The following is a 121,323-nucleotide window of genomic DNA, read 5'->3' on the forward strand; positions in this document are numbered from 1 at the left end:
CGTTCCTGATGGTATGGCTCCTTGATTTGTTTAATCGGGCTGATCGCTTATACGTGCGGTGACCATAAGGATTCTCACCTGATGGACGGAGTGGATTTTACATCCCCACGGAGCCTGGGTGACGCGGATTAGGTGGTGTTGCTCCCACCAGTCCACCTCCAGCGAGGGTGCGGTGATGTGTTGGGGGATGTGGGGCCACCGTGAAGTATGTGTTTTATATCCACACCGTCTATCCGTTTTCCAGCTCATTTTAGGTCATGACTGCTGATCGTAACTGTTGATCTGAGGGGGCTTTCTGCCTGCTTTCCGTTTTTCTCCATGCGCTTGGCCCTTCTAACGACCACAACGGTAATACACGCTAGCTTTTCTCTTTGAGACGGACGCCATACTCTCCACTAACTCATCTAACGAGCGGGAGACTATTCAGTCCAGTCTCGGTCTCCTGCAAATGTCAAAGCTAACCCCATCGCCACCAAACGCAATTAAACTCCATTGAATTTCCAACAACCTTCCAATCCAAACACTGTCCTGCTCTCGTCGTGGTGGAGATGAAGAATATTTTGTTCAGTCAACCATGGAAAATTACCATCGCTGCCCCTACCCCCATCGCCATCCTCTTCCATATCCAGAATCCAACTATCTTCCACCCTCACACGTATATAATTCATCTCATTTATTCTCATCCACAGATTCAATCTCCACCCTCTGGTCGCCGTCGCCCCGTGCCATTCGTTCCCCACACGGAGATAGATTTCTCTCTATCTTGCCCTTTGCAGCTACACACCGCCTATCCTTTAGTGACTGCTCTCTCATCAGATCATAGCCCGTTGCAGTCTGCCCCTTGATCGCCGTGGTTGCATCCCATGTCGGGACACATCAAACATATGTTTTCCTCCAATGCCTCTTGGCATGGCTATGGCCAGCCAGGCGTGCCAGTCCTGACATCGAGAGTTTCTCTGAAGGTGCGTCTGTTACATGGAAGTCTAGACGTCTGGATCTTCGAAGCCAAGAACCTTACGAACATGGATGGGTTCTCTAACAAGATAAACGACATGTTTGGGAAAGTTCTGGTCAGCAGCAAGATCGACAGCAGCTCGGGTCATAAGATAACAAGCGACACGAGCGACCCGTATGTGTCGATCTTGGTATCAGGCGCTACAGTGGGCCAGACGTACGTTATCGAGAACAACGAGAATCCTGTTTGGATGCAGCATTTCTTAGTGCCAGTTGCGCATTACACTGAGGATGTGAAGTTCATTATCAAGGATAATGATGTGTTGGGGTCCCAGCATATAGGGTTCGTTTCGATCGCAGCAGAAGAGATCTACTCAGGAGAGAAAATCGAGGGATCCTTTCCTGTCCTCAATTCGGATGGGAAGCCTTTAAAGAAAGAAGCATCCTTGAAACTTTCGATTCAGTATATCCCGACTGAGAAACAGGACATGTATCTTCATGGAGTTGGGCCCGGTCCCGATTATTGTGGGGTACCGGGCGCGTATTTCCCTCTGAGGAGAGGTGGGAGAGTTACTCTTTATCAGGATGCGCATGTCCCCGATGGGTGCCTTCCAGATCTGGAGCTTGATCGAGGAATCCACTATGAGCATGGGAAGTGCTGGCGAGACATCTTCAATGCGATAAAACAAGCCCAGCGTTTGATTTACATAACAGGGTGGTCCATTTACCACAAGGTGACACTGGTCCGCGATGGGGGTCCTGGCTCGGATGTCACTTTGGGGGATCTTCTTAAGGCCAAGTCGCAAGAAGGTGTGAGAGTTTTGCTTCTTGTGTGGGATGATCCAACTTCAAAGAAACTTTGGGTTCTTCAGACGGTAAGGTGATGAGCCCTGTTTGGTTTTGGATTTGTCGATGTGTTCTGTTTCCACTCATTTATTTTCTCAAATTTTGATTATTAAATGTTTGATGATAAGTGATGCATTGGAGAGATTTTATGCATGAATTGGATAGAGAAGGCTTCCTTTTTTCATTTGGTAGCACATGAATTTTGTGGTTCATTTCGACTGCTGATTGTCTCTCCATTTCTTGTGTCTAAATTCATGGAAGGCTTCCTATTTTCATTTGGCAGCATGTGAACTTTTTGGTTCATTTCGACTACTCAGCTGCACTGCATCTCTTGCTTCTAACCACTTTTGGTCAATAGGGCTGTGTTTGGATGCACTTTTGAATTGAATTGCAATAATTAGTTCAATAAAGTGAAAGTAACAAACTTACCATCTGCAGTATCCAGATTTAGGTGCCAGGCTCCAAATGGCAATTGCGCTAGTTTTGGGTTGGACTCGAAGGGATGTCCCTTAGGGGGAGTTTGGATCTTAAGTTGCTTAAGATAAGCTACTTATTCCACAAGTAGCTTATCTTAGTTTCTACTTATTAAGAAGATAAGTATATATGTTTGGCGAACAACATACTTATCAACTTCTCTCTTTTGCCTCTCCTGATGCCTCTATTCAGCAACTCATGAAAAGTAGAAAAGATGAAAAAAATTAGCTGAAGTGATTATGTACTTTTAAGTAAAAAAGTTACTTATAACTAATCATAAACCAAACTTACTTGTCGAAAATAAGTCACTTATCTACTGCTGTAAGTAGAAAAAGCAACTTATTTGGTGGTATCCAAACGTGCCTTAATATTTTGGTATACTTCTAATTATGAACTTTGAAAAGTACCATACGTTTTCTTTATATGATCTTAGTTGAACCAATTGTTCATGATTCAATCTGTTTGTGCATCTGAACACACCCATAAGGCCCTGTTTGGTTGCCACTTAAAAATGAGTTTATCTTATTTTAGTTAAGTGTACTTATGTATTAGAAATGGTGATTGTTAGTAATCAAGATTATTTTTAATCCTCACCAACAAGAAATATGATCTTGAATCCATAATACGATTAATGAAAATGAGATGAGCTTATTTTTTTTGCGTTTAAAAAAAAAGCCCCAAGAGAACGAATGGTAATCAGAAGTATCTAGGTGCACATTATGATGCAATAGTGTGAACATTATGATGCAAGAGTTGTCGATCTATGAACTTTTCTATCAAGTCTTTTATGATCCATAACATTAGTATCTCTAATTTTCACCAATATTGAAGGAAATAACATCATTTAGTTTAGCCTTTGGAAGCTTATGCTTGCATTGTTTGTTTGTGAATGTGATTCCATGCATTTGCATGTGTCGGCAAATCCTCATGGTTTTCAATTTGGATCTTTGAAGGGACTGGCCTAAGATTTGGTAGTGAGGTGTTCTTTTTCTTTCATATGTTTCCATGTTTTTTTTTTTTTTCCCTTCTCATTTTGGTTGTCATTGCTTTAAATTCTCATAAGCAAGTTAAGTCTTCTTGCTGGTTTATCCATACTTAAAGTTGCTTTTAGAGAGCCTTGATATGTGGGTCTCACTAGGTTTTCTCTGGTATTTCACAATCGCAGGGTGGAATAATGGAAACCCATGATGAAGAGACTCGTCAGTTTTTCAAGCATTCATCGGTGCAAGTGTTGCTTTGTCCCCGATTTGCGGGAAAGAAACACAGCGTGGCAAAACAACAGGTTTTTGTTTTTAATATCCTTTTAAATTGACTGTTTTCATGCATGATTCATATTAGATGTGCTATGGAATTTTCATGAATGCTTTGGAGTCAAACTGATGTCAACTAGGTTGAGTGGAAAACTGAAATGTGCGGGCTTGAAAGGTTAGAAGTGTTGTGGAGTGTTTCTGCATATTATGCGAAATACTTTGAAATGTTGGCAAAACTAATATAAGTTAGAATGTAATCTTGTAATTTGTTGAATTATATAGGCTACCGTTGGATTTCATTCATTTGTCAATGATCCATGGATGTGGTTCTACCAATATATGCATTTTAAGCATACCTCCTTTTTATCCTTTTTTCTTCTTTCAGTACTGTTGTTTTGCTAATCTTTAGTTCTTTGCCTTGTAATAATTTTGCAAATAATGATTAGTTATGATAAGAATAGGAATCATGAGGATAGTTGCTTGGTTACATACCTATATCTAATGAGATATTATGGACATTTCTCCTTTTGATCTGATTTAACCAAGTGCCTGTAAATTTCGTTTGCCATATGCCCATATCATTCTGTTGATGTAGCGACAAGATTTCATTTTATTTTATTCTCCCATTGCCAGTCCCCAGCCGGATAAATGAGGGTTGCATCGGGTTGGTGACTAGCATCAAACTTATGCCATAATTTTCATTGTGAATCCAACAGAACGGGATTCATGTAGCTGACCTCAATTAATTGGGACAAGAATTGATGATGAGTAAACCATTTGTTGAAATTTTGATAATCCGAATCTCGTCCTTCTCAAGTAGAGACCATATCCTTGCAGGTGAGGTAGGGTGCCTAACCCTTTCCTAGACCATAACCTAGGTCCTTATCTGGAAGATCGGTGTAGAGACTAAGCTGGAGTCAATTTCCCGAAATCATAAAGATTATTCTCTTTGCTTTTGAGGAAGGAAAAAAAAAAAAGAAAAAAAGAAAAAAGAAAAAGAAGAAGAATTACATATAAAGTTGAAATTTGTAAATTGTGCAAAATCACCTTGGATTATAACAAAACTTGTACCAGTGGGTGGCATTAAAATGAAAACATTCCAGCAGAGAGTAAGCAATTTACTTGAAAAACAAAAAAGATTCTAACCAAACGAGGGAGAGAAGGTACTCACTCGGCACCCAAAAGAGCACCTGCAATACCCAATGTACCACAACCACAACCAAAGTCTGCTACTACCTTGCCACTTATATCTCTTTTTTTTTAATAACTTTTCCTTTCATTACTCAAGAAAATGTACAATCATTCAGAAGTGTCCAGACAAAAAGGGCGGACTACTCCTATCGTATAACTCGATCTACACAAAAGCTACCTGAGAAAGGAAAAGGAACATAACAGAAAAGGAAAGGAGCCCCAACTACATGGGCCGAATGTTTCTAATACCAATTTTATCAATGACGAAGTTACCTCGCACCTGTCTCGGGAGAGTTGCACGGGATTCATAAAATCTGTTCGGACAGCCTTCGGTAGCCAATCTGGCTAAGGCGTCAGCAACTGAATTTACTTCACGATGAATGTGGTTGAAAATAAGGTTAAGGGATCGCCGAAAGTGCTGAATCACTCCCATCATGTACCAAATATGCCAAGAGCAAGAGAAGAGAGGATCTTCAACCGATTTAAATATGGTCATCAAGTCCGTTTCGACGATAATGTTTGAAAGACCCAGGTTGTAGCATATCTTTATGCCATCTGACATTGCTTGAGCCTCAGCAATGGTGTTAGTCGATTGGCCATAACTTCTGTGGAAAGAAAATTCCCCCCCCCCGGCTCACACCTGGGTTGCCCCTCGAGGAGCCATCAACGTTCAATTTCAACCAGCCATGGGGGGGCTTAGACCAATTGACAATGATGAATTTTCTGGGTGGGTGGGGCTGAGCTTCATTAATCCTGAGGGCTTGGAGGGAGATGGAGTCCGACATAGAGTCTCTATCTGGCACCGAGATGAAGCTGCCAAGCTCATTCAAATAGCGGTCAACCTTGAAAAGTATTTGTTTAGCTGACATAGCCAAGCCTTCAAATCGAGCGTGGTTATGGCTAATCCAAATCTCCTAAAGAATGATGGCAGGGGCAAGGCCAATGAGGTAAGAAAGGCGGGATTTCTTACTTGCCTTAGATGTCCAGATTTGAATTCGCTGCATAGTTGTTTGATTATAGCCATCCTTGAAAAATGCTAGTGGTGACACCAAAACCAATAAATTAGACTTTACAAAACCCGGGTATAGGGCCTTGTCACTACTTCGACCCATACCTTAGTTTCACTGCTTTCTTTTAGGTGTATTTATGTACCAGCTTATCAAACATCCTGAGTCTTAAAACATCAGAAGATTCAAAAGGATTTACTTTTGTACTGAACATCTGTCGTTCTTCTGCATTAATTGTATTTTTCTGTGGCCAAGCTAGTTTCTTTCAATTCATATAGCAGAGCATGGTTTTTACTTGGTTCCCTAAACTATTGGTAATCAGGAAGTTGGAGCAATCTATACCCATCATCAGAAAACTGTGATTGTGGATTCTGATGCTGGTTATAACAAGAGAAAAATAATAGCATTTGTTGGAGGACTCGATTTATGCGATGGACGGTATGATACCCCAAAGCATCCTATATTTACGACTTTGCAAACGGTGCATAAAGATGACTATCACAACCCTACCTTTCAGGTAATGTTTCAAACTTTATTCTTCTTTTCTATATCATTATTCCCGTGGTGCCCGTACAATCTTATGTTTTTGCTAAACTCAATAACAATGATGATAAATGTCAATATTAAAGTGCTACAGTATACATTGTCACTGCTAGTAAATGCTAAGGAGGCAGTTAGGTTATTCTAATTTTGTATGATGTCAATAATGATAGCACCATACAAAAAATCTAACCATAGTTTTCAGGGAGCCCATTTTGAGTCACAATTACCTACTTTTCTCACTTTCTGTTTCCTTTGTGTTGGTCCTACTTCAGCCAGTCGAACATTTTACCAAGGTTGTGTTTCGATGCACAAATAGAAGGAATCATGAACATTCAATTTAATCGACTGGTAACAGAAAAAATAATGACGTTTCCTTGAGGAAGAGGCCACGAATTGGAGTAATGATAATTTCCAGACCAAAATTTGGAGCTTGCCCTCAATATGAATGCTCAAGAAGGAAATAATTATTTGGTAATTTCTGCTTTATGGCACTAGTCAATTTTAATTCAATTTGATAAAGCACCCAAACGCATCCTAAGTTGAGGCAGTTAATGTTTTAAGCATCTACCTAATTGTTTTTACTATCTCATTCTCTCTCCAAATATGATGGGGACATCTCGCGCACATGCGCGGCCCCCCCTACTCACGTACGCAAGGAGGAGGAGGGCCCCACCATCGATCTGGATTGATGACGACATCTAGGGAGGACCCCCTAGTTAGAGGACTGCGTTTTGGTTCCTTGAAGTGGACTCGATCGTCATGTGAATCCCACCATGGGTTCTTATGATCGTGGCCCACTATTCCAAACGATTTAGTACTTTGAGTTTTGCTTATTATTGTTATTAGGAATATTATGGATGGTTTGATTAGTTGTTATTTTTTATTACTTCGTCTCCAAGTAATAGGGTGTGCGCATGACGCGAGTTTTGGGGTATAGGATTTTATTATAAATAGGCACCCCTTGTAGTTTTTATTATTATTGAAGATTGAATAAAATTTATGTATTTTCATGCTCCTCTTTGAGTTATGAAGCCTCTCTTCGTTGAAGGGCTAACTACCGTAGTGCGAAGCCACATACATTCCAAATCGCCTCCGTCTCCTACCATCCATATTCCTCATCTCCTATAGCCATCCCCTCATCAAATCCACCCACGTTTGCAGCTAATCTTTTCCCTACAGCAGATTTTCAGAATCTGGCCTTGCAGGAGGGCTGAAACTTCGGCGGAGCACTGTGCACAAACCAGACATCCGATCGGCGTGAAACTTGGCGTAAAGGTGGACCTCCCCTGGTCGACCAGCACATAGCTGGCTGATTTCAGATTCGTGGGCCCCACACACATGCGGGCAGGATCCCACGCACCTCCGTCTGGCCCGGGCCGCTGTCTACACGCGTGGATCATCTTGGGTTCGTTTCTCTCTTATATTTCATTCCTCTCTCGCCTTATTTCCCTAACCCTAACCCTAGATAATCCTAATTTCCAAGTCCTATTCTACTTTTGCGAACCCTATGTTTTCCCCATTTGAAACATGTGAATCCCTTGGATTGAGAAGTAATCCTTTGCATGTATGGATGAATTTACTCTCCTTTGAGCATTGTTTAGTCTATAATTTTTAATTGATTCAGCCCTAACATGTGTAGGCTTAGACCCGCATAGATTCCCCTTGTTGAATGCTTGACTTTTATGTGAGATGTGGAATTTTTTGTGATTGTTTTAAAATTAGTGTGATTTAAAGCCTGAAATCTTGCATATCATATTTAATTTTCATGTCCTGCATCAAAATAGGGGCCGACTCTCGGTTGTCCTAGGGAACCATGGCATGATCTTCATTGCAAGATTGATGGCCCAACAGCATATGATGTCCTCACCAACTTTGAGGAGCGGTGGGCTAAGGCTTCAAAACCACGTGGAATTGAAAAACTGACGAGGTCATCATATGATGATGCATTGCTCAACATTGACAGGATTCCCGACATCATTGGGATGGATGATGCTTCATGCTCAAATGATGATGATCCAGATACTTGGCATGTGCAGGTAAGTAATATGTTTATCAATTGGTGGAGTTTGCTTTCACATGATTCTCAAACGAGTTTATATTCATTTGGTCACTTCCCCAACTTGTGTAGGTTTTCCGTTCGATTGATTCAAATTCAGTGAAAGGCTTCCCAAAGGACCCAAAAGATGCCACTAGTAGGGTAAGAGAAAACCTTTTAATTGCCCATCTTATTTACTTTTTATGGTTTCTACATTTTTCATGTCTTAATTTCTATGTTTAATGATACAGAATTTGGTTTGCGGAAAAAATGTATTGATTGATATGAGCATTCATTCAGCTTATGTAAAGGCTATCCGAGCAGCACAACATTTCATCTATATTGAGAATCAATACTTCCTTGGATCATCATATAATTGGTCTTCAAACAACGACTTAGGTGTGCATTATAACCTATGCGGAGTTGATTTTCTAAATAGAAAAGACTATCTGTTTGTTAAGTGGTATTTTCTTGTTTTCATGGCATTTCTTATTGTTGATTGTGCTGTTTGTAAATATATACAGTCCTTAATCAAATTATACAGATTAAATCATCCAAGGTAATGCCTATTGCTTGCTCTTGGGAAGGCAAGATGGTGCATTTTCTTGAGAATGTAAATATCATCTTCTTGATAGCCTACAATTGAAGTTTGAAATTTGGAATGTTGGTTAATGGTGATACGCGATTTCGATGGAAATTTTGCAATTGAAAATGCAAAATTTCCGTTACTTCATCCTGATGTTGAAGTGTTACTCTATATTTTGTTCACGTGTTCCATTCTAGCATATGTTTTTCTTTCCTGTATTTATATGAGGATATCTGTAACTAAAGATTGCTTTTTCCACTATTAGCAACTTTAAATTCTTTTGTTTAGATGACTAGTTTAGCATTTTCTACCTTTTGACTAAATTTTAGCACATTGTCATGTTTCTAGTTTTCAATTACAGAAGACTCAAGAGGAATTTTGGTAATTGTGTAGGTGCCAACAATCTAATACCAATGGAAATTGCTCTTAAAATTGCTAGCAAAATCAAAGCAAATGAGAGATTTTCGGCCTACATAGTTATTCCAATGTGGCCTGAGGGTGCTCCTACAAAGGCTCCCCTACAGAGGATTCTTTTCTGGCAGGTGCTACCCATCTTCTATCTTTGAATTCTGTTTTTGATCTGGCATTTTGAATTGTGTTACATGTTCATGATATAGTTCTTTCAGCAGGCTTCATACATCAACATGTATCTTGCTAATCCAGTCATGTAATTTCTTTCACAAATGTTCTGAAAGGGCTCTTTAACTATAACATAGGAATGAATGATGGCTTTGGTTCAAACTGCAGCAAGAAGCTAGTAAAGGGTAATATGTATTCAAGTTGTGCAACAAGAGAAGAAGATTCGAGGTGAAACATTAAGTAAAATTTCCCATCTAAAACATGACAATGTTAAATAATAAAAAGGAGAAAGGAACCCTTCCAGGCATCTACATCCTTAACAACCCCATGGTAGAAACTTGAAGTTGCAATGTAAGAAGCAGAATGAGTAAACTGTCCCCATAGAAAATGTAAAACTCAATACCTTTCACTCTTCTCCTGTGCTTACCCATGTCTTAACTCAATGTAATCTCTCTTTAGAATCTGCTGGAGGACTTTGTATTTCCGTGTTCTGTACTTCCCCACGTTGGACCATAGAAAGAAACATATGAATGGAATCTAGAAACACTGAACTACAATATCAAAATTTCATATATATAAATATAGGTGACGCCTTTCCTTTTTCCTTGACTTGGAGCTAGTGATAACTAAACTTTTGTATTTTAGGTTAATACCTTTGAACTTCATTTGAATCCTCATTTAATACGAATTGAAATAATTCAATTCAATAAGGTGAAAATGACCAAAGTGGGACAAACCCCTCCCAAGTCATAACAGGGGACTAGCCCAATAATAACAACTGGGATTATCTATATCAATACGAAATTGAAACGCATGGAACTGCAATTAGGCGGTGGTCAATTATGAAATGAAATGATCCTACTTTCACTTTGGTTGTTTCCTTTATTTTAGCTGAATTTTTGCAATTCAGTTCACCTGAACATTCAAATGCACCCTTATACAATGCGCCAGTGCTCTCTGAGCACTGTAAGTTATAGTGCTCCTAGTTGCATCTGACTGTCTATATTGTAGCCCATGAAATGCATGTTGAATTAATGAACAGTATAGATCAATCGATTGGACTATGTAAGTGTCCCAATGGAACTAGGAGCACTGTAGCTTATAGTGCTCTGAGAGCATCAGAGCATGCACACACACATATATATAAGAAATTCTCACATCCCACCAGCTAGACGTTTAAGTTGCCGCCCACCTAGCGAATAACTTCCAACATGTCATTTGTGTGCAACATCAACATGTGCAATAGGTTGGCCCCACCTTGAGGATCACCTTGTGTTAATATCAGCCCCATCCACTCATCAGGCGGACCACACTGGTATTTTTCCATTTATCAGCGGCTATACATGGTGTCACACACCTGATGAATGGATGGTGCTTAATGTTGCACAATGTGATCCTCGTGGTGGGACAACCTATTGGATGAGAAGGATGTTGCACACACATGATAGGTTGGGATCCTTTTACATTATGCATTTTGGAACACCGTAGACAGACCACCCCATCTATATTCTGTTCAGCATATACCATACATCATGTAATAGGATTATAAAAAAAAAGGCATCATCATAATGCTAATGAATCTTTCGAAAAAATAAAATCGTGACTATGATTCCTTCCTTTTGGAATCCTTTATCATACATTAGCTAACATCCGCTTTCATCTCCTCTGTTGAGACATCTCGTTCTGTGTATATTGAAATGAAAATGTATCTTGCAGTTTGTATTCACGGTTCAGTTCAACATTGCTTACATGGAATTCTTGTTGATTGCTGCAGAATAAAACAATGCAAATGATGTATGATGTAGTTTATAAGGCTCTAGAAGAGGCAGGTCTTGAGAAAACATATGAGCCACGAGATTACTTGAATTTCTTCTGCCTAGGCAACCGTGAGGTTGTGGAGGGAAACAATGCTTCAAATGGAAGTGCAACTGTTGCAAACACTCCTCAAGTAAATTTCTTCTCCCTGAAATTCAATTCTTTCATTGCTTCACTATAATCATGATTTTCTTTAATGTCGCAACCTTTTTGCCTTTACCATTGTGTTGTATGCCTTATTATGCTGATATATGGCAGGCAGTGAAACAACATGATTTTTTAGCAGAAGGTCTAATTATTATGGCCCACCTGATGGAATCTCAATTTTGCACATCTGATATATTGACCCACCTGGGTGCTTGCATGTAGATGGGCAGGGCTCTACATGCTTGTGGGCTTAGTAGACCTCCATTGAGGATGCAATCTTTTCATGACCATCCATTTGAATAAATCATTCGTCCGAGTATTGCTGCTCTCACTTTGGATTTATTGTTCCTACTTGCTGATTTTTCTAAATCAAATCTCGTTCTTGTCTACAAGTGTAACCCATTGTCATGAGTCATGCAAATGCATTTTTTTCTTCATTCAGTTGACACAACTTTGCTCTATGTTGGTACCCAAGGAACTTACTCAGAAGAATCGACGCTTCATGATCTATGTTCATTCTAAAGGAATGATAGTGGATGATGAGTACGTGATACTAGGATCAGCTAACATCAATCAACGGTCCTTGGAAGGGACCAGAGACACTGAAATTGCAATGGGAGCATACCAACCCCACCACACATGGGCACAGAAACAGTCTAGGCCACATGGGCAGGTGAGAAGTTACGATTTTGATGATTGAATTCCAACCATGGTGTATAGTTGAATTATCGAAATGACTGGTTCCTATGGATTAGTTTTAAAGTGATTATCCTAGAGGAATGATCACATAAAACTTCAACGGTTGATAAATTATCGTCAATCCCCAACATGCTTGTTGATGAGTCAGGTGTGTACAATGTCCATTCAGTGCAAAAGTGGACCCCACTTTGAGGATCACAGGACATAAAAAATCAAGCAGCCCAACGATCAAGCAGGCCACCCCTTATGAAAACAATGGATGATTTAGGTCAGAACTTTCAATGATCTAATTCGGCCTATCAGTGGCCTGCCTGTTGATTGGGCTAGCCTATTGTTTTTCTTTAATGATCCTCATGGTGGGCCCACCTTTTCCATAGCTCAGATGTTGCACACATGTGGGCACATGTCCTGGGTTGAGTAACTTACTGTCCATTGAGGCACTGTGATCAACTGATCATTACTCAGTAATCTAAACTGAATTGGTTGTTTGCTTGTAGATCTATGGCTATAGGATGTCACTGTGGGCAGAGCACATCGGAGCTCTGGAGGAATGTTTCACCTATCCAGAGAGCCTCCAATGCATAAGACGGGTTAGAGATCATGGGGAACTGAACTGGCAACAATTTGCAGCCGACGAGATAACACAAATGAATGGACACCTCTTGAAATACCCCATTGACGTGGACCCAAAAGGCAAGGTGAGGCCTCTTGCTGGATGTGAATCTTTTCCAGATGTGGGCGGGAATGTAGCAGGCTCATTTCTCATTGTTCAGGAAAATCTCACCATATGATTGCACAATGTTCGACTGTGGACCCCACTATTTAGGAAGGTTAGACTAAAAACTATGATTGCATTGTTGCCGAGGTTACACAATTAGTGCCTTTGGTTGCATACCAGTATGATGATTGCATCCATGGCTTTTGTTATCATCTGTGCATACACAATTTTCCGTCCTAGTTTTGAGGACAAATGATGTTAGTTTTAAATTGGAGTGTATGGTCGTAGGAATTATTTGTGAAAAATGGCCAGGTGCCTGATTCAGATTCAGATTCAGATCGAACTGGAGGCATTCCAAATCCTATTAACTCTAGGTTCTATTTCCATAACATTTTCACTTCACCCAACATATCAATTTCTCACTCCATTAATCAAATGCCATCCTCTCCGGAGAGAAAATCAAGTTCAGTTCTTTCTGTGGCCTGCCTATTTTGGATGTACTTAGTTTTACAGTGATGGAGTAGGGGCATTAGATAAGAATCACAATAGCAAGAAAAATGATTCACTGGTCCTGATATGTACCAATTTAGTCCATGAACAATATGGGTGTATCAGCCTGAAGCAGTCTGGTTGGGAGTGTTATGCGCGATACCACCCATTTTTAGTGGCACTAGACAGTACACTAAACCAATTTTCAATCTTGGCTGAGACAAGGCTCCCATGATAGTTTTGTTATACATAATTTTAAGTGTATTTTGATTCACATTTTGTGCATGCTGTCATCATCATCACCGTCTAAGCTCAATTGTGGAGTTCTGATGGAATCCGCTGTTGGTACCATATGCATGCACACAAATAATTCAATGGGTGTGTGCTTCCTTAATTGTTTCCTTTCCCTTTTTTTCTGAGTGTGGGTTTTTTTTTTTTTTTTCTTTTCTTTTCTTTTGAGAAATTGATTCAAGTTTTGTCTTTGCTGGGGGCTCCTTGAGAGGCAGCTCTACTTGAGATACCGTTTTTAGTTATGAGCAGAACGAGTGTGGTTCTATAGACATGTTTTGTTAAGAACCACGGCGACAATTCTTTTTAAAAAAATGTTAAGAACAATAAAAGTTTTCAGAATTTCTATTTAGTGATTGAGGTTTTTTTATTTGGTGATTGAATTTCTAGAAGTTTGACTCTTATATTGTTTTCTAGTGGTGTGATATCCTATTCTAGTGGTGTGATATCCTAGAATGCCTGTTGAAGTTCTTTTCCCTTTCAATCTGGTGGTGTGATTCATCTATTCAACAGTCACTTTTGTCTTCTGTTATCCTTCTGCATATCAGTGGTTTCTTGGAGTATCTTTTCCGCAAATTCCTGCGACTATTTGATGCAATTGCACCCCACCCTACCCGTGCCCATTCCACACATGTACAAAAAAGGCTCAAATTGAGTCTCAGTTGATCACGTGTGTCATTATCCCACGAAACAGTCTACATCTGCTTATGATTTTAAATAGCAGGAATACACAAACAAAAATTTCTGTTCAGGTGTATGGTATAGAGAATCTGATGCAGGACAATTAACCACCCGATCTAAAAACTCAAACTGATAGAGTATGGCGAATCAATCCCTTTATCTCATAGCACAGGCCCTACATCCCATGGGTTAGGACCTCGGCCGAACCCCCCCTTGTGGGCCCCACTTCACATGGGTCCCGCTTCACATGAGCCACCTGCCTCACATGGGTGGGGCCCGCCTCACACAAGCCACCCACCTCACACGGGCTGCCCACCCCGAGTGTGCCCCTGCATCCCACAAGCCACCCCACTTGAGCTTGATGTGAAAATGCCCCTGCATTAGAACCGGTACACAAAACTGTACTGATGCCCATATACTCTTACAACTGTGTCTAAAGCGTTATAAAACAGGTTAGCGATAGTGACAGTCTTTCTTGTTTTCTTACATTTTGGGTAGTCCAGATTTATGGCTAGTTATAAAGTGAAGTTGGATTAAAAGAGGGAACCCTTGTAAATAGCTCTATAAATAGTGGTTACCCTTTACATATAGATACATTAACAATATTTTGAGGGTCTTTCGTATAAGCTGTTCATTTTATTGTCTTTTTACATGAAACCATCATCCTTTTGTTTTTTAGTGTTAAAACTTTGTATGGAGGCACAAAAAATTTTGATGCCTTTTGCGGAGACCCTCAACTGTTAGATTTAGGACAGAATGACAAAAACTTGGATGGACTATGGCCTGGAATTCTACTAGATTGGAAAATGGCCATCAATTTTGGCCCCCTTTTTTTTAGTTGAATGTGGATTGTCGTTGCATTTCTCTTCTTTGTTGTCTCCTCTCAGGCAACAAATTGAAAGGTTGAGATTATCTTGTCAGGATTATTTTTAGGCCATGGTCCATTTAGAGTGGGACCTAACAGACCAATGGCCTGATGCAGCTACCCAGGGAGGTGAGGTGAATGGCTGCCTTGGGCCCCACTCCCATTTAAAACTCTCTCTCTCTCGCTCTCTCTGGCCCAACTCCCATTTAAATCTCTCTCTCTCTCTCTCTCTCTCTCTCTCTGGCCCCACTCCCATTTAAATCTCTCAACGAGGCACACTATGTTCCTCCAGTTAGAACCTAAAGAAATTACCTACAACCTACAAGGACAACCACACCATCTTACATGGTTTTTTCAATCAAAGTAATTAATATTGATTTTAAATCGAATGTGATCCAACTTCTCTCTAAGTTTTATGGACTTGATTGAATTTACACAGCTAATGGCAGAACAAGGCAGACACAGATCCCCAAAACTAAAATAAATATACACTGAGAGAAGCCAATAACCCTAGAGAAGGTAAGAGGTCTGTCATTCCCATTCTATCTCTACCACACACACCGAGAGAAGCCAAGGGCAATTGATGGCTACATTGAATGCAAGGGGGCTTTTTATTGGGTAGGGCATTGGGCCACTTGCGTCACTGTATCCCTATGGGTAAGACTCATCCAATGCCTGCGGTAGGACTTACATGGGCCATGCTTCGTCAGGAGAGTGGTGCATTGTCAACTTGAATAAAGGGGATTGTGATAATTTGGAGGTGAATCAATTTAACTGTTCGTAAACAGACTTATTTTTAAGATAAAGGACGCATTCGTACTGTGGCAAGGCCGGACAATTGATACACATACCTGAAGAAATTGTACACGGTGTTTGCATAATTTAATGAACCTATGGTCTTAAATTTACCAAACAAATGTCCACTGTTAGAAGGTTAGGGTTGTTTAGATAATATGATCTTTAATTAATGACTCATTTTTTTGAGAGATTTTAATTAATGACTCATTGAGATTGGGTTTTCCAATTTTGACAGTTACATTGAATAGCATAAGCAACATATACAAGTTCCAGATACATAACAATCAAGTGTCACACTGTGCCAGAGTATCAAACAACTCCCTTTTTGTAACTCCCTTTTTTTTTATTACTGCTCTCACTTCTTACAAGAGCTTCTCCACCCCTATCCCATGTCTTGCGCTTCCTCTCCCCACTTGTGTTGCATATGACATGTCTACTAATGTAATTAGTTTTCAGGTATAAATTATGTAATGAACGCTAAATATTTATATAAAGAAGTGCTCTAGTGCTTTCAAAACACTGACTTATAGGGCTCCAGGTTGGCTGCATGGGACACTTGGGCAGTTCTATGATTGCTTTCAACAGTCTGTTTAAGTCCGAAATACATTTCATGGATAGATATGCAAAAATCACATTGATCAGATTATCCAATTGATCTTGAATTGGCCTTATTTGTTCTAGCCATCCTTTTTCCATGTCATGTATGGGAAGGCTTGGATCACCTAACAAAAATGATTCTTTAGAATCATAAGCAATCGCTAACAAATAGATAATAAATTATTGGTTGTGGGGTCATATGTTTGTATAAACAATCTTGACGTTACGTATTAAAAAAAGATTTTTGGTCAAATGTTTAACCATGTCAGACAGATGATGTTTGCAAGTAACTCATGAATGGCCGTGATGATGGTGATCTACTTGCACCCCGACTTATACCGTCGTTTGGTTGGGAGTCCTGGTTTACTTAACTATGACTCGCCTTGATATTGCCTACGTTGTCCAAGTCGTCTAATTTGTTTCTGTTCCTCGGACTCTTCATATGACTGCGGTATTGCGCATCCTATAGTACCTTCGTGGAACTCTAGATCGATCTCTGTTCTTCTCCTCCACGACGACTTTGGACCTTCGTGCTTATTCGAATGCTGATTGGGCGGTTGTGCTCTCACACGAAGATCTACTACTGGCTATTTTTCTCCGCACTTCTCTCATCTCTTGGAAGTGTAAGAAGCGAGCCACTATTTCCAAATCAAGCATAGAAGCCGAGTATCGGGCGATGTCCGTTACGTGTAGTGAGCTTGTCGGTTACGTGGACTTCTTTTAGACTTGGGCATTCCTCTACAAATCCTACTCTACTTCATGTAAGAAATCTATCATGCATAAACCCTCTCACTTCATTGTAGTATATTGTTGCCTTGCCATTAGATTAATAAGAAGTACAAATTTCTACGCAACCATCTATGTTCATTCGTCCAAATGTTTAAGAGCAGAATGGCGTGGTTGCAACAGTTTTGGTTGGGTTCAGGTCGTGGTGAGCCTGGGTGAGATCCATTTACTAATCAGGCCTAAGGTCATGGGTTCGAGTACCCATTGTGGGGTCTTTACTCATGCCTTAGTGGTACACTCACAAGAGTTTCAAGCCAAGGTCACGAGTTCCAGTACCCGCTGTGGTGTGGGTGTGTGTTAACAAAAAAAAAAAAAGCTTCATGCTCTGGTAAGGTAGTGAATAACTCACTTCTTACAAGAGCTTCTCCACCCCTATCCCATGTCTTGCGCTTCCTCTCCCCACTTGTGTTGCATATGACATGTCTACTAATGTAATTAGTTTTCAGGTATAAATTATGTAATGAACGCTAAATATTTATATAAAGAAGTGCTCTAGTGCTTTCAAAACACTGACTTATAGGGCTCCAGGTTGGCTGCATGGGACACTTGGGCAGTTCTATGATTGCTTTCAACAGTCTGTTTAAGTCCGAAATACATTTCATGGATAGATATGCAAAAATCACATTGATCAGATTATCCAATTGATCTTGAATTGGCCTTATTTGTTCTAGCCATCCTTTTTCCATGTCATGTATGGGAAGGCTTGGATCACCTAACAAAAATGATTCTTTAGAATCATAAGCAATCGCTAACAAATAGATAATAAATTATTGGTTGTGGGGTCATATGTTTGTATAAACAATCTTGACGTTACGTATTAAAAAAAGATTTTTGGTCAAATGTTTAACCATGTCAGACAGATGATGTTTGCAAGTAACTCATGAATTGTGCCTTGGACCTAATTAATGAACAGTCTAGGTTAATGTATTGGACCATATAAATATCCCAATGAAATAAAATATTATTGACAATGTCTTCAAGATAAAGAAAAAATGAAAACGCAGCTGGGTGAGGCATTCGACTTACATGCCTATGGGTCGAGTTTTCTAGCTTATAAACCTTGGTTTATGCAGTATACACAGATTTTCACTTCTCCAAAGAAGGCCCGTGTGGAAGCAGCTTGCGTACAGGTTTCTGTTGGACATAGGCCAGTGGGGCCCATTGGTGTGCAATCACTAGCGGGTCGGTCTCATATGTTTCGGCTTCTTTCGGCTTTTTCGTTTCTGTTAAAATTTCAAATTCAATTTTGAATTTGATTTTGGATAGGAGATAGGGAGAAGATCGGATAATCTGGTCTCATCCCATCTCCTTCCTTTCCTATATAAAGGGATAGCTTTTCTCTTGTAAAAGGCAATCAATCATAAGAAATACGAGAGTATTTAGAAAGATATAGTGTGCACAGTAGTCTGTCCATTTTGGCTTGTCCTTGGGAATGAAAACGCAGCTGGGTGAGGCATTCGACTTACATGCCTATGGGTCGAGTTTTCTAGCTTATAAACCTTGGTTTATGCAGTATACACAGATTTTCACTTCTCCAAAGAAGGCCCGTGTGGAAGCAGCTTGCGTACAGCAGCCCACTGGACGCCCTTTATCTAGATTTATATTGGGTACTACGCAATGATGTGGTGACAGGCCCATGTAAGGCATGAGGCCCATACAAAGTATGTTTGACCCATCTCTGATAGTGGACTGCGGGCCAAACAAGTCCTACAACGTTGAACCTGTCATCCAATCCATATGGGCCCCACATCAGGGTCGCAGCTTAATCAGCTCCACGGTTGAGAAACCTGGATCTTGCATAAAAGAGGGTGGCCTGCGAGATGCCTCTATCATCCCAGTCTCTCTCTCTCTCTCTCTCTCTCTCTCTCTCTCTCTCTCTCTCTCTCTCTCTTCTTTTGATGATGTGTGGCCCACCTATTAGATACATGCATGGACATCCAGACCATCCAGCAGGTGGGACGGTTTTGTTGTCCACCCTACTGGACTGACTATCCAATTGGACCGTCTGGATGGTGGAAATGAATAAATATCAGCTGGATTTGGGTGTGTGGCGCACTGTGTTGTGCCCAATGATGTCACTCCCCAAACTCGGAAACCGGGCTCACAAAATTTTCGGTCGCCGAATCTGGCGCCAACAGCCTCCGTAGTGCCCCATTCTCGGATTCTGGCATTCATATGCCAGATTCCGATCCTGGGATCCTACAAGGAGGATTTTTCAACGTACTTTTTTTAAAAAGGAGCATAATCACAAGTTTACCCAAATCACAAAGGCAACATCATCATCACATATCCACTAATATAAACATTTAGATACAATGCTGAAAAAGAAATACATATATCGAAATCAAAGCTCCAGAGAACAGCTGCACGCTCTAAGCTCAACGCTGCTGCAACCTAACGCCACCTGCATACATCTATCGTGCATAAGCTTATAAAAGCTTAGAGGGTGGTGAAAGTGTGTGCCCAAGGTAATTGCCAAGTATACCATAAAGCTCATAAATCATACATCATCGGAATAAGCGAAAATACTGACAAAATCATGAATAATACGATATCAGAGTAAGCGGAAATATACTGGTAAGTCTATGAGTTCTATCAACCGTACCAAGGCTAGACGATGCAACACATAACAAGACAATAACAGATGCTAAGGATGCAATGCAAAATGCAAATCTTGACGAGCCACGAATACCATCAACCTCATCTAGGCCATATAAGTGCAAACATATAGAAACCCAAAATGCTAAGTACTGCAAATGCAATGTAATATGCGGGGCGAATGAAATGACCAATCTAGAGTATGAAGTCAGGATGATAGTATGTGGTATTATAAGCTATGGGGTCCATCACAAGGGACTTCTATCCAAACCAGTCTCATACCTAAATTTGGATAGTTAGACACCATGTGGTAAACTCCCGATCTGAGGTTAGTTGCGTGCCCAACCGAAATCCTGGCCATGCGATGGTACACGTAACAAATAGTTACGCACCGCACTAAGTAGATAGTGAATGAATGAATAAATGAATATGCAATTCGCTCAATATGTTCACATATCGGTATGGTTGCTCTCGGGAAAATCACCGGGTCTATTACACTCCACACTAATTGCCTCCTCCCTAGCCGCACAAGCAAGTGGAAGAGACCTCACTACCTGCCCGATATCGGGCCCGACTCGTCAATAGCTGACCCATTTATGAGCTGGTCATACTCAGCTTAGCTTATAGCCCCCTCACTCGGGCGGATAAGGCCACACCCCCTTCCAACCGACCACGACATAGTGGGAGACAAGATCTCATGGTATAGGCACCGGTGCTCATATTCCACTCGGTTTAGACGTTGGAGCATCTCCTGGTACCAAGGAGGTTCTGGGATTTTCACCCAAGGACATCCTACGTGCCCACAGTGCTAGAACCAAACATTTTCGGTGTCCCATCTGGCCATCCATGATGTGTCTGTGGAGGTCACGGCCCTGATGTCGCTAGGGCGTACAATGATCAAGTCACATATATGCGAGATGCATGAGTCACACTATCCAGTCATGCAGTAATTCTGCGCGTACGACACAATAATGTGGGCACTCCGTCTCATAAGGAGTCCCGTAAATAGTCTACCTGATGGCATATGCTATAATCAAACATTCTTCATATCAGGCATACATATGATGCGTATGGGCATGAATCATGGAGTTATACTAAGCATTTAATATGGTGATGAACTATCCTCACAACGAAGATAGGCCTTAATGGCCTACACACAACAAGTATGGGCCTATCAATGGGCCCTAGGGAGAGTTATAATGCGGACATTTAACCAACATTATTCTTACAATGTGGACGTCAAACCAACATTGCTCCCAAGGCATGGCCCACCATAGATGTCATTACATAACCCACGGTGGAATCACATTACAATGGGCCCCAACCCATGGGCTCCAAATACATCACAATGGGCCTCAACCCATGGGCCCTATACACATCACAGTGGGTCTCAACCCACGGGCCTTTATACATCACAATGGGTCTCAACCCATGGGCCCTAATACATCATAATGGGCCTCAACCCATGGGCCCTAGTATACATCAAAATGGGCCTAATCACATGGTCCTCATATATGTCAAGGTGCTCTCAACAACGGGCCTCATACACATGACGGTGGGCCTCAATAACGGGCCCTCATACACATCAAGGTGGGCCTCAATAACGGGCCCTCATACACATCAAGGTGGGCCTCAATAACGGGCCCTCATGCATATCAAGGTGGGCCTCAATAACGGGCCTTGAATACATCACAATGGGCCTTGCCAAATGGTTGGACGGTTTGGATACAACACATGCATCACGGTAAGGGTCCACATGAACTATGGATCTGACTTATTTTTAGCTCATGCCATAAAATGAACTCTCAAATGGACGGACGGTTTTGGATGTAACACTTGCATCATGGTGGGTTCCACCAGATAGATGGATCTGACTCATTTTTAACTCATGCCATGAAATGAACTCTCATATGGATGGATGGTTTTGGATGCAATACTTGCATCATGGTAGGTCACATACCTCATGGTAGGGTCCACATGTGTGGCCCACCAGATGGAAGGACGGTTGGATATAACACAGATATGGTGGGGCCTACTGGCCGTCCAGCAAACGCTCAGACGGCATTGATAAAACACATGCATCATGGTTTCCATCGTCCATAGTTGTGGACGGTGTGTGAGCAAAACACATACATCATGGTGGGTCCCAAGTGGGGCCCAACATAATGCTTGTTTGCAATCCAACCCGTTGGTAAGGTCACACGGACCTGGATGAAAAGGAAAGACAAATTTCATGATGATCCAAAACTTCTGTGACCCAGAAAAGGGTTTCAAGGGCGGACGCTCAATCCCACTGTTTCCTTTGATGTGGGCCACCCGAGCATTGGATGTGGCTAATTTTTGGAGGGGACCCACTTCAAGTAGGGGCCCACAAAATGGACGGTGTGGCTGTTCAACACACAACACGGTGGGTCCCACTATGAGACCCATCTGGTTGTCGTCCACGTGCAGCATGCGCTGCTTGCGCGCCTCTGGTAGCAGTGACCTGCTGCATATTTTTTTTTTTAAAGACCTATTTTTCTGAGGTTTTTCACAGGTGGGGCCCATATCAACAAAATCCACCCCACCCATTGGTTTTTACTGTTCAATACAGACCAAACGAGCCCAATATTGGGCATGTTTCGGGGTACAGAAACAACATGGTGGTTTTTTAATGGTAAAGAAACTGTTTTCTATGCTATGGCCCGCCAGCAAACCGGATTGACCTCATTTTTCAGCTCAACGCCTAAAATGATCTAAGGAATGGAATGGACGGCTTGGATTAAAAACATACACTAAGGTGGGGCCTGTATAAGTGGCCCGCCCAAAGGCTTGTGAATCAAGCAAATATTTTTATTTTTATTACACGTCAAGCGTCCCTAACGCTGGACAGTCTGGCATAACGCATACTAAGGTGGGCCCTGCTCAGGTGGGCCACCAATTGATGGATGGTGTGGGTACAACACACATGTAAAGTGGGTCTCACCTACAGATGGCTTGGGAAAAATACATGCTTCATGATGGGGTCCATCCGGGTGGGCCACACGGCCATATCACACAACAATAAAAGAAAATGAAAGAGAGGGAGAGAGAGAAAGAAAAGGTGGGACACACGTGTGATGGAGGGACCCCGACATTATGGGCCCTCCCTTGCATGATTTAAAACATACAACAAGTGGGTCCCATTTCATATGGGCCCACCGATCAAAATCAACGGTGGAGATCCTTTCTCCACCGAAATAGAAGGTCTAGATGACCCCTTTTCAAGCTAGAAAATAAACATCATGATGGGGTCCATGGAGAATGGCCCCATCATGGAATGATCATGAAGATCAAGGTGGGCCATCGGCCACATCTTAGGGTCCAAAGTGAGATCCATACCATCGATCGGTAGGCCTCACTTGGCCCATCACAAAAACATGAAAACTAGCCTATAGAAGCACCCACCGTTCGATCTTCTCGGTCCATTGGAACGTCAGTCTCCTTATGTTCCTCTTTGATGGTGGAAGATGAGAAATGAATGGTTAGGATGAAGGTTTTTGGGATAGGAAGGTGGGCCACCAAAATCACTTTTCTCTCCATGGAAAGCTTGGACGTGAGCTCATTTTGGTGCTTGAAAAATGTGAAGAGAAAGAGAGAGAGAGATAGGGTGGTTGTAAGAGAAGTGATGGTTGATGGATGTGAGGTGATGGTGTACTTGACTAGTATGGGTGTGTAAAAGAGAGGGTGAGAAAGAGATCACTTAGGGGTTGCTTGACTTGAGGAGAAAGAAAGCATGATTGATTGATTGATTGATGAGACATGTTGTAGAGATTCTCTTGGGATTGCAAACGTGTGGCGTTTTCTTCGAAATAAACGCCAACCCACATCTCCCTGCCAGGGTATCGGATCGGTATGCAAGACACGGCGTTGGAACCGCGGCGATGGTGTGGTCGCAATGGTATAAGTCTCGAATTAAGCCGACTCAAATATACAGGATACGACTTAGGGTAATGCACAAATGAACACTAAAAGACAAACATAATAGTGACTTCCATTCACTATTGGAAATGGAATTGATCGCACCCAAGTGCTTTGGTAAAGGCATCTACAAGGTTGAAGTTAGGAGGACACATATGTGCCCAATAAGTCATAAGATACTTCTTCCAGAATGATGTGACAATCAATTTCAATATATATGTTTCATACATCCATGAAAAATTAGATTATTGACAATGTGAAGAGCAGACTTGTTATCACAAAAGAGTGAAACAGGTTGTGGATGTGTCACTTGTAGATCGCGGAAGAGATAAGAAAGTCAAGTGATCTCACAACATGTAGCCATGATACGATATTCAACCTCAGCAGAAGAGTAGAGAGACTGTGGACTATTTCTTGGACTTCCATAAAATGGGAGATGCCCCCAACATGATGCAGTAACCTAGAGATGAGTTTCTAGGAAACTAGCCCAATCAAAATCAAAGAAATTCCTTGAGTTAAAGAGAACTAGAAACAGAGAGTAATGTACCATGATCGGTTGTTTGCTTGAGATAGCGAAGAATCTCATGAGCAGCATCAACGTGTGACTGGGAGGGCTTATCCATAAACCGACTTAGAATATTTAGAATTCAAATCAAATACTCAAAAGATAAACGCAAACAAACAATTACAAACACAAGTTTTTTTGTGGCAAATCTCTCGAGGGAAAAACCATGGCACAAAGCGATAATGAATTTTAAGAGAATAGAAGAACTTACAATGTTGAAAACCCTCGATTTCTCCTCTCCAAACCCTAGAAACGTTTAAGCCCTGATTAGTATCTCTTAATCCCATAATTACACCCATATTTATAGTGTCGCACCTGGAATAGGAAACAATCTGCACAATTTTGCAAATTCATGCGCACTGTTGATGGAAGCATCAATCAATTGACATTGATCGAGCAATCCTCGATCGATTGAACCCCACATGTTCTATCATCGAACATGCTTAAAAACGTCCAAAGAGTTTACATGTATTTTTCAAAAATTGTCGATCGATCAAACCAAGAGTTCGGTTCGATCAATTGAGGCTATCTAAAACTATCTAGAGACCAATCTATAAAATTCAAAGTTCACCCAATTGATCGACTAGGGTAGTTGATCGATCGAATCCTATTCTATGTACACATTTAAGACATCTTATGACAAACCAATCTCCATAGTGATCGCGTCCGTCCATTTGTGAGAAAACGCATCATTCTGTTTTAAAATTGTGATTTTAGAATAAAATGCTAGTTTTAGTAATTTTTATTTGTCATATATCCTTATTTTTAGAGTTTTAGAATTTTCTCATTTTTAGAAATGGCTTGTAATCATACTAGGAATCCTCTAGTAAGGTTTTTTTTAGCAAATTATACTTTAAAAGAGTTTTGTTATTTCGAGTAAGTGTTTTGCTATTTTAGATAATTTCAAATTAGGATTTAGGTTTTCTTTATTAGCATTGTAATCAAGAAATCATAGACATTGTTTAATAGAATCCGGTAGATTGCAGGAACAAAGAATAATCTAATCTGCCTTTTAACTGGGTTTAGCCATCATCTATTAGTGTTGTAGGCAAACCATTGTCGTGAAACCTGTTTTAGTCTATACAACGATTTGTTGAGGCGACATACCCTAGTCTCCCCTTTAGATAACTACATTTCATTCAGCTTGCTGATTATCAATTAGGGTATTTTTGTGGTGGTGTGCCAGATTGGTGCCAGATTTGTGGAAAAAAGGACACTGGATTGATGTATCTGCAAAAGAAGGGGCATCGAACTAATGATACATTGAGAAATTCAGTTTATAGCTCTATGATATTGCATGAATGAGATCTTTCTGTTGGAATGGGCCATTGGATCAATGGCCTAGATCAAGTATGTCTCGATGTCATTAAATGTCTTAAATTTGTTTGTAACTAGGTCTATCGATGACATTGTTCCATCGAGTAGTTGTCGATCCCATCGACAGCTCACTCGATCACATCTAGATTATTCATTCCAATTGCTTGCTATAAGAAATTTTAGGTCTAAATCGATATGATCGAATGTGGCTTCGATCCCATCGATAGAAGCACGTGGTTTTGCAGAATTGCGAGAATTATTTTCCATTTTAGGTGCGACACTATATATGGGTGTAATTGCGGGATTAAGGTAATGCAAGTAATCCTAAGCTATTCTAAGGAGGGCTAAACATTTTTAAGGCTTAGGGAAGGTGAAAATGAGAATTTTTCGATATTGTAACTCAAATTAAACTATTTAAATTATTATTTATAATTTGATGGAGCATAAACAAATATGATATTTCTTGGGCGTTGAGGTGACTAGGTTTAAGGTGGGAATCAACTTCTCACAATAAAAATATATGATGAATTTACTAGATGAGACAAGTCTTCTAGGAGCCAAGCTTGCCAAAACTCCCATGGATACAAATAAGAAACATAGTGTGGAAATGCTATATATAAATGCATGTGTGTCACAAAGCACCACGTGGAGTGCATCCAACATGGACCCCACCTTTAGCTAATGGAGGGGGTCATCTCTCTCTCTCTCTCTCATCTTTCCGTGCAGCCGATGTTAGAAACAGATTAAACCATTAATCATGGTGTTTCTAATTAAGTTATTTATTACTAGTAAGCAGTGGCCAAAGAAAAGTCTTTAATGTAAGGAAAAAAATCAATCAGGAATGACTCACCCCCAACCTTTAGTAAATTTGTGATCTTCATGGTTGGGGCCACGACCTACATGGATTGGATTTCCAAATTAAGTTACACGTGGAAGTAAAGAGATGGCTGTATACTAAGTTAGGGTACAGCAGGCTGTAGGCGATCAGTTTTTGTTATTAACATTTAATGATTAAGTAACAAAAAATGGAGTTATATGTTTAATTAAATTACATAAATAATACCAACTTAAAATTGGTCTTATGCAAAATATATCTACATGTGAGTTAGTAGCTAAGACTACAACACATGGTATAAATGTAAACGCATGGTCTGCATGGAAAATAGTAACGATTGGAACCATGAATACTATGGGTTCTTTGTTTATACTTAAGAGAAAGGGTTAGGCTGATTATTAACAATGGTTATGGGAAACGTTGCCCCACCCCTTGAGTGATTTTTGTACTCAAAAGCATCCACCCTCGAAACCCTAATAACAGTCTTTATCTAGTATCAGTGTGCTATGTCGCGTGTATGGAGAACTTTGTTAGGCGCGTTCATATGCGCCGGCTGAGTGGATCGGCTTCCCAGATAGGATCAACCGTCAATGGTGGGCCATAAGTAGCGTCAACGTGATACGGGACAAGGGTATTTGTGTAATTCGTGCTTTGAAAAGACACACTTCAATTTTTCAAGTCGACCTTGGCTCCAGTACCACGTCGGTTCTGGCCGGTGTTGGAATAGCACTTTGGGCCCATTATCATGTATATCTTTCATTTATGCCGTCCATTTATTTTTTCAGCTGATTTTAGATAATTAGCGCAAAAATGAGGGTGATCCAAATCTAAGGCGGACCGTACCACAGGAAACAATGGTGATCGAAGGCCCACGATTTTATTCGCAGATATGCAACGAGATTAGCCGGGAAAACCTCTGAAGAGGTGAGTAATGCAACGCATGTTCGAGATCAGTGCAAATCACTTAGTAGGTCGAGCGACAAACATACCCAAGGCCGTAAATCAGGCCAATCCACTCATCAGGCGACCCACGCATATTTGAGGAGAATAGGTGGTCAGAAAGAAGGGAATTTGACTATATTAGCCTCGATGTATGGTCAAATTCTCTAAAGAGATTCAACCTACCAAATATTTTGAAGGTGGCCTTCTGACAAGCTTTGGAAATTTTTTTGCACCAAAATGTCTGTCCTTTGTTCAGTAGTTATACGGTTTTTTAGTGAACAAGAAGTTATATCATATTTAATGTTGAGAAAGTGATATGGAAGGAAACTTTTTTTGGGTGTGGGCAAGGCCCAACTCGTGGGGCCCACATCGATGTATGTGAATAATCCATGTCGCCCATCCTTTTTGCCATGTCATTTTAGGGCTAGGGCCCAAATATGAGCCTGATCCAGTGCTCATGTGGGCCACATAATAGATAATAATGGTGACACTGGCATCCACTATTGAAACTTTCTAGGCTCATTGTGATGTTTGTTAGAAGTGGACACTGCACAAGTCAGGACTTTTTGACCCTATGGCGAGTTGACTGAAAAGGTGAACGGAACAAACCATCCCATTGTGGGCCTCGACTCATATTATTTAAAAATAATCAAGTTATTAATTACATAACCTAACAATAACGACTCTTACTACATTACAACCATGACCCTTACCACATTATAACTATGACCCTTACCATGTTATATAGGGTCATAGTTGTTATGTTATATGGGTCGTAGTTGTCCTGTTATATGGATCGCAGTTGTCATGTTATATGGGTCGCAGTTGTTCTGTTATATGGGTCGCAGTTGTCATGTTATATGGGTCGCAGTTGTCCCGTTATATGGATCGCAGTTGTCATGTTATATGGGTCGCAGTTGTTCTGTTATATGGGTCGCAGTTGTCATGTTATATGGGTCGCAGTTGTCCCGTTATATGGGTTGCATTGTCTGGGTCGCAGTTGTCCTGTTATATGAGTCCTAATTGTCCTATTATATGGGTCATGGTTATCATGTTATATTGGTCGTGGTTATCATATTATATGGGTCGTGGTTATCATGTTATATTAGTCGCAGTTATCATGTTACATGGGTCGTGGTTGTAATGTGATGTGTAGAGTTCATAAGGGTAGAAGTTGCCATGAGACGTGGATCCCACCTTGATGCATATGTTTAATCCACGCTGTCCACCACATTCTCCATATTATTTTAGGTTATGAGCCAAAAAATGAGGTAGATCCAAGTCCCGAGTGAACTGCACCGAGGGAAACAAAGTCTTACTGTTGGAACTTTCTAAGGCCTACTATTGTGTGTGTATGTGATGGAACTACCCAACATTAGATTTTTTTGGTCCATAGAGAGCTGACCAATATAACAAACGGAAATGATTATCCACTCGTGGACCCCACATAGCAGAAAACAAAAACACATATAAGACGAAAAAAAAGAAAAAAAAAGAAAAAAAAGAAGAAGAAAATGTCATGTTATGTGGTTCGTGATTCTCATGTTAGATGGGTCGTAGTTGTCATGTTATATAGGTCGTAGCTGTCCTGTTATACGGGTCGCAGTTATCCTGTTATATATGTCGCAGTTATCCTGTTATATGGGTCACAATAGTCATGTTATATGGGTCCCAGTTGTCATGTTATATGGGTCGCAGTTGTATGGGTCGCAGTTGTCCTGTTATTTGGGTCACAATTGTCTTCTCATATGGGTCATGGTTGTATGAGTCGCAGTTGTATTGTTATATGGGTCATAGTTGTCATGTTATATGGGTCATGGTTGTCATGGGTCGTAGTTGTCCTGTTATATAAGTTGTAGTTGTCCTGTTATATGTTCACTTCCTTTACTACCAAATGAAAGACTAGCCATTGGTACCATATCCTAAGGATCACAATGGGATGAGTTGTTCCATTCACCTTTTCGACTAGCTCGTCGTGGGTCCAAAAAGTTTTGACTTGGGCAGTGTTCACTTCTAACATACATCATAGTGAGCCTAGAAAGTTTCAACAGTGGGTGCCAATGTCACAATTATTTTTTATTATGTGGCCCACACGAGCTCTGGATCAGGCTGATATTTGGGCCTTAGCCCTAAAATGACAAGGCAAAAAAGGATGGACAGCATTATTCACATACATCAATGTGGGCCCCATGAGTTGGGCCTTTCCCACGCCCAAAAAAAGTTTCTGTCCACATCACTTTTTCAATATTAAATATGATGTAACTTCTTATTCACTAAAAAACCGTAGAACTACTGAACCAAAGACAAAGGCATTTTGGTGCAAAAGATTTTCCAAAGGTTGTCAAAAGGCCACCTTTGTCTAATTCCACTGCCCAAACACGCCCTAAGAAATTTGACCACACATCGAGTCGAGCTCCCGTAAAGAAAATCACTTCGATCAGGCCTTGGTTCTCACACGCGTCTTTACGTGTGAACATGTGCCGTGATTCACCTCTTTCATATCTCCTTTTTGCAAACACCTTCAGCAGGTCTGCTTTCGCCGGACCAAAATCGGCTGCAACAACTGTGCGTAAAACACTCAACCTCGGGTCCTTATTCTCACTCGGGTGGGTCAAGGGTTCGAATACCCATAGGTGGTGAAATTCCACTAGCGTGAGTGTGAGGGGTGTGTGCGCGTATGTTTAAAAAAAAAAAAAAACACTCAAACCTCTGGGACGCGGATTGCGTCCTACTCCGCCCGTCTCTAGCCACGAATAGGCAGTTCTGCGGGCAGGCCCAGCGTGATGTATCGTTTTTATCCACCCCATCCATTCCTGCTATCAGATTATTTTAAGGCATGTTCATAAAAGTGAGGCAGATCCAATGGATCACACCAAATTATACGCTTGGGTTGCATTAAATGCATGTTGCATTAAATACAAGATTTATATGTGGTGAGATCCACTTAATTGCTGGATCTACCTCCTTTTTGTGTTCATAACTTGGAATGACATGAGAGAAGGGTTGGACGGCGTGGATAAACAGATACATCACGGTGGGCCCGCCAACAGAACTGCCCGTTCGTGGCTGGAGACGGGCGTGGGTAGGACGCAATCCGCATCCCAACCTCCGTGGGTCCATCAAATTCTCTGTGCAGCATCCACTCTGTCCGTTACGTGTGCTCTTCAATGCCAGGCCTGATACCAAAAATCAACCTTATACAAAACTCAGGTGGGCCACACCACAGAGAACAAGTGGGATGAGACGTCAACCATAAGGTTTCTTTACGGGGCACCGTGGTTTGTATCTTTCTTCAAACCCGTTGATTAGCTGTGGCTCACATGGATGAAGGTAAATACTGATTAAAAAAGGAAAAAAAAAGAAAAAGAAAAAGGCTGTGCAAGATTGCGTGAACTTAGAGGTTTTATGCACAATTTCCATTGTTTCTATTGGTATGGTTTATTGATTTGTTCAGTCGGGCTGACCATAAAAGTGCTGATAATACGGATTCTCAAACGGAGTGGATTTTATATTCTCACGGAGCCTGGGTGTTTTAGTCGGGACGCAGATTTGGTGGTGTTGGCCACATCACCCGGTGATGTGTTCGGCGCTGTGGAGCCAACCGTTATCTATGTGTTCCATATCCACACCGTCCATCGGTTTTTCCAGCTCATTTCAGTGTGCGAATCCAAAAATTAAGCATATCCAAATTGAAAGCGGACCACACCACAGGAAAAAGTGGGGATAGTGACGCCCACAGTAGAAACATTTCTATGGCTCAAGTGTTTCTTTTCCATCCAACCTATTGATCAGGCCACATAGACGTGACTGAAGGAAAAATACAAATATAAGCTTGATAAAAAACTTTTGTGGCCGCAGGAAGTTTTTAATGGTGGGGTTCAATCACCACCGTTTCCAGTTTTGTGGTACACTTGAGCTTCGGATCTGTTTTATTTTTGGGTACATACCATAAACTGATACGAAGAAAAAGATGGATGGCGTTGATATAAAACATGTATATAACGATGGCCTCAACAGTGCCCAACACATCACCACACCACGCCCTTTCACGCGCTGCCTAAAACAGGTTTGTAGACGATTCCAGTCCGGTTTTGGCCAACGTGGCGCGCCCTAATAGTCCCGGACACAAACGTAAGTGCCGATCGATGGGACCCACTATGACGTGTGTCGAACATCTACTCTATCAGTTATATGCATTATTTCATTTTGGATCACGGGCTTAAAAATCAAGTCAGTCCATGACTTGCGTGGGCCACACCACATACAATAATCGAGAGGATTAAGCTCCCATTAAAACATTCATAATCATTTATTGGGCCACTGAGATGTGGTTCACAAATCCAGCCCATAAATTATATCTGTACCACTTGGATGAGGGGTCAGACCAAGTTTCAGCCGCATCCAAAACTTAGGTGGGGCCCACCAAGTGCTTTTTTATGTTTCAGGCGTGTCTTCAATATGGTTTTAGATGGTATGGCGCACCTGAGTTCCTTATATGGCTGATTTTTGTTATATCCCATAACCTAAAGGGGACCTATCAATTGTATGGTGTTGATGTTTGACACACATCACGGTGGGGCCCACACAAATTGACCTCATGAGAAGTTTCCTTGAGGTCAACCTCATAGCAACTTGTTGGGCCATTTAAATTGGTTGAACTAGCTGCATTAAATGTCAACAATTTCTCTTTTCACAAATGCACCATATGTTAGGATATATAATATTGAGTCTTACGTAAGTATGATGAGAATTATGTATTATAGATCGAACCCGTTCATTAAATAGGGCCTACTAATGAAATTTTATGTACTAAAAATTAGTAAATTGTCATCACCACTAGAGTCACATATGTCACTTGAATATGGACTGTTGGAATAGATTTCTAATAATTAACTTTTCTTGTAAATGATATCATACTTTTGATCACAACAACAACAATAATAATAATAATAATATTTTTTCCTTCAAATGCTTACAATGGACTCCACCTAATTAATAGCACAGATTTCCAATATACGTGGCGCATCACCTGAATGTATCACATGTGCGCTAACTTCTTTAATCATTCCATTTTCTTTATAAATATTTCTCATTTGTTTCTTTTCATTCAATGAGTAGTTAACACTAGCAAACCTTTTCATGCGAAAATTATTTCAATTAACAAAATGGATTTGCTTGCTTTGGTGGGCTCCACTATAATGTTAATATGAAATCCACCCAACCATTAAGTGAGTCACCTCATGTTAGACCCAGTGCAAAAATATTAACCCCATCCCTGGCTCACATGAACCACGTAATTGGGAACGTGCAGGAGCTTTTAGCTGGCACCGTGATGTGCGGGTCTAACTAAGGGTTGACAACATCCACCACTTGAGATTTTGTTCCAGGCCTAATATTTGGTGTGGTAGCTAATGGTTCGACTGGATTTTATATTCTTATTTGATGGGCCCTATAAAAATCAAGGGTCCCACTTAAATCATAGATTAGCATGATTTTTATATATGTATTTTTTTGCTTGTGAGTCCAATCAGGTATTATACATCTAATGATCGGAGTGCATCTTTGAACATATCACGGTGGGCCCCTTAAAAAAATGAAGGTGGGCGTAGGCTCAAACTATTGTTAGTGGAGGCAAATTGTCATGCCCCAAACCTGGAAATTGGATTCACAGGAATCCCGATCGCCAAATCTGGTGCCGACAGCCTCCATAGTACCCCATTCTTGGCTCCCAGTGTCCATACGCCAGATTCTGATCCTGGGATCCTATAAGGAGGATTTTCTAATGTACATTTAACTCATAATAAGCATAACCACAAGTTTACCCAAATCACAAAGGCAACATCATCATCACATATCTACTAATATAAACATCTGAATATAATACTGAAAGAGAAATACATAAATTGAAAATCAAGCTCCGGAACCACCGTACGCTCCAAGCTCAACACCGCCGCAACCTAACATCACCCTGCATGCATCTATCGTGCATAAGTTTATAAAAAGCTTAGAGGGTAGTGTAAGTATGTGCACAAGGTAAGTACCAAGTGTTCAACACAATGACATAATCATATAATGTCGAAATAGGCACAAGGTCATGAATCATATGTTATCAAAGTAAGCGAAAATACTAATAAATCCATGAGTCAAGCAATATTAGAATACGCAATACAAATCAACTATATAAATGAGGAACAATATCGGAATACACGATACAGATCAACTATACAAATGAGGAACGATATCAGAATATGATACAGATCAACTATAAAAATGAGGAATCAAATATCCGATGCCATATCTAAACCATATAAATGTAGAACACGGTAACCCAAAATGCCATATGCCACGAATGTAATGCAATATGTGCGAATGGAATGACCATCTTTGGAGTGTGAAGTCGGGATGATAGTACGTAGTTACAGCTGTACACGAGTCGAGTCGAGCCGAGTATCGCACTACTTGTACTCGGCTCTTAATGCCCGAGTCGTGCTCGTACTCGACTCTACTCAGCCAACGAGCATGGACTCCCTGCTCGTACTCTACTTGCCCGAGTACAAGCCGAGTACGAGTAGATAACGAATCGAGTCGAGTCCAAGTTTTCGAGGCGAATTCGAGTACGAGCAGAAATTGGCCAGATTTAAGGCCATCCAAGGTCCATATTTTGGACAAATTTGTAGGCTGTCTAACAGTCCAAAAATTGGACAGATTTAAGGCCATCCTCGCTGTCCAAAATGGACAGATTGTGGGCCTTTCTCATGGCAAAAAATTGGGCAGATTTGAATCACATTAGACATACAGTAATAAAAAGAAAAAGAAAGTATAGATAAGGATTAGGGACTCATACTCTTTGCGGACGAGTAGGGCAGGGACGAGCGTGTAGGGCAAGGACGACGGATGAGTAGGGCAGGGACGAGCGTGCAGGGCAGGGACGACGGACGAGTATCTCCACCCTTTGCGTGCAGCGGACCAGCGGTGTAGGGCACCGGACAGGCCACAAGGACGAGAGAGAGAGAGAGAGAGAGAGAGGGAAGAAGAGGGACGACCGGACAGGGGACAGGGGAGGAGTGAGAGAGAGAGAGAGGGAAGAAGAGGGACGGTCAGCCAGTCGCTGGGAGAGAGAGAGAGAGAGAGAGAGAGAGAGGGAAGGGGGTTTTCATTTTTGAACGGGCGCTGTTTGAAAACGACCCAGACGAGTAGGGTTTTTTTTAATGAGTTATATATACCGGTACACGAGTCGAGTACGAGTCGAGTACTGAGTCGAGTACTTCTCAACTCGTACTCTACTCGTTTTCTAAACGAGCCTTATAAACTCGCTCGTACTCAGCTCAAAATCACACGAGTTGAGTACGAGTCGAGTATTCCGAGTCGAGTCGAGCGAGTACTCGAGCCTTAGTCTGCTCGTGTACAGCTCTACATGGGATGATCTGCTAGGAAATCTACCACCGCCTACCCCTTAACTGCTTTTGCCGGCTCATACATAATTATATACTTTGATCTCAGGTTAGTCGCGCGCCCAACCGAAGTCCTGGCCATGTGAAGGTACACAACAATTAGTTGCGCACCACCAACCCGAGTGGATAGTGAATGAAATGAATGTATGAGTATGCAACTCCTACTCAATAAGTCCACATATCGATACAGCTCTTCTTTGGGAAATCACCGGGTCTATTATACTCCAAACCAGGTTGCCGTCCCCATCGCATGCAACAAGGTGAGTGGAAGAGACCTTACTATCCGCCCGCAATATCGGGCCCGACTCGTCGATAGCAGACCCATTCCATGAGCTGGTCAGACTCAACCTAGCATTGTCCCCTCCTCTCGGGCGGTAAGGCCAGACCCCCTTCCAACCGACCACGACACGGTGGGAGACGCGGCCTAACGATACGGCCCTCATGCGCTCATGCATCCACTCGGTCTAGACGTTGAAACAACCTCCGGAACCAAGAGGGTTTAAGGACTTTCACCCGGGATATCTATAAGACCCCATGTAGAGCATTTTCGGTGTCCCATCCGACCATCCACGAAATACTTATGGAGGCTACGCCGATGTCGCTCGGGTGTACAGTAATCACAACACATAATGCGAGATGCATGAGTCATACAATCCAGTCATGCATCAATCCTGCACATACCGTGTGCTCATGTGAGATAACCTCCGCCTATCAGGGAGTCTCATAACAACATGCTCAATAACATATGAAATAATTAACCACATCTCATAACAAATATGTAGATGATGCGTATGGGCATGTATCATGATGTTATGCTATCATGTACTTATAATCGTATCAATAACCGGGCAATGCTATCATGTACTCATAATCACCTCAACAATGTGGACATTTAACCAACATTGCCCCGATGAATGGACCACATAGAGCCTAACATATTGTGGATCCATGGCCTCACTTAAGAGCTTAATATACATCACGATAGGCCTCTCACATGGGCCTAATAAACATCACAATGGGCTCCATCGCCCGACCCTCAAATGCACCACAATGGGCCTCATTACATAGGTCTCATGTACATCACATAAGTCTCGACATCGGCCTTAGCAATCGAAATCGACCGACAATCGAAATTGGGCTCAACAATCGAATCGGCCTATACAATTGGCCTCGACAAATCGGAATCGGCTCGATACTCGGCCTCGACAATCGACCTCGATCGGAATCGCAATCGATCACGATAACAGTAATCGGTCACGATAACCGCTTTAATCGCTAATCGGTCAATCGCCACGACAATCAAAATCGATCAATACTCAAAATCGGTAAATCGGACACGATAACCGGCCTCAATCGCTAATCGGTCAATCGGTCACGATAATCAAAATCGATCGATACTTAGAATCGACAAATCGATCACGATAATGCCTTGATCGCTAATCGGTCAATCGGCCACGACAATCAAAATCGATCAATACTCGAGAATCGGTAAATCGGTCACGATATCCGCCTCAATCGCTAATCGGTCAATTGGTCACAATAATCAAAATCGATCGATACTCGAATCGACAAATCGGTCATGATAACCTGCCTTGATTGCTAATCGGTCAATCGGCCACGACAATCAAAATCGATCAATACTCGGAATCGGCAAATCGGTCACGATATCCGGCCTCATCAGAGTCGGTCAATCGGTCACGATAATCAAATCGATCAATACTCAAAATCGGTAAATCGATCACGATATCCGGCCTCATCGCTAATTGATCAATCGGTCACGATAATCAAAATCGGTAAATCGGTCACGATATCCGCCTTGATCGCTAATTGGTTAATCGGTCATGATAATCAAAATCGATCGATACTGAATTGGCAAATCGGTCACGATAACGCCTTGATCGCTAATCGGTCAATCGGTCACGATACTCAAAATTGATCAATACTCGAATCGACAATTGGTCACGACGAGAATGACCTAACAAGACATAAGGGAAGGTCACAAGGAGGACCTTTAACCATCATTGCCTATCAAGGTGGACATTCAACCAACATTGCTCCCAAGGAGTGACCCATACAAAGGATCCACACACAACGCAACGGCCATACATACCTCGCATTGGGCCTCAACCATGGGCCTCAAATACATCACAATTGGGCCTTGCCCATAGGCCATGAATACGTCACAATGGACCCCGCCTATGGGCCTCAAATCCACAATAGGCGAGCCCTACACATGGGCCTTACATGCATCAAGTGGGCTTCATCAATGGGCCGCACTAATGGGCCTTATACACATCAAGTGGGCTACATCATTGGGCCGCACTAATGGGCCTTATACACATCAAGTGGGCTACATCATTGGGCCGCACTAATGGGCCTCATATACATCAAATGGGCCGCATCAATGGGCTACACTATTGGGCCTCAAGTGGGGCTACAAATATATTAAGGTGGATTCCATCCCACACGTACAGCACGTGTGGGTGTGCCCCACACGAGTTGGAATAGGATGGACAGTGGGATGCGAAACATACATTACAGTGGGGTCCACAAAGCTTGATGACGTCAACATCCAGATAATGGATGGTTAGGATATAACGGTACCTCATGGTGGCAGCTCACAGACCCTGCTAATGTGTACAGCAGCTACCAGCCATTACTGCCGGACCTACATGACTTACTGTCGTGCACAGCAGCTAAGTGGGGTCCCACATCCCATCCAAATGAACGGCGTGGAATGTAAAACATACATCACGGTGGACCCTTCAAATGGATGGTTGGAATGAAGCACGTTGCATCAAGGTGGATCCCATACATCAGGTGGGTATTCAAAGCTCCTGCCCGTCCCAGCTGAGTGGATGGACGGTGTGGAAAACTCCATACAACAAGGTGGGTCCCACGCGGGGCCCACCAACTATAATATTAATATATATATTATATTATATATAATATATAATATTAGATATCATCCAGTGTCCAGATGGACGGTGAGGATAAAACATAAATATCATGGTGGTATCCACTATCCAAACAACTGGACGGTGCATACTAACAACACATACATCATGCATGGGACCTACTGGACTTGCAGACGTCTTCACATTCAGCCAACTAAGTGTGCTAGGCCACCCTCCATCAGATGGATGGTCTGGATATACAATAGATGAATGGTGTGGGGACAAAAAAACATACATCAAGGTGGGTCCCATCTGCCATGGATGGGGGATATACACATCATAATCAGGGTCCCACAAACCTACTGATGTCAATACATAGCTATCTAGCTAGTGCGTGGTGGACCAGCCAATCCACTAGACAGAGGTGGGTCCCACGTAGGGCCACCATAAGGTTTAATTTCCATGCAATCAGTTCATAAGGTTATAAAGACCTGAATTAAGAGGAAAAATAAATTTCAAATAGATCCAAAACTTATGTGACCCAAAAAGGGCTTCAATGGTAGACGTTCAATCCCCTACTGCTAGGTCGTGTGGACCACCTGAGTTCCCATTTACGGCTGATTTTGGAGATATCCCCATAGTTAAAGGGGATCCATCAAATAAACGGTGTTGATGTTCAGCACGCCTCAAGGTGGGGCCTGTGATGGGGGCCACTGACCCAGCGCCCAAACTAAGCAGAGGACGCTGCTGGCTGCAGCGTCCTCTGGACGCTGGCAGCAGCAGGGTCAGTTATCAATTTTTTTTATTTTTTTTTTGTGTGTAGTATTTCTTAGATGGGGCCCACATCAAGAAGATCCACACCGGCTATTGGTCTCCCCAGCTCGTTACAGGTATAACGAGTCCACTATGCAATATTTTCGGTATATAGAAACATCACAGTGGGCTTTATCAGTTTAAATCGCCCAAAACCACTGTTTTCTATATTATGGCCTGCCAGAAATTCGGATTGGCTTCATTTTTCGGCTCAACGCCTAAAATGAGCTGAGAAGAAGGGTGGACGGTGCGGATCAGATGCACACACCAAGGTATGGCCCACACGAGTGAGACGCACCCGCTTTTGGAATTAAGCTGATATTTACGTTTTCCCTCCAGCAGCAGGCGCCGCGTCCGCGGTGAACATACACTACATCTAACACGTGGGCTCCACCGTCCCTGGCCAATGGACGGCTGGATGAAACCATGCATCATGGTGGGGTACACACCTGCTGGGACTCACATATGGATGGACGGTGTGGAAACACCACGTACATTAAGATGGGTCTGAACCTGTGAGACCCACCAGCTTGTAAGACCAAGCTGATATTTGTATTTTCTTTTCATCCAGGGTGCGATCAAGGATGGGCAGCAAGTACTGCTGCTGGACGGTGGTGGCCCTGTTTGGTGGACAGCGTGGATGCGAAACGTACATCAAGGTGGGCCATAAAATTAGAGAGAGAGAGAGAGAGAGATGTGAGAATCTCTTCTTCATTCTTCCGCCAATGCAGGCTAGAGCTCAAATGGGTGGACTTCAACAGTTGAGATCGGACTTGGATGGTGGAGATGGAAGGTAGGAAGTGGGCCACACTAGTTTCTCTCCCATGGAAGCCATGGACGGTTGCTTGGAGAGAATGAGGGAGAGAGAGAGGTTGAAAGAGAGAGATGGGTGAGTAATGTGGTGGGTGTACTTTGTGTAAGAGAGAGAGTTTGACTTTGGGGTTGCTTGGGGATGGGGTTGTACTTTGACATGTGAGATGATGTGTAATTGATTGATGAGATTAATGGGATTTGATGTGATGTTCCCTTGGGTTTTGCAACAGCCGGGTGTTTTCCTCGAATTGAACGTGGGCCTACATCTTCTGCCTGGGTATCACCTCGGCATGCGAGACGCGACATCGTAACCGCGGCGATGGCGCATCACTAGGGTACAAGTCTCGGGTCGAACCGACTCTAAAATATGGGATACAACTCAGATCGCGCGCATGCTATTTACGCGTCGTGGATCGCCGAAATTCGACCAGGAGGACCGCGAAAGCCTACGGGCCGGTATGGGCTTCCGCAGCAATAGGAAGTAGATTAAGTATTACCCAAGTAACACTGTGGCGTTTCCCTAACCATGGGCTCATCATGATTTGAAAATTGAGGTAGATTCGAATCTCAAGTGGACCACAGCACAGGAAACAGTGGACATTGAACATCCACCATTAAAACATTCCTAGGGCCCACTATGATGTTTATTTTCCATCCAACCTGTTCATAATGTCACACAGACGTGGATGAAGGGAAAAGACAAATATCAGCTTGATCCAAAACTTCCATGGCTCCTAACAAGTTTTCAATGGCAAGCATTGAATCCCCACTGATTTTTACGGTGTGGTTCACTTGAGATTTGAATCTACCTTATTTTTTAGTTTATCCCCTAAAATGATCTTGGAAAAATAGATGGACGGTGTGGATGTAACACATACATCATGTTAGGGCTTATAGAATTTTGTCGTGTCAACCCATCGGGGACTCGATATGAACTTGACCACGCAACTGGAATCTAGAGTAGTGACACTTTATGCATTGGAAGTAGATTAGGTGTCACCTTGACCTCACCCAACATGGTACGTACCTAACCGTGGGGCTCAATGCATCCTGATGCATGTATTGTATGTCCACGCCGTCCGTCCATTTTTTTAGCTACCTTAAGGCATGAATAAAAAAAGCAAACAGATAAAATCTTAGAGTGGACCCTATGAAAGACTTTCAATGTTGGGTGTCATTATCACCGGTACTTCTTGTGGTGTGGTCCACTTGAGCCTTGAATTTCTTGATTTTTAGGTTTGTACGTACTTGGTATGACAAAATAGATAGACGGTGTGGATAAAACCCATACATCACGATGGCCCCTCAGAGCCCTTGCCCGTTCCCAGTTCAATAGTGGCGGGCCTTGGCGTGGAAACGAATCCATTTCCAGTGGATTGAAAAGGCCTGTCCCATGGGAATTCCTTCCAGGGGAAGCCAGGTGGGGGGCCACTATGATATTTGTAACAAATTCATCCCGTCCATCCATATTTTAGATTATATTAGAAAATATGACAAAAAAAGAAACAGATCCAAAACTCATGTGGGCCGCACGACTGAAAAAAATGGGTAATGGAATGACTACTATTGAAACCTCCCTAGGATCTACCATAATGTTTATATGCCATCCATATTGTTCATAAAGTTATTTCTACTGGGATGAACTAAAAAACAAAAATATTAAATTGATCAAGAACTTTTATAACCCACAAATGTTTCAATGGGTAACCGATCAATCCTCAATTTTTCCTTGTCGTGCAGCCCACTCGAGTTTTGGATCTAACTCTTTTTTTTTTTTTTCCATATCCTAACATGATCTAGCGAATTAAATTGATGCGTGAGTAAGGCCACTCGACTAATCGAGCGACCCTGTCCAGATGTGGCTCACATCTCAACAATAAGATCATTTAATCGACATAATTCTTAGAAGAACACACACACACACACACACACACACACACACACACACACACACACACACACACACATATATATATATATATTGTTTGAGTGTGCTTGAGTGAGCTTGATTAGCAAGCAAGTGTGCTATTAGAAATCCATTTCACTTGTCTTGATTTAACTCAAATGTGTGGTTCCAGTGATGAGGGTCATTTACTAATTTTTTGCCAATAAAATTTAATGAGTGAGCCGTATTTGATGAACGGGCTAGATCGTTGATGCTTATTCTTATTGTACCTATATCAGATTTGATGTCACATAGCCTTTTATAAAAGGAATTATACATCATTAAAGAGAAATAATTTTGTTATTTAATACACCTCTAGTTAGATCAATTTGAATGGTTCAGCTAGTTGTGTGTGATTTCACTTTATCCCATTATAAATGACCTTATAAACAGTTTGGATGGCATATAAACATCAACGTAGAGCCCCGAAAATGTTTCAATGGCAGGAAAGTCATTCCTACCATTGAAACCTCTTTGGAGTCGATAGTGATGGTTACATGCCATCCATACAGTTCATAACGTTCATAACATCTTTCCTACTAGGATGAATTAATTGAGAACTCGAATATTATTCAAAACTTTTATGACCCCACGAATGTTTCAATTGTGGAAGTTCAATCCTCATGTTTTCGGCCCACTTGAGTATTGGATCTGGCTCATTTTTTGACCATTGTAATAGAGTGAGTTCAGGAAATGGAAGGTTAGGGTTGATTTCTCACAAACATTACCATGGGCTCTACTATGGATTCTGGTGCAAGAACTTCCTACAAAAGGCTTTAGTAGGAAATCCCCATCCCGATTCTCTCACATGCAAGCCCCCTTTTCTCCAACTCTCTCTATCCTTTAAAAAAAAAAAAAACAAAAAAAAAAAAAAAAAAAAAAAACAAAACACCTCTCATGCAACGAGTTGGACTACCAAGTTATGATGCAACTAGCATCTAATTGCCACAATCACACATGTTCCTGACCTCCAACCTGCATATCTCGTTGAATCCATCCCGATGATCATTTAACCAAAAAATTAAGCCGATCCAACAGCCATCAGGTGGGCAACATATTCACTTTGTATCAAATAAACGGTTGTCCATTGATTTGTGGTACGGCCTACATGAAGAATTAATCAATCCGACTTATTTATTATGTGTTTTTTTTTTCCTGGTAGGGCCAACATTTGGAATAACTTGGATGTTGTGCAAACTTGACAAGTGGACACTTTGGATGTGAGACCTGATCATACAGTCCATTCTCTCTGATAATGTATTAAATAAAGTTAAAGAGCATGGATGCCGTGTTCAAAGAGTAATCTATTCTTATTTTTTACATGGAGAACTTTACCTACATTTTTCTCTAATATATATATATATATATATATATATATATATATATATATATATATATATATATATAAGCATATAATATTTTTTTTCTCTTTTATTCATTTAATAAACATATCTCTTAAACCAGAATGAGTTACTTGATATACCATATAGGATTTTGGGGTAAGAGATGCTACTTTAGCTAACCAACCTAATTATTTTCCAAGATCCCATCAACATTGATGGTCAAAAATCTATTTCATTCACTTCGCGGTCAATTTCAATCAGTTCATGGTGAATTTCATTCATTTCATTTCACGGTCAATTCCATGCATTTCACAGTCAATTCCTTTCACATTCACGGTCAATTCGCTTCACTTCACGGTCAATTCCATGCATTTCACGGTCAATTCGCTTCACTTCACGGTCAATTCCGGCAATTCCTTTCACTTCACGGTCAATTCCATGCATTTCACGGTCAATTTCCTTTACTTCACGGTCAATTCAATGCATTTCACAGTCAATTCCCTTTACTTCACGGTCAATTCAATGCATTTCATGGTCAATTCCATGCATTTCACGGTCAATTCCCATCACTTCACAGTCAATTCCATGCACTTCATAGTCAATTCCGACGATTTCATTTCACTTCACGGTCAATTCCATGCATTTCACAGTCAATTCCGATGATTCTGTTTCACTTCATGGTCATTTCCATGCATTTCATGGTCATTTCGGCGATGATCGTGAATCTAAACGGAATCGCCGAAAATGACCATGAAATGCATGGAAATGACCGTGAAGTGAAGCGAATTGACCATGAAATGCATGGAAATGACCGTGAAGTGAAGGCAATTGACCATGAAGTGCATGGAAATGACCATGAATCTAAACGGAATCATCGGAAATGACCGTGAAATGCATGGAAATAACTGTGAAGTGAAGCGAATTGACCGTGAACTGCATGGAAACCGAATCGCCAAAAATGACCGTGAAATGCATGAAAATGACTGTGAAGTGAAGCGAATTGATTATGAAATGCATGGAAATGACCATGAAGTGAAGGGAATTGATCGTGAAGTGCATCGAAATGACTGTGAATCTAAACGGAATCGCTGGAAATGACCGTGAAATGCATGGAAATGACCATGAAGTGAAGCGAAATGACCGTGAAATGCATGGAAATGACCGTGAAGTGAAGGGAATTGACCGTGAAGTGCATCGAAATGACCGTGAATCTAAATGGAATCGCTGGAAATGACCGTGAAATGCATGGAAATGACTGTGAAGTGAAGCAAATTGACCGTGAAATGCATGGAAATGAACATGAAGTGAAGGGAATTGACCGTGAATTGCATCGAAATGACCGTGAATCTAAACAGAATCGTCGGAATTGACCGTGAAATGCATGGAAATGACCGTGAAGTGAAGCGAAATGACCGTGAAATGCATGGAAATGACCGTGAAGTGAAGGGAATTAACCGTGAAGTGCATCGAAATGACCGTGAATCTAAACGGAATCGCCGAAAATGACCGTGAAATGCATGGAAATGACCGTGAAGTGAAGCGAAATGACCGTGAAATGCGTGGAAATGACCGTGAAGTGCATCAAAATGACCGTGAATCTAAACGGAATCACCAAAATGACCATAAAATGCATTAAAATGACCGTCAAGTGAAGCGAAATGACTGTGAAATGCATGGAAATGACCGTGAAGTGAAGGGAATTGACCATGAAGTGCATCGAAATGACCGTGAATCTAAACGGAATTGTGGGGATTGACCGTGAAATGCATGGAAATGACTGTGAATCAAAATGGAATCGTTGGAATTGACTGTGAAATGCATGGAAATGACGATGAAGTGAAGCGAAATGACCGTGAAATGTGTGGAAATGACCGTAAAGTGAAGGGAATTGACCGTAAAGTGAAGGGTATTGACCGTAAGTGCATTGAAATGACCGTGAATCTAAACGGAATCGTTGGAAATGATCGTGAAATGCATGGAAATGACCGTGAAGTGAAGCGAAATGAGCGTGAAATGCATGGAAATAACCGTGAAGTGAAGCGAATTGATCGTGAAGTGCATGGAAATGACCATGAATCTAAATGGAATCGCCAGAATTGACCGTGAAATGCATGAAAATGACCGTGAAGTGAAGGGAATTGACAGTGAAGTGAATCGAAATGACCGTGAAGTGAAGGGAATTGACCGTGACGTGCATCAAAATGACCGTGAAATGCATGAAAATGACCGTGAAGTGAAGCAAAATGACCGTGAAATGCATGAAAATGACCGTGAAGTGAAGGGAATTGACCGTGAAGTGCATTGAAATGACCGTGAATCTAAACGGAATCGCTGAAAATGACCGTGAAATGCATGAAAATGACCATGAAGTGAAGGGAAATGACCGTGAAATGCGTGGAAATGACCGTGAAGTGAATGTAATTGACCATGAAGTGCATCAAAATGACTATGAATCTAAACAGAATCGCCGAAAATGACCGTGAAATGCATGGAAATGATCGTGAAGTGAAGCGAAATGACCGTGAAATGCATGGAAATGACCATGAATCTAAACAGAATCTAAAAATGGCCATGAAATGCATGGAAATGACCGTGAAGTGAAGCAAATTAACCATGAAATGCATGGAAATGAGCGTGAACTGAAGGGAATTGACCATGAAGTGCATGGAAATGACCCTGAATCTAAATGGAATCGCCGGAAATGACTGTGAAATGCATGGAAATGACTGTGAAGTGAACCGAATTGACCCTGAAATGCATAGAAATGATTGTTTTCATGGTCAAATCCCTTCACTTCATGGTCATTTCCATGCTTTTCACTCAATTCACTTTACTTCATGGTCATTTCCATGCATTTCAATCATTTCACTTCACTTCAAGGTCATTTCCATGCATTTCACGGTCATTTCAAGCGATTTCGTTTTGATTCACGGTCATTTCGATGCACTTCACTCAATTCCCTTCACTTCACGGTCATTTCCATGCATTTCACGCCAATTCCTTCACTTGACGGTCATTTTCATGCATTTCACTGACATTTTGACGATTCCATTTAGATTCATGGTCATTTCGATGCACTTCACTCAATTCCCTTCACTTCACGATCATTTCCACGCATTTCACGGTCATTTTACTTCACTTCAAAGTCATTTCCATGCATTTCACGATCAATTCCATGATTCCGTTTAGATTCACGGTCATTTCCATGCATTTCATGGTCAATTCCCTTCGCTTCACTGGTCATTTCCACATATTTCACGGTCATTTCCACTTCATGGCCATTTTCATGCATTTCACGGTCATTTCTAGCGATTCCGTTTACATTCATGGTCATTTCGATGCACTTCACAGCTTAAATCCCTTCACTTCACGGTCATTTTCCGCATTTCACGGTCAATTCACTTCGCTTCATGGTCATTTCCATGCATTTCATGGTCATTTTCTGCGATTCCATTGAGATTGACCGCGAAGTGAATAAAATGAATTTTTGACTATCGACTGATGGAATCTTGGAAAATAAGTAGGTTGGTTAGCTAAAGTAGCATCTCCGACCTAAAAATCATATATGATACGTCGTGGTTAAGCCACGAGATATGTTTATTAACGAATAAAGAAAGAAATCAATAACAAGAGAGAAAAATATTTTTATATGCTTATATATACATATTTATATAAACATGTATCGAAAAACACGTACGAAAGAAAAAGTTTACCCCGCAAGAAATACTTTTTAAAAAAACAGAAAAATTAAAATAAAATACACAGGTGGGACAGCGAGTTGGGGTTGACCGGCTTTAGACCGGACAACCACAAAGGATGTTTTTTTTTTTTTTCTGTTGTAATCCCCATCGCTTTTTGTGGGTCCCATTATGATGTATGTGTTATATCAAAACCGTCCATCTATTTGGCGAACTCATATTAAGACTTAAGACGAAAAATTAGACAGATCTAGCTATCAAGTGGACCACACTGTAAAAGGCCGTGGAGGATTGAACGTCTACCATTGAAACCCTTTTATGGGTCACAGAAGTTTTAGATCAATATGAAATTTGTTTTTCCTCTTCATCCAGGTCTTTGTGACCTTATGAATAGATTGGATGGAAAATATATGTTATGGTGGGCCCTACGAAATTTTTAACAGTGAAAATCAAGTTTCCCGCTGCTATTTGTGGTGTGGTCCAGTTGATCTTTGGATATGATTCTTTTTTTCCGATAATGCTCTGAAATGATCTCGAAATATGGATGAACGGTGTGGATATAATAAATACATCATTGTGGGGCCCATGTCGAGGAGCGTCAGCGCTCGTCTTGGCAAACCAGCCAATCGGCTTCTGGAAGGAAGGAATGACGGGGGTATTTTGGTCCGTTGAAAAGTCGTCCGTATACAGGGGAGTATTCTTGGAAGCTTAAAAAGACGTGGGCTTAAAATGGCTGGTGGGCCATAAATAGGTCTTACAGTAGGAAATTTCTCAATTTTAGTAGGGTTATATGATACTCGGCTGCCTATGACGCTTGATACGCCCGACACTCAGAAATTGGATATGTAGAATATATTAATAACATAAAACCAACCAGACTGTGAATCCCACTTACTTCAAATCACAATCACAAGATCAGATTGGTTGAACAATACTAACCTCTGATTCGTAAACATTTGTTTGTGGAAACAAAACCTTTAAATATTTTTTATTTTTAACCATCCAATAAATGTCCACCAATATGATAGTCATGTAAGTAAATAAGTTTAATTTTTAGTCCATAACACGTATATACTGGATAACATAATTCAGACTATTTAATTTGACTATTTATATGCCATGTGTCCAGCCTTTAATTAATTTCTACATGCCTGCTTATCATCCATCACACTCGACCACGTACAATATTAAAAAATTTTCCACGTTCCAAGCATATATGTGAATGGATCATGTGGGCCATACTGCTAAGTTTTGGGCCACAGATGTTGATTTCTTACATTTGGTGGATCGGATGCCGTTTCTTATTGATCTCAATGATTATAAGAATTCCTAGCCTGGATAGGATGGACACCAGTGATATCCCCATTGATTAGATGACCTGGTAATTATGTGTTGGATTGCCTAACCCCAATTGTGGGCTTGATGGATTGTTGATACACTAATCCAAAATTTGAGTTATGCGCACAAATTTTCAAGGTTCTTGAGTGTAGTGGGGTGTATGCACATTTATTTGTGTCACTAGTAAAATAAAATTATTTAGTGATGTTCCAAGATATTTGGTACTCGAGTATTGTTAGCCCAAAGTGTTACAAGAAAACCCCGTCACTTTGGCTAGTGTAACCACACTACTTTGTCTAGCAATTCCATCACTTTGTCTAGTGGAACCTATTACTATGTCTAATAATTCCATCAATTTGTATAGTGAAACCCATTACTATGTCTAGTAATGTCGTCACTTTGTCTTGTCAAATCCCGTCACTTTATCCGACAACCTCGTAACTTTGTCTCATGAAATCATCACACTTTTTTCGGCAACCCCGTCACTTTATTTAGTAGAACCTCACTACTTTGTCAGGCAACCCAGTCACTTTCTTTAATAAAACCCATCACTTTGTTTACTGCAACCACGTCACTTTATCTCACAATCCCATTACTTCGTCTAATAGAATCTTGTAGCTGTCCAACAGCTCCATTACTTTGTCTAATGAATCATGTCACTTTGTCAAGTAAGACTCCATCATTTTGTCTAATGGAACCACATTATTTTGTCTGGAAACTCCGTCCCTTTGTCTAGTAGAACTTTATCACTTTATTCCATAATCTTGTCACTTTTTTTAGTGTAACCTCGTCACTTTATCTAGTGAAACCCCATCATTTTGTCCAACAACCTCGTCAGTTTGTCTTGCAGAATCTCATCACTTTGTTTAATGGAATCTTGTCACCTTGTCTGGTAACCCTGTCACTTTGTCTAGTGGAACTTCATCACTTTATATAGCAATCCAGTTACCTTGTCTATTACCCATCACTTTGTCTAATAGAACTTCTTCAAATGTATATGGAGTTTACTTACAAAAAAATATTTCTATGGACATAGTTATTGACTTAGATAGGGTCCACCTTAATGTTTTTGTAAGATCCACTATGACCATTTGTTATTAAGTCTCATATTGGGCATAAAGATAAAAAAACATAATGACAAGTGATTCTCATGTGCCGCACTAAAGGAAATGGTTGGGAGAGAGATGCATACCCTTGATTTTTAAAGGGTTCACCATGATACTTGTATGAAATTCACTCCAACCACTAAATTGCAACAAAAAAAAAAAGAAAAAGAAAAAAGAGAAGCCTATGCCCTAAAATTGTAACTGGACATGAATCGCTTGGGCCACACCAATATAAATAGCTTGGCAGATCCCTTTACATTATATCCAAGTCAACATTAATGATAAATGGAATTGATTTTTTGAACCATGGCCTAACATGGGGTCAAAAACCTAGTGGTTGGGGCTTATTTTACATAAATATCACATTGAGTCCAACTTGATACACCAATTAACCATTTGTTATTGCAAGTGGCCGTGAGGGATGGTATTTACATTGCCTAGGGCAGCATGCACCATGGAGGGTTGCGTGCTACTGGAAAAGCTTTGTAGGTCCTACCATGATGTATGCATATTATTCATGTTGTCCATCCATTTTTATGGATCATTTTAGTACATGAGCACAAAATTGAGGTAGATCTAGATCTCAGGTAGACCACCCACAAGAACCTGGTGATTGGACACCCACCATTAAAAACTTCTTGGTGGCTCTACAAAGGTTTTGATTAAGCTGATATTTGTATTTTCTCTTCCTCCATGACTTTGTGACTTTATGAAGAGGTTGGATGAGAAATAAACATTACAGTGGGCCTTAGGAAGTATTTAATGATGAGCTTTCAATCACTATTGTTTCGGTGTGACCCACTTGAGATTTGGATCTACCTCATTTTTTGGGCTCCTGCCCTAACATGAGGTGAAAAAAATGGATGGACACCATGGATAAGACACATCTATCGTGGTGTGCCAATGGAGATTGTGTACTAGTACATAACACCCACATGGGTGCTGCTTGCTACACCATGCAATTGGTCTTGAAAAAGTAACGCAACTTTGTTGCAACCCCTTGCAACCCCAGAAACTAGGATGTGAGTGGGACATTATCATGGGGCACACTTTGATGTCTGTAGTGTATAGCTCATTTTAAGGAATTTGTTTTGCCAGCTCATTTCAAGGAATGGAAAAAAAAAAAAAAAACAGACAAATCTTGACAAATAAACATAGCCATGGACACTAGGAAGTTTTCCTTGGTGGTGGTTCGGTGACCAATGTTTCCTGTGATGGGGTCCACCTAAGATTTGTATCTTCTTCATTATTTGGAGAATTAATGTAAAAAAAAAAAAAAAACCAAAGGTTGGAGGGTGTAGACATATAAAGCATATATTGAGGTGTGCCACATTAAGGTCCCACCAACCTCACCAAAATCGGATTGCGTAAGTAGGCTCTTATCTTACCGATTAAACTCAGTTGGGCCCACCTTGAATGTATATGGACTATTCACGCCATCCATCCGTTTTTCCATCTAATATAAGGGGTTGATTCCAAAATTGAAGCATATCCAACTAACAAGTGGATCATACCACAGGAAAGAGTGGGTATATATAATGATTTCCACTGTTGAAACCTTGCTAGGCCCCACAATGATGTTTATTTGTCATCTAACCTGTTCATGAGATCATAAAGACATGGATGAACGGTGAACACAAATATAAGGTGAACACAAATATAAGCTTGATCCAGAACCTCTGTGGCTCCTAAGAAATTTTCAACGGTAGACGTTCAAATAAACTGTTTCCTGTGGTGTGATCCATTTGAACATTTTATATGATTTATTTTTGGCCTCAAGCACTAAAATTTTCTGGGAAAATGGATGGACGGAGTGGATAAAATAAATAAATCAAGGTGGACCTCGCTTAGCCTACTCAGTAAATTCACTATGCAATCCGCTTCCAACGTCACCGATCCTGGGTGGGGCAGGCCCCGGATTTCCTGCCAAATGCTTTGGCCGGAAGTTACTGCGCAGGGATGCTAGGTGACCCACCGCTATATTTGTGAGAAATCCACTTTGCGAAATCATTTCATGACATACGACCAAAAATCACGACGATTCAAAATTCAAGTGGGTTGCACGAGAAGAAAAATTGAGGAAAGAAATTCTACCGTTGAAACCTTTCCGGGCTCCACCTTGATGTTTATATGTTATCCACTTATATGGTTATTCCCGCTTGGACGAAGTTAAAACATAGCAAATTTAGGCTGATACAAAACTTCTATGGCTAGTAGAATATTTCATCGGTTTCTGGTCATGAAATGAGCTCGCAAAACGGATGGCGGAGTGGATTTCTAGCAGTGGGTCCCAACCTGCATCCTTGCGCAAGAACTTCTTGCGGAAGGATTTCACAGGAAATCCGCCAGATTTCACAGGAAATCCGCGTCCGTGTGGCAGCTAGGCGTTCGTGAATCAGCTGCGGAAAATGTGACCTTTCTTCTTAATGGAGCATTATTCATTATTTTATTAAAGTGCTGTGCTGATGTCAGCACAAATGACGTGGAGCAATTAAATTCCAAAATACGGTGAGCCAGTTGTGCGCTGGAAACAGAGGGTCCGCACTCCACCCTCGCCATCGTTCCCATTGGTGCGGGCCACATGAGTTATGGATCAGACAGGATTATAGGGGGAGTGGATTAGCTGTTACCCGGCTAACACCTTTTTATTTTATTTTATTTTATTATTATTATTTTTACACACGCACACACACCCCCACACACTCACGCTGGTGGAATTTCACCACCTATGGGTACTCGAACCCTTGACCGGGAGTTGAAACTCCTGAGAGTCTACCACCCGGCTAACACCTTATTGGGTGTTATCGCAACCATGTTGGGCCCGCCTTAGATGTATTTTTTATATATGCACGCGGCCTATGTGTTTTAGCATCTCCATTTAGGACGCCATCCCAAACCTTAACAGAGATGTGAATTCACATCTCAAGTGGATAATACAATTATAAACAGTGATGAAACCATTTAAATATTTTTGTGAGCTACGAAGGTTTTGGATCAAGCTAATCTTTTTATTTAACCTTTGTCCTGATCTTCTTGACATTATCAACGGATTAGATTTAAAATAAACATTAAGAAAACTTACAATAAGCCCTTTGGAATTTTTAATGGTGAGGCACTCAATTACCACTGTTTCCTGTGGTGTGGTCCACCTGAGATTTGGATCTAAATAATTTCTGTGACCTATCTAAAATGAGCTGTAGAAACGAATGGACACCGTGGATACACAAAACATCATCAAAGTGGGCACCGAAGTACGAAGGAGGATTAGGTGGTGTTGCCCCACCACCCCAGCTGTGGTGTGGTGATGTGTCGGGTGCTGTGGGGCCCATCATAAGTTATTTGTTTTATATCCACATCATACGTCCGTATTGTCAGCCCATTTTAGTGTAATCACCCAAAAATTAATCAGATCCTAAGCTCAAGTGGACCACACCATGGAAAAAAGTGAGGTTAGTGGCAGCCACCATTGAGACCTTCCTAGGGCCCACCATAATGTTTATTTTCCATCCAACCTGTTCATAAGCTCACACAGACCTGGATGAAAAGAAATCGCAAATATCAGCTTCATACTATACTCTTGTGGCCCCAAGAAGTTTTCAGTGGAGGGAGTTCAATCACCATTGTTTCCTGTGGTTCGGATGTGCTTCATTTTTGGGTTCATCCCTAAAATGAGCTCGCAAAATGGATGGACGGCGTGGATATAAAATACATACATAGCATTAGGCCCTACAACGTCCAACACATCACCACATCACCTGATCCGCGTCCGTCACTCGTACACTGCGGTGGGCCCCACGCAGCTGGAATGCATAGTAATTACCGTACACTAAAGCCTTGTGATGGTGATCTACCCGTTCTACTTTACCCCCAAGTGATCCAGTGTGTGAGGCAGCCCTGATCGGAGACGTTGAAGAAGGGGGCATTCAGGGAGCAATGAATCCAGACCACTCTTTTAGTGGGTCGGAACGAACAATCCTAGCCATCAGTTTTTCCTATTAGAAGTTGGCTATGAGAATTTTCATAGGGTGTCCATCTCAAGGTCACGGTCCATATAGATAGGATAGCCGATTGGATGTGATGTTCAACCACGGGCCACTCACAGTTGTATGGCCCAATATATTGGCCTACCAACAACGTGTCAAGTGTTGAAAACAGATATCTTAAATTTGGTTTCACCGTGATGCTTGACAAGTCGAGGGGCTGGTTCGACTAGTCAAGGATCCCCTCAACCAGTCGAAGCCCACTCGACTCGAAGTCCAGTAACAGTGTTTCTGAAAATCCCAAGATCTTCAACCAGTCGAGGGATAGGCTCGACCAGTTGAAGGTTACGCAGATAGTGTGCAGATTCTGCGAGGACTGTGTAAATTTGAGGCGGTTTTAGAGAGGTACGTAAATGAAGTTTTCTGGACTATAAATAGAGGTTCCTAGGGTCTTTCTAAGCAATACTAAGGTTTTCTAAAAGGGTATCAAGGGTCTTTCTAAGCAATGCTAAGGTTTTCTAAAGGGGTTCCTAAAAGGGTTTTAGGATTTCTAAAGAGTGTAGTAAGGGTGAGATTCGAAGTTGTTCGAATCGGGTAAGCCCTTTCTCTTTATAATTTATATTTTCATAGTGAAGATCTGTCGCTTGCTGCTGTTGTTGTTATTATTATTATTATTTTTTTGAAATCTTGGTTTTTCCAAGGATTTTCGTACATGGGGCCCACATCGGAAGAATCCACCATGCCCACTGATTTCTCCAACCCATAACACATCCATCAAGTCCAATATTGGGCATTTTTCAGTGTATAGAAAAATCTGGGGGACTTTAAACAGTGAGAAGTACTCGGGAAAAATAACTTTGAGTAATAGAAGATCAAGATGATCGGTTCCTTGATCAAGTAAGGCGAAGATGGTGCTCTTGAGGAGCGAAAGTCTACTATGATGATGATGATTGGAATACTTTTGATAAGAAAGCTTTATCATCGATTTGTTTATATCTCATGGATGAGGTTCTCTACAATGTCATGAGGGAGAAAATGATGGCTAAGTTATGGGCAAAGTTAGAGGATGTCTATGTGAAAAAATTCTCTGAAAATCGCTTACACTTGAAGTGGCAATGATATAACTTTAAGATGGTAGATGATGGAGATCTGGAGGCTCACATCAAACTTTAATAAATTAGTTTGCAAATTCTTGGATATGAAGGAAGTGATGAAAGATGAAGAACAAGCATATATGTTCTGAATTCTCTTCCGACGTCGTATGAGTCATTTAAGAACACAATGTATACCACAAATAAAACCCTGAGTATCAACACCGTTATCTCAACCCTTCAAGGAAAGGCCATGAGAAAGCTAAACGGTGACATGGGAACATCTTCGATGCACTATTTATAAGGGACAAGAATTACTGATCAAGGTACAAGATCTTCAGGATCAAGATCTAGGTCCATGGGCAAAGGCAAAAGCAAATTAAAGTGATGGAATTGTAGGATGGAAGGACATGTGAAGAAGGATTGTACAAATCTTAAATCTAAGAGAAGAATTTGAGGCTTCATATCGGGAGGCCAACACTACCACGTCGGATGGACCGAGTGGATGTGATGGTGATGTTTTGTCTATGTATACGATCAAACACTTTTACGATGATCGTAAGGACAGTGGATTTTAGACACAGGAGCATCTTTTCACATGACTCCTCATCGGAATTGGTTCACCAATTACAGGAGTGCGATGGTGGACAGTGTTTATGGGTAATGATATTGTCTGTAATGTTGTGGCTATTAGTACGGTGCGTATCAAGATGTTTGATGGGATAGAGCGTACTCTGACTGGGTGAGGCACGTTCTCGACATGAAGAAGAGTCTCGATTTCTCTCGGTGCACTCAAGGCAATAGGGTGCAGTTCACAAGTATTGATAGTGTCCTTAAAATATCTAAGGGGACATGGGTAATCATAAAAGTGCAACGATTCGATAATGTTTATAGGTTGATCGGGAGCACTTCAAAAGGTGAAGCTGCAGTGGATGTAGCGATTTCACCTCTGCACGTGTGTGACATATTGGGCATGGCCACATGAGTAGCAGGGCATGAAGCCCGAGACGCGCGGACAGAGATACAGAGTAGGTAGCTACCTGTGAGAAGAATCACACAACATAATTGTAGGATATTAGTGAGGTACATAGACGACTTTAATATCGCAGGGATCGTCTTCTTTTTAGATGGATTTAGGTGAGCCTCAGTGCCGAGAAGTGGAAGGTGACTATGGGCGATGTGATGAACTTGTTGCACCGATCGACACATGGGGAGCTGGTGGAGCTTCCAATGAGCCGGAGAGTGCAGAATCTTAGGTGGAGGATATATCATAGATACAGAGGGAGGTTGGTAGTGAAGGGTTATGCTCAAAGAGAATGGATCGGCTTCTCAGAGATATTCGGGCCGACGGTATAACAAGTATCTATTAGATTCGTGATTGGCGCTGGTTAGCCAATGCAATCTTAAGTTGGAAATGATGGATGTGGAGTCTACACTTCTGTACGGGAAATTAGAAGAATAGATCTATATGAAGCAACTAGAGCGGTTCAAAGTTAAAGGGGTTGAGAAAAAAGTTTGCAGGAGGTCGTGGTATAACCTGTTGCCTAGGCAGTGGTTTGATTCCTTCATGGTGAGTCAGAATTGTATGCCGATGACATATAGATCGCCAATTATGATATGTTTGAAATCAATGTACTGAAGACTCGGTTAAGTAGGACATTCGGGATGAAGGATCAAGGGACTACAAAGATGGTTCTCGGCATTGAGACTAAAAGAGGAGTAGGATTTGGTTATCTTAGGTAGAATACCTTGGGTAGGTATTGATTAAGTATGTGATGGACCGGACAAAGTCGGAGAGCGTTCCCCTACTCTCTTGGCTTATTAGAATGTGGTTGGCAGTGTATGCCATGGTCTGTATTAGACTGGTTATTTCACAGGCTATCGGTGTTGTGAGCAAATACCTCGGCAAGCAATATTGGGTAGCGGTAAGATGGAAAGAAGACTACGTCTTTACTTTTAGAAAGATAGAAGTAAAGGTGGTTGGGCATGTGGATTTAGATCTGGCAGACATGCTCACTAAGGTCGTTCCTTCAGAGAAGTTCAAGTTCTATGTAACTTCTCTGGGCTTGGCGATGGCGTAAAAGGAGGACGGAGTGTGCATGAGAAGTTATGATGTGATGCAGAGATAAGAGAAGAGGTCAAGAAGCCACACAGTTGAAGATTGAAGCCATAGTGGAGATTGTTGAAAACAAATGTCTTAAATCTGGTTTAACCGCGCTGCTCGACCAGTCGAGGGGTTGGCTCGACTAGTCAAGGATCCCCTCGACCAGTCGAAACCCGCTTGACTCGAAGTCTAGCAACGGTGTTTTTGAAAATCCTTAGGTCTTCGACCAGTTGAGCGACAGGCTCGACTAGTCGAAGGTTACACAGATAGTGCGTCAGTTTCCGGACTATTCCAAATTGGTGTGAAAGTTGGGATTTCCTTACTATAAATAGGAGTCCCTAGTGCCATTCTAAAGTCAATCTAAGGTAATTCTAAGAGATTCCAAGGGTTCTAGGGTTTGCAAAGGGTGTAACAAGGGTGAGATTCGAGGTTTTTCAAATCGGGTAAGTCTCCTCTCTTTGTAATTTATGCTTTCATAGTGGAATTCTGTCGCTTTGTGCCGTGGTTTTTTCCCGAAATGGTTTTCCACGTTAAATCTTTGTGTTCTCTTGTCAACCACGGGCCACTCACAGTTGTATGGTCGAAATCTATTGGCCCACCAGCAACGTGTCAGGAAGGATTAGGAAGGATAAACCTTCTTTATCAAGTGTTTCGCACCCGTGGCCAAAGTGATCTTATCACTATCGGACCCCACTTCCACCATCCTCCTAAAAAGGTCAAAGCAGGTGGGCCCTACTCTCCATCACCTGCCCATGAAAGCGAACCTTCGCTGTAGGTGTCTCATGCGGATAATTCCTCCCTATTTTATTGTAACTATATGTCTTTCTAGGGTCCTGATGCATCAGAACGTGACTCGTGTCCTCATGACTCCGTTAGTTTCGAGGCCGTGAACAGGTGATCAGAACCATCTACCACTCGATCCCATTGACAACCCACTCAATCTCATCGAGAAAATCCCGATTTATTCCCTTTTCTCGTTGAACTATTTTTGGGTCCAAATTGATATGATCGCAGGTGGCCTTGATCCCATCGAAGAGCATTCGGTGGTTGTCGATCCCATTGACGGAAGCACACAGTTTTGTGGAATTGCGGAAATTATTTTCTATTCTAGGTAAGACACTATATATGGATGTTATTGCGGGATTAAGGTAATACCAAGTAAACTTAAGCTATTCTAAGGAGGGCTAAATGTTTTTGGGGGCTTGGAGAATGGGAAAACAAAGGTTTTCTAATTATTGTAAGTGATTTGTGGTCACTGTGTCATGGTTTTTTCCCATAAGAATTTTTCCACGTAAAATCGTATATACTTTGTGATTGCTTGTTTACGTTTGTTTAATCCTGTGAGATCGGAATTTGGGATTTGCTTTCACGGATTCACCCCGTGAATGTTTAGTCGCCTTGACAGCCTATGAAAGGAGCACGCGATTAAGAGCTTGAGGCCCCACGCTAAACATAAATATATATTGTTTACAATTACCTTTTCGCTGATCCTAGCATAACATAACATAGTCTTTACATAGATCGGTACTATCTAGCTCCATCGCCACAGTACCATAGGATTAGATTAAATGCCTACAATTGTAAGTTGTTGGATCTCGATCAACCAAATTCTTACTCATGCAATCACATCTTTCTGATCGCATCCTACTAACTATTTGCCTTGATCATCTGTTCTTATAGATGGATAATGTATTTATCTCTTATTTGTTTATTTATCTAGTTTATTTTGATATTTCGTCGATTGTAATGAGTCACATTCAAGTATTACTAAAAATCGGTATTGTATAGCATTTCTCTTCATTTATTTATTTATCTTTATTTCTAGAAATAAATTGTAATTGCTCGTGAAAGAAAACTTACGAAGTCCTAAGGCAAAAATAATTCATTAGGAAAGACTAACCTTTACCTTTTTACAAATCGCCCGATCATTGATCTCAATCAGTGGTTGATTTGATAGCTAGATTTTCAAATTCAGTCCTGCTCATTCGTTTCGGCATAGGGGAACCAATGTTTAATCAAATATCAAGTCGAGTATAACTCTAGCACACCCATTATGAGGCCCGTATCCTATCCGTAATCTTCTGTAGGCTTCCGCGGTCCTCCGGATCGAATTTCGCCGAGGTGATACCCAAGCTAGGAGATGTGGGCCCACGTTCGATTCGAGGAAAATACCGCGCATTGTAATTCTGAGAGAATCTCTACAAAATGTCTCATCAATCAATCCCATCAATCACCTTACATATCAAGTACAACATCCCATCCCCAAGTACTAATACCCATCCCTAAAGTCAACTCTCTCCCTTACATGTCAAGTACACATCACTCCATCACTCACATCTCCCATCTCCCTCTCTCTCTTACAACCTCTCTCTCTCATCTCTCTCTCCTTCATTCTCCAAGCAACCCACATCCATGGCTTCCATAAGAGAAGCTAGGTGTGGCCCACTCCCTACCACCCAATCCCACCCTCCAAAATTGATCCCAACTGTTGAAATTGTAGCTTTGGAGCTCCAACATGCATTGGCAGAAGAAGAAAAGGGAGATCAAAGGTGGGTGGTTTTATCATTTGATTTTTGTGATTTAAGGGCCCACATTGGTGGGACCCATCTTGATGTATGTATTATATAGGGAGGGCCCATAATGGGGGGGTCCCTCCCCTCCTCACCGCCGATCTCTCTCTCTCTCTCTCTCTCTCTTTTCATTGGTTGGTTGATGGCCCACCTGATGTGTGGTGGAGATGTGCGCATCCATCATGGTGGAGCCCACCTTGGTGTACGTGAGAGATCGACACCATCCACAGATTTGGACGGTGCTGAACACCATTATGGACGGTGTTGTGGCTCTCCAGCGTGATGTATGTGTATTTCCACACCTTCCATCCATTTTCCATGGACGTGGCCACCTCACACGTGTGGTTCGTGTGAAGGTGAGGTCCACCTATATGTACGTGATTTAAACCCACACCGCCAGTCCAGGCGTCCAGAGAGTCTGGACGTTGGACTCCCTCATTCTAATATAATATAATAATATATTTTATTTATATGTGTGTGTAATATATATATATATATATATATATATATATATATATATATGGTAGCCAACATATAGGCTGTACTCAGCAGGTTTGTGGCCCATCATGATATATGTGTTATATCTCACCGTCCACTGGACGCTAGGCCAGCATCCCAACAATCCAGCAGCTGGACGCTGCAGTGTGGGCCCCACCATATGATGTATGTGTTACTAGAGGTGGGCATCGGTCCCGATCGGAGCGGATTGGGTTCAACCCGATCGATCCGAAATGGTCATGGATGGACCGGACTCGATCGATCCGGACCAACCGGTCACTGACCGAACAAATTCGATACATAATTTTTCCGACCGACAGAGTCCAACTCGGTCAGAGAAACCGAGTCTGATCGAGTTGGGTACGATTCGGATTCGTATGAATTTAATTTAATTTTTCATATAATGTGGCCCACTTCAACCTTTAATATATGTTATTTTTTTTTCTCAATGCCTTAATTGATATGTCAAAATGGATAAACGGTTTAGATAAAACATATACATCAAGGTGGGCCCCACATAGCTATACAAAAACTATCCGTTATTGTGTTTATGTTTTTACCGAACGTATATAATAACGTGCACTGCACGAAAGCACTCAGCTTCTTTTTTATATATGTACAGTGAGTGGGACTTGTTGTAATGAACTTAACAAGTTATGTGGGTCTTATCATGGGGTATGTGTTATATCTAAACCGTTCATCTATTTGGTAAGCTCGTTATAAGGCTTACAATGAAAAATAAGACAGATATAACTATCAAGTGGACCACACGAAATATTTAATGGTGAAAATCATTTGAGGCTGCTACTTGTGGTGTGGTCCACATGATCTTTGGATATTAATAATTTTTTAGATAATATACTAAGATGATCTCTAAAAACATATGAACGGTGTAGATATAATAAATACATCACTGTGAGGCCCATATACCTTTAATCTCCTTTGAACCGCTCGTACAACTCGGAGCTCGAGGAGCGCGGCGCTCATAGATTGTAAACGGATCGGCTACTCCCCGCCACCAACCTAGTAGCGGTTGGTGGTCGGTGCTCAGGGCCCCACCATGATGTATGTGTTTCATCCATGCCTTTCATCTATTTTTATAGATCATTTCATGATGAAAAAAGATGAGATATATCTAAATCTCAAGTGGATCACATTAAAGGAAATATTGTTGAATAAACGTTGACCATTGAAAACGTCTTGGGCTTAAAAGTTTTGGATCTAGCTGATGATATTTATTTTTTCCATTCATCTGGGTCTTTATGACCTAATCAAAAGATTGGATGTCAAATAAACAGTACAGTGGACCTTAGAAGGATTTTAAATTTTTAATGGTAGATATCCAATTATTATTGTTTTCTTGTCATGTGGTTCACCTAAGATTTAGGTACCTATCATTTTTTTTATGAATCCATAAAATGTTCTGTAAAAATGTATGAACGGAATGGATGAAACACATACATCATGGTGGGGCCCACAAAGCACCGACTAAGGAGCAACCAATCCGTCCCTCGAACGAACTACCCACCTAGCCTAAGGCAAGTGTAGACTGTGTAGTTGGTGTGTGGTTTACGTCCGATGAAAGGATGGGTTTCAGCGGGAAAAACGGTAAATGCTACTCGACATTCGCACATGCCAATCGGGCACGTGTATGCAAGTAGATGCAAGCAGATGAGCCTGATCATCATTTGAGTCAAAGTCAAGGTTACGGTCTACTATTTTTAGGCTTCGGGTCGGGTCTGGTCGGTTTGGGCCGGATCCTTTCGGTTCGGGTATCCGGGTCGGATCTGTCCGGATCAACCTCTATCCGAACCCGACCCGAAATACTATCGGATCTGGGTTGACAGACTCGATCAGGCTGATCTAAGCCGTCGGTTCTGTTCGGAACGGTACCGAGTCGGGTCGGATCGGGTCGGATCCACCGGATCGGGTTCAAAATGCCCACCTCTATGTGTTACATCCAAACCGTTCGTCCATTCTAGATGGCAAGCTCTTCTTAAGGCTTGAGATAAAAATAAAGCAAATTCAAATCTCTGGTGGGCCCTTCCATGATGTATGTGCTACATCTAAACCGTTCGTCCATTGGAGGACGTGGACCCCACCATGGCACACGTGTGGGGCCCACAGGATGTATGTATTTGTATCTACACCATCCATTTCCTGACGGTGCACGTGGAGCCAACCTTGATATGTGACTATCCATGCCGTCCAACTACTTGACGTGGATGGAAGCGGATTGGCGGTGTACCTCACCAACTTTGTAGTTGCTGACGTCAGGCTCCGTGGGTCTGATCACATCCCAACCATTCATCTATGTGGACCCACGCAGCTGATTAGTTGTTGTCGTACGCCCACATGGAGCCCACGTGATGTATGTGTTTTATCCTATGCCTTCCATCCTGATTAGTGGACCCACACATGACATATGTGTTTTATCCATGCCGTTTATCATCGCTGTCCATTGCTGGACGGTGTCATGTGGGGCCACCATGAGGTACATGTTTTATATCCACTTCGTCCATCTGTCCAGGAACGTGGGACCCACCATGCTGCAGTGTTGCACCCACCACTGTCTAGTCCAGGGACTAGTAGGACTGACCTTGATGTATGTACCTTATCTGCGCTGTCGAACACCTGGATGGTGCTGATGGATAGTGCTGATTTACATGGAAAATGTTTGGACAGTGCCGATCATCATTAGTGGGCCATGTACCCCATGGAATGATAGTGTATAGTGATACGCATGTTACACCTACAACTATTGAAATGATTTTTGGTATGGTCTAAGCCCATTTAAGGCCCATTGGTGCGGCCTATCTATGAGGCCCATCATGATGTATTTTTAGCCCATGAGCGGAGCCCACCTGTTTGTATTTTGGCCCATGTGACAGGGCCCACTTGCCTTGTATTTTGAGGCCCATGTGATAGGGCCCACCTGCCTTGTATTTAAGACCCATATGATGGGGCCTACCTGCTTGAATCTAAGGCCTATGGGCAAGGCCCATTGTGATGTATTTGTGGCCTATGGGCAAGGCCCATTATGATGTGTATTACGCCCACATTGGTGCGGCCCATTTGATGTATATGAGGCCCATTAGTGAGGTCCATTGATAAGGCCCACTTGATGTATATGGGCCTATTGGTGCGGCCCATATGATCTAGCCCCTTTAATACATGTTTGGCCCATTGGAGTGGCCCACATGATGCGGCCTACTTGATGTATTTGAGGCCCATGTGCAAGGCCCACCTATTGTGTATTTATGGCCCGACCCATTTTAATGTAATTTTGGCACATATGTCATGGCCCATTGTGACATGTTTCTACCCATACGATTAGGCCCATTGTGAGTACTGAGGCCCGTAAGTCATGGCCCATTGAGATATATTTGTGGCCCATCCCTGAGGCCCACCTTGATATATTTGTACCCCATCTATTAGGCCCATTAGTGTGGCCCATTGATGCAGCCCACTTGATGTATATGATGGCCCATTGGTGCGGCCCATTGATGCGGCCCACCTATTGTATTTTTGGCCCATATGATAGGGCCCATCTATTGTGTATTTATGGCCCATTAGTGAGGCCCATTGCAATGTATATTAGGCCTTTGTGTGAGGCCATGGGCCCACTATATGTTTAGCCCTATGAGGACCACTCCTTGGGAGCAATGTTGGTTAAATGGCCACATTGATGGGCAATGGTGGTTTAATATCCACATTGTAACCTTCCCTTAGGCCTTGTTAGGCCCATTCTCATCGATGTCGATTGTCGAGGCCGATTAACGTGACCGATTGTCGATTTTGATTGTCATGGCCGATTGTCGACTCCGATCATCAAGGCCGATTATCGACCGATTCGATTGTCGTGACCAATTGCCCATTAGCGATCGAGGCCGATTATCGTGACCGATTGCCGATTCTCGATCGAGGCCGATTACGGACTTCGATCATCGAGGCCGATTATCGATAGATTCCGATTGTCATGGACGATTGCCGATTAGCGATCGAGGCCGATTAACGTGACCGATTCGCCTGCTAATCATCGATGCCGATTATCGATCGATTCCAATTGTCGTGGTCGATCGCGATTAGCGATCGAGTTGATTATCGTAACCGATCCGATTCCGATTGTCATACCGATTGCACGATTCTTATCATCGAGGCCGATTATCGATCGATTCCGATTATCATGGCCGATTACGATTAGCAATCGAGGCCGATTAACGTGACCAATTGCCGATTCTCGATTATCAGGCCGATCACGATTCTCGATCATCGAGGCCGATTATCGATCGATTCCAATTGCGTGGTCAATTACCGATTAGCGATCGAGGCCGATTATTGTGACCGATTGCTAGTTCCGATTGTCATGGCTAATTATTGATTTTGATCATCGAGGCCGATTATCGACCGATTTTGATTATCGTAGTCGATTACCGATTATCGATCGATCGATTTCGATTATCGAGGCGATTCCGATTGTCATGGCCGATTGCCGATTCCGATCATCGAGGCCGATTATTGACCAATTCCGATTGTCGTAGCGATTGCCGATTAGCGATCGAGGCCGATTAACGTGATCGATTCACGATTCCGATTGTCATACCGATCGCGATTCTCGATTATCGAGGCCGATTATCAATCGATTTTAATTGTTGTGGCCGATTATTGATCGATTCCGATTGTTGTGGCCGATTGCCGATTTTGATTATCGGCCGATTTTCGAGGCCCAATGTGATGTATATGCGGCCCGTATCTAAGGTCCGTTGTGATGTATATTCACCCATGTTTAAGGCCCAATGTGATGTATATGAGGCCTATGTGATGAGGCCCATTGTGATGCATTGAGGCCTGCCAGCGATGAAGCCCATTGTGATGTATCTTAGGCCCATGTGAGAGGCTCATCATGATGTGTATTGAACTCTTGAGTAAGGCTCATGGTGTTGTATATTAGGCCCTTATGTGAAGCCATGAGTCCACTATATGTTAGGCCCTATGTGGGCAATCCTCGGGGCAATGTTGGTTAAATGTCCACATGTCGAGGCCGATTGTTGATGCGGTTATTGATACCGATTATGAGTATGTGACAACATAGCATCATGATACATGCCCATACGCATCATCTGCATGTTTTTTATAAGATGTGCTTGACCATTGCATATGTCATTGGGTAGGTTGTTATGAGACTCCCTGATCGACAGAGATTGTCTCACATGAGTGCACGGTGTGCGCAGGATTGATACATGACTGGATTATATGACTCATGCATCTTGCATTGTGTGTTGTGATTACTGTACGCCCTAGCGACATCAGGGCCGTGGCCTCCACAGGCATGTGGTGGATTGTAACACCCCATACTTTCAATTACTCGGGTGCTACTATAGAGATCTGAATCAGCATCTCTAAACCTCCGAGGCCAGGAGATGCCCCAATGTCAAGACCGAGTGGATACATGAGTGCCCGAGTGCCGAATACCAGGAGGCCGCATCTCCCACCGTGTCGTGGTCGGTTGGGAAGGGGTGTGACCTTACCCGCCCGAGAGTAAGGGGCATATCTAGGCTGAGTTTGACCACCAAGAATGAGTGAGGGCCCGAGTGGATATATATTGACCTCACTATCGATGAGCCGACCCAATATTGGCAGACAGATAGTGAGGTCTCTTCCACTTATCCAATTGTGCGCTCGGATAGGGGCATCAAGTGGCGTAGAGTATAATAGACCCTTGATGATCTCAAAGAGGTACCGCATGTATATATGGACTCATTGAGCAGAGTTGCATACTCATTCAATCACTATCCACTCAGTTGGTGGTGCGCAACTATTTGTTACGTGTACCTTCTCAATGGCCAGGATTTCGGTTGAGGTGTGCGACTAACCCGAGATCGGGAGTTTATCACATTGAGTTTGACTATCCAAATTTAGGTATGAGGCTGGTTTAGATAGAAGACCCTTGTGATGGATCTCATAGCTTGCGATACTACGTATTATCATCCCGACTTCACATTGGTCACTTCATTTGCATCGCATATCGCATTACATCCGCAGCATATGACATTTTTGGTTACTATGTTTCGCACTCATATGGCCTAGACGGACTTATCAAGATTTACATATTGCATTATACCCTCGACATCCTGATACTTGGCTCTCTTTGACTCCTCATTTGTATATTTGATTGCTTTCTGTGATATCGTATGATTCATGATCTTACTAATATTTCGATATTGTATGATTATGGCATTGTAATTGTGTGCTTGACACAAGCTTATGCACGATAGATGTGTGTAGGTGGCGTTAGGTTGCAACGGCGTTGAGCTTGGCATGCAACGGTTTTTTGGAGCTTTGATTTTCGATATATGTATTTCCTTTTCAAAGATTGTATTCAAATGTTTATATTAGTGGATATGTGATGATGATTTTGCTTTTGTGATTTGGATGCTTGTAGTTATGCTTCTTATGAGAAAAATGTACGTTGGAAAATCCTCCTTGTAAGATCCCAGGGTCGGAATCTAGCGAAGCATTGGGAGCCGAGAATGGGGTACTACGAGGTCGGCACGAGATTCGGTGATCGGAAATTTTGTGAGCCCGATTTCCGAATTTGGGGTGTGACAGTTTTTTCAGCACAAGGGTCACCTACGTTAAATCAAATATTAAGCAGAGTACAACTCTGACACACCTGCATTTTATCAAAATTATCATTCTTAACAACGAGTTGATAAATTTTGAATTATAGATTGATATGGTAATTGAATTATACAAATAATTAAAATATCCTCTCAACATCCTTTCAAGCTTTCAAGTTAGCACTACAACACATGGTATAAATGTAAACGCATGGTCTGCATGGAAAATAGTAACGATTGGAACCATGAATACTATGGGTTCTTTGTTTATACTTAAGAGAAAGGGTTGGGCTGATTATTAACAATGGTTATGGGAAACGTTGCCCCACCCCTTGAGTGATTTTTGTACTCAAAAGCAGCCAACCTCGAAACCCTAATAACAGTCTTTATCTAGTACCAGTGTGCTATGTCGCATGTATGGAGAACTTTGTTAGGCGCGTTCATATGCGCCGGCTGAGTGGATCGGCTTCCCAGATAGGATCAACCGTCAATGGTGGGCCATAAGTAGCGTCAACGTGATACGGGACAAGGGTATTTGTGTAATTCGTGCTTTGAAAAGACACACTTCAATTTTTCAAGTCGACCTTGGCTCCAGTACCACGTCGGTTCTGGCCGGTGTTGGAATATTTTGGGTCACAGAAGTTTTGGATCAATATGATTTTTTTTTCCTCTTCATTCAGGTATTTGTGACCTTATGAACAAATTGGATGGAAAATCAACGTCATGGTGGGCCCTATGAATTTTTTAACGGTGAAAATCATTATCTTCGCTGCTATTTGTGGTGTGGTCCATCTAATCTTTGGATATGATTCATTTTTTGGATGATGCGTTAAAATGATCTCTAATAATAGATGAAGAGTGTAGATATAATAAATACATCACTATGGGGCCCATGTAACTTTGATCTCCTCTGAACCGTTTGTAAAACTTAGAGGTCGAGACTGCTCGTCTTCGCACGACACGTACCTACAACAACTATATAGATGGTGTGTGGTACACCAACCAATCCTTTCCCAAAAGTCCAGATATTTGCAGGAGAAGGGACGCGGATTTCCTGCGAAAGCCTTTCGCAGGAAGTTCCTGCGCTGGGAACGCAGATGGGGCCCACCGTAATGTTTTTTGGTAATCCACTCCGTCTATCCGTTTTTTGAGATAATTTTAATAAAGTATACCAAAATTGGATAGGATCCAAGACTCAAGTGGGCCGTACTAAAAGAAAATGTAATTAGGGAAATTCCTGCCGTTGAAACCTCCCTGGGTTCGACAGTGATGTTTACATGTCATCCACACCGTTAATAACATCATTCTTACTGGGATGAACTGAAAACACAAATATTATCATGATTCAAAACTTCTGTTGCTCCCATGAATATTTCAACTGTGGACGTTTAATTATCACGTTTTCGGCGCACTTGAGCAGTGGATACGATTCATCTTTGGCCTCATGTACTAAAATGAACTCCTAAAATGGATGAACGGTGAGGATTTCTCATAAACATCCCAGTGGCCCCACGTGTGTTCCCAGCGCAGGAACTTCTTGCGAAAGGCTTTCGCAGGAAATCCGCGTCCGAAGAAAACTGTTTCCCTTGGTATGGCCCCACTTGAATCATTCATAAGCCTTCATTTTAGTCCTCAGGCTTAGAATCTGGTGTGGAATCCAATGGTTGGAATGGATTTCACATGCTAATCACGGTGAGCCTGATAACAATTAAGAGGACCACACAATAGAAAACAATGGGGAGAATGACGCCCACCATTAAAAACTTCCAGGGACCATATAAGTTTTGGAACAAGCTTATACTTGTGTTTTACTTTCTTTCATGTCTTTATTAACTTGTGAACAGTTTTGATTTCAAATAAACATCATGGTGAGCCCTAGAAAGGTTTCAACTGTGGGAATCACTCTCCCCTCTCTTTTCTATGGTCAGGTCTGCTAAAGCTTTGGATTTGTCTAATTCTTTGGCTCATGCCTTAAAATGATATCTACAAATGGATGAAAGACGTGGATACAACCCATACATCATGATGGGGCCACATAACTTGGTGAGGATCAACCGTCAATGGTGGGCCATAAGTAGCGTCAACGTGATACGGGACAAGGGTATTTGTGTAATTCGTGCTTTGAAAAGACACACTTCAATTTTTCAAGTCGACCTTGGCTCCAGTACCACGTCGGTTCTGGCCGGTGTTGGAATAGCACTTTGGGCCCATTATCATGTATGTCTTTCATCTACGTTGTCCATTTATTTTTTCAACTGATTTTAAGGAATGAGCGCAAAAATGACGCTATCCAAATCTCAGGCGGACCGCAGCATAGGATACAATGGTGATCAAAGGCCACGATTTTAATATCAGATATGCAATGAGATTAGCTTTTAAAAAGCGACTGAAGACGTGAGTCGCAGTAAATGCTGTGCGTGTTCGAGATCAGTGCCAATCACTTAGTAGGCCGAGCAGCAAACATACCAAAGGCCGTAAATCAGATCAATCCACTCATCAGGCGACCCATGCATATTTGAAAAGAATGGACGGTCAGAAAGAAAATCACCTTGAACATGCATTGGATCTCACACGCGTATTTACTTGTGCATATGTGCCGTGATACACCTCTTCGATATCTCTTTTTTGCAAACACCTTCAGCAGGTCTGCTTTCGTCTGACCAAAATCGCCTGCAACACCACCACTGCGTAGAACACCCAACCTCCGTGTGTCCACCATATTTTCTGTGCAGCATCCAGTCTGCCCGTCACGTGTGCTCTTGGATGTTAAGCCCTCTTACCAAAAATCAACCTTAGGGCCACACCACAGAGAACAGGGGGGATAGGACGTCAACCATAGGTTTTTTGGTGGGGCCACTATGGTTTGTATCTTTCTTCAAACCCGTTAATTAGGTGTGGCTCACGTGAAGGTGATGTATGTTATCTATATCCACACCGGCCATCCAGTTTTTAGGCTCCTTTCAGGCCTAGACCCAAAAATGAAGCAGATCCAAAGTGCGAGTGGACCACACCAAGGGAAAAAGTGAGGATAGTGATATCTACAGTTGAAACCTTTTAATGGCTCACCATGGTGTTTATTTTCCATCCAACCTTTTACTCAGACCCACAGACCTAACTGAAGAGAAAACACAAACATCAGCTTGATCCAAAACTTTTGTGGCCCCAGGAAGTTTTTAATGGTGGGTGTTCAATCACCGCTGTTTCCAGTGCTGTGGTCCACTTGAGCTTTATATGTGCTTTATTTTTTATTACATCCTAAAATGATATGTAGAAATTGATGGACTGCGTGGATATAAAACACATATATCAAGGTGGGCTCAATAGTGCCTAACACATCACAACACCACCTGTTCCACGTCCTTTTACGCGCTGCCTAAAACAGGTTTGCAGACTATTCCGGTCGTTTTTGGCTAACATGGCGTGCCCGATTAGAAAATCGGATTGAGTTTGGGCCGACCTATAATGTATATGGTCTATCCATACCGTTCATCCGTATTTTCATCTAATTTAAGGCATTGAGTGGAAAAAGCATATCCAAAGATCAAGTCGATCATACCACAGGAAATAGTGGGGATAATGATTTCCACCGTTGAAACCTTTCTAGGCCCCAAAGTGATGTTTATTTGTCATCCAACCTGTTCATAAGATCATATAAACATAGATGAAGGGAAAATACAAATATAAGGTTGATCAGAAAAGGTATATCTTTCGGACCCGACCTCTACCTTCTGCTAATAGAAGGAGATAAAGATAACATAACGAAGGAAACCATGTTAGTTTGTAACATAGAAAATGATCCAATAACAATAGATGGACTGTTCCGATTAGACACCCATGACACGGGTGCAAAGGTGTGCACGTGAGTAAGTGCGTAGGTGAGCATGGCTATATATATATATGATAAGTCATTTTTATTCAGAAGTGATCCATGGATCACTCACACACAGTGTACTATCCACCACCTCATCTCTCTCCTGGGAGGCTATTCTGCTCAGTCTCTTTCTCCTCTAGCCTGGATCACACTAACCTCATCTCCATGTTAAGTAGAATTTCCAAGTACATTTCAATCAAAACACGGTCTAAAATTCAACGTGTCTTGTCGTGGTAGGTAGAGACGAAGAATCTTTTACTTAGTCATCCATGGAAAATTACCTTCCCCATCCCTACCCTCATTGGCATCCTCTTCACACGTGAGAAGGACTTGGAGTCCTTAATCATATAAATAATCTTATTCCTTCTCATCCACAGTAAGTATATAGCCGAATGTTTCAATTCATTCAATGTGTCACTCCACACCCTCACATCAGTTTGGTGCCTCAAAGCTCGTCCTACCATGACAATCGTGAGCGGCAAACGACCACATTCATCACTGACACACTTTGCAACATCTCGCATGCATGGAGAAATCACAGCTTCACCGCCAACTTTTTCCTCGAACAATTCCCATGCTTCATCTTCAGAAAGGAGATCGACTTTAATATCTCTTTGGGATTCAATGTTTCGGCAAAGGCTGAGGTCACGTGTAGTGAACTCACCTTATTTATCAACCAAGAGACTATTCAGCTTAGTCTCTTTCTCCTCTTAATATCGAAGCTAACCATATATCTAGACTCCCTAGAATTTTAAAGTACATATATATATATATATATATATTTCATTCATTTTTCTAACAAGTCAAAAACTATATATATATATATATATATATATATATATATATATATATATATATAATGATAAATCATTTTTTTCTTTGGGATTGATCCCTAGATCACTCATGCACATTGTATTTTGTACCACTTCATCTATATATTAGGAGACTATTCAGCTCAGACTCTTTCTCCACTAACCTCATCTCCATGTTAAGTAGAATTTTCAAGTACATTCCAATCCAAACACTATCGAAATTTCAATATATATATATATATAAATCTTTTTTTTTCTTTGAGATTGATCCTTAGATCACTCACGCACATTGTACTCTCTGCCACTTCATCAATATATCATGAGACTATTTAGCTCAGTCTCTTTCTCCACTAACCTCATTTCCATGCTCAGTAGAATTTTCAAGTACATTCCAATCCAAACACTATGTAAATTTCAATGTGTCTTGTCACGGTAGGGATTGATCCCTAGATCACTCATGCACATTGTATTTTGTACCACTTCATCTATATATTAGGAGACTATTCAGCTCAGACTCTTTCTCCACTAACCTCATCTCCATGTTAAGTAGAATTTCCAAGTACATTTCAATCAAAACACGGTCTAAAATTCAACGTGTCTTATATATATATATATATATATATATATGTTTTCTGATAAATCTTTTTTTCTCTTTGGGATTGATAAGTAGATTACTCACGCACATTGTGCTCTCTGCCCCTTCAGGAGACTATTCAGCTCAGTATCTTTCTCCGCTAACCGTATCTTCACGCTCAGTATAATTTCAACGTACATTCCAATCCAAACACTGTCTAAACTTCAACGTGTCTTGTCACGATATGTAGAGACCAAAAAGCTTTTACTCAGTCATCCATGGAAAGTTACCATCTCCGTCCCTACCCTCATTGGCATCCTCTTCACACGTGTGGAGGACTTGGAATCCTTCATCATGTAAATAATCTTATTCCTTCTCATCCACAGATTCAATCTCCACCCCCTGGTCGCCATCACCCCGGGCCATTCCTTCCCCACAAGGAGATAGATTTCTCTCTATCTTCCCCTCTGCTGCTACACACCGGGTATCCTTTAGTGACTGCTCTCTCATCAGATCATAGCCCGTCTGCAGTCCGCCTCTTGATCGCCGACGGTGGCATCCGATGTCCGGACACCTCAAACGTGCTTTTTCTTCTGATGCCTCTTGGCATGGCCATGGCCGGCCAGGCGTGCCGGTCCTGACATGGGCAGTTTCTCCGAAGGTGCGTCTGTTACATGGAAGCCTAGACGTCTGGATCTTTAAAGCCAATAACCTTCCGAACATGGAACGTTTGGGTCATAAGATCACAAGCGACACAAGCGACCCGTATGTGTCGATCTTGGTATCAGGCGCCAAAGTTAGACAGACGTACGTGATCAAGAACACCGAGAATCCTGTTTGGAAGCAGCATTTCTTAGTGCCAGTTGCACATTACACTGAAGACGTGAAGTTCATTGTTAAGGATGATGATGTGGTGGGGTCCAAGCGTATAGGGTTCGTTTCGATCCCAGCAGATGAGATATACTCAGGAGAGGAAATCAAGGGATCCTTTCCCATCATCAATGAGACTAGGAAGCCTTTCAAGAAGGAAGCATCTTTGAGGCTTTCGATTCAGTACATCCCGATCGAGAAACAGGATATATATCGTCATGGAGTGGGGTCTGGTCCCGATTATAGTGGTGTACCGGGCACGTATTTCCCTCTGAGGAGAGGTGGGAGAGTTACGCTTTATCAGGATGCGCACGTCCCCGATGGGTGCCTTCCAGATGTGAAGCTTGATCGAGGAGTGCACTATGAGCAAGGGAAGTGCTGGCGAGACATCTTCGATGCGATAAAACAGGCACGGCATTTGATTTACATAACTGGGTGGTCCATTTACCCCAAGGTGACGCTGGCGAGGGATGGGAGTCCTGGCTCGGATGTCACCTTGGGGAATCTTCTCAAGGCCAAATCACAAGAAGGTGTGAGAGTTTTACTTCTCGTGTGGCATGATCCAGGTTCACACAGATATTTGCCTCTTGGGAAGGTAAGGCCATGAACCCCGTTTAGCTCTGGATTTGCCGATGCTTTCTGTTTGTGCTAACGTATTTTATTTCTCCAACTTTGATTATTAAGGGCTCATTTGGATAGTTATTTTACATAAGGTACTTATAGCTCAAGTAAGTTATCCATGTTTCTACTTATTCAGCATTGTATGTGGGCCATCCATCATGCTGGGCTCAACTTCAAAGTGGGCCGTCCTCTATGCAGGGCCTGCCTTGGATATGCCTTTGATGTGAATTGTCCTCATGTGAGGCACCTTGACATGGGTCTTTCATTATGTGGGGTAGTTGCCTTTTGTTGCATCCAGATTTAAGGGCGAAGATTCAAATCGCAAGTGTGCTGGTTTTGGGTTTTTTTTTTTTAAATTATTTTTAGGTTAGCTTGTTAGTACACGACACTATCATATCACACTCTAGTGTTAGCCACCCCCATCAGGGAATCGATACCAAGGCCTCAGTGTTGAAACTAGGTATCTTCACTCAGTCTACCACTTGAGCTATAGATTAGGGTGTTGCTAGTTGTTTTTTTGTTTTTCTTTTTTTTTTTTTTTTTTTTTTTTAAAGAAAGTGGGCTTAAGCCACTGAGATTTCATTGACATAAGAAAATTTGGGTGGGTCCCAATAAAAAGATTTCGGACCGCACCTATCTTATGAACACTGTTGTAAACTGATGTCTTAAATCTATAATTCCCACGCTTCTCAACCAGTTGAGGGACTGGCTCAACCGGTCGAGGGGGTTGCTCGACCAGTCGAGGCCCATTGACTCGAAGTCCAGCAGCGATGTTTTTTGGAGTTCTGTGATGCTCGACTGGTCGAGGGTGCCCTTCGACTAGTCAAGAACCTAGCTCGATTAGTCGAGGGTTACGCAGATTCTGCATAGATTTTGTGCGGACTGCGTAAATTTGGAGCGGTTTCAAAGAGGTGCTTAATTGGAGTTTCCTAAACTATAAATAGGAGTCCCTAGGGCTATTATAGGGCATACTAAGGCTTTCTAAAGGGGTTCTAAGGGTTCCTAAAAGGGTTTTAGGGTTTCTAAAGGGTGTAACAAGGGTGAGATTCGAGGTTATTCAAATTAGTTAAGTCCATTGTCTTTGTAATTTATGCTTTCATAGTGAAATTTTGTTGCTTTGTGCCGTGGTTTTTTTTCCGAAAGGGTTTTCCATGTTAAATCTGTATGTTCTCTTGTGATTGCTTGGTGCTCTTGGATTGCTATCTTAGATCTAGATCTGTGTGATTCTGCAGTATAAATCCCCAGCAAGTGGTATCAGAGCAATCGTTGGAGCACAGATCTGAATCTGTATGATTAAAAATAATGGGAAGCACTAGGTATAATATTGAGAAGTACTCAGGAGAAAATAATTTTGAGTTATGGAAGATCAAGATGATAAGTTTCTTAATCAAGCAAGGCGAAGATGGTGCTCTTGAGGAGCGAAAGTCTATTATGACTGATGATAATTGGAATACTCTTGATAAGAAGGCTTTATCATCGATCCGTTTATGTCTCACGAATGAGGTTCTCTATATTTTCATGAGAGAGAAAACTGCGACTAAGTTATAGGCAAAGTTAGAGGATGTTTATGCGAAAAAATTCTCTGAAAATTGCCTACACTTAAAGCGATAGTGGTATAACTTCAAGATAACAGAGGGTGGAGATGTAGAAGCTTACATCAGCAACTTTAATAAATTAGTTCGCAAATTGCTGGATATGGAGGAAGTAATGAAAGATGAAGAACAAGCATGTATGTTACTGAATTCTCTTCCGACGTCTTATGAGTTATTTAAGGACACAATGTGCTCCACGAATAAAACCCTAAGTGTCGACACCGTTATCTCAGCCGTTCAAGGGAAGGCAATGAGAAAGCTTAACGTCGACATGGGGATATCTTCTGATGCACTTCTTACAAGGGGTAGAAATTCTGAATAAAGTATAGGTTCTTCAGGTTCTAGGTCCAAATCTAAGGGCAAAGATAAAGAAAAGGCAAAGTGCTGGAACTGTGGGATGAAAGGACATGTGAAGAAGGATTATACAAATCGTAAATCTAAGAGAGAAGTTTCTGAGGCTTCATACAGGGAAGTCAATGTTGCCACGTCAGATGAATTGAGTGGATGTGATGGTGATGTTTGTCTGTGTCTACGATCAGATGGTCATATGATGATAGTAACGACAAGTGGATTCTAGACAGAAGGGCATTTTTTCACATAACTTCTCATCAAAGTTGGTTCACTAGTTATATGGAGAACGATGGTAGATAGGTGTTTATGGGCAATGAAATTGCCTATAATGTTGTGGCTGTTGATACCGTGTGCATTAAGATATTTGATGGGATGGAGCGTATCTTGACTGATGTCAAGCACATTCTTTATTTGAAGAAGAATCTGATTTCTCTTGGTGTACTTCAGGCAATGGACTGTAAGTTCACGGGTATTGATGGTGCTCTTAAAGTATCTAAGGGGGCAGGGGTAATCATGAAGCACAACGACTCGATAACATATACAAGTTGATCAAGGTGGAGCTACAGTGGCTGTAGCGGATTTCACCTTTACACGTATGTGGCATGTTGGGCATGGACACATGAGCGGGCAGGGCAGGAAGGTTGAGACACACAAATAGGGATACAGAACAAGTGGAGCAGCCACCTGTGAGAAGAATCACGCAACATAATCGCAGGATATCGGCGAGGTACATGAATGACTCCAATATTGCATGGGATCCATCTTTTATTCAAATGGCTCTAGGTGAGCCTGGTGCTCAAAAGTGGAAGGTGACTATGGGCGATGTGATAGACTCGTTGTACCAGATTGACACATGGGAGCTGGTGGAGCTTCCAGTGGGCCGAAAAGCAGTTAGATGCAGGTGGATCTTCAGGAGGATATAACATAGATACAGAGCGAGGTTGGTAATGAAAAGTTATTCTCAAAGAAAAGGGATCGGCTTCTCAGAGATATTCGCACCGACGGTATAACGCAAGTGTCTATTGGATCAGTGATTGGCGCTGGTTGGCCAATGTGATCTTGAGCTAGAAGGATGGATGTGGATTCTGTACTTCTGAAAGGAAAATTAGAAGAGCAGATCTACATGAAGCAACCAGAGCGATTCGAAGTTAAAGGGGCTAAGAAGAAGAGTTTGCAGGAGGTCGTGGTATAACCTGTCGCCTAGGAAATAATATAAAGTTTGATTCCTTCATGGTGGGTCAGGTATTGTATGTTGATGACATATAGATCGCCAATTATGACATGTCTGATATCAATCTATTGAAGACTCGGTTAAGTGGGACATTTAGGATGAAGGATCAGGAGCTGCAGAGATGGTTCTTAACATTGAGACTAGAAGAGGAGTAGGCTTTGGTTATCTCAGGCGAAATACCTTGGGTAAGTATTGATCAAGTATGTGATGGGCCAGGCAAAGCTAGAGAGCGTTCCTTACACGTCTCTCCTCAAAATTTTCCTTAGGACATATCCCAAAACAGATGAGGAAAAGCAAGACATATCTCATGAGTCTTATTCGAATGCGATTGGCAGTGCATGCCATGGTCTGGATTAGACCGGTTATTTCACACGCTATCAATGTTGTGAGAAAATATACCGGCAAGCAATATTAGGTAGCCATGAGATGGTAGAAGACTACATCTTTACTTTTGGGAAGATAGGAACAAAGTTGAAAGGGTATGTGGATTCAGATTACGAAGGCAGTGTGGATTCCAGAAAGTCGACTTAGGTTACTTGTTTGTACTAGTGGGTGGAGTAATTAGTTGGATGTCTATGTTATCCGATAGGTGCTTGGGGAAAGAGGCGTAACACTGGAGAAGATTCATGCCAGCGTGAATCCGAAAGACATGATCACCAAGGTCGTTCCTTCAGAGAAGTTCAAGTTTTGTGCAACTTCTCTAGGCTTGGCAATGGTGAAAAAGAAGGACAAAGTGTACACGAGAAGCTATGATGTGATGCAGAGATAAGAGAAGAGATTAAGGAGCTACACGATTGAAGATTGAAGACATGGTGGAGATTGTTGTAAACTGATGTCTTAAATCTGTAATTCTGGTGCTGCTCGACCAGTCGAGGGACTGGCTTGACCGGTCAAGAGGGTTACTCGATCATTCAAGGCCCACTCGACTCAAAGCCCAGCAGCGATGTTTTTGGGAGTTCCGTAGTGCTCAACCAGTCGAGGCCTAGGCTCAACCGGTCGAGGGTGCCTTTCGACCAGTCAAGGACCTGGCTCAACTAGTCGAGGGTTACGCAGATTCTATGCGAATTTTGTGCAAACTACGTAAATTTGAGGCGGTTTCAAATAAGTGCGTAAGTGGAGTTTCCTAAACTATAAATAGAGGTCCTTAGGACTATTATAAGGTATGCTAAGGCCATCTAAAGGGGTTCCAAGGGTTCCTAAAAGGTTTTAGGGTTTCTAAAGGGTGTAGTAAGGGTGAGATTCGAGGTTATTCGAATCGGGTAAGTCCATTCTCTTTGTAATTTATGCTTTTATAGTGGAATTCTGTCGCTTTGTGCAGTGGTTTTTTTTTCGAAAGGATTTTCCACGTTAAATTTATGTGTTCTCTTGTGATTGTTATCCTAGATCTAGATCTGTGTGATTCTGCAGCACAAATCCCCAACACACAGCCTAGGCTAGACACTAAGATCGAATGAAAACATCCTGAAGGCCCTCCCCTCGAAAGTAAAAAAAAATATCAGAACTTGTCTCTCAGGCTATAAGAAGATTATGATCCTCATCAAGAGCACCTGATGGATCCAAGACCGGCCTTATCCAGAACTAAAGCGCCTCTAATCAGCCTTGGGATTTTAGCACGGCATCAGTAGAGTTTGTCAGAGCATCCTTCGCTAGCCATCCTCGCCAAAGCATCCGTCACCGCGTTACCCTCACGAAAAGTGTGATTGTAGATAAGGTTTAAGATCTGGCGTTTATGGTGGACGGCTCCCATTTTGCACTAAATGTTCCAAGGACTCGGGGCTGAGGGGTCCTTATCTGCATCCACAATGAGCTTAGAATAAAATTCAACTATGATATTAACAAGACCTAGGGAATAGCAGTAGTCTATCCCGTCTAGCATAGCTTGAGCTTCTGCCATCGTGTTCGAACTAATCCCATAGTCTTTGTGAAATGCAAATATAACCTTCCCTAAGTGGTCCCTATAAACTCCTCCTCTGCTCTCGCCTGGATTTCCTCTCGACGAGCCATCAATGTTCAATTTCAACCAAGTTCCCTACGGATTTATCCATCTGACTATGAGGGATTTGCCCGTGGAAGGTGTAGAATTTCTTTCCATCTTCAAAGACTGGATAATGACACTATCTGACAAAGAATTCCTGTCCGTCCCAAGCATAGAGGATCCTACATCTCTCAGCCAACGAGAAACCTTCGCTATGATGTGCTTAACTGACATCATGTGGCCTTCAAATCTCACTTTATTTCTGTTTAACCAAATCTGCCAGATTATGAAACATGGGACTAAACCGGTTAGATGACTGATTGTGGACATTCGGTTTACCTTGGATGTCCAATGCATTATCCTTTGTTGAACTGTTTGGTTTGGAATTGATGGAATATCAAACAATCGAGAAAATCGGGTCCATACCTTTTCCGCTACACACCCATGACAGAAGAGGTGGTCGAAGTTCTCCTCCTTCCATGCTGGATTTTGGACACCTTGCAGCTGCAATGGATCAAGAAGGGGCTGCTGTCCTCTAATTGGAATTCTTTTATGCTGAGAGAAGTCGTACCTTGCTGGGCCATTTGAGAGATCTGATTGGGAGTATAAAGGGTCATTGGCCGTGATCTCAACCCCATTTTGAGCAGAGCCGATGGCAGTGGTTTGGGACGTGGATTGACGGATCTTATCATTATTACAGCATTCACATTTGGAGGCCATTGAGACTCCACATTTCTGCACTGCTGCGTCAACCGGGACAGCTTTGCACATTGTCTTCTAGACGAAAATGGCTACTTTCGGTGGGAGAAATTTGTTCCAAGCCCATTTGGTCCAATGGAGTTTGGGCTGTTGCTGTCTAATTCCATTCCATGCAGACTTTAATGAGAATTTACCTGAAGCCGAGAGATCCCAAATAAGCTTGTCTTCTCTGTTTAACAGTGCAACAACGCTGGTTGGTATGGTCCATTGGGCCACTGAGTGATGATGTTGAGGATATCTGTCAAGCTCCAACTGCCAAATTGGGGGTTGAAGTCCTTGACCATGTCGTTCTTCATCTGTTGTGGAATTGTACCCATTGAAGCACTAGCGAGCATTCCATTACCTGACCAATTCTGATTCCAAAAACTAATCTTACCCTCTCCTATGAGCCATCTGGAGTGATGGATGGCGAAGGGTAGAAGTCTGAATATGTCCTTCCATTCACATGAGTTTGCTTTACCCATCGCTCATTTGTTAGTTACTAGCTTCTAAAAATATTTAGCTGAGATGAGGGTGGCCCACAACGACGTTCCCTGCATTAGTTGTCACCCCATTTTGACTCTAAATGCTTACATTATATCTTCTAATCACTTGATTCCAAGACCTTCCTCCTGGACTAGAACACATAACCTCGACCATTTGAGCCAGTGTCTCTTGTTTCCATCATCCAAACTGCCCCAAAAGAAGTTTGCAAACACTCTTTCCAACATGTTGCTAACTGATTTTGGGATATTAATAGCATACATCATGTGAATGGGGATGCTTGTAAGTGCGTGCTTAATCAAGACCAATTTTGCTTTTGGGTTAAGGAGCTTGGCCTTCCAGCCTTTAATCTTACTAGAGATCTTCTGGACAAGGTGCTGAAGAAGTAGGCTGCAAATTCTGCATTTTGTCAGGGGACTCCCTAGTACACGGAAATGACGTCTGTCTGAACCTTGTGAGTTGTCTGATTCTTCGCGCTTTACCTATCGAGGTCTTCTTTGGGGTGATGAAGGAAGTTTTAGAAGCATTAACCTTTTAACTTGAAGTATTTTCATAGTCACGAACAAGTCTGAGGAGAGAACGCACGTTAGAAAGTCTATCATTAAGAAATAATATAACATCATCAACAAAAAAAAAAGGTGGGTGATTGTGGGGCACATTTGGGGAATTTTATATAAAAGACATATCCCAGATGTGAACAGGTTGTGGACACCTCTGCTGAATACTTCTGTTGCAAGGATGAAGATTGACGACGATAATGGGTCTCCCTGTCTTAGACCTCTATTTGATTGAAAGAAGCCAAACCTCTCCCATTGATGAGGATAGTAAACCATGCACTTTTCCAGCAACACTGCATTTGAGAAATCCATCTATTATCAAACCCAAATTTCTGAAGAACCTATGCTATGAAATTCCATTCCAATCGATCATAAGCTTTTTCCATATTGAGTTTGATGATTAGGTTGCCCCCATAAAACTTTCGGTCAATTTCATGAGCCATCTCTCTAGCTATGGAAATGTTCTCTACTATCGATCTGCCTTTGACGAAAGCTCCTTGCTCTTTTGATATGATGGTGGGGAGGATGTTGGCCAACCTAGATGCGATGATCTTAGAGAATATCTTCATAATGCAATTGCATAGGCTGATCGGCCTGTAGTCTGTAATGTATTCTGAATTCTTTTTCTTAGGAATGAGACAATTTTGTGTGCATTAGAATGCTCTTGGTATCAACCCTCCTTCTAAAAAGTCTTTGGCTGTGTCAAAAATATCTTTTCCTATCACATCCCAGCATGAGGAAAAGAAGGCTCCCCCGAATCCGTCCGGGCCTAGCACACTATCAATCGAGATAGACGTGCATCTTTCACTTCCTCCAAGGTTAATGGCCTCAATAGGCATGTGTTCATCTGATTTTTCACCATGTTGGGGATGCAATTGAATATGTCCTCCTCTATGTTGCTGCTTTCTGTAGCAAATAGATCTTTGAAATACCACTCAGCTTCTTCTCCAATATCTTCTATTGTTTCAACATTTTTACCCATTACCTTTTTCATTTTCTTAATAGACAATCTCCTCTGCTTATCTAGGACTGTGTCATGGAAGAATCTTGTGTTCCTATCTCCTTCTACTAGCCATGTGATCTTGGATTTTTGCTTCTAAAATATTTCCTCTTGAAGTTGAGCTTTGGTCACCTCTTCCTCTGCCTTTTGTATGTTTTTGTTGATGTCTCCAAATACTTCTTTGTTCCAGATTGTCAGCACTGCTTTGAGGTTCTTCATCTTGATGAGGACCTTGAACATTGGAGTTGTCACAATCTCTTTTTCCCAACTCTCCTTAACCACCGTCATGAAATCATCGTGATCAGTCCGCATTCTTTGAAATCTGAATGGGTGTGGAAATTTTTTCGATTCATCATTAAAGCTGAGCAGAATGCGGGAGTGGTCAGAGTGTGATCTTATAAGGTGATCAACCAATTAAAAACCGGAATAGCTCTCATCCATTCAGACTTGATTAGGATCCTGTCTAATCTAGCCCATCTTCGCCCTATACCCAATCTATTGTTGCACCAAGTGAAAGCAGAACTGAGAAACATGCATCTATTATCCCCATGTCATTAATCGCGTCTTGGAAGTCAGCCATTGCTCTGGTCATTAGGATAGGTCCTCCGCATCTTTCATCTGGGCTGATTGTTGCATTGAAGTCTCCAGCTACCAGCCAAGGACCCGTTGTGGTGATAGAGATATTTCTCATCTCTTCCCATAGGCTCTTTCTCTGCTCCCTCAAACAACTTGCATGTACCACTGTGATGATAACTGGTTGTGGAAGGTTGTCTGTAGAGATCCTGATAGAGGTACATTGTCTTGCTACGTGGATGATTTGGATTTGGATATGACTTTTGATCAGGATCTAGATTCTGTTTTCTCCTGCTTCCTCCACAATCTAAATTTGGAATCCTAACTTAGCACCCAACGCAGTTCACCTAGACTCCCTAATCATCAGTTCTTACAGCAGCAAAATTGCCACATTGTGTTTTTTAACTAAACTTCTCAGATGATGGGTAGGTTGATCATTGCCTACCCCTCTCTTGTTCCAAGATAGAATACTAGTCATCAGTAACCCATCCCTTCTACTCATCCCTTCTTTGTAAGCCTTTCAGTCTCTGGCTTTTTTTCTTGGTGAGGTTTACTTTTAGTCTGCTTTTCCTTTTGATATCAGCAATTGTGTCTGATCCATCGTCCCCTGAACTGCTGCTAGATTCTTTGTTGCTTGAATCTAGAGAATTTTCCCTTCCTTTATAGCCACCCATAGAGTTAGGGCTTCTTGATTCTTGTCTTTCTTTTTTCCTCTTTGATGTTCCTGACCATCTTTTGTTGGCCCTTTCTTTTTGGTTGTTTCATCTCTTGTTTCTTTTCCCCTGTAGGTATTTCTAGTGGTGGTCACTGTTTCCTTATCCAGTGATGTTGTTGAGTTGATAATCTGCTTATCTTCATTCCTCTGTGCCATCTTCTCATTTTGTTCTATTGTAGTTTCGGCAATAGCTCTTGTTGAGCCTTCCCTGAACAACTGTTGGGCACCTAAGAGCCATCCTTCCCATGCCACCCTCACATCTAGCGTGGTCCATTTAAGAGCATTGGAGGGAATTTAGTGGTTCTGTCGAAGAGGTGTCTAGTATCGAGTTTCATCTTGGGTGTGTTGATATTCTCCCCTATTTAGACTAGTGTGATATTGCTGCTCCTCCTGATTGCTATTCTGAGTGCTGGCCTAACTATTTCTTGGTGTGTCATTTAGGAAAAGAAGCTGGCTTGATCTAATTTCCTGGAGGTTTCTGCTCTCATTAGTAGCAATACAGAATGTTGTCGTGGTCATGCATGGCTCCAAGCTAGCCATAATGCAAGGTTGTTGGACCTTGTCCAGGGTCTGGTGATCCACTTCTGTTGTCTGGTATCAAGTTACACCTTGGATGTGTTGAAATTCTCCCTTATCTAGACTATTGTGGTGTTGCTGCCCCACTTGGTTGCTATTCTGAGTAATGGCTTGTCTGTTTCTTAGAGATTTCTGCTTTCATTAGCAGTAGTATAGAATGCTGTCGTGATCATTTGTAGCTCCGAGCTATCCATAATGTGAGGTCGTGGGACCATGTCTAGGGTCTGATGATCCACATCTTGAGGAATTCTAGTGTTGTCTACTGCTATTTGACTTTGAATAGGATAGTGTCTTGGGGGTTGCACTTTACTTACCGATTGAATAGCATGGGAGGCATTTGGTTGAACATGTTCTAAGCTTTCCCGCTGATTTTCTACCCCTTGCTCATGGGCTGTGTTTTCTTCCCTCTCATCATCTTTGCTTTCATTCTGAATATTAGCAAGTGTCCTTACTACCCATTGTTTGGTTCCTTCTTTGAAGCAAGTCTTGGATGTGTCATTTCCTAGTAGTTTGATCCTGACTAATTTGGTGCTTCAAAGTATGATGATATGTGGAATGCTCTTCCTTCAACCAGCAGTTTGGTCATTTTAAATAGAGGAGCATCATGGTGGGGTGTGATTTTAACCCTGGCATACCATCGGTTTGTTCCTTCCAGATTGTTTTTGCCAATCTCGATAACAGTTCCCAGCTATTCTGCAATTTGTCCAATAGTGAATTCACTCCATGCGTTGATAGGAATTCCCTCAATTCGAATCCAGGTTCCCCTGCCTGGCACCATCATTCTAGGTCCCCACATTCTAGTGTTTACTAGTGACATCTTTTGACGAAAATTTCTATCTCTGGAGAATGCAATAACTTCTTCTCTTGAGTTGAACTTTAGGATGTAAGCCGATGTCAATATTCTGAAGATTATTACTTTTGTGTTGTGAAAGTGGACGAACGTATGGCTTCTAGAATGGAGCTTGTTGCATCATCGGTTCCTAGCACTTCCCCTACCAGAGCATAATTGAAGTTAGCCTTTCCTTGATCAGATATCCACGTAGGGTTGATGATTGTTTGATTGGTGGTTTGAGGGCCTCAGCATTTCTTGGTCTGGAATCATCGCTAGGAGTTTTGAGATTGAGTCCTCCATTGCTGGTTGCTCTGATCGACAATGTGGGGTTTTTGGTGAAGGCTCCGCCCCTTCCTTTTGTCTACTTCTCATCTGGGAACTGTTCTTACCTCTTTCTCATTGCCTGAGGTATTTATCGATCTCTGTAATGCTGTGTTTACCAACATCCTGTGTCTACCTAGAAAATGTCTGTTTAGCATTTCCATGGCTAATTGGGTGTCCTCTAATTTTCAAAATCTAACAAATGTAAAGCCCCTCCCTCTCCCAGAGGATGCGAAGGTTGGAATGAAGACATCAGAGATGTTCCCAGACTGCACGAATCTATTCTTGATGTCTTTCGCTGCTATGCCAAATGGTAGATTTCCAACAAACAGGCTATATCCTTCGTCCTTTTGATGATTATTTCTGATTGTTTACCAGGCCCCCGATTTTTCTGCCTCTTCGAATCTACGTCGTTGCTCTATCGATCAATGCTATCAGATCACATCCCCCTTCCAAGCAGAGCCAAACCACAAACGGAATGTTCACCTTGACGAGGATGTTCTCTACCTCATTTCGTCGAGCATTTGGTGCATGCCCGATCATTCCTTGTACTGATCTTTCCTTTGGAGCATTTTGTCGAACAGCTGGAGTGCACCTGAGATCCCTATTTTTAGTCGCTTCTACAAAGATTCTTTTATCAGGGATGGCGGCTAGGGAGTTGGGTGTCGTCTTCTTCTGCTAGATGGGGGTTAGAATGTTGGATGTCGTCTTCTTTTGCTGGATGGGGGTTGGAATGCTGGATGCTGTCTTCTTGTTTTGCTGGATGGGGGCTGGAATGTTGGATGTCGTCCTGTTCAATGCTAGATGGCGGTGTTGGGATTTGTGCTCGGAATCACACAAATATAGATCTAGGATAGCAATACAAGAGCACCAAGCAATCACAAGAAAACATAAATATTTAACGTGGAAAACCCTTTCAGAAAAAAACCACGGCACAAAGCAACAAAAATCCACTATGAAAATAGAAATTACAACGAGAGAGGACTTACCCGATTCGAACAACCTCGAATCTCACCTTTGTTACACTCTTTGATAACCCTAGAACTCTTTTAGAAACTCTTGAAATACCTTTAGGAAGCCTTAGAATACCTTAGAATGGCCCTAGGGACTCCTATTTATAAATGGGGAAACCCCACTTACGCACCTCCCTAGAAACCGCCTCAAATTTACGCAGTCCACGCAGAATCTGTGCACCGTCTGCGTAACTTTTGACTAGTCGAGCCACGGCTTCGACTGGTCGAAGGACCCCTTCAACTGGTCGAAGGACCCCTTCAACTGGTCGAGCCAGTCCCTCGACTAGTCAAATGTCTCAAAAATCCTAAATACCACGTGGCTGGACTTTGAGTCAAATGGGCTTAAACCAGTCGAAGGGACCTTCTACTAGTCGAGCCAGTCCCTCGACTATTGGAGCAACGCGGAAGACAGATTTAAGATATCTGTTTTTAACAACAATCTCCATAATGTCTTTAATCTTCAACCGTGTAGCTTCTTAACCTCTTCTCTTACTTTTACATTATAGCTCCAATCAATGCTTCTCGTGCACAATCTGTCCTTCTTTTACGCTATTCCTAAACCCAGAGAAGTTGTACAGAACTTGAACTTCTCCGTAAGAATGACCTTGGTGAGCATGTCTGCTGGATTCACACTGGTGTGAATCTTTTCCAGTGTTACACCTTCTTCCTCAAGCACCTGTCGGATAAAGTGGTGACGAACATCAAGGTATTTAGTACTTGAGTGATAAACAGAGTTTTTAGCTAAATTGAGAGTGCTCTCGCTATCACAGTTAACTAGCACGGCCTCATGCTGAAGTCTCAACTAATTTATCATACCTCTTAACCAAACACCTTCCTTAAATGCTTCCGTCACTGTCATATATTCTGCTTCGGTAGTGGAAAAAGCTACTACAGACTGAAGCTTCGGCATCCAACTAATTGCTCCACCTGCTAATACAAACAAGTATCCTGAAGTAAACTTTCTGAAATCCACACTACCTGCGTAGTCTGAATCCACATACCCTACTAACTTTGCCATTGTCTTCTCAAAAGTTAAGACGTAGTCTTTTGTACCTCGAATGTATCGAAATAGTCATTTCACTGCTTCCCAATGTTGCTTGTCGGGTTTTGACATATATCCACTCACAACACCGATTTCCTATGAAATATCTGGTCTCGTACAGACCACAACATACATTAAACTGTCAACCGCATTCGAATAAGACACATAAGATATAACCTACTTTTCCTCATTTGATTTGGGACATTGTTCTGAAAAAAGCTTGAAGTGAGCCACGTGGAGAACGCTCACCAACTTGCCTGGTCCATTCCATACTTGATTAATACCTTTTTAAGGTATTCTGCCTATGATAACTAAATCATGCTCCTCTTCTAGTCTCTATGAATATCTATGCCAAGAACCCTCTTTGCAGCCCCCAGATCTTTCATCTCGAATGTCCCTAATAACTAAGTCTTCAATAGGTTGATTTTAGACATATAATGACTGGCAATCAACATATCATCAACATACAATACTAGGATGATGAATATGTTATCACTCAGTGTCTTATAATAGACACAGTGATCGTATTCACTCCGAGTAAATTTCTGACTCAACATGAAATAATCAAATTTTTTATACCACTGCCTAGGCAACTGTTTCAGGCCATACAATAACCTCATTAACATGCAAACCTTTTTCTCTGCCCCTTTAATTTCGTAGCCCTCTGGTTGCTTCATGTAGATTTATTTTTCCAACTCCCTATGCAAGAATGCAGTCTTTACATCCATTTGTTCCAGCTCGAGATTGTATTGGGCAACCAGCACCATCACGAATCTGATAGACACCTGCTTAACCACCGGCGCGAATATCTCTGTGAAGTCGATTCTTTTTCTCTGAGCATAACCATTCGCTACCAATATAGTTTTGTATTTTTCCTATTTTCTTCTTAATAATCACTTGCATCCGATCTCTTTTCAGCCCACTGGAAGCTCCACCGGCTCACATGTGTGATTTTTGTGCAACGAGTCCATCTCATCGTCCATAGCCACCTTTCACTTCTAAGGGTCGTGAGAGTCACATGACCACGTCCCCTGAGCTACGCGATCGGGTTAGGGCAATAACTCCACTAGGGTATTTTGGTTTTCCCAATTTGCTGGATGAATGAACTTAATTAACCAACCAAGTTATGTGGCACCTGGGAATTTGGGAGCCGAGTTCCTACTCAGCCCCTAAAAATCTGGGGCGGTACATCATTCTTGTGGAATAGGGAGCTTTCATCGAATTTGACATCACGGCTAGTGATGACCTTGCATGTGACCTTATTGAATAACCTATCACCTTTCACACCAATACCATAGCCAATAAAGATGTACCTTTTGGCTTTATGGTCTAGCTTATCTCTCTCAACTGATGGTACATGAGAGTAAGCCTCACAACCAAATATGCGTCAATCTGAGTTGTCGATCTTATGACCACTCTATACTTCATCTGAAACTTTACATTCAATTATCATTGAAGGAGACCGGTTCACCAAATAGCAAGTCGTGTTAACGGCCTCTGTCCATAGGTCCTTACCCAACGCAGCATTACTTAACATACATCTGGCCCTCTCCATGAGAGTCCGTTTATTCACTCACCCACACCGTTTTGCTCGGGTATGTGGCGTACTGTGTTGTGTCTGATGATCCCTTCATCCTTGCAATAATAATTAAACTCAGTGGAAGTAAATTCTCCACCATTGTCAGTCTTTAAAATCTTTATTTTTCACCCTAACTGTTTTTCCACCACTGCCTTTCATTGTTTGAATATGGTTAAAACTTTGAATTTACTTTTCATGAAATAAACGCAAACTTTCCTAGAGTAGTCATCAATGAATAAAACAAACCATGATGACCCCTAATGGAAACTTCTGACGATGACCCCCATATGTCAAAGTGCACATAATTAAGCACTCCCTTACATACACGTTTTTCAAATTTAAAAAACAATCTAGATTGTTTACCATATATATAATGCTCGCATATATCTAAATTGAAAATTTTAAAGGCTGGAATCAAAATCGATCAAAAAATATCTTCATGCCCCGCTCGCTCATATGGCCCAGACGAGCATGCTACATATGTAGAGACGTGGAGTCTGCAATAGCTAATGTCGCTCAACCTGCTGAAGTACTCCCAATCAACCTGTAAAAGTTTCTATACCTTTGCGCTCTGATAACCATGAGTGCCCCTTTTGAAACTTTAAGGACACCATCAATACCGGTGAACTTGGACCCTATAGCCTCGAGTGCACCAAGAGAAATTAGACTTTTCTTCATATCAGAAACGTATCTGACGCCAGTCAAGGTACGCTCCATCCCATCAAACATCTTAATGTTCACCGTACCAATAGCCACAACATTACAGGCATTGTCATTGCCCATAAAAATATGTCCACCATCGCATTCTCTGTAATTGGCAAACCAATTCCAATGAGGAGTCATGTGATATGACACTCCTGTGTTGAGGATCCACTCAACTCCAAGATTGTCATGCAACTATCTAATTATGGACACAAATAATACATCACCATCACTTGTCTCTTTATCAGTTGTGACAACATTAGACTCCTTAAAAGAAGCCGCTGAATTTGCTTTCTTCACTTTAAGATTAGTACAATTCTTCTTCATGTCTCCAGATATCCCACATTTCTAACATGTTAGTTTTCCTTTGCCCTTGCCCTTGGATTTAGATCTAGGTCTTGAAGATCCTGTATCTTGCTCAGAATTCCTACCTCTCGTAATTAGTGCATCAGAAGATATTCCCATGTCGCCATTTAGCTTTCTCATGGCTTTCTCTTAAAGAGCTGAGATAACGGCGTCAACACTCAGCGTTTTATTTATGGTACACATTGTGTCCTTTAAGTGTAGGTGATTTTCAGGGGATTTTTTCACATAGATATCTCCTAACTTCGCCCATAAACTAGCCACAGTTTTTTTCCTCAAAACATTATAGAAAACCTCATCTGTGAGACATAAACGGATTGAGGATAAGGCCTTCTTATCAAGAGTATTCCATTCATCGTCAGTCATGGTAGACTTTCTCGCCTCAAGAGCACTATCCTCGCCTTACTTGGTTAAAGAACTGATCATCTTGATTTTTCATAACTCAAAGTTGTTTTTACTTGAGTACTTCTCAATATCATACCTACTATTTCCCATTATTACCAATCCTACAAATTCAGATCTATGCCCCAACCTATCTCTGATACCACTTATTGGGATTTATGTTGTAGAATCACACAAATATGGATCTAGGATAGCAATTCAAGAGCACCAAGCAATCACAAGGGAACACAAAGATTAAACGTGGAAAACTCTTTCAGGAAAAATCCATGGCATAAAGTGATAGAAATCCACTACAAAAATAGAAATTACAAAGAGAGAGGACTTACCCCATTCGAACAACCTCGAATCTCACCCTTGCTACACCCTTTGATAACCCTAGAACCCTTTTAGAAACCCTTAGTATACCTTTAGGAAGCCTTAGAATACCTTAGAATGGCCCTAAAGACTCCTATTTACAGATGGGGAAACCCCACTTACACACCTCCCTAGAAACCGCCTCAAATTTACACATCCGCGCAGAATCCGCGCACCTCTGCGTAACCTTTGACTAGTCGAGCCAGGGCTTCGATTGGTCGAAGGACCCCTTCGACTGGTCCAGCCTGTCCCTCGACTGGTTGAGCGTCCCAGAATTTCAAATACCATACAATTTCATTATATAATTTGAACCAAACTGACTATTAACATTTGATCTAGTTGTGCATCCAAACACACCCATAAGGCCCTGTTTAGTTGCCACTTAAATATGAGTTCATCTCATTTTAGTTAATTTATACTTATGTATTAGATGGTGATTGTTGTTTATCAAGATTATTTCAATCCTCACCAAAACAGAAACATGATCCTTTTTTTAAAAAAAATTCCATCTGATATATTCATGAACCAAAATTTACAAAAGTGGATTCGGGCAAACCCACAATCTGGGCCCGCCTATCGTAAAATGTACAGGAAGCAGAAGAGGACGAAAGGGGCCGCTAGCTAGCCTATTCAAATGCTACCCAAGCCGGTTCTATCTAAGAAAAGAAGGCCTCTAATCTTGGCTGGTAAATCTTCCAGCTTCTAGAAGAAACTATATATTTGGCCCCCACTTCCCATGCGAGCCAACTCATCAGCAGGGTAATTAGCCTCTCTAAGGCAATGGACAAAGCGAGTATCTAAAGATCGATTGATGGCCTTGATCCTCGTCATCGAGTACCACATGGTCTAAGAGAGGGTGGAGGAGTTCGACAGGGTAGCAATGACACACTTCGAGTCGCTGGCCACCTCTACTTTGTTGAGCCCAACTCTCGCACACAATATTAGGCCATCAAGAATGGCTCTCACTTCAGCTCGCATGTTAGATCCAAGGTCATAGGCCTGAGCGAAGGCAAAGAGAACCTTCCCAGCGCTGTCCCCAAGCACCCGATTGTGCCGTCAAAGTTGAGTTTGGTCCAACCAGGCTGCGGCCTGGACCATTTGACGATGCAAGCAAAATGATGTAGAGCCGAAGGCCTCGGGATACCCAGGGAAGATAGGGACACATATGGACCGAAAAATGGATTTGGGAGGGGTCAGGAGCGGGGCTAACTGGGTGATCCAACGCTTAATATTGGAGATGATACCAGCAATCGAGACATCCACACCGTCAAAGCAGGCTGCGTTTCTCGTTCTCCAAAGCTCCCAAAAAATGATGGAAGGAATGAGACCCTTGAGGGGAAATCTACGGAGGGATGAAGAGGCATCTGACCATCCGAATGAGGCCATTCCCACCGTCGATGAATGGGAAGGCCCGTTCATGTCGAAGAACCTGCCATAGCAGCCCCAAACCTCCCCTGCTTTATTCTCTAGGAGAAAGATATGATCAATGGATTCCACTTGAATCTCAAATGAAGAGGAGCAACAATTGCATTTGGAAGCAAGGGAAACCACTAAAATGATGATTTGATTTTTGGATTTTTGAATGGATGTAATTCAATTGAATAAAAAACACCCAAGCTTCAAAGTTCCACACATAGGTTAATGTTCCAACATCATGATTACATGGATAACACAACGAGGATCTAGCACTATGGTCAGCCTAATCGAAAAATAAAACACTTTAAATATATAAATAAAAGATATAAAAGATTAGAAAATAATGGATCTACACCATTGACATATATTCTCAAGCGCTAGTGATTTTAAGTATTCAATATCTATAGAATAATGAATATCAAAGAAATATAACAGGTTGAGAACATCTCCTATCTAGGAAATCTGATTAATCTAAGGTAAGCCTATCCGTCAATGTGGATCTCATATGATGGAAACATATGGATCTCACAAAAGGATAAAAAAATAAAACCTAAATAATAGATAATATGCATACACCATTCTTCTCATCATTAAAACAATCAATCATCATAACTTAAGGAAATATTAAACCCATGTGCTTCCCTTTTAGCTTGGGCTAGAGGAAACTTAGAAAAACATAATTAAATTGCAGAAATAAAAAGCAACAAGAAAGAAAGAAGAAAAATTACAAATAGAAAAGATCTAAAAGGAAAGAAACAACTTATAAAGCTTTAATAAAATTGAAAACCTTCTAAAAACCCTAAATATTGCTCTTGAATGCTTTGAATGATGTTTTTGAATGCCCTAGGAAGCCCTATTTATAAGTATGGAACTCCAATTTTCGTACAAAGTTAAAAAACCCTAGAAATCACCTCAAATATACGTATTTTCTTAAAATAGACTTCTCTCTCTGCATAGTTCGTTTAAAACAGACTTTTTGCTGCGCAGTTTTTCAAAATAAACTTCACGGCTTCATATACACTTTTTCAGGACGATTTTAGAATTCTTTACTTCAAATCTTCAATTCTTTTCATTCATCACTTGGTTTTCTTTGATCTTTGGCATGTGAATTCTTCAATCTTGGTCTCCTAAGATTCATCCCTTGCCTTGGTGATTTTTGAGTATTAAATTCTTGGTTTTTAGCACCCTTTTTTAATCCAAGCTCTTAAATTCACCTTGCAACATATACATGAGTAAAATAAAATATTAAGATGATTTATGTTCATAAAACCAAAATATAAATGAGAAAAATTATGCAATATTTGAGTTTTTGGCTCCCCAACCAGCATTTTGCTAGTCCTGAGCAAAATAAGCGAAGAAAAATAAAAATAAGAATAAAAAATAATTCTAGAAACAAAATTAAAATGAAAACAAAATTCTAACTACACCACTTTCGCAAGTAATCTCGATTGCATTTAGCATATGCAACAAGCCTTTAAACCCCTAGGTTTCCCCTAGTGGACGAGTTATAGTCTCGTGAGGGTTTCCAGAAATGTTACCCACAAACATTGAAAATAAGAAAAATATTTCAACACTATAAAATTTATACAATTATACCTCTATTCATCATATGAATTCCAAAACAAAACAATACTTACCCTAGATATGAAGTTAGCTAGAATCTTAATTTTTTAATCCATTACATCCTTGAGTTCAGAAACCTATTCTCAAATCTCAAAACCTATAACTGTTCACTCCCCAAGTATAGGGTTGTGATGTAGTAATAAACTCGATGAGACCGAGGTCGAATCCCAAGGGACTGATACATGTACGTTATCTGAAACTAAGTAGAACTAGAACTAGACTAAGATGTAACCTAAATCAAATAGAATTTAAGTAATAATTGTGGAATAATTATCTAAAACTTAAAGAATTCAGAGGTAAGAAACTAGGGATTCAGAGGATCCACTTGTAGAGATCAGGGAGATTGTATGCCTGCATCAAGAACCATGGAAATTAAACTGAACTTACTTGATCTAGTTTCAAGAGATCAGATGGGTGTAAATTAGAGTGGATTCCATCACAAAACTATGCCCATGAGATAAAGCAAACAACAAAATCAAACCAATTCACAGCCAATCTGAGTGGTGTATGAATGTTAGGAAGAGTTCCGTCATCCAACCATGTCCAAGGGGCAATGGTGAACAACAGGGTTTCCTAACTACATAGTCACAATAAGGGAATAGACATACTCAAAGCCATCATAAATATATTATAATTTAAGTCACAATAAATCATTAAAAACTTGAAAGCATTCCATTTAATCAAATTAAAATCAACGTCAGTTCATTACATGCATCCAAGCCATAGGATCAACCCCATCACGCCACACCCTTCACCTCTTAGCCCTAGCTAAGAGGTTTAGCCTACCATGATTAGGCTATCCTCAAATTAAAAAAATAAAAGAAAAATAAAAACTCCTTTTAACTCCCTGTCTAACGTTCCACCTTCCAGCCGTAGATCCCTCCCCAAAATCCCCCTCTCCCTCACTCTCTCTTCTTTTTATAGTTTGCTAGGAGTGGTGGAGAGCCTTCGCAGCAACAGTCGATGAGAAGCCTCCGCAGTAGAGAAACGACGTGCGCCTTTTGAACTTGGTTTGCTCGACTGACTGTCCAATTCTTTCGAAACTGACATCATGGATAGAGTTAGGACCACCTTTTCAAGAGATTGAATGGTATGGATCATCGATCCGATCACGGACGGTGGCCCGCAACTGCTCGCAATTTTCGATTTTCCCGGACGCGGAAAACAGGGCCTGCGCAAGGATGGGTTCGTTGTTGAAGTCGGTGGGGCCCACTTCGATTTTGTTTTGAGAAATCCATTCCGTCCACTGGATTCCTCTCGAAATTTCGGTCAGAAATGACTAGTTTTTGTGGAGTTTTAGTGATGTCCATTGTATAAAATCAACTAGCCATTAATCTTTCGTTTTTGATAATCCACGTGCGTACACGTGTATGGGCTGAAAAGGAAAGCTAAGACAGGGTTTTACCCCATCTATGGAGTGAATGGATAGCTCTGATCATGCATTGGGGCGAAGAATGGGCCCCACTACTCCAAGCCGATGAAACAGCGTCCGCACGTTGTTTCCTTTGTGAAGAAGGTTGGGTCAACCGACTTGACCAAGGGACTTCGTCCGGTGCGCCGTGGGTGCACTTGCACCTTACGTACATTCAATGTACATGTGGGATCCATAGTGATGTTTGTGAGACATCTGCTCCGTCCATTTGCTGTGTCACTCCATTTAAGGCATTGAGAACAAAATTGAAGCATTTTCAGATACAGGCGGGCCTCAAATCACTGATTTATGGGCTGATCTGTCCGTTGGGCCACTTCCAGAGGGATCCAATGGCTGAAATTTGACGTGTACGGTTAGTTTTTGGTCCTCGAGCCATGTATAAAGTTTCGAACTGAACAGATGGTGGAAACCCTGTGATCTTGTATTCTGGTTGACTTTTAGGCCGCTTGAGTTTCAGTTTCTCGATTTTCGCGGATCCCTGGCGTGTTATTCCGTAGATCTTGGTCCCCTGGAGTCCGTCCCTTGCCTTGGTGCATTCTGAACGTTAAATCCGTGCTTTTAGCATCATTTCCCATTCAAGCTCGTAAACACACCCTGCATTACAAACACGATTAATTCAGGCCGTTAAGCAATATCATAATCGTAAATCCATGCAATCAATGGGGTCTAATATGCAATATTTGACCCTCAACACAACCCCCAACCAGCATTTTGCTAGTCCCGAGCAAAATATGCGAAAAGTAAGTTGAGAATTACAGAACAATTTCTATAAACTCGAGTGATTTTTGCAGAATAATCCAGATATGAGAATTCTCAGATTCATGAATGTTAGGTATTACTTTCTTCTAGACTCAAGCGCACGGTAAACTTCATAATCAAGTTCAAAGTATTATTCCAGGAATTAGAAAAATTCTAAACATTGAATTCCATGGATGTATAGTATAATCTCAACTTATTAACATTAAGATTCACCTCTCTATTTAAAGATATTATCGGTAACCAATAAGAGAATTCACGATAACCCAACTTTGCCTTACACATTATCTTCTTTTTAAAAAAAAAATTTAAAAAAAAAAATTAAAAGTAACGCCAAGAAGGGGAATCGAATCCTCACTTATAGGGAGCAAACCTATGGTGAAGACCATTGCCTACCCCTTTCCGACTGGCTACTTTGGGAAATTGAACCTTCACCTATAGGGAGCAAACCTATGGTGAAGATTATTCGCCCAATCCTTTCAATTTTCTTAGGCCGGTTCTTTTCATGCTTAGTGAGTACTACGTTAATCCTTCAATATCAGACTGAAACCTTAATGTGAAAGCTAGATATGACATGTGAGATCATAACTCAATCAATGTTTACAACTTCTAATTCTGGATTAACAATTCAAACTTAACTCTGAAATCTAACAGATACTGAATCCAAGCGTCTTAAATTATCAACATCACGTATCTTGAAGTTCCAAGTGCCCTAGATGGCTGTCAAAATCACTTCGAATTGACAAGGAAGTCCAGAAAAATTAAAAATTTTCACAATTTTTGTTCAAGACCAAGAAAACACTGATTAGGAAACCTAATCTCCCACCCCCAACCTAAAATCTACATTGTCCTCAATGTAAAAGAAATAAGCATGCAATGCACATGGGACAATGAAAATATAAGAGGAGTGATGGAAAGATAGTACCTGGACGAAAGAATCAAGAGGCTTTTCATAGATATCTACGTAAGAGCGGGTCAGCACAAGAGAGAAACCAACAGAAGTAAAATAAAAATAACAAAAATAAAATCCTATCTACACCACTTTCGCAGGTGCTCTCGATTGCATTTAGCGTATGCAACAAGCCTTTAAACCCCTAGGTTGCCCCTAGTGGACGAGTTGTAGTCTCGTGAGGGTTTGCAGCAATGTTACCCACAAACATTGAACTAACTAACTAGGAAAATGAAACGGAATGAAAAGCTGGGTTGGCTCCCAGGAGCGCTAAGTTTATCATCTATCCTAAAGCAGTATAAAACAAACTATCTTAGTCCTATGAAAGCAGGGAAAAATGACTCGATCATACCGTAAGGTTCCTCTTCCGGCCAATATCTTGATAAGTTTCTTAGTAAGTTCCTCAACAGGATCATCCAAAAGCCCTTTTTGCAATAGGCTTGGACGCTCTGGAGCATGACTTTCCAGAGAAACTTATGTACCTCATAAGAAATTTTCCATTGAATTGCTTGAGGTATCCAGAGTATACACGATTCACCTGTAACAGAAGAAGTTTCAACGTTAATATCCCATGGTGAATCAAATACTACAAGTAAATAAAGTTTAGAAAACTTCTGAAGAAGTGATGTAGTCTCAACACATTCCAAAGTTCCAAACTTCGGTTCAATTTTCAGCTCCTCTTCCTTTACTGGTAGACGTTTAAGATCAGGGGAAGAAGGGGCTTCAGAATAAGGGTTCTTTCGGTCAGTGATGACTACCGAGATGTTGTCTTGCAAGGCATCCACTTTATCCTTTGACATGTGATCGTTTGAATCTGCAAAGTATGCCAAGCAATCATCCAAAGAGTTAGGAAGTTCAGCTGAGTGTGACTTATTATCCCCATTGTAGCTCGCGATGATCTGCCTAAGAAAACCATCATCATTGACAGTAGCCAGATGTACGCTTTCTTCCTCCAGTCCTGCACAGACAGATTAAAAATCAATAGGGTAAGCATCGATGTGATCACTTTGTTTATTGAGACTACTCAATCGAGGCGTTGAATTGTCAAATGTGTATAGCTCAGATGGTGGCCTCAATTGAGTGGTTTCAAATTTCAGGGTCGTAGCGAGCAACTCGTCCTTCTCCTGAATCACATCATCATTCGATTCAGAGGCGTGATCCAAACATCTTTCACAAGAGTTAAAAGGGTCGGTTGTAAGGAGCTCTTCCTCCACCTTTAAATCAGACATGTCAGGTGAGGGGAGTGACTCATTATGACCGACCACTTTGTGTGCATCTTGATCATTGACCTGGACCAACCTTGAGATGGATTCCAGGGGAACTGTGGCTACACATTCAGGATCGCCGTCCCAATATTCATCATATTCTAGTTCAGTGCAGTGCACATTTGGGATGGGATCGCCTTCCTCACATTCTATTCCTAAATTTGGTTGAGGTTCGAATAAACTAACCTTTACCTCATCATTGAAATCCTGTGTGTCATGTAAGGAAGGTGTGTCATCATCACTATATTTAAAAGACACCCATGTATCTTCACCATTCCTTTGAACAGTCATCGAGATCTTCTCATCAGGAGATTGAACCGCATGCTCATTAATGGAATCCAACTCCTCATTCCAAATTCCAGATTCCTTCAAAAGTGAGTGAGGATCACTTTCCTCGCATTGTATTTTTGGATTGGGTTGTGGTTGGGATGAGAAAGCTTCCTCTATCCTTTCGAGGCGCGAAGTGAGTGTTTCCATTGCTTTTCTAATTTTCGCAAGACAGGCCATGTCATGTTGAAGTGAATCCTCTTGGGTCGTTTCTGGTTGGATTTCAAAGGTATGGGATCCAAGAGAATTATTATAACATGTTGATGGTTCATTTACCCAATTTTGATGTTCCCACCAGTTATAGTCATACTGATCATAGGTGGGAGAATCTGCTGGTTGGTAATACTTATTATCACTCATGATATAATCACGCATTGTTTTCTTTTTATCAGATGGGTGATAATAATTCTCACAACCATAATTATGATAACCCCAACACTCACATACTGTTTTGTTAATCCGTGGGGTTTAATTGTTCTCCTGCATATAATCACGTAAGGACTTCTTAGCCGGTGGATCTTTATATTCTGATCGGTTCTCACTAATAGTTTTAGAAAAGTTTTGAGACATAGGTTGATTTATATATTCATCATCCCAAAATAGGTTATTCTTCTCAGCATACTGACGTTCCCACTCGTGCATATACATGATGAAACCCTTAATCTGAATTTAATCCTAAGAAAAACAGAAGAAAAGATCCTACAGCAATGTGTAAAGTAAGAGGAGGAGAAGTTAGAAAGAAGGTACCAAATGAGAAGTTCCTATGTTAAGATCCTGTAAAAGAAAACAAAAGAGATTACTTTCTAAACTAGAAAGTCTAAAGTTAGAAAGTTCCTATAATTGAAATAGAAAGTTAGTTTCTAAAAAGGAAAGTTCCCTAAACCTAGAAGCTAAGTTGGTTTCTAAAAAGAAGACCTAGAATTAGAAAGGGATTAATAGTTTAGAAGTTATTTCAGAATTCTACAAAACAGGAAAACAGGTTAGTTCCTAAAAATAAAATAAAATAAAAACCTTTAACCTAAAGTTAGTAAAATCCTAATCTTAACCTAATTCTAAAACTAATTAATTTCAGAAAAACGTAGCCGTCAATCCCCGGCAACGGCGCCAAAAACTTGTTCACTCCCCAAGTATAGGGTTGTGATGTAGTAATAAACTCGGTGAGACCGAGGTCGAATCCCAAGGGACTGATACCTGTACGTTATCTGAAACTAAGTAGAACTAGAACTAGACTAAGATGTAACCTAAATCAAATAGAATTTAAGTAATAATTGTGGAATAATTATTTAAAACTTAAAGAATTCAGAGGATCCACTTGTAGAGATCAGGGAGATTGTATGCCTGCATCAAGAACCATGGAAATTAAACTGAACTTACTTAATCTAGTTTCAAGAGATCAGATGGGTGTAAATTAGAGTGGATTCCATCACAAAACCATGCCCATGAGACAAAGCAAACAACAAAATCAAACCAATTCACAGCCAATCTGAGTTCTTTATGAATGTCAGGAAGAGTTCCGTCATCCAACCATGTTCAAGGGGCAATGGTGAACAACAGGGTTTCCTAACTGCATAGTCACAATAAGGGAATGGACATACTCAAAGCCATCGCAAATATATTGTAATTTAAGTCACAATAAATCATTAAAAACTTGAAAGCATTCCATTTAATCAAACTAAAATCAACGTCAGTTCATTACATGCGTCCAAGCTATAGGATCAACCCCATCACGCCACAAGCTTCACCTCTTAGCCCTAGCTAAGAGGTTCAGCCCAACATGAATGGGCTGGATCCAAAACAAATTAAAAAAAAAAAAAAAACAAAAACAAAAACTCCTTTTAACTCCCTGTCTAACGTTCCACCTTCCAGCCGTAGATCCCTCTCAAAAATCCCCCTCTCCCTCACTCTCTCTTCTTTTTATAGTTTGCTAGGAGTGGTGGAGAGCCTTCGCAGCAACAGTCAGTGAGAAGCTTCCGCAGCAGAGAAACGGCGTGCGCAGAAACGAGTGAAAACACCTTGCTTTTGAACTCGGTTTGCTCGACTGACTGTCCAATTCTTTCGAAACTAGCATCATGGATAGAGTTAGGACCACCCTTTTAAGAGATTGAATGGTATGGATCATCGATCCGATCACGGACGGTGGCCTGCAACTGCCCGCAATTTCCAGTTTTCCCGGACGCGAAAAACAGGGCCTGCGCAAGGATGGGTTCGCTGTTGAAGTCGGTGGTGCCCACTTCGATTTTGTTTTGAGAAATCCATTCCGTCCACTGGATTCCTCTCGAAATTTCGGTCAGAAATGACTAGTTTTTGTGGAGCTTTAGTGTTGTCCACTGTATAAAATCAACTAGCCGTTAATCTTGCGTTTTTTACGATCCACGTGCGTACACGTGTATGGGCTGAAAAGGAAAGCTAAGACAGGGTTTTACCCCATCTATGGAGTGAATGGACAGCTCTGATCATGCATTGGGGCGAAGAATGGGCCCCACTACTCCAAGCCGGTGAAACAGCGTCCGCACGCTGTTTCCTTTGTGAAGAAGGTCGGGTCAACCGACTTGACCAAGGGACTTCGTCCAGTGCGCCGTGGGTGTACTTGCACCTTACGTACATTCAATATACATGTGGGATCCATAGTGATGTTTGTGAGACATCTGCTCCGTCCATTTGCTGTGTCACTCCATTTAAGGCATTGAGAACAAAATTGAAGCATTTTCAGATACAGGCGGGCCTCAAATCACTGATTTATGGGCTGATCTGTCCGTTGGGCCACTTCCAGAGGGATCCAATGGCTGAAATTTGACGTGTACGGTTAGTTTTTGGTCCTCGAACCATGTATAAAGTTTCGAACTGAACAGATGGTGGAAACCCTGTGATCTTGTATTCTGGTTGACTTTTAGGCCGCTTGAGTTTCAGTTTCTCGATTTTCGCGGATCCCTGGCGTATAATTTCATCGATCTTGGTCCCCTGGAGTCCGTCCCTTACCTTGGTGCATTCTGAACGTTAAATTCGTGCTTTTGGCATCATTTCCCATTCAAGCTCGTAAACACACCCTGCGTTACAAACACGATTAATTCAGGCCGTTAAGCAATATCAAAATCATAAATCCATGCAATCAATGGGGCTAATATGCAATATTTGACCCTTAACACCACCCCCAGCCAGCATTTTGCTAGTCTAACTTTGAGAAATATGCATGTTCCCTATCCTAACCCCTTTCAATCATCCCAAGAATATGAAATCTCTAGTTATCTCATTTTTTATGACATTTCTTCTTTTATCATCATATCCTCATTATTATAGACCACCCTTAGATGAAGATTCTCATCGGGTTTGCTTCATAACCTAAGGTATCATACTTGTAATGGTAACAGTAATGGATACTTGGGTATCCTTACTCCTGATTACTGACACGATTGTTATGGTCATTGCATTCATGCTCTATAATAAAAATTTCTTTTTTCTATCACTCTTTTTTTTCTTTAATATTCTCACTTTTAAACGTATATCAATGGTACTAGTTCATTCAACCTTGTTTTAATCAAAAGTTGTTATTCTGGTTCACACATCATATTCCTCACTTAGTTAGTTAGGGTGTATTGTGAATTCAGTACATCAAATTACAACTCACTTTAAACTAGTGATTAGATAGTTGAACTTAAGTTTATAATTTTCAGTTGTCAGAATTCGGACTACTATCAACCTAGACTAAATATTAACTTTGCCTTTGGAATTCGCATAATATCATGTTCACATTCTTGTATAAAAATATTATTTTGAAAATGTTGAAATTTTTTTTTCTCATAAACCTAAAAAAATAAACTTAAACCTAACTGAAACCTAAAAATAATAAAAATAATAATAAAATAAACTGAAACCTAAAAAAAAAAACCTTCACATGGATGACTATCCACACCCCCCAACCTAAAATCTACATTGTCCCCAATGTAATGATAATGTAATGTAGAGAACAATAAAAATAAAAGAAAGGGTGGATAGTACCTGCCATGAAAAACTCACCTGCTATGTGACACTAAAAAAATTGAATATGATACAAATCCTACACAAATGCTCCGTCAGACTAGGAGCATCAATCTGAATATTCTGGCTCATGAAGAGGGAAGGACTCCTCTCCCAAATGAAAGTTTTCCACATAAGGCTTCAATCTCTGACCATTAACCTTGTACACATTGCCATTACGTGGATTCTCAATTTCAACAGCCCCATGAGTATAAACATTCTTCACAATGAAGGGGCTTGTCCATCTTGATCTTAACTTTCCCGGAAAGAACTGGAGACGGGAATTGTACAATAGGACCTTTTGCTGAGGTTCAAAATTCTTCCTCAGGATATTTTTGTCATGAAAAGCTTTGGTCCTCTCTTTGTAGATTTTAGAATTTTCATAGGAGTCTCTCTTCAGCTCCTCTAATTCATTCAACTCTAATTTCCTTTGTCTACTTGCTTGGTCCATATCAAAGTTTAATTTATTTATTGCCCAGTATGCTCTATGTTCCAATTTCATAGGCAAGCAGCAAGCCTTTCCATACACCAATTTATATGGGGGCATTCCAATCAGGGTCTTATAAGCAGTACTATAAGCTCATAAAGCGTCTGATATTCTGAGAGACCAATCCTTCCTATCTGGCCTTATAGTTTTCTCCAAAATATGTTTGATTTCCTGATTAGAAATCTCAGCTTGCCCACTGGTTTGTGGGTGGTATGGAGTACTCAATTTATACTTGATGTCATATTTCTTCATCAAAGCCTCAAATATCCTATTGCAAAAGTGAGACCCGCCATCACTAATGATGGCCTTTGGAGTTCCAAATCTAGCAAAAATATTTTCCTTGAGGAATCGTATGACCACTTTGTTGTCATTGGTCCTACTTGGAACTGCCTCAATCCACTTTGAAACATAGTCCACACCAACTAATATATAAAGAAATCCAAAAGAAGATGGAAATGGACCCATAAAATCAATACCCCAACAATCAAAAATCTCCAATGGTAAAATTGGGGATAAAGGCATCATGTTGCGCCAGGACACTCTTCCCAACCTTTGACATCTATCACAAGCAACACAGAAAGCATGGGTGTCTTTAAACATGGTGGGCCAGTAAAAACCACACTGCAGGATTTTTGCAGTGGTTTTCTTAGCAGAAAAATGGCCACCACATGCTTCCATGTGACAAAAAGAAATAACACTTCGAACTTCATCCTCTGGGACACAACGTCTAAAAATTTGATCAGTCCCATATTTATATAAATACGGGTCATCCCAGAAGAAGTTCCTAACCTCGGTTTCAAAACGCTTCCTATCTTATGACTTCCAATGATATGGCATTTTTTCCATTACAAGATAGTTCACTATATCCGCATACCAAGGCAATTTGGAAATCGCAAATAATTGTTCATCAGGGAAAGTGTCCTGGATATGCATCTCCTCAATGGAATCATCTAACACTAATCTAGAAAGGTGATCGGCCACTACATTTTCTACTCATTTCTTATCTTTTATCTCTAAGTCAAATTCTTGGAGTAAGAGGATCCATCTCAAAAGTCTCGGCTTTACATCCTTCTTAAATAGCAAATATTTCAAAGCTGAGTGGTTCGTGAAAATGACCACTTTGGATCCCAGCAAGTTGGACCTAAACTTATCCAAAGCAAAAACTACTGCAAGTAACTCTTTTTCAGTTGTTGAGTAGTTCACTTGGGCTAAGTTTAGAGTTTTACTCGCATAGTGAATAACGTAGGGGCGTTTATCTTTCCTTTGGCCCAAAACAGCCCCTATGGCATAATCACTTGCATCGCATATTAGTTCAAAAGGAAGTGTCCAATCTGGTAGACGCATGATAGGTGCGGTGGTAAGGGATGATTTAATTTTATTAAAGGCACTTGCACACTCATCTGTCCACTTAAATGGAACATCCTTTTGAAGAAGATTAGTCAAGGGTCTAGTAATGGCACTAAAGTCTTTGATGAATCTTCTATAAAAACCAGCATGCCCTATAAGTGATCTAATATCTCTAACAGTTCGGGGGATAGGTAGATTAGCTATAATGTTGAGTTTTGAGCGATCTACCTCGATTCCATTTTTGGAGATAACATGGCCCAAAACAATTCCCTTCTGAACCATGAAATGACAATTCTTCCAATTTAAGACAAAGTGTTTTTCTTCACACCTAGACAAGACAAGAGATAAATTATTGAGGCATTCCTCAAAACTACTCCCAAAAATAGAGAAGTCATCTATGAAAACCTCAAGAAACTTTCCAACCATATTTGAAATAATGCTTAACATACACCGTTGGAAAGTTGCTGGGGCGTTACACAATCCAAATGGCATCCGTTTGAAAGTAAACGTGCCAAATGGACAAGTGAAAGTGGTTTTCTCTTGGTCTTCAAGGGCTATCTCTATTTGGTTCGATCCAGAATATCCATCAAGAAAACTATAGAAGGAGTGACCTGCTACCCTCGCTAAAACTTAATCAATGAATGGTAGAGGGAAATGATCCTTTTTTGTGACCTGGTTCAATTTTCTATAGTCAATGCAAACACGCCAACCAGTGGTGACACGTGTCGGTATGAGTTCATTATTAGAATTCTGCACAATAGTTATTCCGGATTTCTTTGGGACTACTTGAGTTGGACTCACCCAAATACTATCGGATATTGGGTAGATGATTCCCATATCCAATAATTTGATCACCTCATTTTTTACAACTTGCATCATGTTTGGATTGAGACGCCTTTGAGGTTGTCTAATTGGTTTGGCGTCCTTATCGAGGTGGATCCGATGGGTGCATATGGAAGGGCTTATACCCTTAATGTCAAAAATGGTCTAGCCCAAGGCTCCTTTATAGTCCCTTAGAATTTCAACAATTTAATCTCTTAATCCTTCTCTAAAAATGAAGAGATCACTACAGGATAAGTTTTATTTTTTCCTAAGTATACATACTTAAGCTCATTTGGTAGTGGTTTTAAATCAAGCATTGGAACATTGGTTGGTGATGGCAAAGGTCGCGAGTCCTCGATAGATAGGATTTGAGTGCGTGGTCTCCATTGGTACATACCAATGTCCTAGGTGGTAGTGCTCTCATTATCATCACAAATTTCAGTAAACACTTTTTCTAAATCAGAATTTTTCATGTCCCTAATAACTTGAATCAATTCCTCAGTCAGACTAGGTTCCAATTCTTCTTCTTCTATCAAGTAATCCATGAAATTCAACTCATGGATCTCATTATTATCAATGGGCTGCTTACATAGATTGAAAATATTTAGCTCTAGAGTCATGTTACCAAAAGACAAGTTCATCATTCCATTCCTGCAATTTATGATTGCATTTGAAGTTGCTAGGAATGGGCGGCCTAAAATGATGGGAACTTGAGCACTAGCATTTACACATGGTTCAGTGTCTAGTACAATAAAATCCATGGGGAAGTAGAATTTCTCCACTTGGACTAGCACGTCCTCTAAAATTCCCCTTGGTACCTTAATAGAGCGGTCAGCGAGTTGGAGTGTAATCGTGGTTGGTTTAAGCTCGCCTAACCCCATTTGTTTGTAAACTGAATAAGGTACTAAGTTGACACTTGCACCCAAATCTAACAAAGCATGCTCAATTTGAAAATTTCCAATAATATAAGGAATAGTGGGACTTCCCGGGTCTTTATATTTGGGTACAGCCCTTTGTTGAATGATAGCACTCACTTTCTTAGTAAGGAAGGCCTTTTTGTGCACATTTAATTTCCTCTTTACAGTGCACAAGTCCTTGAGATATTTAGCATATGATGGAATTTGTCTAATGACATCAAGCAGAGGAATATTGACAGTAACCTTTTGGAGCACATCCAACACCTCTTGATATTTCATGGGGACAGTTGGATTCCAAAATCTAGATGGGAACGAAACTGGAGACTCATATGACTTAGTCTCTTTATCCTTTTGCTGTTGCGGCTCTTGAACCATAGCCAGTTCATCATTTTCTTGAGACAGTGGCTCATCCTCCGGTATTTCTACCAGTTGCATTATCTTGTTATCGACCTCTTTTCCACTTCTCAAGGTAATGATGGCCTTAGCTTGTTCATGATGTAGCTCACTTGGATTTGAGTCTCCAATGAAATGTGTGTTTCGAGGGTTTGGCACAGGTTGAGAAGGAAGGGTGCCTTTTTCCCTAGCATTTAGTTGAGTCTCAATCCTAGCCACAACTGTCTTTAATTCCTGATTTGATTGGATTAGAGACTGATTCATTTGAGCTTGAGAGTTCATGAATGTGGTCAATGCATCCTCCACAGATGATCGCTTTGGCGAGGGCACATATGGTGCATTGTTAGGTGCCCCAAAGAAGTTATTTTGTGGAGGCATTTGAGGTGCATTGGGCACATTAATTTGTGGTCCATTCCTCTAACTAAGATTAGGATAGTTACGCCAATTTGGATTATACGTGTTTCTCATTGGTTGCATAACTGACCTTTGGTAGTTATTTATAGCATTTTCTTACTCATGCTCATGCGTGATATTTTGTACAATTGAGATTTTTGAACAATCCTTTGTGTCATGATCTGTACCACTACAAATGCTACAAAAATTACCTAAGGAAGTGTTTGTTTTAACAATATCAACCTTCCTAATTTCCAAGGCTTCGACCTTTCTAGCCAATGTAACGAATTTTGCATTAAGGTCGTCTTCCTCTCTTAGGACATATATCCCTGCTTTCTCTTTAGGAATGGGTCTAGTTTGGTCTGATTTAGCAGAGACATCCCATGTCTGCGTATTCTCTGCTAACATATCTAGAAAATCCCAAGCCTCATTATGATCTTTGTCAAGAAAGGTTCCACCACACATCATCTCTATGAACTGACGGGTATCCATGGTGAGCCCCTTTCGGAAAGCATCAATCACGTGTCATGGTTCATAACCATGATGTGGACAAGTAATTAGAATGTCTTTGAAGCGCTCCCAAGCTTGAAAAAATAGTTCATTCCCCTTTTGGGAGAATGACATGATTTCTTATTTTAGTGCATTTGTTTTGTGCTCGGGAAAGAACTTTTTCAAAAACTCTCTACTTAAGGCTTGCCATGAAGTGATGGTATTAGGTCTTAGAGAGTTGAGCCATGCTTTGGCCCGATCCTTTAGAGAAAATGAGAATAACCTAAGCTTAAGTACATCCCTATTGCCATTGTTTACTTGTAACGTTGCAATTACTTCCTCAAAGTCCTTGAGGTGCAAGTAGGGGCTTTCAGAATCTAAGCCATGAAATTTAGGAATTAATTGAATCACACCTGGTTTAAAATCAATGTTCCCTGTGTGAGCAGGGAACACTATGCAAGATGGTAAAGTTGATCTTTCAGGGTGTAAATGTTCACGTAAAGTCCGTGGTTGATTTAACACATTCCTATGAACTTCATTTTCATCCTCAAGAGGAGGATTATTTTGATTTATAGTTGGATCTGACAGATTTGGATTTGGATTATCAATTGGGTCTGCCATGGAATCCAAGTGATGTTGAGTGCCTCTTCTAAGTGAATGATCAAGGCCTGGAACTAGTCCCCCTTCAGAGGAGAGTCGATTGTTTTGATCCCTACTCCAACGGGACATAAACCATCCACACCACACAACAAATACTACTAATTCAAATCGCAAGTATGATACTTAAAATAAAAATAAAAACTTAAATTAACAACCCAGGTGGCAAGGCCAACCATAAGGGTTCGGGCGGGGCCGACCATGAGGGTTCAGTCCAAAAAGCAAAATAAATCAACAACCCAGGTGGCAGGGCTAACCATGAGGGTTCAGTCCACAAAGAAAAATAAATCAACAACCCAGGTGGCAAAGCCGACCATGAGGGTTCAGTCCACAAAGTAAAATAAATCAACAACCCAGGTGGCAGGGCCGACCATGAGGGTTCAATCCACAAAAAAAAAATCAACAACCCAGGTGGCAGGGCCAACTATGAGGGTTCAGTCCATAAAGGAAAATAAATCAACAACCCAAGTGGCAGAGCCAACCTAGGACACGAGATCCATAAAAAAATTTAAAAATAAATAAATCAATAAAGTAAAACTAATGCAAAAATTAAACTATGCTAATCTGGAAAATAGATTAAGCGGATAATCTTTGTGATCAAACAACAACTATAGGACAACCATAGCACTTGAGTGATAAAATCCCAAGCAGGGCAACCTTATGTCATAGTTAGTGCTTAAAAGACCCAACTAAATTTATTTTCAAAGAAAAAGAAAAGAGGAAAAAAATAATAATAAAATAATAAAAAAAATCTATAGAAAATCTGGAACCTTTGAAGAAAACTTACCTTAGCTATTTTGCACAGATCTGATCTATCTCGGTCCTCAGCAAAGGCGCCAAAAACTTGATTGCTTGCCTCCAAGTGCGAGAGGTTCATAAGTAATATCCTCGTGAATACGAGGTCGATCCCACAGAGATGAATTGCGAGAAGGAAAAAATCAAATGCAAAACAAACTAAGTAATAAAAACTAAACTGATGATTTGATTTTTGGATTTTTGAATGGATGTAATTCAATGGAATAAAAAACACCCAAGCTTCAAAGTTCCACACATAGGTTAATGTTCCAAAATCATGATGACTTGGATAACATGTAACACCCCGTAGCACTATGGTCAGCCTAATCGAAAAATAAAACACTTTAAATATTTTAATAAATAATATAAAAGATTAGAAAATAATGGATTTGCACCATTGACATATATTCTCAAGCGCCAGTGATTTTAAGTATTCAATATCTATAGGATAATGAATATCAAAGAAATATAACAGGTTGAGAACATCTCCTATCTAGGAAATCTGATTAATTTAGGGTAAGCTTATCCATTAATGTGGATCTCATATGATGGAAACATATGGATCTTACAAAAGGATAAAAAAACAAAACCTAAATAATAGATAACATGCATACACCATTCTTCTCATCATTAAAACAATCAATCATCATAACTTAAAGAAATATTAAACCCATGTGCTTCCCTTCTAGCTTGGGCTAGAGGGAACTTAGAAAAACATAATTAAATTGCAGAAATAAAAAGCAACAAGTAAGAAAGAAGAAAAATTGTAAATAGAAAAGATCTAAAAGGAAAGAAACAACTTATAAAGCTTTAATAAAACTAAAAACTCTTAAAAAAAATATAAATATTGCTCTTGAATGCTTCTAATGATGTTTTAGAATGCCCTAGGAGGCCCTATTTATAAGTAGGGAACTCCAATTTTCGTACAAAGTTGAAAACCCTAGAAAACGCCTCAAATATACGTATTTTCTCAAAATAGACTTCTCGCTGCATAGTTCGTTTAAAACAGACTTCCTGCTGCGCAGTTTTTCAAAATAAACTTCACAGCTTTAGAATACACTTTTTTAGGACGATTTCAGGATTCTTCACTTCAAATCTTCGATTCTCTTCATTCCTCGCTTGGTTTTCTTGGATCTTTGGCATGTGAATTCTTCAATCTTGATCTCCTAAGATCCATCCCTTGCCTTGGTGATTTTTGAGCATCAAATTCTTACTTTTTAACACCCTTTTTCAATCCAAGCTCTTAAATTCACCTTGCAACACATACATGAGTAAAATAGAATATTAAGATGATTTATGTTCATAAAACCAAGATATAAATGAGAAAAATTATGCAATATTTAAGTCTCAACACACCCCTCAACCAGCATTTTGCTATTCTCTAGGAGAAAGATATGATCAATGGATTCCACTTGAATCTCAAATGAAGAGGAGCAACAATTGCATTTGGAAGCAAGGGAAACCCCTTTACGTTGGATCTTGGTGTCCGTGGGGCTGGCTCTATGAAGGATCTTCCAGGATAGCATGGACATCTTTAGAGGAAGCTTTGCATGCCAAACCCACTTGGACTAGGTCTTCTTATTGCCGTGAGATCTGAAAAGCTGCCTTGCCAATCGAACCGAGAGTTCCCCTATGTCTGAATCTATCCAAATGCACTTATCGTCTGTGGAAGAAGTGCAAACACCATCCTCTGCATTGTGGTTAATGATGACGCGCGACAAAAACGTAAGCATTGGGGAGTGGGCCCTGACAGCCATTAGGACCGATCAGGTCATAACTTTGGCCAATAGAAAATTTGGAGGGATGGGGCGAGTGGCCCAATGGACGAGTGGACCCATCCCTGTCCAATCGCACCTCTAGGAGTTGCATTCTCCTTTCCCGATCAGCCATCGAGTATGGTGCTCCAGCAGCAAGCTCAGTTTAGAAATGTGCTTCCACAGAGGTGATGCATAGGCTGGAGCTGGCGCAGGGAGCTGGCGCAGTGGCCTGCGCAGGCGCATCTCCAGCACTGAGACTGCCCGTAGCATATTCAGCACGGATAAACTGGCTCCAGCTGCTAGATTCTTTCCTCAAATTAAGGGTCCATGCCATTTACAATCGAAAAGCTTTCATAACAGCGGTCAAGCTGCTGAGACCCAGCCCACCTTCATCCTTAGGGAGCGCGATCGATTGCCAACTGCACCAGTGGCATTTTTATCTGGTCCCCTCCCAACCCTACAGGAAATCAGCGAAGACTTTTTAAAGTTGCTTCAGGATACTGATTGGTATGTCCGTTGCCGCTAACGTGTGGATGGGCATGCTGGACAAGACATCGTTTATCAGCGTCAATCTCCCTACCTGAGACAGGATCCTAGCCTTCTAAGAAGCTATTTTCGAGCAGGTCTTGTCTAGTAGGGCCTAGAAATATGCCCTACGCGGTCTTCCCTAGAAGATGGGAATGCCTAGATATGTGAATGGAGACCGGCCCCTATTGAAGCCCAGGATGCTGGTAGCTGATCTCAGTTGCCCCTCAGAATTCTTGGCTGACATGAAGCTTTTCTGGTTGTTAATGCGCTGACCTGAGGACCTCTCATATTGTTTGAGAAAGCTTGCGATCTTTCTAAGAGACTATTTGCTGCCATTAGCGAAAATGATCGTATCATCGTCGAAAAGGAGGTGGGAGATACACACGGGCAATTCCTGGCCATCCTGAAAGGCTGACAAATCCCTCTATCCAACTGGGTCTTCAACCCTCTACTTAATACCTCTGCTACTAGGATGATTTGAAGAACCCGCTTGCCTTCCCGTTGATCAGTATCGAGTACCAGCAATTGGACCAACATCTCTCCAGGATGGAGATCCATTTCTTATCAAAGCTGAATTTTGCAAGCACCTTAGACAGGAATTCCAACTGAGCCTATCGTAGGCTTTCTCCATATCCAGCTTGAGCAGGATATTACCACCTCTGACCTTTCTGTCGATATCTCGGAAGATTTCTTGAGTTAAGGCGCAGTTCTCGGCTATGGAACGGCCTTTGATGAACACCCCTTGCTCTGCTAAAATAACTTTAGGCAAAATGGTCCCTAACCTGTCTGCAAGAATTTTGGCAAAAATTTTATAGATGCACTTACAAAGACTAATGGGCCTAAAATTAGAGAATTTAGATGGAGAGTTGGATTTCGGGATGAGGCAAATCAGGGTGCAAGTAAAAGCTCTGGGGAGCATGGCACCCATGAAAAAAGAATGGACAGCCAACAGTAAATCCTGGCCAACAATGTCCCAACACGCTTGGAAGAATGCTCCGGTAAAGCCGTCAGGGCCAAGAGCCCGTTTGGTGGAATTGCTTTCACCGCCGCATGGACCTCTTCAATGGAGGGGTCAACCAGGATGGCCCGATTGTCTGATTCTAAAACTGATGACTGAAGGACGTCAAGGAGCTCCCCTGAGTGGACAAAATTTTCGAAGCAGCTTCTCATAAAACTCAATAGCCGCACTTTTGATAGTTGCATTGTCTGTCATTAAAGAACCATCATCCAGCTTGATCTCCTGAATTCTAGCCTTTCTCGTTCTCCCTGTCGCTGATGACGCAAGGATGAACGTGATGAGGGTAACTACTCCGAATCCACGGAGCTTCTCTGGACTCGTCATAGAGACTTCTCGAATCCATGCGGAAAGAAAGCAGAAAATAAAAATAAATTCTAATAAATTCAAAATTGATTAATTCATAAAAAGGAGTTCACAACCCTTTAAATAGGGGTACCAAGCAATGGGAAAGAAATCAGAATCAAACTACAACTAAAACTCCTAGAATCCACGACTTACTATAAATAGTAAACTTACTATTTATATATGGTCGTGATGTCTACTAGTGCGCAAGGTTTTCGGCCAAAAATAGTAAGTTTCCTATTTGGCTTTACCAAACCATTCTCCTAATTATTCTAAGCTCTTTTCACGTTGGACGCAACTCCTAAAGCCCGATGGATGAAGAGTTATAATCAAACTAAAACTTACTATTTATAGTAAAAACGAAATTAAAACAGGGAAACAACCGTCGATCCAGGGGTATTTTGCAAATTCGGCTTGCGCAACCCGGCATAGCGGGGTTGGTTGGCTAAATTAGCTTGTTCTACCCCAAAATCATATATTTTACGCCCGATAACTCATTCCGGATTGTGAGATACGCCAGATCTAAGGTATGACGGTCCGGATCACTTCTGTCGTTGACCGACCCTTTTCTGATCCATCTTGGCCATGAAACTGTCCACGACCCGCTCTACATCAGCTAAGGCATGGAAAAACTTGGTGTTCCAGTCACCCTCTTGCAGCCATTGAACCCTAGACTTCTGCCTCTAGAAAACTTCCTCGCACCGCTCTAAATTAGTCAGGTTATCCCTAGTTGTTTGTAGCAACTGTTGGTGGGTGGGGTCGGAGGAGTTCTAGGCTACTGATTCAGCCACCACTAACTCTGTTTCAGCCTTTTTGAAAATGAGAAATAAGTTGCCAAAGGTATGCTTGTTCCATGCCTTGATTGCGAGCTTCATGTTTCTTAGCTTACCAAGAAGAGTATGTAGTGGATCGGCCTCCAAATCAGTGACCCATGCATCCTTGACGAGCTGTAGAAAGGATACATGCATTGTCCACATGTGGAGGAATCTAAATGACTTGGACGGGGTTAGATGAAGTGGGGGAAAGGTTAGTAATAGCGGAGCGTGGTCCGAATTAAGCCTAGGCAGATGTTTGACTTAGGAGGGGAAGGCTTGGAACCAAAGATTGTTGCAGCAAGCACAGTCCAATCTGGCCCAAAAAGAAACATGATCTTGAATACATAATTACAATTAATGAAATTGAGATGAACTCCTTTTTTGGAGTACAAAACTAGCCCTAAGAGTTTGGAAAATATATAGGTACATTATGAAGCAAGAGTTTGAGATATGCATCAGACGAGCCACCATGTATTAATCACCCCCAACGAAGTGTTTCTTTGACACAAGACAACTAACCGCTTTCTATAAAAGCTCAAACTGATAAAGTGTAACAAATCAATTCTCTTTTCTCATAGCCCAGGCCCTACACCCCATCGGTTAAGTCCTCAGCTAAACCCCCCTTGTGGGCCTCACATCACATGTGTTCTGCATCACATGAGCTACGTGCCTCACATGGGTGGGGTCCGCCTCACATGAGCCACCCACTTCACATGGGTTGTCCACTCTGAGTGTGCCCACATTCCATAGACCACCCCACTCGAGCCCGGTATGAAAATGCCCATTTATTATCCATCCCTCTCATTTTGATTGTTATTAACCTCCAAATATTCCCATGAGCCAGTTAAGTCTTCTTTTTGTTTCATGCACACTTAAAAGTTGCTTTTAGAGAGCCTTGATATGTGGGTCTCACTAAGTTTTCTCTTGTATTTCACAATCACAGAATGGATTCATGAAGACACATGATGAAGAGACTCGCCAGTTTTTCAAGCATTCATCGGTGCGAGTGTTGCTTTGTCTCCGATTTGAGGGAAGGAAACATTTGACAAAACAAAAGGTTTACATTTTTATTAATTGTTTAAATTGATTGTTTTTATGCATGATTCATAATGATGTGCTATGAAATTTTCATGAATGCTTTGGAGTCAAAACTGATGTCAACCAGGTTGAGTGGGAAACGAAATGCGTGGGCATAAAAGGTTGGAAGTGTTGTTCTGTCTTTCTACATATTATACCAAATACTTTGAAATGTTAGCAAAACTGATAAATGATAGAATGTAATCTTGTAGTTTGTTGAATTATATAGGTTACAATTGGATATCATTTAATTGTCAATGATCCATGGATGTGGTTCTACGAATATGTATTTCAAGCATGCATTCCTCCCTTTTTTATCCTTTTTTGCTGCTTTCAGTACAGTTGTTTTACTAATCTTCAGTTCTTCGGTTTGTAACCATTTTGCAAGGACTGATAAGGTATGATAAGAGTAGGTATTATGAGGATGGTTGGTTACATATATCTAATGGGACATTATGGAAATTTCTCCGTTTGATTTGTTTTAACTAAGTGCCTATAATTTTCATTTGCCATGTCATACCATTGATCTAGCAACAAGATTCCATTTTATTTTGTGTTGCCATTAATTGCCAGTCCCCAGCCTGAATAAAGGAGGGTTGTGTAAGGTTGGCAGCTAGCATCAATTTGTGCCATAATTTTCACCTTGAATCCAACGGAACTAAATTCATGTAGCTGACCTCAATTAATTGGGATAAGGCTTAGATGATGATGATGATGATGATGAATAAACCGTTTGTCAAAATTCCGATCATCAGAATCTCTTCCTCCTCAAGTAAAGACCATAATCCTTGTGAGTGAAGTAGGGCACTTAACCCTTTCCTACTCCATAGTGATGCACCACAGCCCATGAATCAGGCCCAACCAGGAAAGCTAGCCATTATTTTCAGTCCAAGTGCATTCATGATGCATGGAAAAGAAAAGAATTTGAAATTGAATTGTCTTGGGAAGGCTTATTGCAAGAATTTGAAACTTTTTTTTTTCCTTAGAAAGATGTTCCATGCATTGGGAACCAATAGTGTTATTATTGTATTTATGAAAGGTTAGTGTAATTGGACTATATAAAGACCTATTTTTCAATGAGAAGAAAATCTATTTCTTTGTTATAAAAAAAGATTATTTTCTACAAATTTTCAGCATAAGAAAGAGCTGAGTGATTCCTCTTTGGTTATGAGTGAGTCCAACCCATACTGGCAAGTGATTCCCAGTTCATCGGCACCACAATGTGATCATTTTATTTATTTATTTTTATTTTTTTTTTCAGTTTTAACAGGTTTGTATCTTGCAACATTTTTTATACTTCTAGTTAATGAATGATTTTTATAATTTTTCTGATTATTCATCATCAAGTCTATTTTCATTTTACAAAATTCATTTCATTCTGAGTTTCAACAAATTTATTAAAATCTTTGAAGTACCAACTGTCTGAAACTAACAATTTTTTGCACAGTTTCAAAACATCCTAAAATTAGTCCAATTTGAGTTTGGATTTTATTTTTATTATTATTTTATTTTTCCTGAAACTAGACTCAGTATGGTTCATTTTGGCTTTTAGATCATCTCAATCAGAATTGTATTAAAAAAGACATAAGCGTATTTAGGATGTCCTTTAAAATCCATTGCGTCCACATTGAGCTGCATCACATAACCTAGGTCCTTATCCGGAAGTTCTGTGTGGAGACCAAGTCAGAGTCAATTTCTCAAAATCAGGAAGATTACTCTCTTTGATTTTGAGGGGGGAAAATAAAACCCATGGATTCTAGCCATCCTTGAAACATACCTAAATGGCGACTCCAAAACCAACAAACTAAACTCTACAACCCCGGGGTAGGGCTTTGTCACTCCAACACATACTTTAGTTTCACTTTTTATTTTCTTTTTAATGTATTTATCTACCAGATTATCAAACATCCCGAATCTTAAAACATCAGAAGATTCAAAAGGATTTACTTTTGTATTGAGCATCTGTCGTTCTTCTGCATCAATCGTATTTTCTGTGGCTTTGCTAGTTTCTTTCTATTCGCAGAGCAGAGCATGGTTTTTTACTTGGTTCCCTAAATTATTGGTACTCAGGATGCCATAATGTATACCCATCATCAGAAAACTGTGATTGTGGATTCTGATGCTGGTTTTAACAAGAGAAAAGTAATAGCATTTGTCGGAGGACTTGATTTACGCGATGGACGGTATGATACCCCAGAGCATCCTTTATTTAGGACTTTGCAAACAGTGCATAAAGATGACTATTACAACCCAACTTTTAAGGTAATCTTTCAACCTTTGTTCCTTCTTTCTATATCATAATTCCCATGATGCTCTTACAATTTTATATTTGTGCTGAACCCAATAACAATGAAGATAAAGATAAATACTAAAGTGCTACAGCATACATTATGGCTGCTAGTAAATGCTGAGTAGGTGGTGAGATTTTTCTAACTCCATATGATGTCAACAATGGTAATCTGGCGCCATACAAAACATTTTGATTGACAATTACCTACTTTTCTCACTTGCTATTGGACCTACTTCAGCCAGTCTGGAAAAAATAATGATGTTTCCTTGAGGAAGAGTATACAAATTGGACTTGCAATAATTTCAAGACCAAAATTTGGAGCCCGCCCTCAATATGAATGCTCGGGAGGGAAATCATAATTTGGTTATTTCCGCTTTATCACACTAGTCAATTGCAATTCAATTTGATAAAGTGCCAAACACATCCCTAAGTCAATTTAGGTAATGTTTTAACTATGTGTCGAACTGTTTTCACCATATCTCTCTCTCTCTCTCTCTCTCTCTCTCTCTCTCACAAATAGGAGTCGACTCTCGGTTGTCCCAGAGAACCATGGCATGATCTTCATTGCAAGATTGATGGCCTGGCAGCATATGATGTCCTCATCAACTTTGAGGAGCGTTGGGCTAAGGCTTCAGAACCCCATGGAATTAAAAAACTGAGGAGCTCATCATATGATGATGCATTGCTCAAGATTGATAGGAATCCTGACATCATTGGGAAGCAAGATGCTCTATGTTCAAATGATGACAATGATGATGATCCAGAGAATTGGCATGTGCAGGCAAGTAAAACATATCAATTGGTGGAGTTTGCTTTCACATGATTCTCAAACAAGTTTATCTTCATTTGGTTACATCCCCAACTCGTGCAGGTTTTCCGTTCTATTGATTCATATTCAGTGAAAGGCTTCCCAAATGATCCAAAACATGCCACTAGCAGGGTAAGAGAAAATCTTTTAATTGGATATCTTATTTACTTCTCATGATTTCTGCTTTTTTCCATGTCTTAACTTCAATGTTTAATGTTACAGAACTTGGTTTGCGGGAAAAATGTATTGATTGATATGAGCATTCATTCAGCTTATGTAGAGGCTATCCGAGCAGCACAACGTTTTATCTATATAGAGAATCAATACTTCATTGGATCATCATATAATTGGTCTTCAAATAGTGGCATAGGTGCGAATTATAACCTATGTAGAGTCAATTTTCTAATATAGTAGACTGTCTCCGTCTGTTACATGTGAGACTGATGCCTTGTAATGTTTCAAGTGGTATTTTCTTGTTTTTCCAGAGTTTCTTATTATTGATTGTGCTGTTTCTAAATATATAAAGGCCTCAATCAAATCGTATAGAATATATCGTGCAAGGAGATGCCTAATGCTTGCTCTTGGGAAGGCAAGATAGTGCATCTTCTTAAGACCGTAAATCTCATCTTCTTGAAAGCCTACTATTGAACTTTGAAATTTGGAATGTTGGTGATTTTGATGAAAATTGTGCAATTCAAAATGCATAAGTTATGTTAATTCATCCCCATGTTGAAGTGTTACTCTCTATTTTGTTCATTTTTTTTCCATTCTAGCATATGTTTTTCTTTCGTGTATTTATTTGAGGATATCTATAACTAAAGATTGCTTTTATTACAATTAACAACTCTAAATTCTTTTGTTTTGATGACTGGTTGAGCATTTTCTACCTTTTGACAAAATTTTAACACATTATCATATGTCTAGTTTTCGATTCGGAAGACTCAAGGGGAAATTTGGTAATTGTGTAGGTGCCAACAATCTAATACCAATGGAAATTGCTCTTAAAATTGCAAGTAAAATCAAAGCAAATGAAAGATTTTCAGCCTACATAGTAATTCCAATGTGGCCCGAGGGTGTTCCTACAGAGGAAGTTTTGCAGAGGATTCTTTTCTGGCAGGTGCTACCCAGCTCCCATCTTTGAATTCTGTTTTTGATCTGGTATCTTGAATTGTGTTACATGTTCATGATATAGTTCTGTAAGCAGACGTCACACACACCCACGCACACCACATGGGCACTCAATCCCATGATCCTAGTGTTGAAACAGAGCCTGTCTACCACTGAGACGTTTCATCCCATTTATACTGCAATGAAAATGTATCTTGCAGTTCGTATTCATGACTCCATTCAACACTGTTTACATGGAATTTTTGTCGATTGCTGCAGAATAAAACAATGCAAATGATGTATGATGTAGTTTATATTGCTCTAGAAGAGGCAGGGCTTGAGAAAACATATGAGCTACGAGATTATTTGAATTTCTTCTGCCTTGGAAACCGTGAAGTTGTGATGGGAAACGATGCTTCAAATGGCAGTGTAGCTATTGCAAACACCCCTCAAGTAAATTCTTCTTCCTAAATGTCAATTTTTTCATTGCTTCTTTATAATCATGATTTTCTTCAATGCTGCAAGGATCTTCCACAATGTCTTTTATGTCAATATATGACAGGAAAGGTATGATAAGCCCATGTGCATGTGGAGCCCTGCCCTTCTACACTCAAGTAAGATCCAACCTTTCCATTGGGTGCCACAGATTTTTAGATCTTCGGGCCTAAAAATAAAGCTGTTTCACTGCATAGGTGGCCTAGCATATATATATATATAAAACAAATGATGGCTACAAAATTAACCACCTGTACTTTCTTTACATTATGGCCCACCTGCTCAGTGAAACAACCTGATTTTTACCAGAAGGTCCTAATTAGCGTGGCCCACCTGATGGAATCTCAATCTTGCACTGTATTGACCCACCTGAGCGCTTACATGTAGATTATCAGGGCTCTACAATGCTTGTGGGCTTAGTAGACCTCCATTAAGGATGTAATCTTTTTATAACTAGTCCATTTGAATAAATTATTCAACTGAGTATTCCTGCTCTCACCTTGGATTTATTGCTTCTACTCGCTGATTTTTCTAAATCAAATCTCTTTCTTGTCTATAAGTGGAACCCATCTGTCGCGAGTCACGCAAATTCTATTTTTATTTTTATTTTTCCTTCAGTTAACATTACTTTGCTCTATGTTGATACTCAAGGAACTTACTCAGAAGAATCGACGCTTCATGATCTATGTTCATTCTAAAGGGATGATAGTGGATGATGAGTACGTAATACTGGGATCAGCAAACATCAATCAACGATCCTTGGCAGGCAACAGAGACACTGAGATTGCCATGGGTGCATACCAAACCTACCAAACGTAGGCACGAAAGAGTCTAGGCCACGTGGGCAGGTGAGAAGTTGATATTTTGATGATTGAATTCCAACGATGGTGTATAATTGAATTATCAAAATGCCTAGCTTCCCACGATTACTTTAAAGTGCTTATCCATGAGAAATGATCCCATTAAACCTCAAAAACTCACGCCACTCAACGATCTATCAGACCACCCTTTATGAAAATAATGGACGATTTAAGTCAAAACTGCCCATGATCTAATTCAACCTATCAGTGGCCTGTCTGATGATTGGACTAATCCTCATGGTGGGCCCACATTTTCAACAGCTCAGATGTTGCATACATTTGGACACATGTCCTGGGTTGACAATCAATTAAGGTGTCTGTAATCATTACTCAGTAATCTAAACTGAATCGGTTGTTTGTATGTAGATCTATGGCTATAGAATGCCACTGTGGGCAGAGCACATTGGAGCTCTGGAGGAATGTTTCAACCAACCGGAGAGCCTTGAATGCGTAAGGCGAGTTAGAGATCATGGGGAACAGAACTGGCAACAGTTTATAGCTGATGAGATAACAGAGATGAAGGGACACCTCTTGAAATACCCTATTGATGTTGACACAAAAGGCAAGGTGACGCCTCTTGCTGGATGTGAATCTTTTCCAGATGTGGGCGGGAATGTAACAGGGACATTTCACCTGCGTAAAGAAAATCTCACCATATGATCGCACGATGGACGACTGTAGACCCCACTATTTTAGAAGGTTAGATTATAAACTATGATTGCATTGTTGAGGTTACACAATTAGTGTCTTTGGTTGTATTGAAACATAGGGACCATTTGGATTTTAGAAGGTTAGATTATAAACTATGATTGCATTGTTGAGGTTACACAATTAGTGTCTTTGGTTGTATTGAAACATAGGGGCCATTTGGATTACTGTAAGTATGATTACTCTCTCTCTCTCTCTCTCTCTCTCTCTCTCTCTCTCTCTCTCTCTCTCTCTCTCTCTCTCTCTCTCTCTCTCCAAGTAGGGTTTCAATCCCCCACCTCCTTTTCCTTGATCTAAAAATGGACGGGGTTGTACCATAGCTGTAGCAGGAACTTCCTGAGACAGGAAGCTAGGTGGGGCCTATCGCGGTGTTTGTGAGAAATCCACCCCCATATATCTATTTTTCTGGATCATGTTAAGGTATAGGCCCAAAAATGAGGCAGATCCAAACCTGGAGTGGGCTGCACAACAAGAAAAGGTGGACAGGGAAAAGCCTAGCGTGAAACCTCCTTAGAGTCCATTGTGATAATTTTTATGCCATCCATATCGATCACAAGGCCATTCATATTGAGATGAACTGAAAACATATAAATATTAGCTCGATCCAATGCTTATGTGGCCCACGAATGTTTCAACAATATACATTCATCGAAATCTGTCTCATGTCCTGAAGCCTACTTGAGTTTTGGATCTACCTAATTTTTCAGTCCATATCTTAACATCATCTAGCAAAACGGATGGATGGGATGAATTTCTCACAAACATCATAGTGGCCCCACCTACATATTGCAGACAATCTGCATCCATTGAAAATAATATTGCCCAATTTAGTGAGGTCGTGACAGTAGGGCACATTCTTATCTATTGTATGCTCAAGCCACATTGTCCATCAGTTTTGCCAAAATATTTTAGGGCTTGGGCCAAAAAAACACGAGAGTCTACTCATCAAATGGCCCATACTGCCTTAAACATATTGGACTAATTTTTATTCATTGTGATTAGAAGTAATTTTTTTAGGAGTATTTATGTTTTTATTGGTTGCCAATTTTTCATATCCATTTGAGATATAGCTTTTGTTATTTTTTTAAAATAAACGAATGGATCATCTGTCAATTGGACCTACTTTTGTGAAAATTGTCTTGACTATCCATAATAATGATTATTCGCCAAATGGTTCATATTTGTCAGATGAGAAGTGATGCTTCTATGATAGCCCATTTTGAAATGTATGCAAGCAAATTGTTACAGCCCATTCTCAAATGTTTCATGTGTATAATGCTTGCATTGATCAAATGATTCATATTTCTCTTCACTTCTATCTTCTTTTAATTTCTTTCACATTACAAGTCTTTTGAATACGTGAGCTCACTTTTAAGATTGAGCTGATTATTAGTTTAGCTTAAGAATCATCTTAATTATATTTATCTAGATGGATTCAACAAAATTATATACTTTTGTCATGTCCAAACTTTCTTCTGTATCAGTTTGATTTTTAAATGATTCCCTACTCTAAGTTATAGTTGGTGTGAACATACAACTTCTTATCTGTAATTAACTTATAACTTATCCAAATGCAAAATAAACTTGTATATAAGTAATTCACAACTTATATCTGTCGACGCTGGATCCTGGATGGATCACCCTTACGCGGGTGCATTGGTATTTATTTAGGTGTGATTGTAAAGTGGCATTTGAGGATGTGTGTGTGTTTGGGAAGATAAGTCTAATTTTATTAATACCAAAGGGTCAATGGCCCAAAAATAACAGGAAGCTCAAGAGTAGGAGAAACCCATGCCTCATAGGAGGAAAGCATAAAATAAAGAATAAAGAAAAAAAAAAAAAAAAAACCCATATCCAAGGTCACAAAAAATGGAACCCACACCCCAAGCTAAGGACCAGCGTAGAAGCCCATACCCCAGCCCAAGGAAGAGAGAAGCGGTAGATGTATATTTGCACCCGCTCTTTTCCTAATTACACTATTTCTTTTCACTTTTGGTACTATTATGCTATAAAGTAGTATTACTTCATTTTAGAAGTGTGTGTACATTTTTTTTATTTATTTTTTGTTTTTTTGGGTTAGCATGTTAGTACACACCCATGTCAGTACAGACTCCATGTTAGCCATCCCCCACTAGGGATCGATACCAAGACCTCAAGTGTTGAAACGAGGTATCTCCACTCAGTCTGCCAGTTGAGCTATGGATCTGGGTGTAGAAGTGTGTGTACATGGACAAAGAGAGGAGAGGAGTCCAGATCGTCTGCCACAAACAGGAAATTCCTGCTTCGAGATTGGTCCACATCATCATAAATGCGGTGTTTGATGATGTTGCCCAATCACAGTGCAACAAACAAGAATTTCATGTTTATAGCGGCCAGGGATCCAAATTCGGCAGGAGGAAGGGGTATCTAGCAAAAAGGGAGGTCATAAATGGTGGCTTTTTAGTATGGTTATAAATTAAT

At 41.0% G+C, this 121,323-nt stretch overlaps 1 protein-coding gene, 1 non-coding gene and 1 pseudogene across 3 annotated transcripts; all 3 read left to right on the top strand.

The window, feature by feature from the left end:
- The first annotated feature begins 497 nt into the window (after window positions 1–497).
- Window positions 498–13,174, top strand: LOC131234019 (phospholipase D beta 1-like). Of its 2 annotated transcripts, XM_058230974.1 has the most exons (10): window positions 500–1,829; window positions 3,440–3,556; window positions 6,045–6,239; window positions 8,050–8,301; window positions 8,394–8,462; window positions 8,552–8,699; window positions 9,280–9,428; window positions 11,240–11,413; window positions 11,903–12,100; window positions 12,624–13,174. In XM_058230974.1, exons 1-10 carry the CDS (start codon window positions 864–866, stop codon window positions 12,915–12,917), a joined length of 2,562 nt encoding a protein of 853 aa, XP_058086957.1. In that variant the 5' UTR covers window positions 500–863; the 3' UTR covers window positions 12,918–13,174. The 2 variants fall into 2 exon arrangements, with proteins under 2 accessions (XP_058086958.1, XP_058086957.1); XM_058230975.1 differs by lacking the exon at window positions 6,045–6,239 and having other exon boundaries at window positions 498–1,829.
- Window positions 13,175–71,500: 58,326 nt separating this feature from the next.
- LOC131233581 (phospholipase D beta 1-like) lies at window positions 71,501–118,923 on the top strand (annotated as a pseudogene).
- Window positions 105,653–105,759, top strand: LOC131234139 (small nucleolar RNA R71). The gene has a single exon (XR_009165548.1). It is a non-coding gene; the product is annotated as a small nucleolar RNA R71 (small nucleolar RNA).
- Window positions 118,924–121,323: the final 2,400 nt, after the last annotated feature.

Source organism: Magnolia sinica, chromosome 18, assembly GCF_029962835.1.
Source record: "Magnolia sinica isolate HGM2019 chromosome 18, MsV1, whole genome shotgun sequence".
NCBI classification, from domain to species: Eukaryota; Viridiplantae; Streptophyta; class Magnoliopsida; order Magnoliales; family Magnoliaceae; genus Magnolia; species Magnolia sinica.

What these genes read in the sequence shown, in the direction of transcription:
- LOC131234019 (XM_058230974.1), top strand. Translation starts at nt 864, where the DNA reads ATGTCGGGACACATCAAACATATGTTTTCCTCCAATGCCTCTTGGCAT. An exon ending in ACAGCGTGGCAAAACAACAG is followed by an intron (nt 3,557 to 6,044) that starts GTTTTTGTTTTT and finishes ATTGGTAATCAG; the next exon opens with GAAGTTGGAGCAATCTATAC. An exon ending in GTCTTCAAACAACGACTTAG is followed by an intron (nt 8,700 to 9,279) that starts GTGTGCATTATA and finishes GTAATTGTGTAG; the next exon opens with GTGCCAACAATCTAATACCA.